Source organism: Chelonia mydas, chromosome 2, assembly GCF_015237465.2.
Source record: "Chelonia mydas isolate rCheMyd1 chromosome 2, rCheMyd1.pri.v2, whole genome shotgun sequence".
Lineage (NCBI taxonomy): Eukaryota > Metazoa > Chordata > Testudines > Cheloniidae > Chelonia > Chelonia mydas.
In genome coordinates this window covers 230673929-230818107 of record NC_057850.1, presented here as the reverse complement: position 1 = coordinate 230818107, position 144179 = coordinate 230673929, and the positions used below count along the sequence as shown (strand labels likewise).

The following is a 144179-nucleotide window of genomic DNA, read 5'->3' as shown; positions in this document are numbered from 1 at the left end:
CTGATTTGAGGTTTTAAAGTCTTGCTGGCCTTTTTCTTTTTCTTATATTAGATATGTTAGATACAATATACAGAAAAACATGCCGTACCGTGTATGAACATTTTGTGGAAACCCCACAAAGTCATTTATTTTGCCATTCAGGATAGAACTGATCCTGTGTTGGTATTATTTCAATTTTGCAGATCTAACAGAAATCTGGATTGTCTTCATAATAAAGTGTCATCCAAAATGAAGATCTGATTAATAACTCCAAGACCTGCAAATAAAATGTGTAGTCTACAAATGGACAAATCCTGCAGTCCTTACTTAGGTAAAACTCTCACTGACTTTATGTAATAAATATTTTACCCACAATTAGCAGATACAGTAGATAGATTTATAGGAATTCCTCTAAAATGGAAAACACAGGCAGACTAATGGAATCTAAAAGAAAGAAAGGAAAGTAACTTTGGGCATGGCATGCTTCCCATAAACCCCTGACTGGATAGCTAAAGGAACCTATGGCCCAAAGCCCGGTTGATTACCTTAATTTTAACCAAGAGGCAGCGATACTAAATACTCTACAAAAATGTTTCCTAACATTGCCATTGAAAAAAAAAAGTCTTTAACCCTGCCTCCTCAGACACAGGTCTAGTCCTGGACAAATTGCGTTATATATGGAGTAACATATAAACATAAAAGACATACCCTCCAGTGAAAAACTTGCACAACTTTCCAGAATGAGTAGAATTAATCATAAGGAATAATTACAGTTCTAAACAAGAATATTTATGACATTACATAAACCCCATTAAAACAAACTGAATGGCAATAATTTTTAGAAAGGGGAAAGGAGGAAGTGAGGCGGGGGAAAGAAAGCCAATCAAAGTTTATAGTCGAAAAGATAAAAGTCCCTGTGTGTCCGTCATCTTGGAAATCATTACTTCAACCAGCATTTGGGTCTTGTTTACCTCCCTTCCCCAAAACAGGGAGAAAAAGAATATTGCTTATAGAGCTGGTGAACATTTTTTTTTTGTTTGAAAGATTTTTTTTTTATTAAAAAGTGAGTTCCTTGTGGTGTTCAGAGCAAGACACCCATCAAATACATTCAGGTTGTCCTACCTCCTTTGTGTCCAGTCTGTACCCTCAGAGTTTCTCGTGCACCTCTAGTAATGAGAGACCTCAGCCCACCCTGGCCCTGCCAGTAATGATATGGCCATGCCAGTTTTACCAGCCTACAGCACTAAGAGGCAGCATTTTCTAAAGAGGCCTCACAAAAGTACCTTGTACCAAAATAAATCAGTCTGTTTGGATGATGAGCCACAGGGTTCTAACTTGCTATTTTGGGGTCAAAAAATACATTGTTGCACTTGTGGGATGTCCCATTGCATCTTCTCTGCCCAGCGATCTGAGCAGGAGAATGATGGGATCATATCTCGTGGCAGATCCTGATATTACTTTGATCATCACTGAACTTTAGTTATTTAAGCTGACCCTCTAGACTTAAAGCATTTCCTAACAGATAATCAAAGTGGGATTCGCTGCCCACTTGTAGCCAAGAATCAGAAGCCAGCAAAGAGGGAGAAAATCCCCTTTAAACATCCCCTCTTTACAGAAGAGGCTGCTGAATGATGTAGGCCAGTTGTTTTTTGAGCAAACCACTGGCCAGAAGGTAGATTCATAAGTCAAAAAGAGAGACGAAGCCTTTACAAGGGTAAGGTAGGACCTAATGGTAGGAAGAAGTCTTTTGCTTAGTTTTGTGATGTAGAAGGCAGTGAAATACAGTGTGGAGTAATGCGAGCTACTAAGCAATGAGGATGGATATGGGGGACATCAAGTACTTTCATTCAGGGACAAGAAAATGAGATCCAACTTCTTAGAAATGGAATACTAATGCTTAATAAGTGAACTTTGCAGTATGTGACTCTGTAACAATACTGTGCTCCTTCGTGGCTGTGGGCAGGATGATAGCTATGAAGTCCAAAGCCAGATTTTCAGTTACATGCACACCAATTCTATGTGTAGCTAACTGATGTGCGCAAACAGTAGATAACGTGCCAGAAAATCAGACACAATTACTGGGATCCATCACAGTATTCAATAAAAAAGTCGTACTTTCATGCTACAGAAGCCAGAAGAAAACCCAAAACAATTTTCCACTCTGCCACACAGACTCAGTCAGCCAGAAGCTTGTAAAAGTACACGGGACATCATAAACAGTTTGGATATAGTTGAAAGCGTGTGCTACAAGCATCCATGAAATGCTACACAATCTGCATCAGAATTCCTCTTCTGCAACACTGAAATGCTTCACTTTACAGATTAGTTAAATCGTCAATAAACTTCTGTTTAGAAAACCTTTTACCCTCTAGCCAGGCACATTCCACGCTTCTTTATGCACCCTGGAAACTAGAGAAAGTTGGGCCTCATGACCAAATATGGGCAGTCACATGGGAAACTGTTTGTTGCATCTTCCTTTTTCATTTTCACCATACACCTAGTGGCAGGCGGCTGTGCACCGTGCTGGATACTTTTCTGCTGCACTGATTTACTCATCTAGGTGTCAGGGAGAGCTTTGCTTTACTAACTTCAGTAGTCAGGCAGTATTTCCTGAACCAGAATGATGGTTTAAGCGAGGTCCTTCCACTGACCTCCCCGTGACACCGTGCTCATGAATAACCAGGTCTGTTGCTACCCCTCATGCTTAATTTTCTCTGAGGAAATCTTCTGTTAAGGGGCAACAGTTTTCCATTTCAGTGTGAAGCACTACCCAGCTGCTTGTTATTTCACTTGGCTGAGTCTGACAAGCTAATGGTATGTTTGATTTGCACTACAAGTTCCTGCTATAGACATCATTACTTTTATTACAGACGTGGTTCTTGTTAGAGCCTCGGCTGTCCATACAAGAAGAAAAATGCACATTTATTTCAGTCAACTTAATGTTTAACTCATTATTTGCAAGTACAGCTCTGGCATGGAGTACAGACTCGGCTTCATTTCTTTTTATTGTATTTCGCTGTCATTTGGGTGGCACACAGGGAAATCATTTTTGCACCTCTGGGTAGCTGCTTAGGTACTCATTTCTTTAACCTGCCTAAATCCATTGAGAATGATCACATTCCTGATAGCTGGGACTCTCATTACAAGATGCAGTATAATACAGCACAGCTAAACTTCACTAGATGGTTGATAAATAACATCTTCTTGATGTAGAAGAAGTAATGGCACCATATTTAACTGAACAGAGTTCAGGATGGACTTTTCCTGATGGTTTGCTTGCTCAGCAGGGTGAAAGGTATTGGATGACAGACTTGAGAACATATATTTCTGCTGTCTTCTTGCATTGTCAAAAATAGCATCATATTTAAAACCAATATACAGAAAAAAAGGAAACGATTTTTAAAAGACCAAAAGATAATGTAGTCCTCTTAGTTGTTGAAATAGAAGATGGCAGTTTAAATGGCCTGCTGGGTAACCTGGGGCAAGTCACTTCACGGCTCTGTGCCACAGTTTCCCTATCTGTAAAATGGGGATATGTTACTGACCTCCTTTGTGAAGTGCTTTGAGATCTATGAGTGAAAAGCACTACATCAGAGCTAGGAATTATTACTATTATTATTTGTATTTAAAAGTTTGAGTGAGCCACAACATCTGAGTGTACTCTTGAGTTCTATTCCTGGCTCTATATTCGATTCATCTTATGAACTTGGGCAAATCATTTGCCCCCACATTTTCAAATGTGCTTACTGATTTGGGGTGCCCAGTTTGATATACCTGCAATGTCTCACTTTGGACACCCCCAAATAGAAGTGCCCAAAATCAGGGATCACTTATGTTGGCCTTAGCCTCCCTCTGTCTCAATTTTTTCATCTGTAAAATGGGGATAACACTTACCCACAGTATCACACAGGGGCTTTGGGACTTACTATGTAAAAAGTGCTTAGATAAAATGCAGCATAGAAAAGCAAAAAATAAATAGGTAAATGTTGCCTAGTTTTCCTTTCAGATGGCTGTTGAACTGCTGGGGTGCAAGACGTTAATTCTCAATGTTAGCAAAAGACTGTTGATTTCTCATGCAGAATTTTCTTTAATAAGCATTTTAAGGCCATTATTCTCTTGATCCTGAATACAGCCAGTGTAGGGAGTGTTTCTGCCAGACTGAGTGCTTTGAAGTTCTAAAACTCATAAACCTGGCCATTGCTGGTTGTGGGCTTGTTTTATTTCCATATCTCTCATCTCACTTTAGGACTAGACAGAAGATGACATTATTAATAGGCTGCTCACAAGCACCTAATAGTTTAGTGGAAGGCTTTATATTTCTTCTTTCAAGCAGAGATGAAAGATTGTTAAAAACTCTCTTTTTTTTTCCTCGGGGAATTACAGCTCACAAAAGTTCTTGTAACTCTTCACAGCAGCTAGTTTACTACTGGAGGAGGATATTTACTGGGTCGGTTTCTTCCTGCAGCAGGCCTCGGCTTTAATAAACGGTGTCTGTGAGCTACTTTATGCTCTTCATACTTTATTTTGATCTAGCTGTGTGTTTAAGGAGCTGAGGAGAGTGTGTTTTGATGAACTACTTGCACCAGAACTCTGCTTTAGGCCAAAATGTAGACGGGGGTTTTTTTTCTGGTACACTGAAATTTGAAAAAGGGGCAAGTTGCCAAGGGAGTCTGTTAGCTTCTGCTCATTTTGCATTCACATCTGTCTTCACTAAGTTGTTACTGGACCCCCTGGTATATTGTACAGAGCAAGCTCAGGAGAAATGTATAGAAGTCAGAGTTCCTAGCAAGGGGGTAGGGAGAGCCAAGAACCTTCAGAACTGGTAGCAGTTTGTTCAGTCTGATTAAGACAGCACCTTGTTCTGGAAATTTTTTTCACATATTTGTCAGCACTAATGCAAAGCTGCTAATAGACAAAGATGAAAAAAGAGAACCTGCCAAGAGGAACTTCCAAATGAATTCCACCGTGAAATCCACATCCCGTTCAAGACGTGCCATAAAACATAGCACAGCTTTTTCTTCTTCCAAACAAAAATTCAAAAACTAACTCAGTACATGATTTAAACTCAGACCACTCTTTTTTCTGTGAGGTCAATTAGCATGAAGCCCCTGTTGAGGTGTGCGATTCTTGCAGTGCAGAGCACAGTTTCAACACACACACAAATCGGCATTGGTGTGCATCTCCACGATGAGGTTTCATGGTGCTTAATCATAATCTTAGGGCCCACAAGTGAATCATTTTGCACACATATGTAGTCCCATTAATCTCAATGGGTGAAATTCATCTCACTACACACAGCTTGCACAAGGTCTATGCATTAAGTCCTACATAAACCCCATTTGGAGAGCTTGCCTGGGACTTAAGTGGTGCACAGATCTTGTGCTACCCTTCAGTAGATAGGTGAGTTTTACACATTGAGACTATGGACTTGTCTACGCTACCCGCCAGATCGGCAGGCAGCGATCGATCCAGCGGGGGTCGATTTATCATGTTTAGTATAGATAGGGCTCTCCCGTCGACTCCGGTACTCCACCAGAACAAGAAGCGCAAGCGGAGTCGACGGGAGAGCATCAGCTGTTGACTTACTGCAGTGAAGATACCACGGTAAGTAGATCTAAGTATGTCGACTTCAGCTACACTATTCACATAGCTGAAGTTGCGTATCTTAGATCAACCTCACGCGGTAGTGTAGACAAGCCTATGTGTTTGAATAAAGTTACTCGCACGTGTAAGTGATTGCAAAATGAAGAACCAGATCTCATTCTGTAGTATATACAGGACTCACAATATCAGTGCTCAGCAAATAACTCCCTTTTGGAGGTGCCATTTTTAAATATACATCTTCACACCCTAAACGCAGATCCAGCTTTCCACAAATGGACAAATTTCCAATTCCTTCTTTGTGTGCTACCTATGCTTGTATGCCCACTATAGAACCAGCAATGCCCAGGTTTATGGGTTTATTAACTGTAAAGAGACACAGGCTAAGTAAGTAAACAGATTAATATGTATTATACAGCATTTGTTCAAAGTTCAGAACTTGTACGCACACGTGAAAGTGGTATTTATCCAATGCTCCTACCATGGGAGCTGATTAAAAACAGGATCATACAAGGTAAGCAGGGCTGTAAAAGACAGCATTAAAGCTTTTTTTTTTTTTCTGAAGTATCCTGAATAATTGTTACCGGATTTAATGGCTCAGCAACCCATAACTTGCACATAATCTTGAAGGGTTCGGTGGTTTTATGTTGCAACTTGTATTTTATGCTGCAAGAAATGTAAGTGCTTACAAAATTGTTTCTATATTGTATCCAAGACTAAGTATGGCAAAGAGAAGTCCTACTGCGCTGTCTATATAGTAAACAAATGGACAGCAAAGAGGTAGTGGCAAGTTAATAATCACATTCTCATGAAGGAGTGTTCTCAAAACTAAGACTCTGATAGTCACTGAAAATATGACACCAGACATGAATTTTGTAGCTTGTAACCTATTTTCTGTCTAAACATAGGGGACAGCATGCTATTTTATAATAGCAATATAAAGCTCCAGGTGTTTGTTAATACCATCAGACCTGCCAGTGTTAAGTACTACTGTAAGGCCTGACAGTTTACCACAGTCAAAGTGATGTCAAACAAATTATATTGGCAAAGCTCTTTGGGGATCAAGAACAAGGACCCACCGTCACTGTGAGTCACATTTTAAAAAGAGCTGAGAGCCAGATTTCAGAGAACTCAGCATAGCTGGCCAGAAAATGAAAATCCCTTCCTAAAAAAATCCCTTCCATAGTTTTGACAAATTTTTCATCCTGAATCAGGATGAAAAGTTAAAAACATGAACATTGTCACAGAAAGGGTTTGGGGGGAACCCAAATGGAATTTTTCAGCTTGCTGACTGCCCAAGGGTCAGGTTCTTGTCAATGTCACTTTCTCTGCTCAATCTGAAAGTGACATTGACAAGAACATTGAAGGTTGGATGCCAAAGACTGAGCACTCAGGCTCTCTGCCTCTCCTGCCCCCGCCCCCATCCCACAGCTGTCTTTCCAGCTCTCTAACTGACCCACCGACCTGATGCATCTCTAGTAGCCAGGCTGAGGGGTGAGAGAGAGGTGGGGAGGTTGAGCTATAATTCTATAGGATGCTCCAAAAAGGCCAATACAAAAGTTATTACTTTCCATTAAATTCTCTACTCCTTTCCCATAAGGGTACAGTTTTAATTAAAATGAATATATTTGTTATTTTAAAGGCACATGTCTTCTGTTAATAATGGTTGGTACTTTTCAGGACTAATTTCACCTTTAAAGTTTTGCATTAGCTTCAAACAGTTTCTCTGAGCATGCTCAATGGAGCAGTAAATGTTCCTTTTCTTGAATCCTTTCCTTTTAAATAAAGAATCCATGACAGTAGCCACATTGCAAGGGCATGACTTGCACAAACATGTAATGCTAAGTTGCTTTGTTTGTTTGTTTTCTTGCAGGACCACCATGCTTTTTGATAACAGTGCTGTGCCTCACCTCTGACTGATAGCTCGCACGATATTCAAGTTCTACGTCTTGTCTGAGTAGCAATTGCTGATCACACTGAGCTGTGAAAGTGAAAATGTGGTGGAAGTTTGGCCAAGGCTAAACACCCTAACTCTAGAAAAATTGCTTATGAGAGTAGGCACTGAGATATCATGATGATGAGCATGCGACAAACAAATGTGCTCCTCCAGCGACACGGTGCGTGCTATTAACCCACAGAAGCATTGATCCAATACGCATTCAGAGAGAAGAGCAGAACCCAGTGAACACTTCCTTCAAGCAGCTGGGCTTTCCTTGGCGATCTCCCACCCACTTACTGACCACTAGTCCCAAACCCTTTTAGACAGAGATCTGACACAAACACAGCCCAAGATGGAATGGCTGAATTGCCATCTGGAAATACCAAGCAGCATTTTGCAGTAACTCCATAAATGCCCTGTGACACCACTGTGGCTGCTTGGCTGTCACTTACAATTAAAACTATTGCAGGGTTTCCCAAGGGAAATATTAATCATTTAGAAAAGGAAATACTAACAAACACTAAATACACTCTAGCCCATCTGTTTAAATAGCTATCATTTCCAGTGGGGTCACACAATCCAGCTTTTTTTAGAATTTAAAAAAAAGAAGAAAGAAAAAAAAAGGGCAAAGCAGCTACACTGATGTCAAACCTTCTCCTCAAACACAATTTTATGTTTTTCTTTGACTTACCCTATAAATATTTTTACTACAACATTCAACGTTTATGAGATCGCTAAGACTTGTAAAAAGGTGAGTAACTGGAAACCAAAGGCTAATACCTACCACAGGGATGCAGGGATTTTTCTTTCTTTCTTTATTTTAAAACAACCCAGTTTATTCTATTAACATTAGCCAATTGTATTTTACCTGTGATCTATTTACAAAACTGGGTATATATTTTTCTTTTTCATTTCACAAGAAATGGCGACCAGAAATTGCATCCAAGCTATTTGTTGGTGCTGTTTCGGAGCACTGTTCTCAAGTTAGAATACTGTGGCTTTTGCCCTGCAGCCAAGCTTCTACAGATTAAATACTATGGAGCCCAAGTGTGACTCAGGAGCTACAAATCACAGTATTATTGAATCACGGGAATTAGTGGAGCTGGGTAAATTATTTGTTGTGAATAGACCTGACAAGTTTAGTCCTTTTTCTTGTTTGTGACTCACTTGAAAACAGACTTTATCTTTACTAATTTATTCACCCTTCGTACTGTTTGTGCAATCGTTTATACATACAGACCTCAGCTTGGGAGTTGTTAAGGACATAAGAAGGGCCATATTGGGTCAGAGCAATGGTCTGTCTAGCCCAGAATCGTTCTTCCAACAGTGGCCAATGCCAAATGCTTCAGAGGGAATGAACAGAAAAGGCAATCAGCAAGTGATCCATCCCTTCCCAGCTTCTGGCAAACATAGGCTAGCGACACTCTGACCATGCAGTTGCATCCCTGACCATCTTGGCTAATAACCATTGATGGACCTATCCGCCATGTTCATTTCAACCTGATCCACACAACAAAGTGTGACAATGTCTAAACACAGTGATTAACAGGCATGTCACCAGAGATGAGGCTAAACATAATATGACCAAGTCACCACTAAATAGTGTTCAGCCTCATGTCCACTATCACAGATGTGAACCACTGCATGCCTTTGGTTAATATGCTGTTCACTATGCTTGATGAGAAATTGGTCACTTAAGACACATGGGAATTTTCTGCTCTCTGATCAGATAACAATCTTTTTAATGAGTGATGAGAAGCTATTTCCCCAAAGATTGTACAAACAAAAAGCTTTCTACACAAACATTCATGACTAACAAATAAAGAGATAACTTTGGTGCAATTGAACAGATATCCAGATTATTCACAAACATTGGTTTTAACATATGCAGCTGCTTCTGAAAAAGATCTATTAGGTCAAGTCCACCTGTGTAAGATTGTGGTTCTCTGAAGTATATTTTCTAGTACCTTTTCCAGACTAGCTGTAAATGCTTAAAGTCATGGGAATTCCATCACTCCCTTCTAATCTTACGAGACTGCTCCACAGTCCCAATAGCTGTCAGTGGCCCTGATCCAAAGGCCAGTGAAGTCAGCGGGAGTCTTTCCACTGATTTCAGTTAGCTTGGGATCAAGTCCACTGTCTGGGAGATTATCCCAATATTCAGCTCAGATTTTCTTGCTTAATTTCACCCCATTAGGCCTAGGTACCTCGGAACACTCTCAAGAACCCCTTTCCATCTTTGCTATTTACACCTTTGAAATATTGTAGAGAGAGCTCTGTCTCTTCGCCCAACATTCTACATTTAGCATCTTTTAATTAGCCTCCTAAATCAATACCTCTAGATCTTTAATCAGCTTTGTTGCTGGTCTCCAAACTCTCTGTAGTTTTAGATATTGAGGTGCCCAGAAATGAATGTAATGCATTATTTTTAAAATATGCTCTTTACCATCTCTCAGGGCACAAAATGCCTCTCGACATTAACTACCCAAGAGCAGAGGTTTGGGGGAGAGATCCGTTTAGACGCCTTGCCACCCAGTGGTATCCACAGCCATAATTAAGCACCCAGGCCCAAATCCACTGAATTCTCCAGAAGTTAGGAATCTAAATACCTGGGTGGCTCTGGGCCCCAGGATACCTAGACAATGTGTGGTGAGAGTTGGGTGCCTAAGAATGGAATCCACAAAAGCCAGCACACTGAGCAGGGAGCTGCCTAGACTAGCCAATAGCAAATGCCAAGGGAGCTGAGGGCATGTCTCTGCTTGGGATTCTCCACTGTGAACCTTTTCCTGGAGTTATGTGCCCACGTTGAGGCAGGGGGGTTGCAAGAAATGAAGGAGGAGGCAGCCAATTCCCTTATAACCTTTAGCCCCGTATTTAGGGCACATACCCAGATGATGGGAGACCCCAGTTCAATACCCTCCTCTCTCTGATGTGTAGAAAGGATTTGAACATGGGTCTCTCCCCCAACCCGAGCATCCAGCCCTAGCCACTGGACGACAGAATCACTCTCATGGTGTCTCTCTGACCCAATGCATATGTAATTATTTATACACTGTTTCAACAGGAGAGCATGAGAGAGACTTACCCCACAGTCCAGTGGTTAGGGCACTCACCTGAGAAGGGATGGGGAACAGAGCACAAATCACTGCTCTACATCAGCCAAAGAGGGGAACTGAACTACAGTCTCCCACCTCCCAGGTGAGTACCCTAGCCACTGGGCTAAAGATCATAAAGGAGGTTTCCTAATCGTCCCCCTGGCCATTTAGGGTATGTCTACACTGCAATTAAAACCCCACGGCTGGCCCATGCCAGCTGACTCGAGCTCCAGCTAATGGGCTGTTTAATTGTGGTGGAGACATTCAGGCTCAGGCTGGAGCCTGGGGTCTTCGTCCCTGCAAGGTGGGATGGTTCCAGAGCTCAGGCTGCAGCCTGAGCCCAAATGTCTACACTGCAATTAAACAGCCCCTTAGTCCGAGTCCCACGAGCCCGAGCCAGCTGGCACAGGCCAGCTGTGGGTATCTAACTGCAGTGTAGTCAGACCCTTGGGGTGGGTTTAGGTGTGTCGGAGAACCCCTCCCAGAGCAGGTCCCACAGGTGGGGGAGCGGCGAGAAGACTAGCTTGAAAATCCCACTGGGGCTTAGGTGTGAGCTAGGTGCCCAGGCACCTAGACTGAGGTGGCTGTGCACATGCTCACTGGCGCCTAGGGGACTTTAATGGTGGAAACTCAGTCAGTGTGGGATTGTAGGGAACACCTGGCTTAGGTGGCAGCTGAGCAGGAGGTTGGAGGATTTCAGTGGAGCCCGCACACTGGACCCAGGAGCTAAAGTGGCAGGCGGGTGCCTACATTCTTTTGTGGATCGGGGTCTTGGGGCTCTGGCAACACTATCTAGCTCACAGCACAAAATGTCCCTTCCTCGATCCCACATGCAGAAGCTGCTCGAACTCTAACAACCTGCTGCCTTTATCTTTTGTAGCTTTTCTTTTTTCTGTTTGTCTCATTAGATCTCCTTTGCCATGTAAAATATACAACCTACATTTTCAACTACCACACTGGACTGACGCTGCATGGCTCCCTTTAAAGTCAGTGGGAGATGTCCCAGCAGAACTCTGCACAATTCCACAAGTAGAGTATGCAAACATATGCTAAGATGACTGTAAGCATGAATATGTAACTGTAAATAGTTGCATTTATTCTCAGTGGAACTTACAACATAGCCTGTAAGTTACTTGGGAGAAATCCCTGACATCACACTTACATTCCCCTTCACTCGTAGCACAGACTATATGTCCCGTTTTGGCTGGGACAGTCCCCTTTTTCAGCTCTGTCCCAGCCGTCCCTATTTTTTCACCAAAACTGCACATTTGTTCCAGCTGCAAGGCAGAGTGAAGAGCAGTGGCTGCTTCCCACGGGGTCAGCTGAAGGCAGTGCTGCCCGGCAGCAGGAGAGCGGAGAAATTTGCTGCTGGCAGGCAGTGCTGCCTTCAGAGCTGACCCCCCCTAGGTGGTGAGGTTAGCCCCAGCCCTGCTGCAGGCAGCACAGAGCTCGACAAGTCAGCCCTAGCCCTAGCCCTAGCCCCATCCCCAGCTGCAGGCGGCACGGGGCTCCAGAACTCAGCCCCAGGTGTGGGCGGTGCAAGCCTTGGCAGGTCAGCCCCAGTCCTGGGCGGCGTGGAGCTCAGGGGGTCAGCCCCAGTCCTGGGTGGCTCTTGCGAACCCTGTGAAGGGGGTGGTGACTTAGGCGAGCCTCAGGCTGTCCCGTTTTTACTTTAAGAAACATGGTCACCCTAGCTAGAAGCCCATGAGCCTGTAAATAGAGGCACTCTCAGTTTACATAGGAATGAAGCGTTCCCTTTAAAAGGTGTTGAATCAAGCCAAAAGGTGAATGACATTTTTATGTGAACCTCCTGCTGTTTCACCCTCCCTTCATTCAAATGCCATTGGGGAAAACAGGGAAGCCCCATTTTCTGGTTGAAATGCAAATCAGTATTCAAGGGATAGGAAAGGAAACAAGAAACTGACATCCACTATAAAACACTTACGTTAGAAAGAGTTACGTTGTGGAACTGGAAAAATCCATCTTGTTTTTCTGCATATTGACTCTAACAGTGGTACATTGATTTGGGGGAATGTTTCCTATGCACATCCCAGGAGAATATGGCTATGTCAAGAGAGGGTTCTCTGGCACTAGAGGAGAAAGGAGAAGTGCTGTTCCTCGCTTCGTTGCTCTAAGCAAGAAGCAGCCCTAACTGCCATTATACTGAGAGAGAAACTTTGTTCAGCTGATGATATAAATAACATTTCCCATTTGGTAACACATGTATTGGCCCTTCCTAGCAGCGCCTTTATCATAGTAACATTTATTTATGAATTATTTATTTTGTGATTTTCTCTTTTCTGCCCTATCCTCAAAAGTCGGCTCCTACATAAGAACATAAGAACAGCCATACTGGGTCAGACCAAAGGTCCATCTAGCCCAGTATCCTGTCTTCCAACAGTGGCCAATGCCAGGTGCTTCAGAGGAAATGAACAGAACAGGCAATCATCAAGTGATCCATCCCCTGTTGCCCATTCCCAGCTTCTGGCAAACAGAGGTTAGGGACACCATCCCTGCCCATCCTGGCTATTAGCCATTGATGGACCTATCCTCCATGAACTTATCTAGTTCTTTTTTGAACCCTGTTATAGTCTGGGCCTTCACAACATCCTTTGGCAAGGAGTTCCACAGTTGACTGTGCGTTGTGTGAAAAAATACTTTCCTGCTGCCTATTAATTTCATTTGGTGACCCCTAGTTCTTGTGTTATGCAAAGGAGTAAACAACACTTCCTTATTTACTTTCTCCACACCAGTCATGATTTTATAGACCTCTATCATATCCCCCCTTAATTGTCTCTTTTCCAAGCTGAAAAGTCACAGTCTTATTAATCTCTCCTCATATGGCAGCTGTTCCATACCCCTCATAATTTTTGTTGCCCTTTTCTGAACCTTTTCCAATTCCAATATATCTTTTTTGAGATATATTGGATATATTGAATAGGACTGGTCCCAGTACAGGCCCCCGGGGGACACCACTATTTACCTCTCTCCATTCTGAAAACTGACCATTTATTCCTACCCTTTGTTTCCTATCTTTTAATCAGTTACCAATCCATGAGAGGACCTTCCCTCTTATCCCATGACAGCTTACATAAGTCACTTTGTAATGGTTGTATTGACTACTAGAGGGGACTGTCAGTATCTGGGGCCATAGGGAGATATTAACTGAGTGATAATTTTTAAGCAGGAGATAGGTAACATTACAGACTAAGGAAATACAATCTAGATGGAGCTACTATAAAGTGGGTGCATAACTGGTTGGAAAACTTGTTCCCAGAGAGTAGTTACCAGTGGTTCACAGTCAAACTGGAAGAGCATACTGAGTGGGGTCCTGCAGGGATCAGTTCTGGGTCCGGTTCTGTTCAATATCTTCATCAATGATTTAGATAATGTCATAGCAAGTACACTTATAAAGTTTGCTGATGATACCAAGATGGGAGGGGTTGCAAGTACTTTGGAGGATAGGATTAAAATTCAAAATCATCTGGACAAACCAGAGAAATGGTCTGAAGTAAATAGGATGAAATTCAATAAAGATAAATGCAAAAAATGCAAACAGTTCTGGACAAGGACTGTGCCTGCATCTTGTGGGTGCAGAAAGGGAAGCCGGGCTTTACAGACTGAACTAATAAATTTCATTGTTTTTTATTAGTCAACGTTATGTATAAGATTAACCAAATCTCAGAACCAGCCAAAAGTAACTCAGAGATGAGTGGTGGTTGCTGATACAGGCAAGTGTAGACTGGCTGATGGGATGTACAGCATTGCTCATTGCTCCCCCTAGTTTTAACAGAGGGACAGCAACCAGTGAGCAGGGAAGAGGGAAAGAGAAGGAAGAACTAAAATAACCTTAATTATGGAAGGACCTGATAAGGTCGTGTGGCAAGTGGGGAATGTGAGCATTATTGGCCTGGCATTGCTAGACCTGCTGCTTGTTTGGGAGCATGTTACAACTGGCAAGATCATAATGAGAACATCATGATCTAAAGGTGTGATCTCTCCATCTCTGAGGGCATCAGTGTTGCCAACTCTCAGGATTTTATCATGAGTTTTGCAATATTTGGTGTTTTTCTTAAAGGTCCAGCTCATGAATTCAAGTGATTACATGAGAATCTCTGCTTTCATTTTAAAAACCTAAGTTTTCTAGCCTTCATGGTTGCAGAGAAAAGATTGAAGATGCAACCCAAGTGCACCCTAAAGGCTCAAAAAGGAGAAGGCAAATAAAAAAGAAGCCAACATTTATTCTTTTATAAAATCTCATGATGTTTGAAAACTTGGGGTTGGCTAATGCTGCAGAAATAAACAGGAAAAGCTGGAATCTCTGCTTTCCATGGAAAGAAATGCATGCATAGGATCCATGGGATATTAGACCTTAAGCATGTCACTAGTCCCTCCAATTAACAGTGCTTTTTGGCATTGGCCCAGAATTAAATATAGCAAATCCTGGACCTCAGACCAGTGGTCATTTTCTGTCCTTGTTCCAACTTCTCTCTCTGCTCACAGAACACAGCTTTCCTCAGAACGGTCCCTGTGGGTAGAGTCAGAGAGTGTGCCCGCACTGCCAAGGAAGAGGACCAGTTTCAGCTCCTCGTTCTAATCTCTCGCCCTGCAGCTGAAAGTGTTGCAGAAGCAGTGGACTCAGCCACAGGAAGATTCAGTACCTTACATCACACAACAGTGACCCCTGTACCCAGCCGAGGAATGGTACCGATTCGTTCCAAAGGCAACATCATCTAGTTCCACTCCTTGACTGCAGGAATGGTCGCTGCTTTGCAGAGACATGAGAGGATGGCTAGAAAATTTGGTGGGTTTTTAGGAGCTCCTGAGCAATGTGGTGGAATATCCACTCTGCCCCTCCTTGAAAATAAAGTTAATTTAACATTACTGACCCAGGGTGGAGGCTCGGTTAATACAATGTGGGATGATGACTTGTACGATGTTTCCAGAAAAGAGTAGTGCAGGATCACTCTTCATCAATTTAGTTCTTTTCCTGTCTTGTAGAAGGAAGACAATCCCCAGTTGATGAAGTTATTTTTAACCATGTTCTGAACAATACACAGCTCAAGGAGCAACTTCCAGCTGGGACAATGTTCGCACAGCTCCAACTGCCTCACCCAGGGAAAGGCTCAGTTTTGGCTCACTTGGCAAGAGATGATGCCTGGGGAACACAGGGTCCCATTTTGAGTCTGGAGTGTGGCAAGACCATGAGGACACGAATGTTTAGCCCAGTGTTAGGAGGCAGGCAACTCCATTAAGTGACTTAGTGTCTGGACCCTACTTAAGAGACACAACCAGGTCAGCATCTCTCACTGACGCCTTACAAAACGGAGTGGGCTAGTTTGGTGCTTCTTGGCTGGTTCCACGTCCTACAGTGCTGGATGTTTCCCTGTGCTCTCCCCAGAGTTCTTCTGATTCTCTTAATCTATTAGAGCTTATATGATGGCTAGTCAAATTAATAAAATTCACTGGACTTTCATCAGAATACATCCTTCCTTTGTCAGTTATTGTAGCTCATTGGGAAGAATCTAATGCCAGAACGAGCCCTATGGCAGGCTGCAGTGACAGATGTCATCTCCACTTCTCCAGCAATCATAAATAACCACCTTGGGCAAGAAAGGCCATCTTGAAGTTTAGCAGGGGTAGGGTGTGCGAAATGCACCAGCTGTCTTGTGTTTTCAGCCAGGCCATGTTAAGTCTCTTCTCAACAGAGTACTTGCCAAGTGTGGGGAAAATTCACCCCGGCACAAAGTCACCACTTACTTTTATATGCCCTGCATTCACTCTGCATGGAGAGGATGGCTTGATCCAATAAGCAGTGGATTCCTCATCCCATCCATGCCCCCTCCTATTTACCCCCTGGGTACAGTATCCAGGGATCCCCAGTTGAGCTGAATTCTTTGCCCTTTCTTCCTAATCCTACCAGCTTGCATGGCAAAACCAAGCCTACAGAGGTAGGGAACAGCGTTTATCCCTTAAAGAATATAGTTAACAAGTGGTATAAAGAGACAGCCCCAAACCAAAGGCCTGCATCTGAACATTCCAAAGCTTTGGGGAAGTTTGCTCCTGCATTTTGCAGGAAACCCCTATTTCTATAATGGGCTGAACCAGAAGCCTGGATTCAAACACGCTAGAGCTTTGGGAGAGTTTGGATTTAGATCCAGTCTGTGCACATCATCAACTCAACTTGGAATGATGGTGCTGTAACCGTGGCTGCTTAGTTAAGGTTGTGGCCAGCTCTATATTCTAAGCCTGAGGTTAAACACTGTCTAACCTTGCCACCAAGCATAAAAATCAAAAATCTACTTTCAGTTTGAAGTGCTTTATGCATAACCTGAGCCAAGGAGAATTTTTTTTTTTTGGAAGTTCAAAAAAAATCATTGGCAAATCATCCAAGTGAATGTGAAGTTAAAGGGCAGTTGAAACCAGACACATTTCTGACTTTCCTAAAAATACTGTTTCTAGAGAGGAGTGGATTTCAGCAGGTTCATGACAACCTCACCTGGAATACTGTGTGCAGATCTGGTCTCCTATGCTTAAGAAGGATGAATTCAAACTGGAACAGGTACAGAGAAGGGCTACTAGGATGATCCGAGGAATGGAAAACCTGTCTTATGAAAGGAGACTCAAGGAGCTTGGCTTGTTTAGCCTAACTAAAAGAAGGTTGAGGGGAGATATGATTGCTCTCTATAAATATATCAGAGGGATAAATACCGGAGAGGAAGAGGAAGTATTTAAGCTCAGTACCAATGTGGACACAAGAACAAATGGATATAAACTGGTCATTGGGAAGTTTAGACTTGAAATTAGACAAAGGTTTCTAACCATCAGAGGAGTGAAGTTTTGGAATAGCCTTCCAAGGGAAGCAGTGGGGGCAAAAGACCTATCTGGCTTTAAGATTAAACTTGATAAGTTTATGGAGGAGATGGTATGATGGGATAACATGATTTTGGTAATTAATTGATCTTTAAATATTCATGGTAAATAGGCCCAATGGCCTGTGATGGGATGTTAGATGGGGTGGGATCTGAGTTACTACAGAAAATTCTTTCCTGGGTATCTGGCTGGTGAATCTTGCCCATTTGCTCAGGGTTTAGCTGATCGCCATATTTGGGGTTGGGAAGGAATTTTCCTCCAGGGCAGATTGGAAAAGGCCCTGGAGGTTTTTTGCCTTCCTCTGTAGCACGGGGCACGGGTCACTTGCTGGAGGATTCTCTGCTCCTTGAAGTCTTTAAACCACGATTTGAGGACTTCAATAGCTCAGACATAGGTGAGAGGTTTTTCACAGGAGTAGGTGGGTGAGATTCTGTGGCCTGCGTTGTGCAGGAGGTTGGACTAGATGATCATAATGGTCCCTTCTGACCTTAGTATCTATGAATCTATGAATCTATGAAATTCAGTGATCCTGTGAAGAGAACATCAAGTCTCAGAGGGAATATTTTAGGTTTTGATTTGCAAACAAGTTAGCTGTCCAATGAGACCCCTACTTTGCTAATATGGTCATCACATTCGGGCATGCAAATTGCTAACTGTGGTAATTTGCACACAGATTTACTGGATATGTGCATATAGCCACAGTAATCATGTCTAAAAATTAGGGGTGAACCTCTAAGCAAAGGGCCTGCAAAATGCCTATCCACCACTTATGTCCCACGTCACTCCTCAGAATAGAGCTTATGTGGGATTTGAAAGGGACAGTGGAGCCTATTCCAACACTTCCTATGTAGTAAGGTTCTGCTTTATGTAAAACCTCTGCAGCAGGGTGAGACTCATAGCACCAAATCCTGTCCTCATTTACACCCATTAAAACCTATGGATTTAATTCTGTGCAACTGAGATCATAATTTGACCTATTACCTAAAACTACAGTAGGGTTTGGGTTCCATACAAGGCACAGAATACTCCATGCTATAGCAGTGGGTCCCCTGAACACCCTGGTTCAGAGTGCCATGATGTGATCATATTAGAACTGGATGAAATTTTTTCGCCAAAACTCTTTTCAGTGAAAAATGCAGATTTGGTGACACCAAAATATTACCCTAATTTCACTTTTGCCAAATTGTTTATTTGGGGGTGGTGGGAATTAAAATCAAAACATTTCTCTTCAACATTTTTTAAATGAAACATTTCCATTCAAAACCACTTTTTGTTTCAAAATTTCCTTTAATTTTATGTTTTAAATATTCAAAACCATTAAAAAATGGTTAAAATCAATATGAAAAATTTAATTTGACAGGAAATAAAATTGTTTTTCCACTTTTTGAAATTTCCAACTAACCAAAAAATCCATAATTCTCCCAGTGGTAGCTTAGCCCACATCAATATAGTATAAGATGTGGTGGTTCATAAAAGAATACAGACTGCAAAGCAAAAATGAAAATTGAATTAGCCGCTGATTTTGGTCCTGAATCCCACTCATCTACCCATTATGCAGGCCAGAAAAGCTTAATTAATCCTTTGAATGTTATATTCTCCCCTCTGTTGAATCCTCTCTGTATTGCCCGTGGCACCGATGTTACCCCAGAATGCATCATTCTGCTACATTATAAAACATTCTAGATTACACAGGTTGCTATGTAACTCTTGGGGTGCGTGACGTCAAGTTCTGGGAGATCTTAGGCAAAGCAGGAAATTTCAAGAGAATTTCACAGAGGGAAAGCTTGTTTCTGTGCTGTCTCCCTCACCTACACAGCCTGAGTAAAGAGGCGTTCAGTATACACACCTATACATAAATTTTTGGTTTTGCTTTCCAGTGCACAGTTAAAGATAAGCTCTCAACTAGAGGCAAGATGATAAAAGATTAGTGCAAGAGCTTGAAGTACATGTTCATTGAACTTCTCTCAGACTGGCAAAAGCTTATATTTAGGCAACAACTCCTGACAAGCTTTTAGTATTTCATACAACTAACTCAGGCATGATCTCTAATAGCAAATCATGTATTAGTATCCAGAACACATGTTTCCAATTCCAATAGATATAAAATAGAGATCTGATCTGGTTTCCAATGAACTCAATGGCAAAATTCTTATTCACGTCAATGGGAGGTGGATTGGGCCCTAAAGAAGTAAATAGCACCGCTAACGTAAAGCACAGAAATTATTAATCAGGAAATTTTAAATGTATTTAATAACTAATTATGGCATAACATGAAAGGTGACCTTTGGGGGGTTGTGCAGTTGTAAATAGGAGCAGAATTTAGTCGTGTACGTACATTGCATTTACTACTATTCCAGATTCAATATTTGTAACTATTTCAGTGTTAAACATAAGCATACTCCAGGATGTCTAATATTTTAGATTGCATCTTAAGAATTGCCGAGTGAAACTTGTTTTGCTGTATTGAAATAATTCAGTTCCACAAGTCACCTTTGAAAACCCTGATTCTAACTTAGATTTTCCTAACCAAACGGAATTGGTTTATTTAATTTTTTAAACGTGTAAAAATCTACTTTACAAACTTAGCCACTCTGCTCTCCTGCAGCCACCTTGTTTGAAGGGGCACAAAACAATCTAGTGATGTATTGAGTGTGGATCCCGCTCTGGAACGCAACTTCTGTCTTTCAGAGAATGTTGCCCCTCAAGGCAGTAGTGAAGGGGTTATGGCTTTAGCTGACATTCTCAAAAGAAAATACATATGTTTCAAAACAAGATTTACATGGTGGGTAAAATCCTGGTCCCACTGATACCCAGGGCCAAACTCCAATGGGGCCAGGATTTCACCTTCTGTCTTTAATGGGTCCCCATATTCTCAGGTGCTGCAGCACAGTGGGTTAATCAGGTAGGATTCGGTGAGTTCTGAAATAGCAGCACAGAACAGTGCGAGTTCCGGATGCAGTTTCTTCAGAGAGGGTGTGTGCGCTAGTGCCTACACCAAGGAATTGGCACACCGAACTGGATCTGCTCAGACCTTGCGGCAAGATCTGGTTTGTGCTGGTGTTCACAGACCAAATCTGGGGACTCGTTCTGTGAAGGGTGGCCATAAACTAGTCCCTTTGTGTTCTCTTGGAAGCAAAATTTCAACAGACCAAAAGAACTGGTCACTTAGAATATCAGGGTTGGAAGGGACCTCAGGAGGTCATCTAGTCCAACCCCCTACTCAAAGCAGGACCAATCCCCAATTTTTGCCCCAGATCACTAAACGGCCCCCTCAAGGATTGAACTCACAACCCTGGGTTTAGCAGGCCAATTCTCAAACCACTGAGCTATCCCTCCCAGGACTTTTTCCTGTCTCAACCCCTACGTGCCCTAGGTGCCTCAGATACCACATTACAAATACCTAGAGGGCTCCCAAGTGCTAGAATGAGCCTCTATTTATTGTTGAACCTCTACTGATTGTTGGTATTGTCAAGGGCAGGGTAGTGTCCTGTTTCTCTGTCTTCTATCTTGACAGTTCCAGACAGGGCCACTGTGCTTCCCAAATAACCTAGGGTCTCCTGAAGGCCCTGATTCCCCCCCTGCAACCACTTTAGCCAGAGGGAGGGACAGGTGCTACTTCCGCGGCTGCCACTAAGACTCTGTACCATGCAGCGTGCCATAAAGCTTAGCACAGTAGCAGGGAACCTTTAGTGGTTCCCTAGCAACTGCAGATTAAGCAGCAAAGCCCTATAATGTGTAACACATATTATAGCTATGAGGGAACTCCTAGGCTATGGCTGCACTATGAGCAAGAGGTGTGATTGCCCTGCTGGTGTATACATATTCATGCTACACATGCCATGGCTACACTGCTATTTACACTCACACTAGCTTGATGAGAGCTAGCATGGCTATATGTACATGAGGAAGGAAATCACATCCCTAGCTCGCAGTGTAGACATAGCCTTATTAGGAGATTCCATAAGCCTCTAGAGGGGAAACCTGCTTTTACTATTACTTTTTTCCTGTTTGGTTTGTCTCACTGAAATCAGATGGTTTCTCTGCAATGATCTGAATGGGAAGCTATGAGGTTCTGTAATACTGTTCTTCCTCCTCGGTGGATATGTAACAGATAAACTGGATGGGTAAGTTTCTGTTGGGAACTGTAAACCCTTAGCCGCTTTCTGATCAATGAAAGTGTCAAGTTAAAAAGTGGAACAATATAGTAAGGAATAATATTTCCACCAAATCTTCTCGCACTGAAATCAGGCCAGTTTACTTCAGCAGATTTTGGATTCAAAAGTTTCTACAAAATATTTTAAAAGTAATAATTGATACAACAACTAGCATAGCCTCTCCCTGTTAGTCCCATTGGGGTTAGATGTAACAGGTCATGGCAGGCTAGACTGGCAGCTTTTATTTAAAATAAATATTGTTTAAAACTCCTATGTAAAACTCCAGAGAAGTGCACAGACCTGCTCTGACATTTGGGAAAGAGGTGAAGTCAGGACCCAACTTTAATAAGTGAAAGTGAAAGTACTTTGTTTAAAAAGCTGAACGTGCACTGATTTGGGGACCTAATTTGCAGTCAGTGATGACCATTATGTTGAGGGGGAGGGAATAACCATTCATACACATTCTTACTTGTATGGAGATTTGGTACCATGTGAAGATCTTGTGTCACACAATTTACATATTCATTACATGAAAAGCTATTTTCAGATATTTGGAACCTCGCTCTCACTGCAAACAAGATCATTGGATATCTTGGACGAATTCATCTCTGTTGTTACTGCACTGTAGACCATGAAGTTATACTCTTATATCAGGTATTCTTTAAAAAGTCTGTATTACATCCTACCAGCCAAATTCGCCTAGCATAATCCCAGTGGAGACAACAATATACTTTATTTTAGCAGATCTTTTGCTTTTTTAGTAGGTGTATTTGCTTAAGTGAGTCCATCTCATCTGTGGAATCTTCTCTTCAGTTCCTTTGGGTTTAACAGGTCATAGGAAATTGGACACTGACAAAAACAAATATCTCCTGGATAGCCATACAGAGGGATATAAAACCACATCCTAATGACAGATATACACTGAACACCAAATGTACCAAAGGGGATCTCAAAAAGGCATTCAAGTAATAGTTGGAATGAATGTCTGCCTACGTCAGAGTCCATTTCTAAGCCTGAAAATAATCAAGAAGGCCCATCTCCAATCATCTACCTTCTCAAATAACCTTTTGATAGCTGCTACTTGTTTTCAAAGGGTAACTGAATAGGAGTTATTGATATAATACTTCAAGATTTCATACAATTCTGTCATTAAAATGAGATCTGGCCCTGGGAAAAATGCCTCCTGCCAAGAACAGGACCGTGAGGAGACAATGGCCATATCTGTGCAGTATATGTCAGCACGCTGCCTTGCCATTTGTCAAAGAAAAGAACATAACCAATTAGGCCCAAACAAAAAGGTGAAACAAACGAGTCAATTTTCTGAAGCTGTTCATATTTAAGAGAGGGGAGGGAAAAGTATGAATTTTATTTTATTTGTCTATAACCAAAGTTTTGAAGTTTTCAAGTCCAGAATCTTTTATTAGCTTGGCAACTCTGCTAAAGGGGAAAAAAGAGAGACATGAATCCGCGACAGGAATTTAAACAAAAAACATTCTCTGCCATTAGCATTTCTTTGATGGTCCTTTGGTTTATTGTTGTGTGTTAACTTCTGTATAATCACATAATTGCTACAACATTCTTATAAATAATGCATTTGAAAGAGAAAATAAACAGTGTGTCATGTTCTATTCTCCAGTGGATTCTGTGTGGCCTTCTTTGTAGCCCCTTTCTAGCCAGGTCCCTCTTGGTTTTAATTTCATACAAGCCACTTGTGCAGGTGGACATTTCAATGAGCCCGTGGTCTGCCAGCTGTTATTGTGCACTACATCAAAATAATTCCCAAGTACAATCCCTTCTGTTTTCTCTCCCTTTCAAACACTTAAGAAGTTAAAAAACAAAAGCCCTCAATATTTGACACAGTTTCAGTTCCAAGATCTAAAGCCAGCATTGAGTATAGGTAGGATAAAGAAAACTGCATTTGGATATAAAATCCTGGGATTTTACCCACGTGCCTTTGCCTGGATCTCAACAGTGTTTTATAAACTGTCATTTTTCAGACTTATCTTACTGGATTCTCCTCTTCTGCCAGGGCCTCTGGGTCTGTGCTGGTCTCTTCCGAGTGCAAGTTACCAGGAAACATACTGTATTCAGAGTGTAGCTATAATAAACAGTCATAAAAAAAGAATAAAAATATAGATCCAAAGGTGTCAGAATCTCTTATTTAGTAAGATAGGGTTATGGGTCTGCTAGTATTTTGACTTCTTCCTCAGGCACGTTGATTTACGTTATATTGCTAGAAGTCTCTCACACACAAAGGCCTAATATTTACTGCCTGTGCCACATGCAGCTCACACACTGGTGCTCCAATGAATGCGAAAAGAAAACACAAATCTGAGCTGTCAAGGCTTAGCACTGGACAGTCTGGACACGTGGTTGCTGATCCAGCTGACAGCCTGCGGTCCAACCCAATCCTGTAACTCAGAGGCCCATTTGGACTCTGGGTCCAAGGTGTGGCCATATACTACCACTCCTGAAGTTGTAAAACCCCCTTCCCTGGATAACAGGGAGGTGTCATCAGTGAAGCATTGCATGCACTGAGTTCTTCACTCAAGTGTCTTCCTCAGTCAGGAAGGGGATGATCTCAGCTGACAGTTCCGAAATGGAGCTGTTGCTTGGGAGAGGCAAATATTAACTCTGTGTGTCCTTTCCTTGTAATATACCAACTTATCACCCTCCCCCATCAGCTGTCCCACCTTCCTTTTCTACCCACCTACTGGCAGGGTTCTTTATACACTGGGGATATATCCTGGCCTTCCACTCATTCCTCACATAGTCATTTCATGGGGCTTATTGAGCCCCCAGGCAGCAGTAGCTGCAATGGTCCCTATGTGGCCAAGTGAGACCACTCTCTATGGAGTGGCGCTGGGGGCTGCTCAGGATATGAGGATCTATATTACATGAGGTCCCTGCTCCCTCAAGCAGTTCTGCAGGTCCCAACCATGAAATGACCATCAAGGAACTCCCTTCCCCTGGCACTCTGAGCCTGACTGACCTAACGTTTTAGGGTCTCACGGCATGTTACACAGACACCATATCCAGAGAAGATATATTCTTTATGCAACAAAAGGAGTTTAAACCCTGCTTTGAGTGCAAAACAGAACCCAACTTGAACACAGAGGTACTACTGTGGCTCCATAATCTCATTGATATATAAAACCATAGAGTAAGTCAATTCATAGGCTTGTCTACTCTAGACTTTTTTTCCCACCACTGAGGCTACTGGTTCTGCTCCAACAGTGGTAACAAAGCACCAGCAGCTTCCCATGTTTTCACCTAGACCTGCCCTGAACAGAACAGTGTGCTTAAAATGCCAGCAAATCCTTGGAATTCTCGCTACACTTGTGCTTCCACTATTGTCACCACCGGTAGAACTGAACCAGTGGTAGCAAGGGTGGGAAACTTGTAGCAAAAAAGCCTGGAGTAGACACAACCTGTGAATGTATAGCTGTAAACAGATCATCTCATATTTCTGAAATCCTCTTCATTGATTTTATCTATTGTGAGAAAACCTTTGTCTCTCGAGCCATCATATCAACAGCCTTTCTGTTTCCATGAAAACAGACCTGTGTTTTCTGTTGTCTTTGGGTGATAAGATCAGGCTTTGAACTTAGATCCGCTGATGTATAGCAATGTCTGGTAATTCCCTGTTCTAAAAGGAATAAGGGGCACAATAAGAAACGCAGCATTAGTTTTGCCTACATTTGCTTCCTCTGTGCCTCATTAGGCACTTAGCCAGTAACTCGTCAGGTGCAAAGGAGCAAGGACCTAAATATGGGCCTCAATGGACGCATATTCCATCTGTAAGGGGTAAGTGTGAACTGCAAGCCAAATTCATTTAGTTCCCTTTACATAATTGTCAGCTTCACTCAAAGCAGTTTCTTCTCCTTGATTGCAAGGGAAGACAGTCAATTGTTGTTCTATTCACTTCATCACATAAACACATTTGACAGGCATGACAGCAACTGCTTGCTAATTATGAGGCAAAATTTGCAGTGCAAGGTTTGTTGTGTCAACGGTCCCTGGAACAATCCTGTGATTGTTTTATGAGAAGATTGGGCAGTCAGGGTTGAGCACTTTCACTTCAATTATCCCCATTTGCTGTCATGGCTTGGAGCTGTTCTAGTGGAATGAAGAGAACAAAATAATGAGCTCTGCTCCCACCCCTGGGAGCAGTATCTGAACCCTGAAGAACTTGGCTGGTTGTATCTTTGCTAGCCACTATTAAAAATATTATTAGAGTGGTGCCCAGTAGCAGTATTGAAGCTAACGGTCTGTTAGCACTTCCATGTTATTTCCAGGGTCTTATAACTCAGCTGCAAAGATTCGTGCCAGGGTGAAATTTGACATAAAATCTCAGTCTGGGAAGAGTTCTATTTATTTTACAAAGGATCAACTAATCTAAAAAATAACAATGTGGAGATTACTAGTTGGTTCATCTGTTTGTTCAAGAATTGCATTTTTTCTAATTATTCTTTCAGGCTATTAAGACAAAATAATTTCTCACACTTGGGAGGGGAAAAAAACCAAGGACAGAATTATTTCATTTAGAAAATGGGATAATTTGAATGTGCATTTGGTACACCAAAAGGATGTTCTTGTTGCTAAAGCACAAGACTGGGACTCAGGAGATTAATAGGTTTTTAAGGCCAGAAGAGATCATTATGATCCTCTAGTCTGACCTGTATATCACAAGCCATAGAATTTTATCAACTGATTCCTGCCCCAAGCCCATAGTTTCTGCTTTAGCTAGAGCATATCTCATAGAGACATGCAGTCTGGATTTAGTTTCTCCAAGTGATGTAAATTCCACTATTTCCCCAGGTAAATTGATCCAATGATTAATAACCCTTAATTTAAAAAGTGCACCTTATATCAGATCTCTATTTGTCTGTCTTCAGCTTCCAACTCTTGTTTTGCCTTTGTCTGATCAATTAGACCCCCCTACTATCAGATATTTTCTTACCAATTCCAGAGATCTTGGTTCTATTCCCAGCTCTGCCAGAGGCTTCCTGAGTGACATTGGACAAGCCACTTTAATCTCTATGCCTCAATTCCCTCCTCTCTAAAATGGGGATTATAATGATTAATAACCCTTAATTTAAAAAGTGCACCTTATATCAGATCTTTATTCGTCTGTCTTCAGCTTCCAACTCTTGTTTTGCCTTTGTCTGATCAACTAGACCCCCCTACTATCAGATATTTTCTTACCAATTCCAGAGATCTTGGTTCTATTCCCAGCTCTGCCAGAGGCTTCCTGAGTGACATTGGACAAGCCACTTTAATCTCTATGCCTCAATTCCCTCCTCTCTAAAATGGGGATTATAATGATTAATAACCCTTAATTTAAAAAGTGCACCTTATATCAGATCTCTATTCGTCTGTCTTCAGCTTCCAACTCTTGTTTTGCCTTTGTCTGATCAATTAGACCCCCCTACTATCAGATATTTTCTTACCAATTCCAGAGATCTTGGTTCTATTCCCAGCTCTGCCAGAGGCTTCCTGAGTGACATTGGACAAGCCACTTTAATCTCTATGCCTCAATTCCCTCCTCTCTAAAATGGGGATTATAATATTTCCTCACTTCACAGTGATTTTGGGAGACTAAACCCACTATGGGCCCAATCCTGTAAACAGCTGCGTGCTAAATTCCCATTAGAGTTACCACCTCAGAGGACTGGGCCATGTGTGGGCTTTGACAATCCTCAAATGGAAGTTCAAAGCATTATTGTTTTCTGCTCACATCTCATGAAGATTTTCAGTATGTGGACTGAGTGCACTCATTTTGCTGCTGTCCTGGCATAGCAACTCAGAGTATATTGAAACAGCTAAACCCTCCCCAAGTGCACTTTGACACACTAGAATCACTGTAGTCTGTTCTCCCTCTATACAGAATCTATTCATATGTACAGATTTAAAAGGTAGACAACTACACTGCAGGAAGCGGGGTATGTCAATAGTCCACATAAATTACCTGAAGTCCCCTCACCGCACTTGGATATTCTAAAATAGATATTAGTGACAAGTACCCATGTCCATGATAGTCTATAAAGACTTTATTGTCAGTGATTCATGTACTGAGGTATATTCTAAGTGCTCATTGACAGATTGTGTCTTTTCTCCTTCCACAGAGATTGCGGGAGCTTTGACTGAAAAAACTCTTAGGTTTATAGATGGGAGGAGAACTAGGGAAAATGTGAGGTTTTGCCAAAGCTCTAGAATATCTAAGCGAGTTCTGTTTATTTTGCATAAACATTTCAGAAGGCTTTTCCCCCCCAAAAATAAAAAAATATTTCTTTCCCCCCTGATCCTTGCTCTATGCCAGGGGTCGGCAACCTTTCAGAAGTGGTGGGCAGAGTCATCATTTATTCACTTTAATTTAAGGTTTCGCATGCCAGTACTACATTTTAACATTTTTAAGACGGTCTCTCTCTAGAAGTCTATATATTATATAACTAAACTATTGTCGTATGTAAACAAGGTTTTCAAAAAGTTTAAGAAGCTTCATTTAAAATTAAATAAAAATGCTGATCTTACACCGCCGGCCCGCTCAGCCCACTGCCGGCCTGGTGTTCTGTTCACCTAGGCCGGCAGCGGGCTGAGCGGGGCCTGCGGCCAGGACCCCGGCTGGCAAGGAGCTGGCAGCCAGAACCCCAGACCGGCAACGGGCTGAGCGGGGCCTGCGGCTGGACCCCAGACCAGCAGTGGGCTGAGAGGCTCAGCCTGCTGCCGTTCTAGGGTTCCGTCCACCGGCTCCTGCCAGCCAGGGTCCCGGCTGCCAGCCCCACTCAGCCCACTGCCGGTCTGGGGTCCCAGCCAGTGGTGAGCTGGAGCCGGTTCCCACCGGTTCACTAGAACCGACTGTTAAATTTAGAAGCCCTTTTAGAACCGGTTGTTCCGCAGGGGCTTCTAAATTTAACCTGCCAAAAGTGGCACCTTAGGCGCCGACTCCATGGGTGCTCTAGCCCTGGAGCACCCAAGGGGAAAATTTGGTGGGTGCAGAGCACCCACTGGCAGCTCCCCTCCCCACCCCACCCCTGGCACGGCCCCGGCCCCAGCCCCAGCTCACCTCCACTCTGCCTCCGCCTCCTCCCCTGAACACACCGCTCCGCTCTGCTTCTCTGCCCCCCCGACCCCAGGCTTCCCACGAATCAGCTGTTCGTGCAGGAAGCCGGGGCAGGCTGAGAAGCAGGCCGCGGCTTCCTGCTCAGGCCCAAGGAGGCAGAGGTGAGCTGGGGCGGAGGGGGGGCGAGGAGGGCCGCCCGTGCGACAGCAGGTAATCCGGGGGTGGGGAGTGCGCAGGGGAACCACTCCTCACCCCAGCTCACCTCCGCCACACTCGACCTGAGCGGGACGCTGCCGCCTGCTTCTCTGCCCTCCCCGGCTTTCTGCCGAAGAGCTGATTTGCGGGAAGCCGGGGGGGCAGAGAAGCAGAGCGGGGCGGTGCATTCAGGGGAGGAGGCGGAGCGGAGGTGAGGTGAGCTGGGGCCGGGCGCGGGGCGGGGAGCTGCCGGTGGGTGCTCTGCACCTACCAAATTTTCCCTGTGGGTGCTCCAGCCCCGGAGCACCCAGGGAGTCGGTGCCTAAGGCAGCACTTTTGATGTGATCAATGGGGGGAGCGGCCGCTCCCCCTGCTCCCCCCCAGCTACACTCCCCCGCCCCTAGGAGCCAGAGGGACCTGCCGGATGCTTCCTGGGAGCTGCCCCAGGTAAGCACCTCCAGGACTCCCCACCTCGCCCCCTGGCAGGTGCCTCTGGCTCTTAGGGGTGGGATGGGCACCCACTACGGTGGCCCACGAGACCCTCCTGCCCGGTTCTGGGGGAAGTCAGGGGACAGGGGAGGGGAATGGATGGGGGGGGGTGTCAAGGAACACGGGGGGGTTGGATGGGGCAGGAGTCCCGGGGGGTGGGGGTGGGCAACGACCCCCTCGTGGGGTGAGGAGGAAACCCATTGTTAAGATTTTGGCAGCTCATCACTGGTCCCAGCCCTGTCCGCATAGAGTAGGTAACTACTTTCTCCCTGGTTCTAGCCCATTCTCTTCCTCTCTCTGTACTGAGATGAGGGTGGGAGTGTGCTGAGAACAGGTCTGGGGGTGAAGGAGCAGCCTGGGGGTTGGGGTGCAGGGTCTGGCCAGGAGCTAGAATGAGGGAGGGGGCTCAGGGTTGGGGCAGGAGGTTTGGGTGTGGAGCACTTACCTGGGCAGCTCCCATTTGGTGCAAGGGCTGCAGGTGGGAATGTGGGGGGGAGAGGTGTGCAGGAGCTCCCATTTGGTGCTCAGGGTGGGGGTGGAGATGTGGAGGGTGCAGGAGTCAGGACAGGGGGTTGGAGGGGGCTGGGTATGTGTGGGGGGTGCTGGAGTCAGGGCTGGGGTTGTGGGGGGGGTGCAGGGGTCTGGGCACGGGGATGGGGTGTGTGGGAGTGCAGGGGTGAGGGCAGAGGGCTGGGTGTGTGTGAGGAGGGTTCAGAGGTCAGGGCAGAGGGCTGGGGGTGTGAGAGAGGTGCAGGGGTCAGGGCAGAGGGCTGGAGGGTGTGGGGGGGTTCAGAGTCGGGGCAGAGGGCTGGGGGTGTGTGAGGGGGTGCAGGGGTCAGGGCAAAAGGCTGGGGGTGTGGACTGGGGTCGTGGGGATACTCCCAGCTCCCTGCCCTCAGCGACTCACGGCAGAGGGCTGGAGGGGATATGCTGACCCCACCCCTTTCCCCAAGGTCCCCGGAGCAGAGAGCGCACTGCAGCTCCGCTTTTCCCTCTCCCGCTCCGTAGCAAGGGCCGTCAGCTGATCGGCCGCAGGGAGGGAGAGGAGGACGGGCAGGAACTGCATGCTGGGGGAAAAGGCGGGGTGGAGGGGGAAGCTTGCCTGCCCTGCAAGGAGAGAGCGGTGGGCAGGGGCGGAGAAGAGTGGGCCAGGCCGGGCAGGATTTTTAATGGTACGCTGCTGTCCGCGGCAGACAGCAGCGTGCCATTAAAAATTGACTCGCGTGCCGTCTTTGGCACGCGTGCCATAGGTTGCCGACCCCTGCTCTACGCCCCTTAAAGTTCACTGAGGGTTCGATTTCCTCAACCCAAGAACTTCTAAGGGTTAGAAATGATAGGTTCTCCTATCTACCTGCCAAAGGGGTGCAGGATCAGACAAGGACAGGGGAAGGGAGAGGGGATGGAAATAGAGCAAACAGCGACTCTGAAAACAGTAGGTGTGCAATGTCAGTATTAACCTCAGGGGATGCTAATTCCATGCATCTTACTGTGCAAAGAAAGGGAGAGGCATAGGAGGGCATAGGCATTCAGAGAGGGCATAGGAGTCCCCAGGTGAATGCCTACACATTGGGGCCTAGATTTTCTTGCACCAGTCCTGTTCCTATTTATAATTATAGAAAATAATACACTTCCTTTATTTGTTCATATTTATTTTTAATTTTTAATTTAATATTTCATTGTGGTCTTTAGTTGTTTTACACAGCCCACTAAACGAATGTGAAGAATTATCTGAAAATCATTTATACCACCTAACACCTGAATACTAACAGTTTATTTCCCATGATGTGCAAACGCAGTTACAGTCCACATATGAATCCAATTAACAACACAGGCATTTGCATAGTAGATACAACTTCCCAAGGGATTTAAATACCTACATAGGGAGAGGATTTGGCAGTCAAGGGCTCTTTAGTCTAGCAGACAAAGGCATGATGAAAATCAATAGCCGGAAGCTGAAGCTAGATAAATTCAGGCTAGAAATAAGGCATTAATTTTTTAAACAGCGAGAATAACAAATCAGTTCTAAAAGACATGTAGCAGTTCAACCAGGAGTTATGGCCTTGATACAGGAATTGCCGGACAAAATTCTGTGGTCTGTATCTATGCAGGTTAGGCAACCATAGTGGTCTCTTCTGGTTGTAAAATCTATGAGCCGTTTGACAGAAAAAAGAGCATTTGCAAAATTCACATTGAGACTCAGTCTCTGAATTATCTCAAAGTTCCGGGGTGTTTGTGCCAGAGGATTTGATTTAGGCCCATCTGCAACAGGAACCCTTCACTGCTTTTCAGGTGTAGCTCTTAAATTATTTTACCATTGAGGTAAGGTCACTTAACCTTACAAGGCTAGTTTAGGCCACAGGGCATGTCTAAACTAGGATCAAAGGTGTATTTGTCCAACATCAGTTAAATTACCTTGTGTCCTATTCTAGACACACCCTTAGGCACAGACCCAAGGTAAGCAGTCGTACAGAATCACATCATCCCAAGGGGAGCATTGGGAGACATTCTCCAGGCATTCCCAGTGGTGCACCTACTATACCTTTTTGTAAGTTGCTCCAGTAATGAGTTACTCACTGTGCAGCTGAGCAGCTCCATTGGGTGGGATCATAAGCTAACAGTAAAAAGAAAAGGAGTACTTGTGGCACCTTAGAGACTAACCAATTTATCTGAGCATACGCTTTCGTGAGCTACAGCTCACTTCATCGGATGCAAGTGATGCATCCGATGAAGTGAGCTGTAGCTCACGAAAGCTTATGCTCAGATAAATTGGTTAGTCTCCAAGGTGCCACAAGTACTCCTTTTCTTTTTGCGAATACAGACTAACACGGCTGTTACTCTGAAAGCTAACAGTAGAGACAGGTTTGAATGCACAAGCCAATAGTCACAGAGATTGCAGTAGTCAAACATTGTCACCAGCCAATCCGATGCCAGACAGTAGGTGTCAGGAACTAGGGGCTGTAGTTGAGCCTGTGACTTAGCTAGCAGATTAATGAACCCAGATGGGCTACAGCAGAACCGCCCGATTGGCTGACCTGCCTGATTGGTTGAAGGGAGCCATGAGGCGTGCTCTTAAGCCCAGCAGCATCAGCAGGTCACCATCTGATCAAAGCTCACGCCTGCAGCTATGATTGCTCCTGTGCCTGCTTTGTTCCCAGCCTTGCTCCTGACCTGTTCCAGTCCTCTCCAGCCCTGTTCCCCTGCTTGGGTCCTCACTCCAGCTCTGACCACTAGGCCTGACTGTCCACCACTCCAACCACTAGGACTGACCACTCATGCCGCAGTCTTGACAATTTCAGCAGCCTAAACAAATATGAGAAGGGACAGGTTCTACTACTGAGATGGACCCCACTAAAGATAACATCTCCTTATCAGGGCTAGTGGTTGCTTTGCAGAACCTATAGACCCAGATCAATGCCCTGCAGGCACAAGCCACTCCATCAATGAGAACCAAAGATTCCACGGCTGGACAAGTTCAATGATGACCATGGAAAGTTCCGTGGATTTTTAAACCAGCTCCATCTCCTGTTCTCATTGCACCCACAGACATATCCTACTGACCAGTCCACAGTGGGATTTATCAGTCTGCTGACTAGGGAGGCGTTGGCCTCTCCACTTCTAGAGAAATCTAGTCTCCTGCTGAGCCAGTTCAAGGATTTTGTCCAAGCCATGGCAGCGATTTTCAATGACCCAAGTCATATGCACACAACAGAAGCTGCGCTTGAGGGACTGAGGCAGAGATGCTGGCTAGTCAGTAATTATACCATTGAATTTTGGTGCCTGATGGCAGATGCTGCATGGAATGAGGCCACGCAGCACTGTCACTTCCAGCTTGGTTCAAACAATGAGTTCAAATATGAGCTGACCTTGGTGGAAACCCTCACCAGTCTGTATTCCCTGATCAACCTATGTATCAAGATTGACAAATGCCTATTGGAATATCATCAAGAAAGGAGGGTGGCTTCACAATCCACACCTGTCTCAATGGCACTGGCCTGCCAATCTCCCACTCCCAGGCTAGAATCTGAACCCATGTAGCTTGGCACAGTACAGCCCCGCTTCTCTGAGGTGGAGAACAACCAATGCCAGGTGTCAAGGTAACTATGTCTGTACTGTGAGGAACCTGGACATTTTGCCGTGAGCTGCCCTTCAAAGGCCCATCTGTATCTTGGTCAGAAAACACAAGGCACCAGTCCCAATAGAGGGGTCTGTGTTGGGCTGGCATTCCATCCCTTGCTCTTGCCTGCAACTCAGGCACTTGTCGATTGATTCTCTGGCCACATGTATTAGTACTCTGGCAACATCTAACCAATGCCTGATTGACCTTCAACTTCTGTTTCACCTACAGCACCTCACCATATCAGGGGTCAGCCTGGAAGCACTAGTAGACTCCAGAACCTTCAGTAATTTTATGGATTTGGAGATCACATGAGCGCATAAGATTCCAATGCAGAGCAAGGTTTTCCCATGGAGCCCATTGACAGATCCCTCCTTTCATCAGGGCCAGTCATGTAAGTGACTGTGCCTTTGGAAACCACCACCCTTCAGGGACATTGTGAAAACCTTTAGTTTGGTTTGGTCCACACCCAACATTTCTCAGTTAGTCTCAGCATCACCTGACTTACCACACATGATCCACACATAAGTTGGGGAGCACGCACGGTGCACTTCAGTTCACCATATTATCAGCAGTCTTGTCTCCCTGAACCCAGCGCCAGATCAGAAGTTCTCTGGAATTTGACCCCAGTTATGCCCTCTGCCCCAGGCTTGTTAGCTCCCACAGCCTCCCTAGCAGTGTCAGCTATGCCAAAGAACTTCCAAGACTTTTCTCATGGTTTTGAAAAGATGGCTGACATCTTGTCACCTCATCATTGCTATGACTGTCCCATTGAGCTCAGCCTAAAACTGAGGTTCCCCTTGGCTGTATTCCCTCTCATCACCTGAGTTGCAGATGCTCTGAAAGAACCTGGAAAAGTGGTTCACTCATCCCTCCATGTTCCTCTGTCTTCTTTGTGACTAAGAAAGACAGCTCCCTCCAGCCTTGTGTGGATTACCTGGTATTGAACAAGGTAACTAACAGGAATCAGTACCCCCTACGGCTCATCAATTTGCTCTTTAACAGACTTCACTCCACCAAAAGTCTTCACTGAGTTACACCTCTGTGGGACCTAAAATGTAGTCCAGACATGGGAAAGATACGAGTAAAAGACTGCATTCCACTCCCAATATGAGCACTTTGAGTACCTATTGATGCCTTTTGGGCTGTGCAACACTCCAACGACATTCCAACAATTAATTAATGATATCTTTATGGACATATTGGATCAGTTTATTGTTGCTTAACTTGACAAAATCCTCAACTTTTCCAAGAACCAGACCCTTCATGACCAACATAGTGCTGAGTCTTGGAGATGCTCCACCAGAACCACCTCTACATGAAACTCAAGAAGAGAAAATTTGAACAGAACAAGATTGAGTTCCTTGGATATACTGTTTCTCTCAAAGGGCTGACTATGCATCTGTGCAAGGTAACTGCCATCTCCAACTGGGTGGCTCTGACAGACACACAAGGGGTACAGCAATTCTGGGGTTCGCCAACTTTTACTGGCATTTTGTCCAGGAGTTTTCACATATGGTATCCACAATGACAGTGTTCCTTCGGAAGGGAATCTGATTCATCTGGTCCTTGGAGGCCCAGTGCACCCTCAACCAACTGAAAAAGGCTTTTACCTCAGTCACCATCCTATTCATCCAGACCCACCAGGCCCTTTAGAGTAGAAACCATGCATCTTACTATGCCATTGGAGCAGTGTTATTTCAGCATACAGGTCTCAGCATAACCAACTTCACCTGTTAGCAATTAAGGCAGCTTTTGAAGAATGGCATCACCACCTGGAAGGGGCTCGGTTCCTACTTCACGACCACAAAAACCTAGACTATCTCTGCACAGCCAGACACCTCAATCAGCACCAGATCTGTAGCTCCCTCTTTTTTGCCCGATTCAACTTTGTGGTGGCCTTCAGCCTGGGGCCAAGAAATGGAAAAGTAAATGTGCTGTCCCTTAAGAATGAATGGCTGAACCTGGCACTGAACCTTTTTTCACAATTCCCAAATCATCCAAATTTGTTAGTGTAACAGTAGATAGTTGTCTGATGCTTTCCATTCGGTCCCTGTTGCCTCAAGATCCATTTGCCACCAGATCTGTCAGACATTGGGTAATGCAGATACCCAGGTAAGCTTAGCATTCCAGCTGCAGGATAGGATCCTCTATCACAAGGAGTGCATTACATCCCAGAAGGGCAGCCTAGACTTAAGATTCTAAAACTGTGTCATGACACACCACTTGTGGGTCAGTGAATCTAAAATGCTGGGCTTGGTTTCATGGAATTTCTGGCAGCCAAACCTATGCTCTGATGTCAAGAAATATGTAAATTCTTGTGACCTTTGTTCTTGATCCAAGACCCATGTTCAAAGCTGCTCAGTCTCCTCCAGCCCTTGCCCATCACTCCCCAACCCCAGTCCATCACGTCTCTAGACTTCATTGTGAAGCTGCCCTGTTCTCATGGGTGCACAGTGCTGCTGCTCACAGTCGACCTCCTGAGCAAGATGGAGCATTTTGTTCCTAGCAGGATAATCTCTACTGCCCAGCAAACTAGGCTGTCTTTTTTTTTGAAAATCTCTTCCAGTTGCACGGATTGCCAACTGCTATCGTGTCCAACTGAGGTCCATGGTTAATTTGCCACTTTTGGCATAAGTTTTTCAAGCTCCTGGATGTGGAGCTCCTTACCTCATTGGCGTATCACTGAGAGACCAACAGGCAGATGGAATGGGTCAATCAGATCCTTGAACAGTATCTCTGTTGTTTCCTGACTTACCATCACGACAACTGGGTCCCAAGGCTACCATATGCAGAGTTTGCCTACAATAATTAAACCCATGCCTCCACCCAACAAAGCCCATTCTACACCAATTATGGCTTCCATCCATGTTTTCACCCAGCCCCGGGGTTCCCCAGTACCTGCAGCAACAGATCTGGTTACCCAACTGCACCAAGTACAACACGAACTCAAAGAACATTTGAGGCCTGCTAAAGAAGCTTATAAGTGCCAGGCCAACCAGGATCACCAGGCTGTACCCAACCTTTTAGTAGGGGACAAGTCTGGTTATCAACACGGAACCTCAAATCAATCCACCCATCAGCCAAGTAGGATCACCAATACTTAGGCCCATTCACAATCTTGGAAAAAACTAACCCAGTGACATTTAAGTGCAGCTACCTGAGTCACTGAAGATTCATCCAGTATTCCATGCTTCTCTCTTTAAATTATACACAGAGAACCCACCCCCTATAACCATCCAAGGGCAAAAAGAATACCTTGTCCTGCAAATTCTCTAATCCAGCTGAGTTTGGGGTAAACTCCAGTACCTGATGAAATGGGAAGGCAATAGTCCAGAAGCCCAAGCCTAGGAATCAGTGGAGAATATCCATGAGTTGGACCTGCAAAGGAAATTCCACCAAACTCATCCCAAGAAGCCAGGTCTGGGGGGCACTAGAAGGCACCCTTGAAGAGGGGGTATTGTCGGGAATGCTGGCCTGCAGCTGAGCCTGGGACTAACTAGTTCAGTCTCCCAGCAGAGCTCAGGTGTGCTATAGCAGAACAGCCTGATTGGCCGACCTACCTGATTGGTTGAAGGGAAGAAGTAGGCATGCTCTCAAGCCCAACAGTACAAGCAGGTCACCAGATGCTCAGTGCTTATGCCTGCAACTGCAGTTGCTCCTGTGTCTGCCTTGTTCCCAGCTTTGCTCCTGTCCACTCCATCCTTGCTCCCCAGTTTGGTTCCTGACTTTGGCTCTGACCCTCAGCCCTGTTCCTGGCCTCTGACTCCAGCTCCAACCACTAGGCCTGACAGCCCACCGTTCCAACCACTTTGCATGACGGCCCATGCCTTGGTCCTAACAGTAGTGATTTATAGGCATCATGTCAAATATTGGTTTTAAGGAAAGGAGAGATTTAAAAGAAAATAAAGTGGTGGCTTTTCCAGTTTTGCCAGGAAGTTCTCCTCAATGATAAGGTAAGCCTGGAGAAAGCATAAAAGAGCTTGTGGGGAACAGAAGGCAAGTTAAACCTGTATCAGTGCAGAGTGAAGGTGGAAGCTGATGTCATGATAAGAAATGGGATTTGAAAGTTAGGGTGGAGCGAAATGATCGATGTTCTTAAAGATGAGGATAAGAATTTTGTGTAGGGTGCAATGGAGAAAAGGAAGGCAGTGGAGAGACACAAAGAGGATGGAAGTGGGCAAAACAACAGGCCAGAAAGAAAGCTCATGAGTAGCATTTTGAATGTGCATGAGGGAGCCACAGTTGGAGTCAGCAAAGCCAGAGAGGGGGAGATTACAGTAATCAAGATAGCAGATAAAGGCCTGGGTAAGAGTTAAGCAAATAACGTGTTGCAAGGAATTTATTCAATACATTTAATCTCCTTTTCTGTTTGTTAATTGTCTGAACAGCTTATAGTTTTCACATAGTTAATTCCTTATTCAAAGTTCATTGTGGAATTAATTCCATGAGTAATTCTTGGCCCAATAATCATTCACAAGCAGGTCATTGCAAGCAATTGATATTTGAAATTCAAGATGAGATGATTCATTTTGCTTTTACAGGTAGGTCACCCACAGTAACTGTGTCACACACAAAAAAGTGATCTTTATTGCCTGACACAAGTCACGTGACACAGACCTTGGTTACAAAAGGCTGTGCTTTATCACATGGTAGGGGTTGTACCCACTGACTCTAGTGGCCACTGTTACAGTATCGTGTCACTTCCCTGATTACATGAGTGTAACCCTTAGCATCAAGCAGCAGGTTGTGTGCATACTTGCATTTACGAATTCAAAATTAGATTTCAATGGGTATTCTTCCTTACAGGTCACTTATGTGAACATTCCTGCCAGTAAATTTGTTTGCTAGATTATCTATGGAACATGAACACAAAAAAGGGCCATGAACAGAGCAAAATGACTTCAATTTTTTAGTTGAGTGAAGGCTCAGGGAACAAGTGTGCTGGCAGAAACACTTAGGGAATTACTGAAGGATTTTTAAAGTATTTGCTCAGCTCTACTCAAGAGGTGCGGACAGTTCAGAACTGATTCAGATAAGGATCTACATTTTAGGTGCTAGTGCAAACTGTATTGAAAAGTTAACTATCCTTTCATTAAGTGAAACTCTGCCTATTACAGTACATACGCAACTCATAGTCAATGGACCCAATCTCATAGAAATGGGGGTATTAACATTAATCAAAGATAACACAACTTTAATGTATGGTAAAGTACAAAGAAAATCAAGCACCATACTCTGTTAGTGCGCGCTGTTTGCAGCTCCTGTCACCAATGCCATGCTTTATTTTGAAGTGCCACCTCACACATGCCTCAACTATGAAATGCATCCTGCTTTCTGCACATGGAAACAAATCAAAAGAGCAGAGTTTCAAAGCCAGGGCATCAAGATGAACAATAAACTGACTGAACGAAGAACAATCTCCAGCGTAAACAATAGGTTTTGTTTTAGAGGCAACTTTTATGATTGCTATTCTTTGAAGAAGTGCCTCATTTCAAGTCTCAAGAGCACCCTGAAATCCGGAAAGCAGCCCAAAAGCTGTTCCATTTCAGTGAACTACACGTCTTAACATGACAACTTTATTGCATTTCCTATCCTGGTGGGGATCACTGGAGACTGGAAAATGCATGCTGTCTATGAGGGATCATTAGGAAAGCATTTGGAAGTTGCACAATATCCTCAGAGTTGTATCATTAATAGTTTCCTTTGTGGTCATTCTGAGGAAAAACAGGTTTTCTTAAGCAAATATAAAACTGTTTGAACAAATATCCCCTCCAGCAGTGGACAGGCAGACCCTTGGGAATTCTGAAAGCTCCTTTCTCCCTCCTCCCTCCCAAGAGGAGCTTTTCTAGATTTTTATAGGCAGCAGCATGACGTCTGGTGGTGGCAGAGCCCAGGGGTGGTTGCATGAAAACAAATAGAAACTAACTGGCACCACTTAAACAGATTTCCAGTCTTCCCAGTTACTGTCCTGTTATTAAGTCTGCTACCTCTGGGCTTATTCCCTATCTGCTAGCTAGTGTCCAGTCCTATCTACTCACACCTCTATGCTCCTCCAAGGGTGGTGAGCGAACAACTTTCCATTGCTTTGTGGTGGTTGGTTGGTTGTTTTAGTCATCTCCTGTTATGCTCTGCATGCAAGGAGCCTGTCTACACTCTGGTTGAAGCCCAGCTAGAAATAACCGTAGGTTTGGCAAGATTTCCATAAGCAGTGTGGGAAAGGATTTTGTTTTCTCGAGATCCTTCTGTGCCAAACCATGCTATTCGCACTCCCTTGGTAACCTGCAATATGATTTCCGAGAAGGGAGCGATCCGTATCCACATGGATCAGGGGAACCGTCCTAGACCCATGCTATAAGCACAAAATAATAATAAAGAAATCCTCCATTGCTTCTCTTTCCCCTTGTGTTTCCATGTTGTCCACATAGACTGTAAGCTCTGAGAGACAGAGACCTGTCTTATTTTCTGTCGGAAAAGCTTAGTGCACTTTGGGGCATTGTATAAATAAAATACATAAATAAAAATATATACTAATATTATTATTGGTAATAATGAGAATTGGTTTGCTCATATGGTTTCAGACACAGTGTGGACAAAGCTTAACCAGCATGACTGCACAGTTTAGCAGTTATTAAAATAAAGTACTATTAATAGATTTTTAAGGCCAGAAAGGACCATTATAATGTCTAATCTGACCTCCTGCATAGCATAGGCCAGGGAATTTCATCCTGTATTCAACAGTGATGTTCCAGTGCATGTCAGAAGCAGTAAATATATATTTTAAACAAAAGGTGCACCAAAAGGAGCTCTGTAATCTGAAAGCTCCTATCCAAAGCTCATTAAAACCAACTGGAATCTGTCCATTGACTTCCATGGGCTTTGGAGCAGGCCACTGGGGAGACACATTTCTCACTATTTACTAGAGATCATCTTAATTTGAAAGAGTTTTTAAAATTAAATCTCCATTGACTCTTTTGGGTGGTCCCTGCGCTGTCGAACTGGGACCTCATCGAAGCCACAGGGCCAGCTCAGAAACTCTGTGCCAGGTGCCTCCCTGCAATTAGAAGACTAACTTTACACTTACACCTGAAACCAAAACAGGCCTTTGCCTTTGACAGTTTATTCATGGTCAGAAACGCTTCCCGCCACAATGCTACCTGGGTTTAGGGAGCTGAGTGAAGCTTTCTCCTACCACAATAGGTGAAAAATCTACCAGTGTAAAAGCTCCATAAATCCTTTGACACCATCACCCCCTGCCATAGTGTGAAAGGCTCAAAAATATCCCGCTAACACTTACTAGTACAATCAACACAGGCAGCAAAACACACTTTGCTAGAGAATCCCAATACACTATAAAACCCACAATCAGTTGGTCTGAATCTATCCCTGTGAGGAATCGCAGTCTTTCTTCAGGATGGAGGTACAGGCTTTACAGTCCACATTTATCTATGGGCAGTGGAAAAAATACCACTGACTAACAAATTACCTAAAGCATGAGGTAACAAAACCCCGACTTAAATATGTGCAGGTGGCAGACTGAAAGGTGCCAGCCTGTAAGCTTGTCATGACTTTTATTTCTGGCAAACTTCAAATATAGTTCTAATAATAACTATTGGCATGTAGTATTAGTCAAAAAGGGGAGGGAGGGATACTGATTAGTTAAAAATTAGATCAACCTGGCTACAGCATTCAGGGCTGTGAAAAATTTCGCTCCCTGAGCACCGTAGTTAGGTTGACCTGACTCCCGGGGTAGACAAGGCTAATTCAGGAGAAGAATTCTCCACTTCTCGGGAGGATGGATTAACTACCTCAACGGGAAAACCCTTACGTCAGTACAGGAAGCATCTACACTACTGCGCTACAGCTGTGCTACCGTAGCGGCTGTAGTGTAGACGTGCGCTTCTTTCCAACGGCCGGTGAGGCCAAAGGAGGCAGGGAACATTCTAAGGAGTGTGCATCCAGGTGCAAAGAAAAGGCTGCAATAATGGGGCACTGGAAATACATGGCAACATTGCTAAAAGGGATGGACAAAGTCCTGGCTGCTACATCCAGTAGTTCAGCCAGATTAAAAAGACTATATTGATAACATGATTTCTGGAAGAAAGGGACCTTGCTGAACATTTTCCATGTAGAACTGCAGGGCTCCAGCTATGTGATAAGACCCAGTATATTCCTCCCAGCACCCAGAGGCATTATGGGCCTGGCTTTGAGCCATTGCAATGCTCACTGATTTCAGTGTTCAGCACCTTTGAAACTCAGATCGTATGCTCCACTCAGGCACTGAACCTTTCTCTCCCCTCCACTGGTGATTTGAGCTGCACCTTGGCCATAAATGGATTGCAGCAAGGCTTTCCAAGCTTTCACCATGAATGAGAAAGTGGTTAAACTGTATTCGTACGACACACCAGGAACCACAAATCATACAACAATTTCAGAAGAGCTTTTCCAGAAATGTTAGCAAGCAGCCACAGAATCCTTTGGGTTGGAGGAAACCCCGCTCTGCCCCTACACTCCATAATGTAGTGTGCACAAAGCAATGGCGTAGGAGTGATCTCACTATTCCTAAACCCTGGAGTTGAAAGCCAAGGAGAGCCAGTGTTCGGGGGCGGGGACAGCTCTGCCTCCTCTTCTAAAATCACAGGGATAACTCACCCTCCTTTCTCTGTCCTGGGACAGCAGCATCCCCCGACAGCTCCTCCTACTTAGCATTTGAAGTGAGAGCTCCACCACTTTTAGGATCTCCTTTAACCACCACCGAAACTGCCCTCATTAGATAGCTGTCTCGGTTGGCGTTGCCTATCCAATGCTTAATTTGTAATGAAAGAGGTGCCGGGTTTCAAGCAACTAGGTGCTGGGGCTTAAGCAATTTTTTTACTTTCATAACTGACACAGCAAGCCCAGAGGTGCTGGGGCTATGAACTGCCAAGCCTAGAAGTGCTGGTGCTCAGCCCTGGCAAGCCATGGTACAAATTAAACACTGTGCCTATCCCCATTAATGTCTGTACATACACACCCTCCTTAGCAGCTCAGTCCATTGTTTGCCTATTTCCCTAGTTATAGAATTCCTCTTAATATTTCACATACATTTCCCCAGCGACGACACTCCTGTCAGATTTTTAACGTTAATTACACAGACAGCACGCTGCAGTCCAGTAATTTCTATATGCTCTTTATGCTCATGTCCCAGAGACCTCTTTGGGGTTAATTTCTTTTATTACCTGAAAAAATATATATATAGTATATGACATAGCACAAATAAAGTGGCTGTGAATATGCCAGTACACGCCATTTACAGTACAGCTTACCAGTAAACTCACTATCACCAGATTCCTGTTTGGACATTTGTGCAAAGTTTATCTGAACTTGCCCGCATTTCTCTCATCTAGGAATGTGGCTAGAACTATATGAGGAAGTATTTCTTGAAATGTCTGATCTCTTCTGCTTCTGAGCTGGAAATCCCATGCAGGGCACCTTTCCCACAGTATGTCGCTATTTGCCTTCCAGGCCTAGCAATACAAAAGGTTGTACAGAAATGGGAGGGTATCGAAGGGTGCGGGAACTGACTCATTTCTTAAAGGTTCGTTTACATTGTTTAACTGAAAATCAAACCCAAATCCAGATTTTAAGCAAAATTTCAGGTTAAACTTTATTTCCTGCCAACGTTGCATTGTCCTCACTTGGGGCCAGGCGCAGTCGAGTCTGTGGTGGTCAGCCTAACATCCCCTGCAAGTGAAAGATAAAATATCATAATAATTATTGCAATGATTTGCTACACTGGAAGGAAGTGGTTTCAGCTGAAATGCATGGATGCTGCATAGTACTGCTCTGTCTGGGTCTTTACGTGCCCTCTTTCCCACATCATCCTTTATTTAAGCTACTTACAAATATGAATGCAATTTATTCTCACAACACACTGGTGGGGTAGGGAACTGTGATCCTCATGTGGCTGGTGGGTGGCACCGAGCTAGTCAAAAAGGGAAAATGAAACCCAGGCAAAATTTTATATGAAATGTCCATATTTCATCAAAATTTCAAATTATTTCACCAGCCATGGGGGAGCTGAGGCACAGAGGGGGAAAATTTCAAAAGCAACTAAGTGACAAACCCAAATCCCATCTTCAAAAGTGACTTATATGTCTTGGGCGCCATTGAAAATTTTACGCCCAGAGATTGAGTAATTTGCACGAAGTCACAGAGGATATTTGTGGCAAGAATCAAAGCCAGGTCTTCTCAGTCCCAGTCTCCTTTCTTCACCAGAAGAGTCTACTTCCACAGGATGCATGTCTGCATAGTTTGCATGCAGCTTTGCCATTCAAAATATTCTGTATCTAATGAGATTGTTTTAAACCAGTGGTTGGTTAAAGCAGCAAAACAAGATACACAGTATTAATTCTAATTGTCATAAGATTGGATGCATATAACTCTCTATATGAACCAGAGGAAGCACTGTTTGAACTTTATGGTCCTTATATTCAGTAGTTTAACCTTCAAGTCACTCATTTACATCACTATGAATACAGACTAGATCTCCCCACCTATCTACAGCAAAACGAAGCTATATCTAATCCCAAATATTCCAGATGTAGACAGATATGAACTGCAACAAGAACAGTTCAGCATGGTGCAATATCAGTGGTACAAAAACAATAACATAAGAAGTGTTTTCCATTTTTACTGCTCAGGTTAAACAGGACACAGGGCTAATGTGGTGCCTTCTCATTTCAGCATTCCCAGGTGTGAGTTTATGAACTTGGAATGGAGACAAAATCAGTTCTACCTGGGTTTTGTTCAATTTAGCTTTAAGGGTGAGCGTGTCAAAGGAACCTAGGGGAGTTAGGTACACAAATGCCACTGAATTTCATTGGATTTGGGCACCGCACTTCTTTAAGCTACTTCAAAAATCCCAGTTTAAGCAGCTAATTTTTTCTAGTTGCTGTTATACCCATCCCATCTTTGAACATCTCTTACCTGGGATCTTTACATGGGAAATGTTTGGGACTTGAATGTTATAAACACACATTGATTAATGACCTACAATTATTTTTGTAACATCCATTTATCTACACTTGTATGCACTCCATGGATATGTCTACATTACAGCTGCTGTACCTCTGTATTGCTGTAGTGTAGATGCTTCCTACATTGACAGAGAGGCTTTTCTGTTGATGTAGTTAATCCACCTCTCCAAGAGGCAGTAGCTAGGCAGATGGAAGGATTTTTCTGTCCAGCTAGCCACATCTACATTGGGAGTTAGGTTGACCTAACCATGGCTCTCAGAGCTCAACATTTTTCACAATCCTGAGGGTCGTAGTTAGATTGATCTAATTTTTAAGGTTAGACCAGGTCTATATATTAGTTAACAAACTTATCAGCACGAATTTAAGATATCGGGGGGGAGGGGGAACGCAATGTGCTAATGGAACAACAGATATTTTTTCAGCCTGCTTTCTGAGCGAAGTCTCTGAAATCTAAAATGTTAATGAACTCATTTGATTGTATCCATGCCAACAAAGAGATATAAACAGCTTTAATCATTGTTTCATATCGCTTTTGACCCCCTGCTTGCCTTCATTATTCTCCTTTTAGCCACATCAAGGCATAACACTCCAACTAAATCATTCAGCCAGTTTGTGAAGACCTGTCCATGTAACAAGATTATTTTTTTTAATCACCCCATGTTTTCTTTGCACTGCTGTTTAATAAACAGCAGGCAAGCCGGGTGTTAGTTTGAATGAAGCATCTAGGTAAGGAATTAGTGCACAATAGCTCTTACTTGGTACCATTGTTTCCAGCTGAATTTCTAAACCTGTTGCCTTAAACTAACTGATCCCCACAGTGATAATGAATAGGTTGCTAAGCGTTTGGTGATCTGCTATATTGTCAGTAACATTACTGAAGAGCGAACAAAACACTAAAGTAAAGGGAAAAGGACGTGTTAACAGTTTGATTTGCACAGTAAGTGCCAGCTTGCTTAAGCTAATAATATCAGACAACAATTCTCTATAATCTAAAATGTCCCACTGTTCTCCTACAGAGTTCCAAGTACTTCATGATCAGTCAACCGTGCTGTAATGACACATGCTCTTGTAGAGTTTAAATGTTTGAAATATTAAAGCTTTTCTCTAACGCATGCTCACAGTGGACTAGTCTGCTACCCATCCACTAATGAATTTGGCTGTCTCTTGATCAATATAACAAGGGCATAAGCCAACAATACTTAAAAAAATCAAAAATAAGAGTGTATGGAGTGTACCAAATGTGACACAAAACTACTTGTGCAAAAGGTCATTGAGGACTGAGGTAGGATTGCATGAAGAAAATATTGTATCCTCATCAAAAGTAGGTCATTTCTTTCCTCTCTTAATAGACTCAGGAAATTCCTTATACACACTAATCATTTCTGCTCTTGAATGAAAATTGCCAAAAGTTTATAAGAAACATATTCATTCCTCTTGTTACTGGTGTGGAAAAGACAACATCACTCACAGGACCCGGGGGAAATACCACTAGATCCAAATGAGTCTAATCTCTCTTTGATACCAACTTTTATCTCCCATTAGGAGTTAGAAGAGCACATCAAGTGAAGAATAAATGCCAGTGACCTCTGACTTTTATTACAATGGGTTCATATTTCCCCTCAGAAATTTACCTCATTAATCTTTTGAGCTGTTTTGTGGATCCTTTAATTTATTTTCTAGCAGAGTCATAGTTTAGGACTCAGTTGTGGCTTTTCCACCCCCATGGAGGAGGTCGTATGGAGCAGATCCAGCCCAGTGAGAGCTACAAGAGGCAATTATTCCGAATGTGCCATAGTGTCTCTCCGAGCTCAGGTGAGCATTGCTACTGAGCAAGCCTTTCAAAGAACAACTTAGTCCCTAAAGCCTAGAACCAGCTCTGCTGGCCGTCTGGTGTGCGTACTAGCCTCTCTGTCTGCCCCTTTTAAGATCCATGGGATGAAAAGTGTTGTATACGGTTAACATTACCAAGGAGATGTATTTCACACTCCTCGGGTATGTCTACATTACAAGCCTTACAGCAGCGCAGTTACCTCTACACGGTTGTAGCACTGTGAGTAAACAACTGCTACAGCGACAGAAGGGGCGTTTCTATTGCTGTAGTAAATCTACCCCCTCAAGATGTGGTAACTAGGTTGACAGAAGAATTCTGCGGTCGTCTTAATGGCGTCTACACCACGGTTTAGGTCAGCTTAACTCCATCTCGTAAGGATGAGAATGTTTCATCTAAATTTGACCTAAATTTTAGATGTAGATCAGGCTTTTACTCAGGCAAAACCTCATTGAGGTCATTAGTAATAACAGCCATTACTACCAATAATTACTTGTACTGTGGTAGCACTTAGGAATCCCGGCCACAGACCAGGGCCACAGTGTGCTAGGTGTTCAGCAAACACAAAACAAAAAAAATTTATAATTCATCATCATCATGAGGCAGTTGGAGAGTGAATGGAACGTTTAGAGCCTTTTGCTATTTAGACTTTAAGCATTTTATTAAATCCTTTATTGGTTTGCTGTTAGAAAATTTCCCATTGAGGGTTCATTGAAAAAATGTTTTCCCTGCATATATAATTCGCAGTTGCAGCTGAACCAGAAATGTAGGCGCTAAAGCTCCATTGTTAAGATTTAATCTGTTGCTGGAAAAATGCTTAATCGGGAGGTTATTACATTTCTGATCAAGTATTTTAGCTAAAGAGTAAAATGCAACATGGGACTTTGTTGACTGGCTTTGCTGACTGGAAATGAAAGCCACAAGAATACTGAATACCTAACCAGAGTACAATGTGATTAGCAGAATCTAACATGCGTGCACAGACATTACTATCCTGCATTCCCCTTGGATGCTCTTAATGAAAAGTTCATCTTTTATGTATTTTGCATCTGAGCAGCAGAGAACATACACAGTCATCTCACAGGGCACAGTAATGCAGAATCTATGGGGATTTTTCATATTAAGGATCTGATGCTGAGAGGTGCTGAGCATCCACCATGGACTTCAGTAGAAGTTGTGGATGCTTAACATTACTCAGGATCAGATATGAATGGGAGATTTTCCTAACAAACAATTTTTGATCTGGACTACACTTTTTGAGGGGGAGGAGGGAAAATAGAGGAGGTATCGTTCCGTTTCCATTTTTGAGGAGGAAGCAGACCACTGATCAATCTTCCTTTTCTCCCCTTCACGTGGCAGTGGGAAAGGAACTGGATCTCAGCCGTTCAGAATAGTTAAGGTCTCCAAGAACTGAAGAGGCTGCTATCTCCTAGTATCTTCCATTTAAAAAGAAGAAATGGAGCCTTCCCGGAGAAAGTCTCCCTCTGAAATGATACAGTCATAACTAAGGATTTCAGTCCACAGGTCTCACAGAAACTCAGTTTCATCACGTACCAGCCAGCACAATACACCCAAGTTGTATAAATAGGAAACCAAAGGCAGTGGGCATTTTTGGGACTTCTATTGGCTAATGGAACAGCCAGAGCCCTACCTTTTCAGCCTTTAAAAATAGCCTATTGCACAGTTTGGTGTAGCATGACCTGTAATGGCCTGGCAACCATATTTAGAGCATGACTTAAAGTCTGTGGTGGCCAAAATGGGACTCTAACATGGTTTGATCATTCAGTATGTATGAGGCTAAACTATGTTAGAACAGTATTCAAGAAAACATGCTCTAGACTAAAGCCAACACTTTCAATTAGGTACCTAGGGGACCTAATTTTTAGAGGTTCCGAGCATTTGCAGCTCTCACTGACTTCTTTGAAAGTTGCAAGTGCTCAGCAACTCTGAAAATCAGGCCATTTTATTTAGGTCCCTCTGTATGGACCTTTTGCTTAAATTAGGGCATCCAAGTTTGGAAATTTTACCCCACATTCCTTCAAATTCAAGCTAGAGCACAGTTGTTTTAATATATTTTGGCCCTATTGCACTGGACAGCAAACCAAATTAGAACTCCTTTTGTCCCCAACTTATTTAAGCTGTTCTTAATTGTGATTTTTAAACTGTTGTAAAGTCAGTATAGATTGGGCCAAACTGCTTATGACTGTTATTTCCTGGAACGGCTGTTGAGGCAGTGCACAGCCACCCCACCCTCAGTTCAAGGCATAAGCAAAGTTCATATGTATTGCAATATGGGTTTGAACTTGCATCCAGATCCAAGCTTTCTTACATTTTGTGTGGTTTGGATCTAGAGTTTTGGTTCAGGCCTATCTCTACTGTAATGTTCATTCAAGAAAGCCTCATATTTCTTCAACAGAAATATTCATAACCATATGAGACATTTCCTAGCCCAGTATGTTCATAACTTCATAGTTATAAACACCACAACAGTATTTCTGAGAACATTATTACAGGCATACAAGTCCCGATTAGAAGACACCATTCCAGAACAAAGTGCTTAATGCTATTGATGTTTAAAAGCTGTGCCACTTTGAAATAATGTTGAGCTTTGATTTTACAACAGGGAAACTACCAGCTTTTGTCTAATCTCCATGCTGCCATCCCTCAGGGAGTGACCATATTTCAAACATGGCTGGCTTAATGAAATTCTTTTTATTTCCCTGTTTTGGTGTCAGATTTATTTTTATCCATCACACAAAAAACATTTCAGATTCATGGCAAGCTTCAGTTCTACCCCAGGCAAAGCAAGTGGAGTAGAACTGAGCCAAGGCAATCTGTAATACGACTGGAGTATTAGCTAGATTAAACATTAATAATGACTTCTTTCTGCTTTTGATCAGTGAAGTAGCAATGAAGTGGCAGAAGGAAAGTCTAAGATGTTGACATATGTTTTTATTATCTTGTGGTCAACTCATTTTTGAAGTCTTGGGAACTAACTCCACAAATACTTCCCAGGTCAAAGGCAGCAAGAGGGAGAGAGAGAGAGAGAATTATGTTATTTAATTTCAGCAGTTAGGAGGTTGTGTAGTTTATAAATAAAGATATAGTCAAAAGTTAAGCTTTCAAATTTTATCAAGAAACCAGTCAAATAAAAATTGCAATAATCATTCTTTTAAAAAAAAATTAAGCCCAATTTAAGTTTTGCTAATTTAGGGTTACAGACATTTAAAGGAGTTCAAATATCATTACCCCAACCAACTTTTCAGCACCAAAATTGAACAGAACCTTTCAGCTATATTTTATTTGAACCTCACTTTTCTTTTCCATTTTTAAGCATCTCTTCAGATTCTGGTTTTGCCAGGACTGGAAGCAAAGTCTCCTTAATAAAAAGTTGTGATAAAAAGTTCCTCTCCTTTCAATTCAAGAGACCACATGAAAGTATCAAAGAAATCTCACAAGAAAGCCATATCCTCACAAGATTACCAGCTCAGTTTTGCAGGACTTGAGGTATAGATAAACTTCAGAAAAGCATCTGAACTTTGTAGTGCTTATCTGGAACAAACCTGATATCTAAACCTTTTGAGATTTCTCAGTCATTAGTAATGGCTGCAATAGACATGTTTCTGGCCGCAAACTTATTTTTGACAGGTTTTTTTGTTTGTTTGTTTGGGGGGGGGGGTGTTTTTTGCTAAACAGAAATTTTTTCAGTTTTAGTCAAAATTTTCCAATTAGCTGATAAAAATGTGAAAAAATTCCAGGTTCATGTGTTTGTTTGTTTGTTGTTTTGGTTCCCCTGAGAAATCTTTCATTTTGTTTTTTTAAAAAATGAAAAATTCCATGACGGTTTTTTGGGGGGGAAATTTCATGGAAACATATAGCAGTTTTAGAACAGTTCTAGTTAGAACTATGAAATGCAGAGGTTTAAATAAATGATAAATGGGAGGGGGGAAGAGGGGAAATGTATCCATTTTTTTCCAAATCTCAAAGCAGACGAGACATAGAAGCAATACTAAATCCTTTCCTCTTTTGCACTGAAAAACAGAGTGATGTCTGAGAATGATCTGCTCTTAGGTGGTGTCTAGTAATGTGTCTGTAGACTGCAGGAACCACTGAACTACTCAAGTAGCACTAAACTACTACTGAACTGCTCTATTCGTACTTATATGGTAATTCAGTATTTCCTGTCAACCATAAACGTATTCCTAGAGACCAGTTAATAGCAGCTCTTTATACTGAGAAGCATGTCAGTTTCTGGGGGGAGGGAGGGGGGCTTCTTTCTTCAAAGTACAAAAAAATAAACTGAAAGAAAGAAAGAACAAACATTTATAAAGAGTGTCATACTGCTTCAACATCTCCCCTGGTCAATAACATCCTTGGAACAAATCCTTGCAGAACAAAATCCCAGACATGTCCTATGACACAGATTGTTGACCGTGGATAATGAATGATCAGCATGTGAACAACTCAGTGTCGGTCTGGATAGACTTGACCCATGCACGGAGTTTCCACAAACTTTAATTTTTCCCCTTCCTATTTTTCACATTTATATAGTGTATAAAGACTACTTTATAACTATGTTTTATTTTCTATACCCTCAGGGCAGCACTTTATCCTGGTAGAGTTATGGGACAGCAAAATGTGAATAATTCATAAAAATATAAAGACCCTATTTAAAAAGAAACACAAGGCGGCTTTAATATCCTGGGACCCACAGGCTCAGGATTTTACAAAACAGTAATGAAAATTACAATACAATTGTGATACAGAGGCTTCCTGTTAGCATCAGTGACTTCCAGCTCATGCTTTTTAGACTACTGTGCAACCAGCCTTGAGTGCTGATAACACAACCGTTAGAGAGCACGCTCGCACTTGCACCACCACCAGTGGATGTAGAGCCTCTCTGGTGCCAGGGATTACTGAGCAAAGTAGCTATCAGCATCATAACTCAAGGCTCCAAAACCACAGCCAAGACTTGGTATTGTCACTTATCTCAAATAGTTCCTGAGGAGTGAAAGATGTGGACAGGGGCACTGCATCAGGCAATATCCAAGTGTTTGCCTAAGCTCGCCACTTTCATATTTGGGCTCATTCCTCAGCTTCCACTTGGTCATATTGTCACTGGTCTTTGCCACCCCAGCTCTCACGCAATTTACAGTACTCCAGCATTTTGGTTCGAGGCTAGTGCCTGGAGAGAATTGTTCTGAAGGAACCAAGTCTTCAAGATCATCAGCATTTCTGACCATTTAGTTACTCTGTAGCCTTCCCCAGTGGTATTTGGGGCTAAGAGATTTTCATAGGTAAGGCTCTTTCTGGACTTCAGCTGTTTGGGTGGTACAATGTGTTCATGCAGTGGATGGCTTGGACCAGGCACCTGTTGTTGTCTTTCCCTGTTACTGAAGGCTCCCAGCCTCAATGACGGTGATGTAATGCCAGCGAGGCAGTATTGAGACAGTGTGGTATCCGTTTCACAGTCCCTCTGAGGATCCTACAGGACTGAGTTCAGTATCAAAAGTGTGTGCGTGGCTCGAGCATGACCATACCGGGGCACAGTACTCCGCAGATGAGTACCTCAGGGTAAGCCAGGTTCCTCGCAGTGTCTTGGAGCCAGAATCGCTAGTATGGAAACCAGTGAGGGGAGTTCATTCTTCATTATTATTCTTTAATTTATATTCCAATAGTGCATGCAGGCTCCTGTCCATTCTGCTAGGTGCTCATCCCTGCCCTGAATATTTCACAATCTAAATCAGTGGTGCTGGAACTAGGGGTGCTGTCACACCCTTTGGCTGGAAGTAGGACTAACACACGCCAAATAAATGGTTCTACAAAGATTGTTCCAGCACCCCTGGTCTAAATAGATTAAAAGTGGGGAAAGAAAGGAGCTATATCTCCATTTTAACAGATGGGGAACTGAAGCACAAAGATGAGGTGGCTTGCCCAGGATTGCACAGAATATACCCGGTAGAGCCAGGAACTGAAGACAGATCTCCCAAATCCTAGTCTAAAGCCTGAACCTTGACACCACCCTTTCTCTTGATTCTTCACATGCTCTAAAACTATAATATTCTAACTCTCTCTCCATCACCTCTCATGTAGCAGCAATTTCTGGAGGGGGCTTGTGGTGCGGAGGTTATCTCCCAGCTCTGCTTCCCCCTTTCCTCATTGGCAGGAGCTGATTCAGCATTTGAGAAGCGGCCTTTCCCTATGAATGGGAGTTGGTTCACATGGTAGGACTTAACCTCTCTGTGCACAGGAGCTTGGTTGAGGGAGGGGAAGAGAACTGTTCGGGGATGCGGGGAGGTTGGTCACCTGCCACTGAAACCACAGAAGCGCCCACTCTTCCAAAGTCACTTAGGGACTGACATGTTTTCTAACCTCAGTGTTAATGGTGCTCAGGGTTGGTGGCAGAGCAGTCAAAGGAATATGGGAAGTAGGGCTGTGATGCCACTGGAAGCTAGCATCAAATTCTGGGTCACTTTCTACCGAAAGGCGTCAGGATCAGGTGGATTTGGGTTTGCATCTTCACTTTGTCTTCATTGGGTTTGAGGCCATGTCCTCCACTTTCTCCAAAGAGCTTCAAACCTCTCCCACTTGAAGGAGAAAGCAACCTGAACTCAGGGTTAAGCTTGTGGAATTTTATTACCTTTCTGTGGCTTGCTCCACAGAAGAGGAAAATATAGCCCATACCAATTACGTTCCACAGGAACATGGGATTCATCCTTCTTGTCCATTCTGCCACCAATGGCACACAACCCTTTATCTAATGCCTTTTTATGATCCATTTTAGTGCTGGTAACTTTAACACCATCAATTTAAAAGCAGCCTAGATCTAAGTAGCAAAAGGACTTTAATCACTTTCCTTAAAATAAAGTGGAGAGTGCTGACAATTTATGCTGTCAATGAAATTAGAAGGATAAGCCACTCCTCCTCCAAGCAAAATGATGAACACAAACAGCTTTGTGAAAAGAGAATATATGAGTCTACATTATTAAAAGAGAGCTACTGTGTGACCTTTATCTGAGCACAGTCCATTTACAGCAAGGGGAGACAGGAAGCTCTTCTTATACATCTGTCATTCCACAGGTGCCAGCTCCAGTATTGTCATCACTCTGTTGTCTGCTGAATTACTGATAATTTCATGTAATTGCTGTAACCAAGTTCCCTATTTGCTTTTGATGTAAAGTGTTTTTGGCACACAGCCCTGTTATAAAATAGAAGAGGGAGGCAGAAGAGAGGCTCATGTGCAGGTACTGGATACCCCAAAGTCCTATATATGCAGTTCACAATCCATTCATGCTCTCACACTTTCACAAACAACAATACCAATTATATTCTGCATTTTATTTACAGTAAAAAAGATCTTTGCTACTGTAGGAAAATGGCAAAATTTATATTGACAAGCTGGCCATTCAATGTACCCATAGAAGGCATTGGTATAATAAAACAAACCGAATGCAGGCACTCATTACCTGGAATTGCATGGCTCATTATCACTATGAAAAATTAATTTCATTTGCTTTTATCACATATCATCATGAGATTTGGGGACAGTGAGGACAGTTCCTTTAAGCAGTGCATACAGCATGCAGAAAAAGGCAATGGAATAAGGCCAGCACATTGTTAGTTGCATCCTAAGTAAACAAGGTTGATTTCAGTCGGTACCAAGTGTCTATGACAAGATAAGAGGCCAGACTTTTAAGAAGAATTAAAAACTTTTGAGTGCGCAAGAAAGCAAGGGACCAGGCATAGCAGTGAAGATTCTATGCAAGGTTCCACCCGCAGCTGATTCACCTCATAATAATCACTGTTATTTTGGCAGCTGGCTTCTGTGGAATGGAGACAGGCAATCATGTGGAGATGATTTTGTCATGAGAACTAGGATAAAACCTTATTTTTCACTCGTGCCCAACACTAGGATTTTAATTCCAGTGCCTATCCCAGTTACTCATGCAGTAATACATTATAGTTATTCTTTCATCAAGGAAAAAGGAATAGCAAATATTCCATAGGTGGCATTTTCAAAAGCACTCAGCACAGGCCTAACATTGCTCCCATCCTGACTTCAATGGGAATAGATTTAGGATAGCACTGAATGCTTTTGAAAAATCCCACCCCAACCATACAATGTAGCTAAGTAAATGTTGCTGGACAAACCTTAACAATTAATATTTCCTCACACTTTCCACACACAGAGGATTAATTGTGGCTTACAGTTGCCAGCCAAGCACTATAAACCCTGATTCAGGAAAGTATCTCTGTTCAGGATAGCATTTACACAAATGCTTAACTATAGGCATGTGCTTAAGTGATGTTCTGAATAGGAATTAACTTAAGCATATGCTTAAGTGATTTCCTCTACGGAGGCCATAATTTTGTATTAATGCTAGTTTTTGAATTTACATTTTCTCTTTTATTTAATCTGTGCAGTTTGGCCTGTAAATTCCTTGCGCCATACTTTGGTTATTCAGCTCACACACTTTACAAACTTAAGATTTAAGTTCCTTTTGCCATGGTTCTTCATCTTGCACTGGCAAAGCAGTGAGCTTCTTTGAACCAACAACTACACATGTACATTTATTTAGCTGACCCCTCAGGAATCCACCTTTAGGAATCTATTTTTATTTAAAACTTGGCCTAGGAGCTGAAACTGGGGAATCCAAAAACTAATACACCCAAAATTAGAGGCCAGTAATGAAACTCTGGGCTTTGACATCTCTCCCTCATTTCCCCTATCTGTAACATGCAGATCGTAATAATTATTTACCACACATGGGTGCAGTGAACATGAATTAGTTAATGATTCCAATGCCTCCCAGTTGTAACTTCATTGCTTTCAGTAATGAAACTGGTCCAAAGTCACTGAAGTACTTTGAAGTTGGAAAGTGCAATATCAATGTATAGCATTAAAGTACGACAGCTTGGGTCAGCCTTCCATGAACCCAAGGAAAAATAATTTACTTTTGAGACAGCACATGATTAGATTAGTGCTGTTCATAAAATTCTGATGGAATCATAGCATAAACAAACGTGTGAAACTGCCCAGCAGTGACCAAAGCACAACTCAGATTAATTATAGTCTCATATTTGTAGCAAACATCTATAGTTTTTTTCCACAGAAATAATAAAACTTTCAACACAACATGCTCATTTTATTCCTATTCACTTTTATGTTGGATATAAATTAATTTCATGGGGAAAAAAAGCTCAGGAACAACAAAGCAATTTGCTCATAAGAGCAAGGGTCTATGGCTATGTCTACCCTTGCATCCATTACTGAGTACTGGATCATGTTCATGCTCCCCATATTCACACCCCAGGGTCCAGGCATAACGCGGTGTACATGCCTAAACCTGAATCCACATTGTCGCTCTAGGTACATGATATTAGTGCGACTGTTTCAGGGGTGGTACCCAGGTTTCTGTGCATCACAGGGAGACATGCTATGAATCACTTTGTTGTGTGTTCTTCGTAGCATTCCCTGCGTTTACACTTTGCCAATGGCACTTCCTGATCATGTTGCCCCTCACTTCTATTCCCTGCATAACTGGATCAAAGTAAGAGATCAATTGCATGATCAGTTCTTGCTCCTTTTTGTGGGAGAAATATTTATGCAGTGGATGAGTCGCTCGGTGAGAGAATGGATGGAATTTGGGCAGAATTTGCTGTCATGTCTGAGATGACTGACCTTGACAGATGTGTAGAATGCCGGCATTGGCACAGTATGCTTTTTGGTTGACTGTCAATTCTGGAGAACCAGCACAGTGTGGCACAACCACATTGTCTTGGAAACCTGGGATAGTATCACGTTCCAGGGTGCAATCCACATCAGTGAGGGGTTGTGTCACCACCTGTCCTGTAACGTTGAGTGACTCACAGTGCTTTGTTATAGCTCCCAACATGGGCCACTTACAAATAGCCAAACAGCATGCAAATCACACCCTGAGCATATGTGTATGGCTGTAGCCCTGGTCCAGAAGTTCAGGCCTCAGCAGCCCACAGCAACACACCAGTCACACTCTGGCTTCCACTAGCCTTGGTTACTACTTACAGGTTGATCTCCAACAAACTTCCAGTCCCAAATTTTCCCAAAATGTGTGTTCTGCACTGTCCAGCCCTCTCCTGGACTTTTCAGATATTCAAGGTCCATTGCCCCTGTGAGCGGTCAATATCCAACAGTTTGCTACTTTAACTGGAGTTACCAAACAGTGGTAAACACAACACTGGGTTGGTTTAGATTAAAAATAAAACAAATGTGTTTAACTACAAAGAGACAGGTATTAAATGACTACAAGTAAAAGGCATTAAAGTCAGAAATGGTTACAAGAAAAATAAAGATTAAATGCTTCCTAGTAGCTAAAACTTAACAAGCTAGATTTGATTCAAGGTAAAATCCTTACCACAAGTTCCCAGCAACAGGACTGACCAAATTCAAATGGCTAGTTCCTTTGTCTTCTTAGGTAAAAGAGAGACACCGAGAGAGAGATACTACCTGGGGTGTTTTAACCCCTTACTTTTATAGTTCAGCCACGCTTTGGAATGCATTTTCTTAAGGGTTACCCCTGAATAAAGTTCATTGCAGTTGTGAGGATGGAGACATGGAGTCTCGTGATACAAGATGTTCCATGTTTGCTAAAATGCAGATTGATCTGTTCCTGCCCCCCCTTAATTCCCAAAGAATGGCCACTTGACAGGCGATTGCCAATCAACTTTGATGGCCCCTGCCTAGAGGCATCAGTGTGTCCTTTGTCTTTGAGAAACCAGTTTACCCACTCCCCAGACTTGTCCGGTAAACACACTGTAGTCAATTTCATCATATGTTCATAAGTCTTAATTCACATTTTGTACATATATTACACAAGAATATAGATCATCAGTGTGCTATTAGTTTTTAAATTATACCTCAAGGCATATTTTGCACAAAGATTATTATAATAATGTGTAGGGTGTGAATACAGGGGTGCTTTCAGTCACACATGGAGAGCAGCGGCTTCAGAACTGCCGCATGAGGAAATAGACCTGCATGGAGTTGTGTGAGGAGCTGGCACCAACTCTTCAGGACAAGAACACCCAATTAAGGAAAGCCACACCAGTTCAGACATGGGTTGCTATTGCCTTGTGGAACCTGGCTATCCCAGACAGCTATAGGTCCATTCCAAACAGTTTGGGGGTGAAAGTCCTCCGTTGGGGTCATGGTTGCGAAGCGATTAACTTTGTGGTTTACCCACAAGTGGTTGGCATAAGAAAGTTCAAGAACGTATAGCTGATTTTCAAAGGATGACATTTCCAAACTGTGCAAGAGCCACTGATGGCACCTGCATACTTATCCACAAGGGGCAACTGAGTAAGTGACCTGAAGAGGTTACTATTCCATCATTCTGCAAGACTTAGTGGACCACAGAGGCAGATTCATGAATACTAACATGGGGAACACTGGAAAGATTCACGATGCCCAGGTGCTAAGGAGACTGAGATTGTACTGGAAGGTGGGAGAAGGAGCTTTATTTCCCAGAAACAATGTAGCTCTGTACAATGTACCTGTGCCAACTGTTATTTTAGGGAACTCCATTTATCTGCTCCTGCCTTGGCTCATGAACCTGTATCCTGACATCAACTATGTTGCTGAAGACGGGCAAAATGGTCATGGAATGTGCATTCGGTTTATCAAAGGCTCCTTAATGCTGCCTATGCACACCTCTGGATGCCAGTGTGGCAAACGCCATTCATATGATCATTGCCTGTTGCACCCTGCACATTTGTGAGGGTAGAGGTGAGAGTTTTGAGTGGGCTCAGGACAAGACTAGTTCGCAAACTCTGTACAGGCAGATGGATCCCATGCACGTGTATGCTGGTCCTGGGTCCCAGCAGGCAAGGGAAATTAGAGATGCCATATACCAGGGATTTTCAAACTGGGGGTCATGACCCCTCAGGGGGTTGTGAGGTTATTACGTGGGGGTTGCAAGCTGTCAGCCTCTAGCTCCAAATCCTGCTTTGCCTCCAGCATTTATAATAGTATTTAATATAAAAAATTGTGTTTTGAATTTATAAGGCGGGGGGTCGCATTCAGATGCTTGCTGTGTGAAAGGGATCATCAGTACAAAAGTTTGAGAATCACTGCCACATACGCACACACTCTGGTACAGCACGGAGGCAAAGAATGACCTCTGCCTTGCATTTTTGCCAAGGGACATATTCACATCCCTTCTGTGAGACTGTTTGGCGTGTACATGAGGTAACATGCCCACATACTTAAGAGACTTCATAGCTTTTTAAGGGTTTTGTTCCTCTTTGATGTGCTGTAGCTGAAGTGCATTACCCCTTCGTGCATGTCACATTGTACATATTAAAGCCTATTCCAGGGCACCTACACTGTTTTAAGCGTTTGGGGTTGGGTTTCTACTATGGAAGGTGGGGGCCATGTTATGCATTCAGTGTTTTTGTCCTTCTCACTAATCACACCTGAATGTAAGCCAGTTCATCAGTTGTGACTCGGTTTTGAAAAGTAATGGGGTGGGTCTAATGATAGCAACAGTTTCAGGCATTGTCACACATGAGTTGGTTTTTATTTTGCATCTCCTTACTCCCCTTTACAACTGTATGGGGAGCCCAATTTGTAAAAACTGTTTCCGGTTTCGCTTTGGGTGGGTGAAGAACCCATTTGTACTTTTCTGAATACTGGGTTGCAAAGTATTGTACTGAACAGCACAATTCACTGCTGGACTGAACCCATAACGTCAACCTTTTGAGACATGTTTAAGGTGTGGGATTTTCCCAGTTATGGAGAGAAATGACATCACCTTGTGCCTGAATAACTATTTAATGCCTCAACAGCCTGGCACAGTTAACTCATCTTTAGAAACCCATTACCACACGCAGTTAAATGTTTTTAAAATGTTTATGAGGGTTTCCTGTGTGGGTGGGTGTGTTGCAGCCACTGTGTTCAGTAACTTAAAATGGTCACTAGTGCCAAGTACATTTCACAGTTGTTAGAAACCACTAATTCCCCGGTCTGCTTGAAAATGCTAAAGGTTTTGGGGATGGATGGGGGCAGGTTGTACAGGGTACTGACAGATGCTGTGTGATTGCTGGTATGTTCCCTTTTTTGTTGTTGGCTTTGGTTTTTCATTTTCAACACATTCAACAAAGGCATTAAGACAGACATTGATCAACCCTATGCAAGGCACCTGCTATGTTGAAAAGCATCTATAACATACACTTCACTTTCCCCAGCCCTGCTCTGTATCCCTGGGACTTCAGATATTTTTTAATTTTGTGGGAGACTCAGAAATATTTCCATAGTCATAGCACCAGAATTTTATACATCATTTGTTTACACAAGGTAGGAAGCTTGAGGTCCATTCCCAAATCAAAAAACACCCTCAGTTCATCATACTCAGGAAGGAGGTGCCAGACACAACTGAACAAAACGTAACATTTAATAAAGATTTTAAGGAAGTATTCTCAAAACAGAACATATTTTTTTAAAATTAACGGCTCACAACCAAGAATAGCACCCACAGTTTAATCTTTGCACCTGTCTCCCATCAGAAGGGGTGAATGATAAGAGATAATGACTCACAGTGAAAATAAGGGACATCTCTTCTGAGGGGCTTTAGGGGCAAGTACATGGTGGCATTCGGGAATTCCTGCAGGCCCAGCATTGTTCTCCTGGGTGGTCATTGGAACAGGACCTACAGGCTCAGCAGCACCCTGGGTGGCAACCAGAGAAGGCACCAGCAATGGCAGCTGATGGGCTGGTTCTGGGGCCTCAGCAGCAGACAGATGCTGCAGTCTGTCAGCCACCAGTCCTCGAAGCCTCTCCATTAGGGAACGTTCCTGTTCCCTAGGGCGTGGCTCACCTCCATCTCCAGAGGTCTCTTCTCCTGCTGAAGACACTGCTCCTCCCTTGCTTTAAGGAACTCAAATTGCTCCTGGCTTCTCCTGTCCATCCCTATCCCCTTCTCCGTCTACCCCTGCACTCTCTGGGGTGCTGCTCCTGCCCTCTTGGGGGCATGGTTTCCCTCTCAGGAGCACAAGGCCCTGCAAATTCAAAAACAAAAAGAAAATTATATTTTTGGCCTTTGGAGCAAGCTGAGAAATTCCCCCCCCCACCCCCATAACTTTGCTGCTGAAGGCCACGATTTTGATACTTCTGAGCATTCCAGGAAAGTAACTGTCTCAACATCCTTGCTTCACATAAATATGCTGCCACCCCATGAGGCACGAGCAGAGTCACTTATTGGGGATAAACATTTAGTAGTGTTTGTAACCATTGGAAATGTTCATTCTTTCTGAAGAGGTAGCAGAGAAGTGGGGAAATTCCTTTCCAGAGCTATATTACATGTGTACAATTTCTTCCTTTAAGGCTGGCCAACATCTGGAGAAAACAGCAATTTTCAAAGTACCAGAATGGAAAAGAGAAGTGGCTTTCCTGTCCTCCCAAGGAGATCCAGCAATCTACACCAGAGAGATGTTTTTGCTAATAGTCACACCTCCGCTGAATGGAGGGTTTTGGTCAGGTATGCAGGTGGACCAAGCAGATTTCCACTGCTGGTGAACCTCAAGAACCAGCAGGAGTTTTTGCTTCAACAGAAGTCTGCTGAAATTATGCTTGCAGGATTGGGAGGAAATCTGAACGGAAATTGACAACATTCTCAGCTAGGATGCGGAGATTTCATGCAACAGGAGATGTGAACCACGAACCACACACACATACCCCAGCTGTAGCTGAAAATCCTGGCCCTGTGCCTGCCTAATGATGGTGAAATGGGCAGGGAAAGAAAGAGACACACTGCAACTTCATTAAGTTTCCTGAAGATCAAACTCAGCACCACAACCCCTCACCTCAGACAACTGGAAAGGGACATAGCACTGTTCTTCTACGACCATGGGCATGGAACATCCCTTTCTCCCCTCCCCCCCCCCATCCCACTTTATGCAGCATGGCTCTCTGTAGGGAGAAGGCAGAGACCAGGAACAGAGACTTGGAGTCTGCAAACTTCCAAGGAAGAAAAGAGTGTTTCCACTAACTTTTCCTTGCACAACCAACCATACATTCTCTACAGCTGTGTTCCTTCCCCCTAGGGAGACCTCAATACACACACACACACACACCCCTCAGCCCTCGCTGCCTGACAGGTGGCTGAGAACTGCAGGCACAGGGGCATACTGATTATTACTTTTTAAAAGTATTTGAAAAATTAGCTTTAGAAGTCAAGGCACAGGCACTAATTGTGGTTCTTCAAAATCAATAAAATCACTGATTTATAACTCTGCCTTGCTTGAGGCCAATTTTGGGGTGGAGCAGGGCAGGAGCTGAATGGAGGGAAAAAGCTTGAGAAGTTTGGTAAGCAGATGGAGCATGATAATGGCATGGCTACAGCACTGCAGTTCACACACAGACACAGAGCAATGCATGACATGTTTTCCAGAGAGGAACAATAAGTGCACATTACTTCAAATGCCCTTGAAATTAAAATTGGGAATTTAGTACCAGTGCAAGAGAGATATTGGTGGGAAGCTAGGGGGAGCCACTCTAACTTACCAGCCGGGGGTTCTGGTTCCTGCACCATATCAAAGTCTTCCTCAGGTTCATCATCAAAGTCTTCTTCAAGTTGTACTTCTGGGTAGACACACAATCACCTCTTCCTTGTTTCAAGCAATTAGAATACCCAGGACAGACCTGACATTAGAATAATGGTCTTGTGTCATTTTAGTGTAGATGTGGGATGCATAAATGTCCCACATTGGCGATCAAGTGGTATTATGGCGTCATGCCATTAACAGATACACTATTATATATGTTGTCCCTGGCAAAACTCAGAACTTTAGAAGGGAAAACCTCCCTGCCCAAGTTTCTTGTAGTGGGGAGGGACACCAAAGGAGTTTCACCCTATCCTGTTGACCTATTCCCTTCCCTCAAGACCAAGTGATGACAATTAAAGTCCCACTCACCACCATGTCATCAAATTGGATAGTACTTTATTCTCCCAGATAGTTCACCCACCACTAAGATGAAGAAGCGCTAACCCTTTTCCGTGTTTACCTTGTGACTGAAGATCCACTGAAATTTGCACCAAACCTAGTGAAGACAAAGACGGTGCTTAGAGGCTACCCTGAAATGACACCATGTTCTGTGTTCATTCATACAAATCAGCAGTATAGTATTGTCTCTAACAGATTTAGTAAATTTATGGCTATTACCATTTTATATTCAAGCTCTAAACAACATGTCTATGAGTAAATTAAAAACAAACAAACAAGGCCACCGATTCAGCAAGGTACTTTAACACATGCCTAACTAAGCATATAAGTAGTTCTATTAATTTTAGTGGGACTTCTTACATGCTTAGGATGAGCTGCTCAGCCCTGCTCCAGCCCCTGTAAACCATGTAAAAAGGCCGTCACAGCATAAGGTGGATCAAAAACCCTAGTTCCACCGTGAGCAGATTCTTGTGGTGCAAGCACTGCAGAAGACAGCTGCAGGCTGGCCTTCCGAGGACTCCTTCACAAGCTCCTTAACAGAATCATAGAATCATAGAATATCAGGGTTGGAAGGGACCTCAGGAGGTCATCTAGTCCAACCCCCTGCTCAAAGCAGGACCAATCCCCAATCAAATCATCCCAGCCAAGGCTTTGTCAAGCCTGACCTTAAAAACTTCCAAGGAAGGAGATTCTACCACCTCCCTAGGTAACGCATTCCAGTGTTTCACCACCCTCTTAGTGAAAAAGTTTTTCCTAATATCCAACCTAAACCTCCCCCACTGCAACTTGAGACCATTACTCCTTGTCCTGTCCTCTTCTACCACTGAGAATAGTCTAGAACCATCCTCTCTGGAACCACCTCTCAGGTAGTTGAAAGCAGCTATCAAATCCCCCCTCATTCTTCTCTTCCGCAGACTAAACAATCCCAGTTCCCTCAGCCTCTCCTCATAAGTCATGTGTTCCAGACCCCTAATCATTTTTGTTGCCCTTCGCTGGACTCTCTCCAATTTATCCACGTCCTTCTTGTAGTGTGGGGCCCAAAACTGGACACAGTACTCCAGATGAGGCCTCACCAATGTCGAATAGAGGGGAACGATCACGTCCCTCGATCTGCTCGCTATGCCCCTACTTATACAGCCCAAAATGCCATTGGCCTTCTTGGCAACAAGGGCACACTGCTGACTCATATCCAGCTTCTCGTCCACTGTCACCCCTAGGTCCTTTTCCGCAGAACTGCTGCCTAGCCATTTGGTCCCTAGTCTGTAGCTGTGCATTGGGTTCTTCCGTCCTAAGTGCAGGACCCTGCACTTATCCTTATTGAACCGCATCAGGTTTCTTTTGGCCCAATCCTCCAATTTGTCTAGGTCCCTCTGTATCCTATCCCTGCCCTCCAGCGTATCTACCACTTCTCCCAGTTTAGTATCATCTGCAAATTTGCTGAGAGTGCAATCCACACCATCCTCCAGATCATTTATGAAGATATTGAACAAAACCGGCCCCAGGACCGACCCCTGGGGCACTCCACTTGACACCGGCTGCCAACTAGACATGGAGCCATTGATCACTACCCATTGAGCCCGACAATCTAGCCAACTTTCTACCCACCTTATAGTGCATTCATCCAGCCCATACTTCTTTAACTTGCTGACAAGAATACTGTGGGAGACCGTGTCAAAAGCTTTGCTGAAGTCAAGAAACAATTCATCCACTGCTTTCCCTTCATCCACAGAATCAGTAATCTCATCATAGAAGGCTATTAGATTAGTCAGGCATGACCTTCCCTTGGTGAATCCATGCTGACTGTTCCTGATCACTTTCCTCTCGTGTAAGTGCTTCAGGATTGATTCCTTGAGGACCTGCTCCATGATTTTTCCGGGGACTGAGGTGAGGCTGACTGGCCTGTAGTTCCCAGGATCCTCCTTCTTCCCTTTTTTAAAGATTGGCACTACATTAGCCTTTTTCCAGTCATCCGGGACTTCCCCCGTTCGCCACGAGTTTTCAAAGATAATGGCCAAGGGCTCTGCAATCACAGCCGCCAATTCCTTTAGCACTCTCGGATGCAACTCGTCCGGCCCCATAGACTTGTGCACGTCCAGCTTTTCTAAATAGTCCCTAACCACCTCTTTCTCCACAGAGGGCTGGCCATCTACTCCCCATGTTGCGATGCCCAGCGCAGCAGTCTGGGAGCTGTCCTTGTTAGTGAAGACAGAGGCAAAAAAAGCATTGAGCACATTAGCTTTTTCCACATCCTCTGTCACTAGGTTGCCTCCCTCATTCAGTAAGGGGCCCACACTTTCCTTGGCTTTCTTCTTGTTGCCAACATACCTGAAGAAACCCTTCTTGTTACTCTTGACATCTCTTGCTAGCTGCAGCTCCAGGTGCGATTTGGCCCTCCTGATTTCATTTCTACATGCCCGAGCAATATTTTTATACTCTTCCCTGGTCATATGTCCAACCTTCCACTTCTTGTAAGCTTCTTTTTTATGTTTAAGATCCACTAGGATTTCACCGTTAAGCCAAGCTGGTCGCCTGCCATATTTACTATTCTTTCGACTCATCGGGATGGTTTGTCCCTGTAACCTCAACAGGGATTCCTTGAAATACAGCCAGCTCTCCTGGACTCCTTTCCCCTTCATGTTAGTCCCCCAGGGGATCCTACCCATCCGCTCCCTGAGGGAGTCGAAGTCTGCTTTCCTGAAGTCCAGGGTCCGTATCCTGCTGCTTACCTTTCTTCCCTGCGTCAGGATCCTGAACTCAACCAACTCATGGTCACTGCCTCCCAGATTCCCGTCCACTTTTGCTTCCCCCACTAATTCTTCCCTGTTTGTGAGCAGCAGGTCAAGAAAAGCTCCCCCCCTAGTTGGCTCTTCTAGCACTTGCACCAGGAAATTGTCCCCTACGCTTTCCAAAAACTTCCTGGATTGTCTATGCACCGCTGTATTGCTCTCCCAGCAAATATCAGGAAAATTAAAGTCACCCATGAGAACCAGGGCGTGCGATCTAGTAGCTTCTATGAGTTGCCGGAAGAAAGCCTCATCCACCTCATCTCCCTGGTCCGGTGGTCTATAGCAGACTCCCACCACTACATCACTCTTATTGCTCACACTTCTAAACTTAATCCATAGACACTCAGGTTTTTCTGCAGTTTCATACCGGAGCTCTGAGCAGTCATACTGCTCCCTTACATACAGTGCTACTCCCCCACCTTTTCTGTCCTGCCTGTCCTTCCTGAACAGTTTATAACCATCCATGACAGTACTCCAGTCATGTGAGTTATCCCACCAAGTCTCTGTTATTCCAATGACATCATAATTCCTTGACATCACCAGGACCTCCAGTTCTCCCTGCTTGTTTCCAAGGCTTTGTGCATTTGTATACAAGCACTTGAGATAACCTGCTGATCGCCCCTCCTTCTCAGTATGAGGCAGGAGCCCGCCCCTCACAGACATTCCTGCCTGTGTTTCCTCCTGGTATCCCGCTTTCCCACTTACCTCAGGGCTTTGGTCTCCTTCCCCCGGTGAACCTAGTTTAAAGCCCTCCTCACTAGGTTAGCCAGCCTGCTCGCAAAGATGCTCTTCCCTCTCTTCGTAAGATGGAGCCCATCTCTGCCCAGCACTCCTCCTTCATGGAACACCATCCCATGGTCAAAGAATCCAAAGCCTTCTCTCCGACACCACCTGCGTAGCCATTCGTTGACTTCCACGATCCGACGGTCCCTGCCCCGTCCTTTTCCTTCCACGGGGAGGATGGACGAGAACACCACTTGCGCCTCAAACTCCTTTATCCTTCTTCCCAGAGCCACGTAGTCCGCAGTGATCCGCTCAAGGTCATTCTTGGCAGTATCATTGGTGCCCACGTGGAGAAGCAGGAAGGGGTAGCGATCCGAGGGCTTGATGAGTCTCGGCATAGGGGACATGCTGGGAGTGGGTGTTTTGGGGGCAGGGCAGCCTAAGGTTTTTAATAGATTTATGGGAAGAGATCAATAATATAAGACATTTCCGAATTTTTCTTGATGATTTGTCCTATTTCTTTGTAGCATTACTATTTGTTTATGTCTTAGGTATGTGAAATACAGAAGACAGGCCTCTTTTGTTTCCTTTGCTTTTTTATTGACAGCATCCACTGTATCTCGGGTGTTTTTAAGAACACAGTAAGACAACATATGTTACATGATACAACAATCTCTTTGGGGGGAAGGGGATTAGTTAACTGAGGTCAAGCAATATTTTTGAGGTAACAATTATGATATTATAAATAAACAAACAAAAAAAAAGACATGACTGGTCCCACATCAACTTTTAGTAACTCTTTACACATCTGCTGCTTTTCACTTTTATTATTCAGCAGTCCTTGATTTAAAGGATTGTTTTGTTCTTTTAACAAAAAAAAACAAAAAAGGGGGGGGGGGGGCAGGGAGGTTTGAGGTTGTGGCTGCTAATGTATTATTCTAGACAGAATATATAGGCCCAAAGAGTCACAGGTGTTAACATGGTCCTGTCACTATCCAACATTAAACAGTGTTAAACAAGGTTTGTGATATAGTATACAGAGAGCTCTCAGCCTGCTTAGCACCGTGACAAACATTAAACATCATTTTAACCTTTTATTAGAGATACAAAAAAGAAGGGGGAACAGTTAAAGCACTCTAAATGTAAAGTATGAAGTAAGGCTTTCATTTTAACAACATCTCTTGTTCCCTTTCCCTTTAGGCAGAAAGAGTCTTTAGAAAGGGAAAAAAACCCACCCCTTGTCTGGCAGTCTTTTAGAAGGTATCAATGATGGTAACAGCTGTTCTTTTGGGGGAAAAGAGATGAAGTTAATTGAGATGGGCTGGAGCTGTTGTTAAAGTCTGATCCTGTTTCCTAAAAGACAAAACAACACACACAAGAGAGGAGAGAAAAGAACAGCAAAGACAGAAAATGCAGCTTCTGTCTCTGGTGTTGACTTTCACTTGCACTCTCGCTGCTGGAAAAACACAGGCACAGCACGTGATCTTATCAGCCACTCCGAGATCTGGCAAACTTATACCAGTGTTAGCCTGTTTAGGGTATTGCATTTAGCTGCCTCTTCTGGTCACAGAATTACAGCGGCGTTGTAAAATGTGCAGTCTTGGCTGGCTAAGACAGATTCTTATTAGGCAGAAAGGAAAAGGAGCAAGATAAGAAATAACGTGGGGAAGGAAAAGGACACATCTGTGGAGGAGAGGGGAGAAAATCTCATCACTTTACATGTGACGTTTGGGATTTACCCAGAGCCAACGGAGGTGGCAGAGTCTTCTGGGCCCTCTCTCTGGCCCAGCTTGGCTAGGACTTCTCTCAGGATTAGGACAATGAAGACACACTGGTGTCACACTGAACCCCAGGCTCCCAGGAAGCGGTGGGGGTGTCAACCCTGATATGAAGCTCACTCTATTCCCTTCTTTCAGGCAGCAATTGTGCTCGCTTCCATCTGTCTGTATTTTTCCCCCAAGTCTCTCTGGGTTTTTTTAGGGACCCCCAAAAGGGAGTGATCAGTGGAATAGCCCATTCCCTCATTATTTTGTTCTTTCATTAAGACTAATTTCCAAAACACCAATATTGGTCCATTGATTTCCAGTCCCAACTTCTCTTGTTTACCAGGCACAGTCTTGACACAGGCCTTGAGATTTAGCAGTAGGCCTTCTATTTTAGACTAATTGAGTCTGTCTCCCTTTTGCACCTTTTCCCATCAACATTTGTTATGCAAGGCTATTGTGATGTTTTATGAACTTTCACTCACTTTTCACCCTTGAGCTCACAATTAAGGTAAATTTGTAGGCCCAATTATCACAACTATCAAGTCACTAAAAATCGGAGATAGAAAATAGTAAGTTCAGAAAAAATCTTGGAAAAGCCAGCTCACACAACAGAGACTTTGCAATTATTTAACCAAATAAATGTCATTTATCCAGAATTTACCAAGTTCTCAGCCAATCCATCCCCAAAATTGTTTGTGTTTATTAAAAGGAGAATGCACAAGAGTAGGAAAGGAAGACAAGGAATCTTTTCTATATAATAAATCTAATCCCACAGTATATTTATACCAGGTGATCTGTATGCCATGAGGGCATTGTTTTATAGGTAGTGGAGGTGTTTCCTGAGTTAAGGACTACAGGATTTAGCCCTGTAGGTGATGCTATATATAAAAACATGCACATCATATAAAATATTCATATTTGTAAAGATATAAACCAGTTAATACATGTATAACAGATTATCAAGTGTCCTCTTTCCAGTATATTAATTACTACTGGCTACTTTTAGCCAATAGGAGGACAGGATTTTCATAGCCCATGTTATAATGGGGGATAATCTTCTACATTTGGTTCTGGATCATTTACAGAGAATGAAAAGATGGGAGAGGGATTTGAATAAAAACTGATCTGGATGTGTGGGTCTTTAAACGGGAAAGGGGATATACATCCTCAATTTGTGCAGTTCATAAAGAAAATTTTTATAAATTACCATACAGATGGCTCCAGTTAAGATCCACCATATTTTTGCTACTAGGGAGGCACTCTGCTGGAGGGGTTGTGAGGAAAGGGGAACATACTTGCACATATGGTAGTTGCGTCCAGGAATTAGATGGTTTTGGAAGGGAATTATTAAAGAACTTCATTTTATGACAAAATTTAGCTTCCTAGAGGTCCCTGACCTACTTTCTGAATGCTCCAAAACAGGATCTACATTTTTAACAGGATGACAAATTAATTTCTTTTGTATTTTATCTTTTTTAAGATCTTTCTTTTTAGCAGCAACTTTGTATTGCACATTACTGAAAAAATGTGACTTCTCTTCCTATGGAATCTTGGTATAGTAAAATGTGGACCATCCTTATAATGGAAAAACTTTCACACCAAGTATGTACACAAGAGAAGAGCCAAAAATAGGTATTTAGAAATGTGATCACTCTTTCTAGCATACTCAGAGGAGGAGGACTCCCCAGCCATCAAGCCAGGGTCTTTAGCCAGGTTCTTTGAATGTTAATCTGATCCTGAATAAGTAATAAGTAAAGTATGATGTAGTATTGTAACACTTTATTGCCACATTACCTTAATAAAAAAAGTTTCAAAGAATAAGTTAATTAAATAGTTCCAAAGGGCAGCCACAAAGGAAACAGCCAAAAATCCTGTGCAGCATCACAGACCTGTCGCGATAAAAACCTGAGACGAACTGGGGAAAATAACTCCCTCAATTTCAGTACACTAAGCGACAATGACCAATCCGTACAGCAAAGTGTGTGAGTCACAGTATACATCAGTCTTACACCAAGAAAATGGAAGTAGAATAATGCGTTTATATTTAAAAAACAGGAATTTTTGCAGCTGTAATTAAGTTAGACTTATCTTCAATTTAATTTTCCTGTTCAACCTCCAGCAGCATTTTAACTGTAAACTGTCCTGAATAAATACACTGTCACAGGAAAATATGGTACTACTTTATGAATTAAGGGGTTATTTTTAAGAATGGGTATAAATGCTTCCATGTGTTGACATGTTCCTGCTAGTAGTTTACTATGTCCCACTGCTAACTCCAGTAGCTGAAGGGACTAGAAACAATTGGAAAAGAGAGCTCCATCTTTAACAAAGTATAGCACCAATTGAGTATCATACTGTTCTTTGTTTGCCTAGCCTGAGCAGGTGTTCTTTAGCAATTAACTTCAAGCATTTATAGCTGTGAAATGCAGGAATGACAGCATCAGACCAAAGCTGTCATCTTTCCAAAGAGCTCTAAAAGTTCAGACCACAAAATATTGGAACGGATCGGGTGCTGCTCATTGAAAATTTTCCAGTGATATTTGATAAAGCCAAGAAGCAGCTGGTGGAAAGAGGGAGGGAGGAAAAAGAAGAGGAGAAAATAGGAAGGTTAAAGGAGAATTTTGGGGGTGCAAGGCAGCGCTTCTTGCACCATAGAGATAGGTGAACTATCTCATCACAATGCAGCAATGGAATAAGGCAACCAATTATATTTAATGTATCCACGCTGCCATCATGCTGATCAGAGACAAGAGTTCCAAGTTGGGTTATATATATTGTACCCTGGAACTTTGCACCAAGCTCCCATTGACTAAAATGAGAGCTCCCTGCCTGGTGCAAATGTACAGCATTTCTCCATATCACTGAGGCTGCAGCTTCAAGAACAAGGAATCCAGAGACAGCACGAAGTCCAGGACTGTGCTTAACCCTTGCATGGGAGTATTACCACTCATCCCAAAAGTATTCTGAGCTTCAAACCTATGGGAGCTGCACAGCTGCACCCAAGAGACGATCTGATCCGAAGGAGATTACATCTTTTGTACCTGTAATTACACTCCCTAATCCCAATTCTCCGTAAAATCATGGTTGCCTTAAAAATCTTGAGGGTTTTTTAAAAAACAACATGAGACTTAATAAATTTTAGAGTGCTTTTCATTTGCCTTCTGGGTTTTGAGCTGTTAGGGTTCATGTAATCAAGTTTTTCTGTGAAGTCCTGAGGGCTATAAAGCTTACTTTTTAAAAAAAATGAAAGCTGAAATTTTGACACAATCACATGACTCCAGGAGCTGGGGCTTTAAGAAAAAACAGTAAATATCACAAGACTCATAAAAACAGAAAGTTGGAAACTGTAATCAGCAAGTACAAGGCTCCATTTTTTAGAGCTGTTAAGTTTCAGACAGAGGCCAAGATAAGTTGCTGTGGTTTACACTGATGCAGCAGGTCTACACCAGGGGTTTTCACCAGGGCAGCTTTATGGCTGCAGCTACACCGATGGCAACCCTTCCCACCACCACCCAGTATAGACAGGTCTCGCAGGATAGCTTTCAGAGTGAAAACCTGCACATAATCCCACTGATTTCTCACTACCCTTATAGCTCCTTTTCAAATACCTTGCAAAGCCTAGGAGCAAGCCTTGTGGCCTTTCTGAAACAGAAGAAGAACCCCATCTCTGTAATGGGAAGGGAAGTCTTACAGAGGAGATGCAGAGTCCCAGCTGCAGATTGTACCATGGATCTAGACCTACATTAGAGAAGAAACCTGCCAGGAGATTTCCCCCCGCCCCTTGCCTTTTAACACAGAAAGGGAACTAACAGTATATACTATAGAATTGAATTTGACCAGTGGAAACAAAAAGCAGCAACAGCAGTACGGCAAGAAATTTTAGAATTAACCTAACTGAGTCTTTGAATCTACCCCATTTCCTGTGACACATAGAGAGAAAGAAACTAACACCTAAGAAGCAGCATGACAGTTTTTAAGGCCATGAGGCCTCACACTTATACTACCAAATCCTCACCAGTGGCTGCTTTGTCCCCCTCCTCAATTATGATGCTCTGCTGCACTAAAACATCCCTATCAAAAATATGGAGGACCACCACTTCTCCTCTACCCTGTTCTCCCTCATTTCTTTTCCTTCCTCCCTGCTTCCCTCCCCAACTCATGTTTTTCATCATTATTCCCCTCTTCCTTTCTTAGTGTCCCCTTTTTATTTTGTTCCCTTGTTTCTGAATTTCTCTATGGTCTGGAAAAACTGAAGGCACACAGCCAGTTTTGCCTCCAGTATATATTGGTGGAGCCAAAAGCATGAAATGTAAATTTGCTTTAAAAGAAAAGAAGATTTCATTTAGTATCATGACTGTCTGGCATTTGAAAATACTCTCTTGAGACATATCCTGGAGATTCTGCAGAAGGGTTATATTTTATTCATTTGAAACTGCTATATGGTATATTTAATAATACCTTTTAAATACTTTGCAAAAGTAACACACATTAGCTCCTTTTCTGTAACTTGGAACTGGCACACAAAAATAACCTTTGCTCCAAAACAACTGACAGTAAAGTTTAGAGCCAAAGCTAGCATATTTTCTAAGCTCCATGTTAATTTCCTTTTGCTCATGTCAGCTTCTGTTTCAATATAAAATGAGTTTCTAGGACTTGAGGGTTTTTTTTTAAAACTCATATATCCAAAATCTTATATAATTTTGCATCTGAAACAAGGGGACTACAAGAAAAAGAAAAGGAACGTGTTTTAGGACTAGTAGGCTGCAATACATTTAGAGGTTAGTGAGCTGTTTCCTTGAGTAACAGCATAACAGGTAATATTCATACAATGGAATCATGTTTGTCTCAAAAAGGCACAAATTCCAGAATACACCATAACCAAGTTGTCAGGGTGATGCAGCTGGGCACTAGTTTTAGGCTAGTTACAAACGGTAGTCACATATAAGCTGGTGGAGTAGGGTGACCAGACAGCAAATGTGAAAAATCAGGATGGGGGTGGGTGGTAATAGGAGCCTATATAAGAAAAAGACCCCAAAATTGGGACTGTCCCTATAAAATCAGGACATCTGGTCACCCTGTCATGGAGCAACAACGTCTCCACCCCTGCCCGACCAAGTCTCTTCCCCTACTCAAGGTTTGACTCCTGAAGATTAGAGCGGTCCTGTACAACAACAAAATAGTTTCACATACCAGAAAAGCTTCATTGCTTGACGTACAACACACATGTGATCACTGGAGCGTTACCTCTTCAAAGGGCAGGATTCATCCTGCAAGGGCAGGTTCAGCTGGGGGAAGTGGGGGCAGGTCAGGGCAGTCCTGAGGGCTGCCTTGTCTTGCACTCAGCTGCCCATAGGCCTTGAGGCAGCCAGAATGCAGGACTGCTCTGGCCACATACCCTCAGACTCCCCCTGCGGCAGGACTGGTGCAAGGGCTTCAGAAAGTATTTTGTGACATGAGCATTCTGGGAGGCACAGTGTGGGGCTGGGAAGATGTATTAGCCAAAATGAGTCACAGGACAACCATGAACCAGGCCAACATACATTGCCCATTCTGACGACCACAGAGCTGCTTTTGTCTAGTTCCCGATACTCCCTCTGAGAGCCTGACTGGGCCTTCAGGCCTGCCTCATTATTCCACCCTGTACGCCTCCGTAGGCAAGGATAAAATAAGCAGGGCCATTTCACACAACAGTATATTGGAGATGGAACAATCTGGGCCTAAGTGACTTGCCTAAGACGACCTAGGACATCTGTAGTAGAGCAGGAGCTGAAGCCAGGCCTTCCACCATCTAGGCTAACAGTTCTATCCCTTGGCCTATTCTTCCTCTCAAAATCTCACCCTTTCCCTGACAAACTACTGAGCCATTATATATTGTTTGGAATTAGAAGTGTTTCCCCCTCTACTGATTCCTTTTGTTCCCAAATGTTCTGTTTGCTTCACACTTCCAGCATCTTTATTTGTGATCCTCCAAGCTGATTTTCTATCTATGGCAATCATCTAAGTGTGGATTTAAAAGACTAAGCTATAAATCCCATCATGGAAATATAAACAAAATTATATTGTCGGCTTAGATAGACCACTTGGAGAGACCATTTCTTGCATTTAATAGTTAAAGTTAATAATCTGACAAGTTTAGTTCTTTTTCCTCTTCAAGAACAAACGAATTCACAAGTCATAACTCAAGCAGAGCCTGATCTAGGGCTCACAGAAGTTAATGAAAAGATTCCCATTGACTTCAGTGGGTGTTGGATCAAGCCCTAACTGCCATCCTATGAGTAATATGCTAACTGTTCACTTAACTATTTACCATTCACGGTATGTAATTGCTCATCTAAGACACATGACATTGTCAGTGAAGTCCTGCCAACAGTTTAACAGGGCGCTTTTACCAAGGAGTGTGTGTTCTTGCAGAATGGGAGAGATAAGGAAAAACGAGGGAATTCATTAAGTTGTTTTCTCATGTAAACAAAAAATGCTTTTTATAAACATAACCAAGGAAGCAGGCTGCACCATTAGAAAAACAAGCAGATTAAAATGCACTTGGCTGGAAATGTTTATCCTTCGCCCCTTTCCCTCCGCCCCCCCCCCGAACAATGATGTACTGATAGCATCACACTGTATTCAATGTGTGCAATCTGAACAGTATGGGAGGGGGGTTGAAGATTTCTTTAGGGATATCTGGAAATATTCTCATCTAGGACTTTTCCAGAAAACAGCTGGCATTTGCTGCTTTCTTCTTTATTCCAAAGGGGAAAACATTGCTCTTTAAAGTATTTTGCTGAGCTGCAGGGTTAAAAGAACTCCAGAGAGCATGTGCCTCCATCACTGACAGGGAAATCATTCCTTTAAATCCAGTGGCTCCTTGGGAGCTGTTTGCTTTGTTTCCAAGCCAAATTAAATTAGAGAAAATTCCACATTTGGGGGGAAAAGGAGGAAACATTTCTCTGGCAAGTTTTTAGAAAGTGTCCGAAACTGCTCAGACATGGTGTTGCTCACTGATCTTCAGATCAATTATCTGATTCACGGCAGTCTGTGAAAATATAAGAACATTATTGTTAGTAGCAAATATATTAGTCAGATAGGGTGACCAGACATCCCAATATTATTGGGACCATCCTAATATTAGGGGCTTTGTCTTATAGACACAAATATACCCCTCCCCCCTCAAAAAAAAGTGTTCCGATTTTTCACACTTGCTATCTGGTCACCCTATGGCCAGAGTCCCTGGTCAAGCTCAGTATCCCTTTGTGCTACGGTATCTTTAAAATAACTATATTTCCTTAATCATATATATTTAGATTATGGAAATATCGATATTTAAAGTAAGTATACCTTTGTTACTATCTCATGTTTACAGATTTACATCACTATATTTTATTATAGTATTCTTGTGAGCAGGGCCGGCTCCAGGCACCAGCGTTCCAAGCAGGTGCTTAGGGCGTCAGTTCGAAAGGGGCGGCAGTTCCTCCGGCCGCGGCGGCAATTCGGCGGCAGCTTCTTCCGATTGCCGTCCACGGCGGCAGTTTTTTCCACTGGTTGGGGCGGCCAAAACTGTAAAGCCGGCCCTGCTTGTGAATATATTTCTCTTGTATAAGCTTCCTTGTTTATACAAAAATATTCTAGCAGCACAATTGGGCTCTGATCCTGATAGAGGGCCCTGGACCCTACAATAATGCACACATCCACAACCATATTTACGCACGACTCTCTCTATCCATACATATATGCGCGCACACACACACACACACACACTTTAGAAAGGTACCATCTCAGTTAATCTGAGCAGTTGCTTTTCCTTTGAAGCACTGGTTTTAAAGGGATGTGGTATCAGTAATCTTGACAAACATTTCAGTTTACCCACTGACATCCAGCGACTGTGCATACAAGTTTGCTTTTACTAACCTCAGAAATACAAGCAGAACAGAATTACAGTAGGTATACAAACAATGAGGTCACAAGGTTAATGTCTGACTAATACTAATGACTTTTTTTCAACCACTCACAAAACACGGTATCAGAAAGAATTCACTAACAACAAAGTAAAGATAAACAATGAAATGATCACAACCAACTCCTTTATACACCAGTCTCTGAAGCTGTATAAAAATTTAAATTACAAAATAAAAATATCCTAGTTTTATAATAGATGTAACTTTATTCCTTTCCTCTCCAATATATTTGCAATAAGCTGTTCCCAGGTGCCAATAAATATGTCAGAGAAACTTATTGGTTCATATATATTTGGAAGGAATAGAAACTGTTGCTTCAATAATCACTGTACGGAGAAAAAAATAATCTCCCGAAGAATCTATAAAACTGGGTTATTGAACTAATCAGAAAAAAAACCTCACACTCCCCACCCCAATTTGTATTACTTCTCTTGAGTTTAAAACAAAAACAAAACTTTCCTATAAGATCATGAATGCAGTTTCATTTGGACAAAAGTTAAGTTGCTTGCTTACAGTAATATTTCCAAACTGTAACAAAGCTAGTTTGGACCCTTTGGTTAACTTTCCAAGTGATATGAAATATAACAACTTTATTACTGCTAATAAAAATCTCCTGTCCAAAAAAAAAACCAACGTACTGAAAGGAGCCCTAGAGCTCAGTAAGCAAGTCCAAAATGTAGTGCGTGTGGTTTACAAAAGATACAAGTGCTGGCAGTAAATAGCTTCACATTTCTTCTCACAGATAAATGCAAACCCTTATCAGAAAGTTGTTATATGCCCAGAATTTTTTTTTTTTTTTCAGTTTCAGAACAGTTTACTTTGGCAGCTCATTCAGTTTTGCATCTGTAATTAAATGATGATGTTGAGACAATGTGGCTCTGGAGAGATCATAGGAAACCCAATCTTATCTATTTGCCTTTTATTTACATAGCTCTTCATATTTTGGCCTCCCTCATGCATTTTTCATTAAAGCAGGAAGGCAAGTTTAACCCACACCCTTATCCTTCAGTCCACTCAGGAAGTAGTACACAAATCCCAAATTCAGCACTTTCTATTGCTTCAACTCACCACCAGCTTTTTAATTATTCACCCCTACTGTGAAGAATGATAGCTACTTCTCCTAGCAGCACTACAGGCTGGGAATAGCAGTCAAACCTGGCAATAAGCAGGCAGACTTGGTTTCCACCCTCCCAGCTCTGCAGAATTGGATTTTAATAAGCGTCCAAATGGTCCTTGAAAGTAGTCTCTAATTCAGAGTTACATCAATGACTGTGTAATATGAATGTGTAGCTTCAAACATCATAATACTATGCACTTCTATAGCACCTCCCAGCTGAGGTACCCACAGTGTTTGTACACAATATGTAAGTCTCACACTCCTGTGAGATGCTGTTAACCCCCTTTTGCAGACCATGGAGACTGAGTGACTTGCCGAAGGTCCCATAATGAGCCAAGAAGCCACGCTAGGAATAACACTGCTGCAGTGTGCTGAGGAGTGGAGGGGCACTTATTTCCCATCTTCCACCAAAGATTATCTGAGCTAGAGGGGAGGGGAGTGCTGGCTAGGTAGTAGCTGGCCCTGAGTCTTGCTCTCCCTAGGAAGACACCACCAGGTTGGGATGGTGGCAGTTGTAAGTGCCTATATACTGTGATGCTGGGCACAGTACAAACACTTAGCTAGAGAGATAACTTTTAGGCGATAGTCAGTCTCAGGGCCTGTTGGGGGAGAGAATTATGAGAAGAGACAGGACCCGGCTGGCTCCACAGCCTTGAACATTCCAGATTTAGAACCCAGTACTCTTGGCTGCTCATATGAGCCAAACGCCAAACCTTTTTGAGTTTTCCCATCACTAGGTGTAACATTTGGTTTTGCTATTTTGAAGACTTTTGCATGGCAAGGGTGGTCTGTAATTCATAGATTCCGAAGCCAGAAGGAACCAATTTTGATCATCTAGTCTGCCTTGTGTAACACAGGCCATAGAATTTCTCCAAAACTATTCCTACAGCAGATCTTTTAGAAAAACATCCAGTCTTGATTTAAAAATTGCTATTCATGGAGAAACCCCCATGACCCTTGATAAATTGTTCGCATAGCTAATTACTCTCAATGTTAAAAAGTGGCAGAAAATCTTCAAAACTGTAAGTGTGAGTATTGAAGAGGAATTGACAATGAGCAGCTACAAAAGCAATGGGAAACAGATTCTACTATGCCCTAAATTGCTGCCGCAGAATCAACAAGATCCTTTGTAATATCATAAGTGGGCGGGGGGATGGGGAGAGGAAATGTCTGCCAATAAGACATTGATTTTTTTCTAAGTAAGCAAAGACATGTTTTTAAAAGAACCAAGGTTTGGTTTCCTACCCTTCTCAAGCCAACCTACAAGTGCATGTGAATGTTTGTTATATTCACAGTATAGCCGCCCTTTAAACTGTGTTTCTTGGCCAAAGTGATGTTTTCTCCTAGATTTCTCCTCCTGTGTTCCCGCTGCCTTAAAGTTATCATGGGGATTTGGAAATGTTTGTATTTTGTGGCCCAGAAGCATCTCAGGCACCACAAAATCCAAATCTAATGAGGGGAAACTTCTTCATAAAGAGAGAGAGAGAGAGAGAGAGTGTGTATGTGAGAGAGAGAGAGACTCAGTTAGCATTAACCATTGAATAAATAGGCCATCAGTCATAAAATACATTTAGTTTACACAACACAGAGATTAATCAAAACCCAAAAAGCCATAAAATGATAGAAACAGGCTTCAAACGATGGAGGTGAACTACTTCAATTTACACTGATCATCTAGTGTAGTCTGCCTGCAGATCACCACTGGCGACAAGCCCAACTGGGGGCTAAGGGGAATTACAGCAGCACAGTCTCCTCACAACCATCTGCTACACCAGGAGATGGCACTGGCTAGAACACAAGGATGGCCTATGTGCTGAAATGTGCATCTCCCAATCAGCTCCTCCAGCAAGGCTCCCATGCTTCTCTTCCCTGGCAGAACCCAGGAGAAAGGCATGGGTAAAAATCCCTGGGAATAAATCTTCCTGGAGTGCAGCTGCTCCGCAGAGCCAGCAGGCTGCACTAACCAAAATTTATCTCACGCCTAATATGAAAAATAATTGCAGAAAAGAAGCAAATTTCTGTGGTTTGTTCTTATCCAGTAAGTAGCTCCATACCCCATATGAGCAATGTAGCTTACCTTTGCTCTTGGATAGGCCACTGTACATCTGAAACTTAGCTAGCAAGCATGTGTAAGCTGGGGAATAGTCCCGCTATTGTGGCTTCTACACTACCCCGGTGAAGTGGGCTAGCGAAAGGATCTGAGTCCTCCCTCCCACTTCCTTTACCCAGTGGCCTCCCTGTCCTTGAGGACTCCCCTTCCACTCTCCTGTCCGGCAGAGCCCTCGTAACCCCAACAAGGCTGGGCCCAGGATTCCTGGGGGCTCGACCCCCAATCCTGCTATGGTCACCTAGGACAGGGGCTAGGGTGTCCCCACTCTGGGGTAATCTCTCTGCCCTGGGCACTTCTCTGACCCACTGATCGTTACATACAATTTGAAGCAAATGCAAGTTATTTAATCAACAATTAATTTTAAAAAGAATAAGGGAAAATGGGAAAGATTAAGGGAAACACATCAGCCCACGCTGTGGCAGGGAACATCACAAACAGTGTCTCTGGAATGTCAGGGCAGTTCACAGTCTGTTCCTTGTAAGTCCCAGGCCTTCTTCTCCGGCCCTGGCTGTGCTGCAGGGACGCTGTGGGTTGGACACTCGCTCTGGTGGTGGCCACACGCCCTCAGGCTCTAGGTGGCAGGGCCCTTCTTCCCAGTGTTGCCCCTGCCCTGTCAGGGTTACCAATCCCCCTCCGAGTCTGGCCTGCAGAGCCTCCTGGCTGAGGCGTCTCCCTGTGCTGCCCAAGGTCCCCCCTCTCTCCCCCCAGGGCTCACCGCACCCAGCTCCGGACTGCTCCAGCCCCAGCTCCACCACTCTGTCTCAGCACTGCTGCTGCTGCTGCTGCTCTGCCTCCAGCTCCCTGGGCTGCTTCTCTGGCCCCTCTGCCTCTGGTTGCTACAGCTCTGCTCCCAGGACAGGTCTGCTCTGCAGGCTGCTTCTGTGACTCTGCTCCCAGCACTGACCTGCTTCGTGGGCTGCTTTTGTGGCCCCTCTGGCTCTGGTTGCTACAGCTCTGCTCCCAGGACAGGTCTGCTCTGCAGGCTGCTTCTGTGACTCTGCTCCCAGCACTGACCTGCTTCGTGGGCTGCTTTTCTGGCCCCTCTGGCTCTGGTTGCTACAGCTCTGCTCCCAGGGCAAGTTTGCTCTCTCTGGGCTGTGCCTCTGGCTTTGGGGCTGCAGCTCTGCTCCCAGGACAGGGTCTGCTCCCTCTGGATCTGACACAGCTCTGCTCCCCAGCTCAGCTCAGGCCCCTGCTTTCTCCTTAGCTCGGCCCCACTCTGTCTGACCCAGGCAAATCCAGCTCACAAGGAGGACAGGACCTCCCTGGCCTCCTGACTCCCTGATTAGCCTGCCCACCCCATCATTCAGGCTGACCTGAAGCATTGGCCTCTCCCCATTGTTCCTAGGGACTGTCAGTCTCAGAGTCCTGATTCCCCATCGACCCTTCCCCCTTTTAGTACTGGGAGCTAGCAACTAAAACACCCCCACTGAATGTTAGTAAGGGGGCAACAGTCCACATGCACAGGAGTAGGTTTTCTAAAAAAACCAAAGGGCATGTCTGCATTTTGCCATTGTTATCTAAGATGTGTCCGGTTTATTAATTTTGCTACAATACTGAAGCCAATTGACTGAAATAAATTCAAACCAAAAAAGAATTAAATTATTTTTAAATGTATATTAAACTAATAAGACTGAGAAACAGACACTGTCATATTGTCTCTGATTTAGAGCTGAGCCAATCCCCCGAAGAGCTGAGTGAAGCCGGGGCTAGAGGTAATAGAAGGGGAGCACCATCTCCCCCTTCGGTTGGCATTTCCAACTTTCCTTTGCTTTTAATTTTAAAAAAGTAGTTAAAATTGCCTCCAGTCAAAACAATTTTTTGTTTCCAGCAAGAAAACCAAAAAAAATTAATTTTGCATCAATCCAAAATGAATCTTTTTTGCTTTACTCAGTGAACCAAAAAACCCAAACAAGCAAATATACACACAGCATTTACCACAAGTATGCAAGAAAGTTTCAAAGTGAATTTGGTTCAGCCATGTTCATGGCCCTTTTACATCCTCTTCACTCATCCCACATGCTTGTGGAAATCAGCCGTTTAGCTCACACACTCAAGTATTCCCAACAGGAGTGGTATATGTCGCATGGGTTGGGATGCTCCTTGATGCAGCAAGAAGACTGCATTCCCACCATTCCTTGCCAGAGGCAATTAAATGAGACAGAGAAGGGTCTGACCACATCCTTCACAGCCCTACCCACGCAGAGCTCTCGTTTGATTGTGATGACAAGACAAAACTTCGCATCCAGGCAGTAAGTCTCACAATAGTCTAATTTTTTAAAGAACAAGGCCTTGGGCCAAGCATATGTGGCCCAGAAAGACAAACAGTTAATATTTTCTAAAACTCTCTAGTTGCTACTGCACCTCTCTCTAAATTGATACCTCTCCCTGACAATTTGAAAGACTGGTCTATTCTCTCAGCCCTCCTCCTGCCCCGTACAACTCCAGCAGTAGGGCTAAATTTGGCTCAGCTGGTCCGTCCCTTGGGTGAGGGAATCCATGAACTCACTCCACTCAACTGATACGCCACCAGCTGACAGACACAGAAGTGCACAAGCCAAGCTAAACTAACTTTCCATTGTTTGCCTGTACTTACATTGTATACTGTATACCTTAGAATAACATGAATTGCCTTTAAAATTCAAGACACGGTTCTGTTGCGTAGCAACGAACTAAAGCGCCTGATGTTGGTGGATATGTCCCGTTAAAGCATATTTGTAAATATTCATAAGACATAGATTGTGTCTAGCCCTACCCAGATGGGCAAGATAGAACGTAACAGCTCCTACCTCTTCCTAGGCTCTGACCTCCTCCTAACCCCCAGGATAGGCTGTGGTGGGGAGGCAAAGCCTAGGGGCCCTCTGGTAATCCCCAACTGCTGGAATGGTTGCTTAGACAGTCCTGAGGTCACAATAAATTTCACCAGGTGACCGGATGCATCTGCATGGTGATCCACCTCTGTACCCCTGGTTGAGCTGTGATGTGTAAAGCGCTGGTGTGACCGACAACCTGGCCCACTCTGTATCTCTAGGTGTCTGTACCTACCTCACTACATTCCAGGCCATTTTCAAGTGACAGTGTCCAATGATTCTCAGGTGTGCTGAGAGCTTGCAAAAAACAAAACTACCACTGATAAGTGTGTTTTTATGAGTATTCAAGGCAATGTGAGCTGCTGAAGAAGGTATAAGTTATTTGTTGCAAAGATTTAAACATTGCTGGTCGTGCAGCACTTTGAAAATGTGCTGACTGTGTTTTAATGAGCCTCTGAAGTTTTATAGTTAAAGATCATTAACATGTTGTACAACTGTGTGATAAAACTTTAAGTTTCCAACACTGCCTAAGTTGATAGGAATGGATATTACAAGACATCAGAAACAAGAAGACCTCTCACTTACACAGTACCTTCCAAAAGAGGATCTCAAGGCTTTTTGCACACACTAATTAAGTCTCAAAGTTTCTCTGTGACACAGGCATTATCCCCATTTTACAGATGGTGAAATGGAAGCACAAAGAGGATAAAGGCCCAGAGCCTCAAAGTTATTTAGGTGCCTAACACCCATTGAAATCTACTGAAGTCTAAGTGACTTGCCCAAAGTCTGTGGTGGAGCAGGGTACAGAGTTCTGATCTGACTCCTCAGACCTACATATTAACCACTCTGCTATCTTTCCTCTCTCTCCAGCATTCCTCACCCCTTTCTCCAAGCTGTTTACTGACTGTAGCGGGGTCGTATTGGAAAAACCCAGGAAGTGGGCGGGCACAAGCCCACCCACTGCTAAAGGCCCCTCCCCCAGCCTAGCGGGAGGGACCACTGGACCCAGAGACCAACTGATTGCGGGGGACAACTAATGAAAAAGAGGGATCAGAGTGAAGGTCAAAGGTTCAAAATGAGGATACTGGATGGGGACACCGAGCAGAGAACCCTGGACAGCGCACACTGCTCCTCAAAGCTGTCGAGGGAGCCAGCGGACGCTGCCCAGTGGAACTCTGCCCAGATGCGTGAAACTAGGGAGGAACAGAAATAGGTCCCGCAGTCGCAGAGCACCCCCTCGTCCAACATCCTCCTCCTGGTATTGTAGATGGAGACGTTGGCCAGAGCCAGGAGGAGGTTCACGAGGAGGTCTCGCGACTTCGCGGGGCCACGGACAGGGTGTGCAAAAAAGAACAAGTGTGGGGAAAAGTGCAGCCAGAACCTCAACAAGAGGTTCTGGAGGAGCCGGAATAGGGGCTGCAACCTGGCGCATTCAAGATAGGCATATGCCAGGTTCTCCCTCACGCCGCAAAAGGGGCAGGCCTCAGGTGTAGGGGTGAACCGCGCCAGGTGCACGCCCATGCTCACGGCTCCATGAATGAGCCACCAATTAACGTCCCCAGCGGGCCGTGGGACCAGGGTGGAATAAAGGCTGGCCCACCGGGGCTCCTCACCCTCTTTAGGTAGAAGATAGTCCATTTGGTGTCGGGGCGGGACACGAGGGGGAGGAAATGCAATGTATGGAGCACGAGCGTGTACAGATGGTTTCTGGGCACGGTTCGAAACCGGACCAGCTGCAGGGAATGCAGCCGGCTCGAAGCGTGGGAGCGGGGAGGCTGGGGGGGCTCGCGGAACAGGGGCCCAAGAAAAATGTCCGGAGGGCCAGGGGTGAGGGGTGGGGGGGGAACGCCCTCTCGAAGGGCTCGCCGCAGGAAAGCGAGAGAATCGGGTGACAAGGAGGCCTTCACCTCCTGTGCCTAGGGGTCGGAAGGGTGGAAACTGTAGCGGGCTTGTCACCCACTCTAGCCTTAAAGGGCTTAAAACAACCCAGGAGAGGGCTGTGGCTGGGAGCAAGCAGTTCCCAGGCTGACTGGGGGAAGTAGGCTCAGCTGTGGCCATGCCCCAATCAGGGCTCAGCTGGCCCTTATAAGAGGGCAGTGGGCCAGGAATAGACAGTTTCCTCTAGCTGTGGAGGGAGATGGGCCTGGCTGCTGGGGAGTGTACCAGAGTACCTGAGGTGGAACAGGGCTGGGAGACAGCCAAGGGAGCTGGGGAGCTCCGGCCTGGAAAACCCCCAGGCTGCAGGCCTAGTGTAAGGGGGCAGCCCAAAGCTAGGCCGAGGGAGCAGGTCCAAACCCCCTTGCCTGGGATGATTGGCTTATACGCTGCAGTCCACCCCAGTGTGTGGGGGCTCAATGGTGATGGGCAGTAGCCAAAAACTGAGGCAAGGTGGGGATAGGGGGTGAGGGTTCCCCAGGGAGGGGAGACCCAGAGACTGTGGGGGTACTGCCAGGGGCAGCATCCTGGGTAAAAGGGGCACCGGGGTCCAGGAGGGACACAGGGGCCAGCGGCAAGCAGGACACCGGCCTGCAGAGGGCGCTCCAGAGTCTGGAAGAGCTAATTCCTTGGGAGACCAGGTGGAGGCGCTGCAGGGCTGAGTCTCGCACCATGACACTGACAAACGACAGATTTTTCTCCTTTTTAATTAACTCAGATTTTAGTAGCTCCGGAGCGTTCAAAGAATGTCTCATATTTTTATAATTGTTTTTACAAGATGCTTAAGCATACTACATAATTTACTTCATAAACATCACAGTATCACGATACAAACTTAGTTAAGCTTCAGTGATAAGTAACTACATTGTCAAGTAAATGCATTATTAAGAAAATGGCAACCAACTTGGTTCTTGGCTCCTGTACCTTAGAATTAGATTACTATAAATATATATGATCATACGCACTGCCAATACTGTACTTCAATGTTTGTTCATAAAATGTAATTTGAAATGCATGTAGGATGGTACAGGCTTTTGTAAAAGGAAGTTATTATCTGTGATAAAAGCAGTTGTTGACATTAGAAATACAGAGTTGAAGATCCAGACGGGAAATTTAATAAAAAGAAAACAAATGTAGAAGGGAAAAGGGAGGTTAACAATATTGCAAAGCAAAGCCAGATGTAGCAGTAAATATCTGCCCACAGGCAAAACCTGGGCGACTACCTTTCAGACTGGCGATGCAGCTGGTTTGCTTATTACATTGGACATGGAAGATTGTCAGACAAAGGGGGAGCATACATTTCAGCTGAAGAACTGCAAGGTTCATTACATGTTTTGTTCTGATTGTATCATGTCAACTCAAAAGAGGGAAGGGCCATTCAAAGATGTAGCAGGCACGTTTTTCAGCTTGTGTGGCAGGATTCGTGTAATCCCTCCCCACAATTTACATGGCTTCCCCTCCTCTCCCTTTTCAAAGGGCCTTTGAACCCAAGGTTTGTAAAGGCAGACTCCTACCACTCAGTAGTTTGTTGAAATGGTTTTAATTATATATCCTCCAATCCAGAATAAAATATACCTCTCCAGCACAAGAATAGCATTTAAGTGTATTTTATTTGGCTAAAATAAACACAGTTAGACGTAAAATGTTCTAAATAATAACAAAATATATACTAGAATGTTTTAATACTGGCAATAATATTGAATGGGCATAGAAAATGAATTACCCTCTCGTTCCTAGAGGGGACCTGCAGCAGGGACTCTGCAGCACCAGAGCAGCCAGCTGGCTGCAATCTGAGCCTTCCCCCAGCAGCGGTATCCGCTGTGCAGTTTGCCCAGCATTGGAGGCATGCAGGGGCCCTGCTTGGGGAGAAGGGCCGGAGCTGCTGAGAAGCAAGAGGCCCCTGGAGCTGAAGCTGCCTGATGCCCAGGTAAAGCCATTCACTTCCAGACCAGACGAGTGCCCTACCCACTAGATTATTGGCTATTACAGGGTGCGCGTTCACTCTCTCTGGTTTTGTTGCAAATAATTTTGAAAGGTCTTGTTTTCATTTTTCATTGGAACAAAAACAAATGTCAAACCCTCCAAATTTTTCACAAAACAGAATTCTTGTTTTCTGGCCAGACTTAGTTCTAATCGAACACTTTTGGCTTCCTTAGGCATTTATTTTATTATAGGATCAGGATATACTAAAGTTAAGCCTATTAAGGTCTAAAATATGCACAAAATTATGCACAAAAGGAGAAGTCTACAGCGGTACTTCAGACATCCACTTTTTAGGAAGATGGCATATGAACCAGTAAACTGTGGGAATTGCTGCTCTAGAGCACAGTCCAGAGAGGGGCTGGCAGCTACCAGAAGTCCGGCTACTAAAATACCTGTGAAAATTACTGTACCACACCCAGGAGGAACAGGGTGTTGCACTGCAGGCACCACAGTGGCTAGGTGGGAAAGGCAGAGCATGGGCTGAGGTTGAAACGGCAGAGCACTCATTTTTCCAGTCCAGATTCTGTCGGCAAAATATAACCAAATGCTAGTAGGCTCCATGCACTAGGTGACTTAGGCTATGTCTGTACTTCACACTGTATTAACAGCTTCTTCACTAAGCAAGGTTACATCTAATGCACAAAGGGCCTGATCCAGAGTTCACAGATTTTCAGTGGGAACCTTCCCTTTGATTCCAGAGGGTTTTGATAAGGCCCTAAATTCACTTTGTATGCTACGGTTTTTTTAATACTCTGTGGGACAAATTCTGCTTTCAGATGAGATTTTTAAAGGGAGTTGCACATGTGTATCAGAGGTCAGAATTTGCCTTGCCTCTTTAACTCAGCCTTAAGCTTCGGTGCAGTTCTGCTCAGTGGCTAGAATATTATCCCTGCATTATGTTAGTGGCAAACCTGCACCTTTTCAAAGAACTTGTGCCTACATTTTTTTCCATTTGAAAAATCACTAGTTTTGAGTTGCACCTCTAGGGACTGTCTCTTGCGCTGTGTTTGTACAAATCCTAGCAGAATGGTGAACTTAGTGTGGGCCTCTTGGTGTGCCATTATACAATATTTAATTATAATACTACTTGCATTGAAAATAGCGCACCTTTGAGAGTTAATGCATTATGGGTGCTTTCATGAAGACCTTAGCTTTGTCCTTTCTTGTTTTGTTGTTCTCCAAATAGAATGATCATTCTAACAGAAAATACATTGCCGCTCTTTGTCGGTAGACAGACAAAACAAGGAGAAACATTTTTGTATTTCAAGTCCTGTTCGTTACAATAGAGCTTTTCACCAATATCCATGGCTGAGGCCTTGACTACTCTAGAAAGTGTTTATTGATATAGCTATGCCAGCAAACCCTCCTAATAGAGATGCAGTTTATACCAGCACAAGAGTCTCTTGCTTAGATAGCTTATACCAGTTCTTTCAACAAAATAAGTTATACCAACGAAAGGGCTTTTTTGCAGGTATAACTGCAGCTACCATGGGATGTTTGCCACTATCACTATGTCACCTGGAGTGTGTTTTTTCACACTTCTAACTGACATAGCTATGTCAATAAACATTTTAAGTGTAGACCAGCCCTGACTAGGTCAATGGTGTTATACCACTGAACACTTCTTAGTCCTGACCAGACTCCCATTCAGTGAATAAAAAGCTTTATATATTCAAAGTAATTTACTAATTATATAATTACTCCTCTCACCATCTTTCTGAGATAGGTAAGAAAGAAACTGAGCACAATACAATTCCTATTGAAGTCAACTGAAGTCTCCCACTGGGAGTTGCATTGAACCCTAAGTGACTTTCCAGTGCCACAGAAGTTGGTTTTTAGATTCCAGGAGTTCATTATTCCCATAACTGAATTCAGACGACACCCCACTTAATAAAGTTAGTATCCCACCTATGCACACCCCAGGCTATAGCGTCGCTCACCATCGGATCATCCTTTTTTCCCTTTTCCCTATTGCTCTGTGAGCATAGAGCATCAGACAGCATGTACGCAATCAGGAACTGCTTTGGAATCCTTCAGGACAAAAACCATTATATACATTCAATACAACCTCACCACATACCATGGGGGACATTAAAAGATTCAGATAACTATGATTTCAGATAATCAAGGAAATTTTCAATGAAATTAAAGTTGGGGAATATAACCCTGTTTTGCATAATAGGAAGTTTTGGATAATCTAGGTTGTATTGTAGGATTTTTCAGCATTAAAAAAACACCAAGAGGATGTTACCAGCAACAGACAAGTTGCTACACAGCACAATCTGATTTGCATTACTCTCCCCTAACTTTGTACATATTTGCATATAGTATTGCACAGTTATATCAGTACGTAGCAACAACGTGCTGAGCGACAAGGTTTTATGGTACTTTATTGTGGTTCTTGGAGTGTTTTTGTTAGTTAGCTGCCATTGCAGAGTTGGCGAACTTTTCATTCCAGCTTTTAGAGTAAACATTTTCTGCTTTATTTTTTAGTTTTCCAGTGACAAGTGTGTTAAAAGTGCAAAGTGCAGGGGGAGGGAAGTGGTATTTGGAATCCAAAGCTTCCATCTGCACTATATTATAACACTTCTTAGGTAAGCCTGCTTTATTCCAGCAAACTACTTACCATGTTCCTTTAATTATTGGAAAAGCAATAATAATGTGTGTTTGTCAATCAAAAGCCTGAAGCAGAAACAGCCTCAGCAGAAAGCTAAACTTCAACCTTTAAGAACAAAGATGTATAGAATGAATCCGGACCGTAGATGCAATATTGCCTAGAGGACAGAGCATAGGACTGGGACTTAGACCTAGGTTCCATTTCCAGCTTGACCAATGGCCTGTTGGGTGATCTTGGGCAAGTCCCTTCCCTCCCTGTACCTCAGTTTCCCCATCTGCAAAATGGGGATAATGACTTCTTTTGTAAAGTGCTTTGAGATCTGCTGATGAAAAGTGCTAGGTATCATTACTCACAGGTAACCAGTTCATCTCTGAAAGCTATGTAGCTTTTTAAAAAAAATTGTAAGGCAAAGTTACAATAAAGTATTGACACACTACATCATACATTACTTGTTCAGGATCAGGGTAATATTCAAAGAATCTAGCTAAAAATTCTGGCTTGCCAGGTGGGAAGCTCCCTTCTGCCAAGTACGCTAGAAAGGGTAACCACATTTGTAAATACCTAACCTCTTTTTGGTGCTTCTCTTGTGTACATACTTGGTGTGAAAGCTTCTCCATTACAAGAGCTGTCCATAGTTTACTATACTGCAACTCCATAGGACGAGGGGGTCACTCATTCCAATAATATGCAATACAGAGTCTAGATGCTCACAATAACAAAGAAATTAATTTGTCATTCTGTTTAAAATGTAGGTCCTTATTATAAGTAGGTAACTGAAACATCTTTGAAACCTATTTAATTGCTAAGGTTTTGTTGTTGTTTGTTTCTTTAATTAACCAATTTTTTTTTAAAAAGCCCACATAAAAAATGCATAGAAAGAAATATGTCCCTGTCTACATGACAATATCCTGCCTCTGGTCGTTCATCTGTGAGCTGAGTTGAAGTGTACAGTGTTTAGGATAATTTCTCAGCAGATAAGTGTGGAGATTCATATCCAAATGGCAATGGTAAAACTAACTAGTTGAATAAAATGTAATTTTCATGTATATTTTGAGAGGAACCTATGTGTTAGGAAGCACAGCAAGAAAGTAGGCTACACTGAACAGAGGCATTGGACCAACTTCAGGAGGGGAAGTCTTGTATAGCAATTATGTTGGTTAGTTTAGTATTTATTTGTCAGATAAGGTACTAATAGGAATAGAGGTTGGGGGGAAGAGAGAGCTAATATGAACTAAAAGGGGATATGCAGCATGTTCACTTTTGGTATTATGTACAAATGCTAAATAAAGAGGATCAGAAAAGGGAAAGAGCAGAAGTGAAATGAAAATGCACGTGGAAGTGGCATTAACGCCAGTGAATCAGCATTCCTAGTGCAGGTATTTCCAGGGAATGGCTGGGAGAGATGTAGGTTACACAATCTAGCACTAAGCAGTTGCAATAAATGGTTTCCATCCTGCTTATTACCCAGATTTTTGAAGTGTGCACAAGGAAGGTCAGGTGACTTGTCCAAGGTCACCCAGTGAGTTCTAATCTCTTTCTAGCTCCCAGTCCTTTCAGCTGACAGTGATACTGTGCTTCAGAAGCAATATTCAAAATGTCTGAGCACCCTGAATGATGAGAGAGGCTGGAAAGTAAAGTGTGAAGAAGTTTGGGGTTCTGTTCCTTATTATAGGGGGTTGAGAAGTCTGACTTGCCTCTAAATCTTAAGGTTTTATTTATTTGTTTTGTTTAGAGACTAGATTTATCCACACCAAGCAAAAATCAGAGAGAAAAAGACGTTATATCTATAGAAAGTAATGAGGAGCAGCGGAACGGAGCAACGAGGCCTCCAGAAGACTATATGCCTCAATGGCTTTGGGGTATTTAGGTGGGCCTTGGCCTTTTCTTTATTATTGTTTGTATGTAGCTAGCACTGTGCAATGGCTTTCTAAATTTAGTCTGAGGTCCCAGAGTCTTTCTAGCTGCTAGAAACACTTTTGAATTCATGAGGATTTACCAGACAGAGAAAAATTAGTTGTTTTACAGTTGTACATTGCAGTGCCAACTGCGATTGGGAACCGTATAGACCTAGTGAGAGAGCGGGCCAGCTCTAACAAGCTTGCAGTCTAAATAGGCGGGACAGACAAAAGTGGGAAGAGAAACAGAAGCACAGAGAGGTGAAGTAACTTGCCTATGGTCACAATAGGTCAGTGGCCGTGCTGAAGAGAAGTCATGTCTCATGCATCCCCATTCAGTGCCCTATTCAAAAGACTACACTACGTAAAATGTACACAGTGAACAGTTGAGGCTATAATAAAAGAGGAGGGTTCCTCAGATAATGGCAGTCCACCAGGCTTACAAATATGCCTCCTTTGGCTGTGAAAACTAGCTCTTCCTCTCTGGATTTGTCAAACCCAGATCTATGCTCTTCATCACCAGCAATCTTACATCAGGACCTATTTTTTAACTTGTGGAGCTTCAGCTCAATCAGAATTCTGAGGTTTTCTCTTGTCTCTCAATCCAAAATATATTTAGCAAGGGAAATAAGAAATGGAGAAAACATGAAATAGTGACTCAGGTTCTAATCATTCCCCTTTATCTGCATATGAAGGGGACTCTGTGCATGAGTCTCCCCTCCTGCATAGAAAGTGTGGGATGGGGAAGGTCAGCTGGCCCTGTAGTAGTGTTCCCATTCTTTCCCTGAAAACCTTGTGCTGGGTTCTCCCTGTGTGGAGTTGCACTGGGGTCAGTGGAGAAGTGGGCTGGGTGGGGGGCACACAGACACGCGCACACACTTTCTTTCCACTGGGCCAGCAGACATTCCCCTAGAAATATAGGGTTATCCCTTTAAAGGAGAGTCCTGGAAGCATCGGGCTCCCATTGGTCAGGAGGTGGAAGAGGGTATGGCTGCTAGCTGGTGAGAGTACACAGGGCTTCTGACAGATGGATCTGGTCTCCTGTGAATCCCTTGGGATTCATGCACTTTGAGTTGTGGCCTGTTTCACAGGGTGGTAAACACCACTAAGAGAGCCTTGTAGGTGACTGGCTGCGTCTCAGGAGGGTTGATCAGCTTCTCAGAGATATTTGGAGTCTTCATCATGGTAGTGACAAAGCTCACATTTCAGGGCTGAATTTTTTTGGCCCAAAGGAAGTTACCAGCCACATCTAAGCCAAACAAACTAGGGGATTTATATCGTGGATACAGCCAGGGACACCAAATAAAGAAAAACAGATTTGTTTTGATTTGTGAAGGAACATGTAAAAAGTTTTGAATTATCCAGCACAAATTGCCTTACCTAATTCCATCAAAGCGCTGCCTAGTTTTGCTTTGGACTCCAAACACATATTATGAGAGCTGCTACTTCAGGAAGTGCCATTTCTACTTTGAGTGGAGGTATCAGTCATGTCAATGGTATCAGTGGGAGTAGGCTCAAGACCCCGTAGCTTGTGCATTTGGTGTATGTTTTAGGTAAATCTGCCCCAGTCTAAAGTATCCAAGTTGGCTGCTGTAAATATTTACTTATAAAAGAAAGTCCTTGTTTGCTTCTGGTGCATTTTCTTAACATTCAGAAGGTTCACGAAGCAGGGGAAACAACCTACTAAAACAACTTAAGTTGCAGAAAATAAACTTGTTCCATTTTGTATACAAGTGTTTACTGTACAAACTTTCAATGACTCAGACGTGAAATATGGTTCAGGTTTATTATGTTTTTGTTTCATTTTTTAACTCTGCTTTAGAGATCATAGGCCACATTTCAGGCTGACTTACATCCTGTCAAAGGGATTCATGGGGTGCACAATAAGATCTTGATCCTGTGAATGTTTAATTCATGCATGAGTGGGCCTGCATTAGATGGGCCCACTTGTGTGTGTTATCATTTTCAGGATCATGCCTTAAGGCACAGCATGGAATTTGGGTCCACAGGTTTATTTGGGATTGGAATTGTCACCATGACTTTGACACAAAATTGTATGATTTAAAGAATCACTGTCTAACTCATGCAGCATTTTTCAGTGTACAATAATGTAATTTAAGAAATCCCTAGGAAACTGTCACTCTCCCGTCATTTCCTTTCCTGTCATTGCCAATCACCAGTAAACAGAAGCTGTCCCCTTTCTTGTTAGCCGGCTTCTCCAACACAACTTTTTTCTATTAAGTCACATTTCAATTTGTGCCAACAAAATCGCTTCTATGGGTATGTCTACACTACGGAATAAGGTCGAATTTATAGAAGTCGGTTTTTTAGAAATCGGTTTTATATATTCGAGTGTGTGTCCCCCCACAGAAGTGCATTAAGTGCATTAACTCGGCGGAGTGCTTCCACAGTACCGAGGCTAGAGTCGACTTCCGGAGCGTTGCACTGTGGGTAGCTATCCCACAGTTCCCGCAGTCTCCGCTGCCCATTGGAATTCTGGGTTGAGATCCCAATGCCTGATGGGGCTGAAACATTGTCGCGGGTGGTTCTGGGTACATATCGTCAGTCCCCCCTTCCCTCCCTCCCTCCGTGAAAGCAAGGGCAGACAATCGTTTCGCGCCTTTTTTCCTGAGTTACCTGTGCGGACGCCATACCACCGCAAGCATGGAGCCCGCTCAGGTAACCGTCACCGTATGTCTCCTGGGTGCTGGCAGACGCGGTATGGCATTGCTACACAGTAGCAGCAACCCATTGCCTTCTGGCAGCAGACGGTACAGTACGACTGGTAGCCGTTCTCGTCATGTCCGAGGTGCTCCTGGCCACGTCGGCTGGGAGCGCCTGGGCAGACATGGGCTCAGGGACTAAATTTTTGGTGACTTGACCAGGTCATTCTCTTAAGTCCGGCAGTCAGTCCTATTGAACCATCTTATGGTGAGCAGGTAGGCAATATGTCCTTCTGCACTGTCTGCTGCCAGCCAAAGATGTAAAAGATAGATGGAGTGGATCAAAACAAGAAATAAACCGGATTTGTTTTGTACTCATTTGCCTCTTCCCCTGTCTATGGGACTCATTCCTCTAGGTCACACTGCAGTCACTCACAGAGAAGGTGCAGCGAGCTAAATCTAGCCATGTATCAATCAGAGGCCAGGCTAACCTCCTTGTTCCAATAAGAACAATAACTTAGGTGCACCATTTCTTATTGGAACCCTCCGTGAAGTCAACCCTGTAACCCCTCCCTGCGTCAGAGCAACGGCAAACAATCGTGCATCTGAGTTGAGAGTGCTGTCCAGAGCAGTCACAATGGAGCACTCTGATTGGGCTAAAACATTGTCGCGGTGGTTCTGGGTACATATTGTCCGGCCCCCGTTCCCTCCCTCCCTCCGTGAAGGCAAGGGCAGACAATCGTTTCGCGCCTTTTTTCCTGAGTTACCTGTGCGGACGCCATACCACTGCAAGCATGGAGCCCGCTCAGGTAACCGTCACCGTATGTCTCCTGGGTGCTGGAAGACGCGGTACGGCATTGCTACACAGTAGCAGCAACCCATTGCCTTCTGGCAGCAGAAGGTGCAGTATGACTGTTACCCGTCCTCGTCGTGTCCGAGGTGCTCCTGGCCACGTCGGCTGGGAGCGCCTGGGCAGACATGGGCGCAGGGACTAAATTTTTGGTGACTTGACCAGGTCATTCTCTTTAGTCCTGCAGTCAGTCCTATTGAACCATCTTATGGTGATCAGGCAGGCAATACGGATTGCTAGCAGTCGTATTGTACCGTCTTCTGCCGGGCAGGCAAGAGATGACGATGGCTAGCAATCGTACTGTACCATCTTCTGCCGGGCAGGCAAGAGATGAGGATGGCTAGCAGTCGTACTGTACCATCTTCTGCCGAGCAGCCATGAGATGTGGATGGCATGCAGTCCTTCTGCACCGTCTGCTGCCAGCCAAAGATGTAAAAGATAGATGGAGTGGATCGAAACAAGAAATAGACCAGATTTGTTTTGTACTCATTTGCCTCTTCCCCTGTCTAGGGGACTCATTCCTCTAGGTCACACTGCAGTCACTCACAGAGAAGGTGCAGCGAGCTAAATCTAGCCATGTATCAATCAGAGGCCACGCTAACCTCCTTGTTCCAATAAGAACAGTAACTTAGGTGCACCATTTCTTATTGGAACCCTCCATGAACTCCTGCCTGAACTACTCCTTGATTTAAAGCCACCCCCTTTGTGGATTTTAGCTCCCTGAAGCCAACCCTGTAAGCCGTGTCGTCAGTCGCCCCTCCCTCCGTCAGAGCAACGGCAGACAATCATTCCGCGCCTTTTTTCTGTGCGGACGCCATACCAAGGCAAGCATGGAGTCTGCTCAGCTCACTTTGGCAATTAGGAGCACATTAAACACCACACGCATTATCCAGCAGTATATGCAGCACCAGAACCTGGCAAAGCGCTACCGGGCGAGGAGGCGACGTCAGCGCGGTCACGTGAGTGATCAGGACATGGACACAGATTTCTCTGAAAGCATGGGCCCTGACAATGCATGCATCATGGTGCTAATGGGGCAGGTTCATGCTGTGGAACGCCGATTCTGGGCTCGGGAAACAAGCACAGACTGGTGGGACCGCATAGTGTTGCAGGTCTGGGACGATTCCCAGTGGCTGCGAAACTTTCGCATGCGTAAGGGCACTTTCATGGAACTCTGTGACTTGCTTTCCCCTGCCCTGAAGCGCATGAATACCAAGATGAGAGCAGCCCTCACAGTTGAGAAGCGAGTGGCGATAGCCCTGTGGAAGCTTGCAACGCCAGACAGCTACCGGTCAGTTGGGAATCAATTTGGAGTGGGCAAATCTACTGTTGGGGCTGCTGTGATGCAAGTAGCCCACGCAATCAAAGATCTGCTGATATCAAGGGTAGTGACCCTGGGAAATGTGCAGGTCATAGTGGATGGCTTTGCTGCAATGGGATTCCCTAACTGTGGTGGGGCCATAGACGGAACCCATATCCCTATCTTGGCACCGGAGCACCAAGCCGGCGAGTACATAAACCGCAAGGGGTACTTTTCAATAGTGCTGCAAGCTCTGGTGGATCACAAGGGACGTTTCACCAACATCAACGTGGGATGGCCGGGAAAGGTACATGACGCTCGCATCTTCAGGAACTCTGGTCTGTTTCAAAAGCTGCAAGAAGGGACTTTATTCCCAGACCAGAAAATAACTGTTGGGGATGTTGAAATGCCTATATGTATCCTTGGGGACCCAGCCTACCCCTTAATGCCATGGCTCATGAAGCCATACACAGGCAGCCTGGACAGTAGTCAGGAGCTGTTCAACTACAGGCTGAGCAAGTGCAGAATGGTGGTAGAATGATTTGGACGTTTAAAGGCGCGCTGGCGCAGTTTACTGACTCGCTTAGACCTCAGCGAAACCAATATTCCCACTGTTATTACTGCTTGCTGTGTGCTCCACAATATCTGTGAGAGTAAGGGGGAGACGTTTATGGCGGGGTGGGAGGTTGAGGCAAATCGCCTGGCTGCTGGTTACGCGCAGCCAGACACCAGGGTGGTTAGAAGAGCACAGGAGGGCGCGGTACGCATCAGAGAGGCTTTGAAAACCAGTTTCGTGACTGGCCAGGCTACGGTGTGAAAGTTCTGTTTGTTTCTCCTTGATGAAACCCCCCGCCCCTTGGTTCACTCTACTTCCCTGTAAGCTAACCACCCTCCCCTCCTCCCTTCGATCACCGCTTGCAGAGGCAATAAAGTCATTGTTGCTTCACATTCATGCATTCTTCATTCATTCATCACACAAACAGGGGGATGACTACCAAGGTAGCCCAGGAGGGGTGGTGGAGGAGGGAAGGAAAATGCCACACAGCACTTTAAAAGTTTACAACTTTAAAATTTATTGAATGACAGCCTTCTTTTTTTGGGGCAATCCTCTGTGGTGGAGTGGCTGGTTGGCCGGAGGCCCCCCCACCGCGTTCTTGGGCGTCTGGGTGTGGAGGCTATGGAACTTGGGGAGGAGGGCGGTTGGTTACACAGGGGCTGTAGTGGCAGTCTGTTCTCCAGCTGCCTTTGCTGCAGCTCAACCATACACTGGAGCATACTGGTTTGGTCCTCCAGCAGCCTCAGCATTGAATCCTGCCTCCTCTCATCACGCTGCCGCCACATTCGAGCTTCAGCCCTCTCTTCAGCCCACCACTTACTCTCTTCAGCCCGCCACCTCTCCTCCCGGTCATTTTGTGCTTTCCTGCAGTCTGACATTATTTGCCTCCACGCATTCGTCTGTGCTCTGTCAGTGTGGGAGGACAGCATCAGCTCGGAGAACATTTCATCTCGAGTGCGTTTTTTTTTTCTTTCTAATCTTCACTAGCCTCTGGGAAGGAGAAGATCCTGTGATCGTTGAAACACATGCAGCTGGTGGAGAAAAAAAAAGGGACAGCGGTATTTAAAAAGACACATTTTATAAAACACTGGCTACACTCTTTCAGGGTAAACCTTGCTGTTAACATTACATACATAGCACATGTGCTTTCGTTACAAGGTCGCATTTTGCCTCCCCCCACCGCGTGGCTACCCCCTCCACCCTCCCCCCTCCCTGTGGCTAACAGCGGGGAACATTTCTGTTCAGCCGCAGGCAAACAGCCCAGCAGGAATGGGCTCCTCTGAGTGTCCCCTGAAGAAAAGCACCCTATTTCAACCAGGTGACCATGGATTATATCTCACTCTCCTGAGGATAACACAGAGAGATAAAGAACGGATGTTGCTTGAACGCCAGCAAACATACACTGCAATGCTTTGTTGTACAATGATTCCCGAGTACATGTTACTGGCCTGGAGTGGTAAAGTGTCCTACCATGAAGGACGCAATAAGTCTGCCCTCCCCAGAAACCTTTTGCAAAGGCTTTGGGAGTATATCCAGGAGAGCCGCGAATGCCAGGGCAAAGTAATCCTTTCACATGCTTGCTTTTAAACCATGTATAGTATTTTAAAAGGTACACTCACCGGAGGTCCCTTCTCCGCCTGCTGGGTCCAGGAGGCAGCCTTGGGTGGGTTCGGGGGGTACTGGCTCCAGGTCCAGGGTGAGAAACAGTTCCTGGCTGTCGGGAAAACCGGTTTCTCCGCTTGCTTGCTGTGAGCTATCTACAACCTCCTCCTCATCATCATCTTCTTCGTCCCCAAAACCTGCTTCCGTATTGCCTCCATCTCCATTGAAGGAGTCAAACAACACGGCTGGGGTAGTGGTGGCTGAACCCCCTAAAATGGCATGCAGCTCATCATAGAAGCGGCATGTTTGGGGCTCTGACCCGGAGCGGCCGTTCGCCTCTCTGGTTTTCTGGTAGGCTTGCCTCAGCTCCTTCAGTTTCACGCGGCACTGCTTCGGGTCCCTGTTATGGCCTCTGTCCTTCATGCCCTGGGAGATTTTGACAAAGGTTTTGGCATTTCGAAAACTGGAACGGAGTTCTGATAGCACGGATTCCTCTCCCCATACAGCGATCAGATCCCGTACCTCCCGTTCGGTCCATGCTGGAGCTCTTTTGCGATTCTGAGACTCCATCATGGTCACCTCTGCTGATGAGCTCTGCATGGTCACCTGCAGCTTGCCACGCTGGCCAAACAGGAAATGAGATTCAAAAGTTCGCGGTTCTTTTCCTGTCTACCTGGCCAGTGCATCTGAGTTGAGAGTGCTGTCCAGAGCGGTCAAAATGGAGCACTCTGGGATAGCTCCCGGAGGCCAATACCGTCGAATTGTGTCCACAGTACCCCAAATTCGACCCGGCAAGGCCGATTTAAGCGCTAATCCACTTGTCAGGGGTGGAGTAAGGAAATCGATTTTAAGAGCCCTTTAAGTCGAAATAAATGGCTTCATCGTGTGGACAGGTACGGGTTTACATCGATTTAACGCTGCTAAATTCGACCTAAAGTCCTAGTGTAGACCAGGGCTATGATAATGGCTTGTGTTGTCAAGACACTAGATCTTGGCATTAGTGACTGAATCAAGCAGAAGATGCCTATGTACTTACAGGTATCTGCAAACTATGTAATAAAAAATTAGCTTCGTGCTAGTTTTGCTTCTTTACAGTGCATAAAGAGATGGAATTTGTTTTATAAAGTTTGTTCAGTTTGTTTGTTTCTTGCCTAGAAATATAAGGTATGAATTCTGGTCTTCCTTACTTTTACTGGAGCACCTATGAGAAATCTCAAGGAAGTTTAATATGAGCTCTAACTCCTTAAATTAAGATGTGAGGGTGTTAAACGTTTAACAAAGACTTCCCTTATTCTCAAGCATTGATTCGTCATTGAGGGTAAATAGCATGTTATTAAAAAACACCAAAACCAAAGAGTTTTCAATGGTCTGAAAGAAACCCCCCCTTTCCTTCTCAGTTGCTCAGCTTTCTTAGGGCTTGTCTACACCTGAAACACTACAGCGGCCCTGCTGAAGTGCTGCAGCTGTGCCACGGTAACATTTCAGCATAGACAGTACCTATGCCAGAAGGAGCGGTTCTCCCATCAGCATAGGTTATCTGCCTCCCTGAGAGACAGTACATAGCTGGGCAGAAGAATTGTTCCATCAACCTAGCACTGTCTACAGTGGGGACTAGGTCGGCTTAACTACATCACACAGGGGTGTGGATTCTTCATACCCCTAAGCAGGGTTTAAATTCTCAGAGATTATTTCCCAGAGACCCCCACATACAAACACCCATCTGGGGCTCCAATCTTCAGCTGCGGTGCAGGGGGTCTCAGGGCTTTAGCCTTGCAGAGGAGGGACGTGGGGGCTTGGTGCTTCAGCCCCGTGGCGCACGCTGGGGTTACCATGGTTTTGAAAATATTTACTAGAGCTCCACTCCAGTGCGCTCCTGCTGAATTTAAGCCTTGTCCCTAAGTGATGTAGCTGAGTCAAACTAACTTTCTAGTGAGACCAGGCCTCAGACTATGTCTCCACTGGACAGCCTATGCCAGCATAACTATGCTGACATAGTGCCCTAGCTTAGACACAGCAGACACTGACAGGGGTGGTTCTGATGCTGTAGGAACACCACCTCCTCAAACAATCTTAATTATGCTGACAGAAGCACTCTTTTAATAACATAGTTGTATCTATACTGGGGTTTTTATCAGTATAGCTATGTCATTCAGGGGTGTGAAAGTCACCCCCAACTGACACAGGTATGCCAGTATAAATTTTAAATATAGGTCACGTCTTAGATTTGGTGGGGTCATTGTTTCACTAGTTCCTTAGTCACCATAGAGTCTTCCAACCTAGACAGGATCTGAATTTCTAATGTAAAAATAAACAAATAAAAGAAAACTTAGAAAACAAAAACAAAGAAAGGAAGAGAAGGGAAAGAAAAGAGAGAGAGAGAAAGCACAAGTTCAACATTTTTCCCCCTTTGCAGGTCACCTTTCAATAAGAAAGCTTGTATTACACACAAGTATGTTGGTGACTTATACTGTTGGGAAAAGAAATACATGAGAACTACAAACCAGTTTCATAGGATCTTGGTAAAATGTTGTTTAATGTTTGCCTGTGTAGCAGTGGCTCTTGAAAGCAGATAGTATCTGATTTACTGTATGAATGATACGAGGGTCTGTCTTTTAAAAAATTGCAGGTGTACCCACTGTGCATATAAACCCTATTTTAACGCACAGGAAAAGGTATTCATGAACACAAAATTGGCAGTTATGCTTATACTGGTGCACAGCAGTTTCAAGCCAATTTTGCAGATGCAGCTTTGGCATGATCTTGGCAAACATTATTGGATTATTGCATTACTCTTTCCTATATAGGTGTGTTAACATAATGTGTTAACAGAGTAAATATATAGGAAAGAGTAACACCTGTTGTGAATGACTCTGCACTAGCATATGTAAAAGTCACAATCCAAAAATATGTCCTGGGATAAATTTAAAAGCCATTTTCATAAATGAGAAAACATAAGATCTAATAGGTACTGTACTGTTGCAAACAGGACCTCTATGTCACCACTGTATAGACTCAAAGATTAAAGTCAGAAGGGACAATTATATCACCTAAAATGACCTCATGTATATCACAGGCCATTACATTTCACTGAGTTACCCCTGAAGTAAGCCCAATATATAATATAAATCAATTTCATACTATACTACTGTATACGTTTATATTATATAACTTCACTTTAAGGGCTACTGGCCCTTTTGTTTTGTTAACCTACACAGAGACATGTATTAGATTCATAGTTAATCATCTCATACTTCTAACACCAGAAAAAAATTGACTAATTTGCTGATGTACTAGGTAGTCTGATAATAACAAATACCGTTTGTTCTGTTTACATATTAACTTTATAACCATGGGTGCAGGGGAATTTTCCAGCATATAACAAAGCTAATTTTGCATATAACTTAAATTTTGCAATCAGAAAGGAATATTTTAAAGAAACCTGCAAAATCCCAATACCGTATGGTAAGACTTTACAGTATTTGGTATTACAACTTAGTATTATTTTAAAATCCAGGCAAATATTGAGATGCACTATCTACTACAAATCAAAGTCTGACAAAAGGAAAGTACCAAAAATACTACAAGGGACATATCATCTGGGGAAAATTTTCATCTGCCCAAATTAGTCCATGCTGAGTCTACATTTGTGATGGCTGCCATCTTGGCTGGCATACGGGGGACTGAACTGGGAACCTCCTGATCTAACAACATGAACATCTATAGGCTCTCTAACTAGGGACTGTAATAACACAGACCCTCTATTGATCAGCACAGAGGAAGACCTCTAACACACTCACCAGTGGGTTACATATCTGCAAACCTCAAATTGCACACGCTCGGGCTTGTGTGAGCAACTTGGACGTTTGAAAAATCTATCCCATAGATCTAATATGTACATTCTAATCCCACAACAATTCAGAGCATAAAAGATCAAATACATTTAATTAATGCTTTATTTTAATGGAATTCCAGCAGGAAGGAATGTTTTTTCCACAGGAACATGGCATGAAAATGTTTCAGGGGAGATGTCATTATCAAGAATACCAAATCAGTTATTTAAGTACATGTCTTTTTCTAACTAATGTTGAAAATCAACATAAAGTGGGATGGGGATTAATGCTGCCATTTTCATACATGGGTCTACGTTATACACAAATTTTGGATTTGGTGGAGGGAGTGCGTGGGTTTTTTAAATATTTCAGCACCTTTCCAAAAGCAGGTCGATCATCCAAAAATACAGCTAAGCTTTCCACTTTACAGTCATGCACGATGAATAGTCTAATGCAATGATTCTTAACTGTGAAATTGGGATCCCAGGTGAGACAACAACTTCAAATGGGATGGCTGTATCTAGTGGTCCCCCACAGGACTCAGTCCTGGGTCCAGTACTATTCAATATTTTCTTTATTTGGAAAATGGAGAGGAGAATATACTTTAAAATTGTGCAAATGACACCAAATTGGGAGGGTTGCAAGTAACTCTGGAGCACACGATTAAAATTCAAAATGACCTTGACAAATTAGAGAATTGGCCTGAAATCAACATGATGAAATTCAATAAAACATAAGTGCAAAGTATTACACTCAGGAAGGAAAAAATCAAATGCACAACTACAAAGTGGGGAATAACTGGCTACATGGTAGTACTGCTGAAAAGGAACTGTGGGGTATAATGGATCACAAACTGAAGATGAGTTAACAATGTGGTCCAGTTGTGAGAAAAAGTTAATATCATTGTGGGATATATTAACAGGAGTGCTGTATGTAAGACGCAGGAGGTAATTGTCCCTTTCTACTTGGCACTGATGAGGCCTCAGCTGGAATTCTGTGGCCAGTTCTTGGCACCACGTTTTAGAAAAGATGAGTTTAAATTAGACAGTCCTGAGGAGACCAACAAAAACCATAAAAGGTTTAGAAAACATGACCTATGAGGAAAAGTTTTTTAAAAATTGGCATGTTTAGTCTTGAGAAAAGATGTGGGGGGTTGGGATTTGATAACACTCTTCAAATATGTTAATGGCTGTTATAAAGTGCAGTGTGATCAATTGTTCCCCATAACAACTGGCGGTAGGAGAGAAGTAATTGGCTTAATCTGCAGCAAGGGAGATTTAGGTTAGATATAAGGGAAAACTTTTTAACTATAAGCAGAGGTGATGCATAACTGTTGATAGTGGGGGGCACAATTTAAAGGTTCTGGTGGTATGCAATGGGGTTCAGAGAAGGGCATAACAACCCTGCCAGAAATCGGGGGGGGGGGTGTCACGTGACCCCATGTGCCAGTCCCTGCATTACCTCAGGGTAGGTAAGCTCTGCCATAGGCTCCCAAGGGAGGTTGTGGAATCCAGTGGTGGTTTTTAAGAACAGATTGGACAAACATCTAACAGGGATGGTCTAGGTCCTGTCACAACGCAGGGGGCTGGGCTTGATGACTCTGAGGTCCCTCAAGCCCTATATTTCTATGATTCTTCCAGAGGAGACTCAAAAAAGCCCAAGGAAGAAGGGTGTGGAAGGAATAAGACTTGTTTTCATTGTTACTAGAACTAAACCAGAACCTGGTAGTGTTCATTGATTAGTCCAAACTGAACTGTAAGAATCCAGTCCTATGATGAATACTGCACAAGCTAATATCTATAGCAAAATGGAAGTCAATAGGGCTCTGTACAGATACAGGGGTCTGCTCCCATGTAGCTCAATGCATCACCAAATCTTGAATATTATACACACAAACTCACCAAGAATGCATAATTCCCTATTCGCTGAGCCCCATGTGAAAATGCCTCAGCCAAAAAAAAAAAAAATTAATAGGCTGCCTTGTGCATTACTTTAAAATATACTTCCACCATTTTAAAAATAATTTTTCAAGGAAGAGCCTCTGCCTGCTCTCTTCTTCTCACCCCAAGCTTGCATCTCATTTTTAAAAACATTCTTCGATTGGAAGGCCAACATACTGTCTCTTCTTGGGGCTATGACAAAGTAAGAGATCTGAACAAAGTCTAACAGACAAAGGTTGAGAGGAGCTAAAAAAAATCTTTGAGCTGAGTCATGGTAGACTGGGTCAGTTATAAACATGTATAACCCGGAAGAAAGAAAAATGTCATTGGTTTACTAATTTAGCTGGATTAAATGGACTCATGCCTGATGATGATGGTTAATAACTATGGCTAAAATTTTTAAAAGCAATTTGTGATTTTGGGTGCCTCCATTTTTAATTTTCCAGCATGAGACATTTTAGAGAGTCCTACTTTCAGAAAACAGGTGCTCCATCCTTCTGAAAAATCAGATCCTTTTTTGGTCTTTCAAGATGCGCACCAAATTCGTGCTACCCAAAATCACTGATCAGTTTTGGAAATCTTGGCTTAGCAGTCTTTTGGGGAATGAAGGATAAAGCAGCAGAAAGAGATCAGATCAGATACACCCTTTGACCATTCACAGAATAGTCCACAAATGAACTTCTATCCGTGTCAGCTGGAGGTACCGGTAATTGAAGATTTTCACAAAATGCCTACAGCAAGCATTTGGCTGACTTTCCACAGAAAGTTCACCTCTTACACAAACATTTTGGACATCTCATTTACAGAAGTACAAATTCCACAAAGAGCACAGAAATAAATGTTACATCTTAAAGAACCAAGATTAAAAAAAACGGAACTCGTTAGCCAGAGTGGTGATTTCTCATCTGCTCACAAGTTGCTAAGAATATTTTAATCAAAAAGAAAAGAACCATCTCCCTGAGATTGCTGTCTCCTTGATAATCTTGAATGGGAGTTAAAAACTGTCTCTCAAATGCTCCCATGCTTTCAATCCAAGCAATAGTTTTGGCAGCTGTAAGCCCAGAGTGGGTCCATTTAAGATGATCAGAGGAAACAGGCTGACAGTGAGCTGATTAGAAAGCTCTTAGAGCCCCCGCCGCTGAAGAGGGAAAGGAGTATAACTTGCTTCATGTGCTGTCAGAGTGAGACCCCGGAGCGCTGTTAGTTTGACTTGATATCCTTGGTGAGATCGTCTGTATATATATATATTAAAAAAGGCCATTTAAAAAGCACAAACAAAAACCACACGGCAGCCAGCCCCTTGCCAGCCTTCCTGTTCCTGTCAGCTTTTGCTTTGAAGGAATGTTTGAAGATAACAAGGGAGGAAATAATGAAACAACATGGCAAAGGCTAGCTGAATTTGAAGGGACAACTGCAAGCTGTTTCCTGACCTCAGCCTTATCTAAGGACGCCCAGAAAATAACCGTTGCTCAGTGTTCTATAAATAACTCATTATGATCAGGGTGAAGAATTTAATTTTATTTTCTCAGTCAAGTGCTGGGAAATGGGACAAACTCTCCACATGGATGAAGGCTAGTTTTATTTCTAGTTGCATGCATGGGATGATGGAGAGGAGTTCGGTACAGAGACCTTTGAAATATTTTCACAGAGAAGCAGCATTTAAGCACATTTTAAAGTACTGAAGTATGAAAATACAGGTTTGAGGTGGGAAGGGAGCGTTAGAAGGCAAGAGTCCGAAAGCCTGGTAGAGAATTTTGAATGTACAAAGCAACAGGCATTAAAACAAATTCAGCTGCAAAATAAAAATAAATAGAGAGGGAAGTTACCTTGCTGTAGCCTGAGCAGCTCTTACCAGCAGAAAAGCTTTGGGCCCAGGATTTTCTTTCCAAAATGGCAGAAGACAGCTGACCTTCACTCACAGGGAAAGTGAGAGGACAGAGGGGGAAGGCTCAGATCTGGTGAGAAACAAAAAGATACTTCATAGATTTTAAGGCCAGAAGGCACCATTATAGTCATCTGGCTTGACTTCCTGCATAACACAGGCCAAAGATTTCTGCATCAACTTCTGTTTGAGCTAGAGCATCTCTTTTCTGGGCTGCTGCCCAGCGGTCCCTTTACATACAGTAGTTTAGATTCAGACCCTGAAGCTGACAAGAAACTTCATACATCACCATAGTTTGAACAAATATTGCTCTACAGGCTACAACCAAGAGTGACTGTAGAGCTGCTAAGGACATGAGTACAAGTCAGCCACTATAGAGGTTTTCCTTTCATTCAAAGGTCTGCTGAATGGCTGATTTCAGAATTACAATTCCCCACTATTTTTGTTGGTTCTGTGTTTTTATTAAACTTTTTTAACAACTTTCCATAAGTATGACCATAGATGGCAGTGAAACTTGGGCAAGAGTCCACTCTTAATAGGCATCTGCCTGCCTTAAAAGACCACCCCATGGTATCCTCAAATGTTCTGGGTACAATTCTGTTCCCCTTCATTTAGAAAACCACTCTGTGCAACAGTGGATTTTTTCTGGTCTCTTGAGTGGTCACTTAAGGCAGTTTCCATTCCAATTCATTGTTGCTATTTTTATAAAGCAAAATAATAAATAATAAAAATAATAATTAATAATACTACCAGTTCAGAAGCCTTTCACAAGCACAAAAAATCCAGTTAGGCACAACCCAGCTCAGCCTTACAATGGTATCTATAAAACCTGCCACCTTAGATAAGAGTTGTCTGTAGAGTGAAATAAGTGGGAGTAATACTCATAAAATCTTTGGTTGAGTTTTCTGGGGTCTGAGAGGCATCTGGGAGAATTATGGGTGGGATAGTGTATATGGTAGCCAGGCTAAGAAGCAGTCCTAATTTATAGCCCCATTCTTAACTATTAAACTTAGCCCGAAGCAGATACTGAAACAGTATTACATAAACAAGTAGAGAGCATTCCAGTTCCAGTTTAGCCATCTCAAAGCATGTGGCTAGGACAAATAAATGATTGTACATTAGCTGCTGTTCTTGAGGATTCATGATTTGGATATTGTATTTCTTTTTCTATAGTATTTTTTTAAACAGGGGCAGTATGAGCAAGAATACCACTTACGAAGGTTGCCTTGGGGACATTCACTTTTTTGAAAGTCATTCTGTCTTCAGTTGTATGTACAATTTTAAATAGGATACTGCAGCTGTGCCATGAAGAGGCCACATTAGATAAGGCTTAACCATTTATATATCCAGGATAAACAAGACAAATGGAGAAGAAAGGAAGGCCTTGTGATTGAGCTACTGGGACTTGGGAGATAAGGGTACAGCTCTTCTACACACTTCCTGTGTGACCTTGCGAAAGTCACTTTTACAAAATGGAGATAATAATACTTCTGTACATCACAGCAGTGACTGAAGTTCTCTGATTCTACAATGAGGTGGGACATTTAATAGAAGAAGAGAGAGAGAGGGCCGAACAGGCCCTTCTCCCCAATTCAAAGCATCACAACTATGACTTATTTCAAAGGCTTACTTTTTTCTTGTTTGGCTGGTTTTACAAATATCACAGCTTTGTGGGTGAACTGTCCTTTGCTTGCTTTCTCATATATGTGAAATATTGTGTATCATGTAGTCAGCCCAGTAGTCAGAGGTGACACTCTAACTGTTTTATTTTCCAGTCTGTCTGAAAATCATGTCCATAGTTATAGTCACTTTCTCCAACATGTGATGAACAATGTATTGTCAAGGAACTGTGTAGATTTAGGGTATGTCTGCACAGCACAAGCTGTGCATGGGCGAGCCTTTGTGTGACTCCAGCTAGTGCAAGAAACAATAGTAGTAAAGACAATGTAATGCAGGCTTCAGCATGAATGGCATGAGGATGTACTCGTAGAAGTTACTCTGAAGATGTTGTTTTCCATTAGTTGCCACATATGATTAGTAAACAGGTTTTAATGCTACCATAACAGAGTTCTGTTGAAAGATCTTCCAGGTTTTAAACACAGATCCTGGAAGAAGTCAGGAAGAAGGAGAATGCTTCATCAATATAGATGGACACATTTTTGTGGAGGGAGCTGACCAGTTTCTCATAAACCATCTGGAATTTTCTCAGTATTTCCAATGAATTCATATGCCCTGTATTGACTTCCCATAAAATGCTGTGGGGTGTCTGATCTCAGGGTAAATTTCCTTATAAAAAGAGGATCCAATAACAGAAGTCAGGCGGAATGCTTCAGAATACAACACGTAGCTAGTTAGAGATTGGCCAAGCTTTGAGGTTCTGTGCCAGAGATTGTAGACTTGGTTTGATCAGTCATGTGGTTAAAACATAGAGCAGAGCTTCTCCATTTGGGTAGGTCAAATCAGATATGTAACACCGATTGTTTTATGTGACCGGTGAAAAAGTTCTGTAAAAATGACTAAGACAAAAAGGATGCATCCGATGAAGTGAGCTGTAGCTCACAAAAGCTTATGCTCAAATAAATTGGTTAGTCTCTAAGGTGCCACCAGTACTCCTTTTCTTTTTGCGAATACAGACTAACACAGCTGCTACTCTGAAATAAGACAAAAAGGAAGGATGCCATCTTAAGAGTAAAGCACCAGACTCCTTTGTTATATGCAACCAAAGTTCTTAAACCAGAAACCCATTTAATATTGGTTTCTTGAGCCAGTTTAACTAGGGGAGTGCCACAGGGTTCTCTAATCACCACCAGGCACCTCCTTAGGGCTGCATCTGGGGAATAGCTCCACCCAAACTGACACCCCCTCCTGTCTCTTGTTTATGCGTGGCCTCTTTCACACTCCAGGAGTTGCAGTGCTTCCTCTTTGTGGCTTGGTCCTCTGGCCAGGTCATTGTACAGTCTTCCCCTTCTGGGGTAACAGAGTCTCACTGAACCAGCTGTCTGGGTGCCATTCCAGGTATTTTTAACTCATGTCTATTGCCGTAATTCCTCCAAATGGAGGAATGATGGGCCCAGTTATACAAACTCTTACTTATTCAGTCCTATAAACTTAAATGAGAAATAGGCAGTACTTGCTTAAAGGTTTTCCCAGGTGGGGCCCAAAGATATTAAACCTTAAATCAGCCTGAAAAGCCATGTAATCAAAGGGCCTGATTCTCTTCCCTCTTACAGACTGATGTCAATGGATCTCTTACAGATTCACACCAGTGTACGTGAGAAGAGTTTCAGGCCACAGTTGTGTAACTGTGCTACATGCTTCCCTGAATTATCCCAACAGGCAGAGAAAGAGAACCAACTATGTATCAGGCCTTGCTATTGTCTGAAATGTTGCTGTTTATTCATGAAATGTAAATAAAAACACTATAAAAATCTCCCCTGATGTCTGAATAAATTATTCAGCAATAATATTGAAGCAAGACACTGAACATTTTCAATCTACAGCTGAAAAAGGGTTGGATTTTTTTCCTAAAAGGCCCACAAGGCTACCCAGCTCTTAGAAACAAGAGGATAATACTGCAAAGTGAAACTTATAGGAAGTAGGTGGAATATTGTTTGCTAAATGTTACTGGTTTGTGGAAATCAGAAGGCAAAATCTATTACAGGAAGCACTAAACTGGTGATGAGCAAAGCTCAAAAGGTTTGGTTTGAATACTTTACTCAATGTTATCTGAACAAGCCTCCCAGGTCCTGAGCCAGCAGTCTCTCAAACGCAGACACTTATGAGATTCACAGGACTTCCTGCTTCTGGCTGGGTTGGAAACACTGAAAGGGAACTTCTCTCATCATTTCTGGTACATCTACCTCCGCTCCTAGTAGAAACTAGGAAGCGCAATGGTCATCAACAACCCATAGGACCCACACTGTGGAGGAACTACACATCGTGTAATCGTCTGAAAGTCCCAATTATTTTTATATTAGTATATATTTTATTAATAATAATAATAATAATTTATTTGTATGATGGCAGCACCTAAGAGCCCTAGTCATGCACCAGAGTCCCAATGTGCTAGGTGCTGTACAAACAGAACAAAAAGACAGTCCCTGCCAAGAGAGCTTACAATTAATATAAAAGATGAGGGAATGGCTACCACCAATCTCTGAAGACTCGTCAGGTAGCAGAAGCTTGTAGGTGGCTATTAATGGCCTTCCCTGCAAAGAAGGAAACAATAAGTTGGGTTGGTCCTGGTGGTTAGTGGAAGGGGTGGGTGATGGAGCCCCTGTTCTGCATGGCAAGAGATGCCCATGGAGGTTTGGCTTAGCAGTGTCAAACCTAGGCATGAATCTGAAGGGGCTGGTTTGCAAACCCAACCATAACAAGTGCCAGTGAGAAATGGACATGCAGAATTCACATAGGATTCTAAATACAGAACCAGGTCTCATCATCATTGATAAGAGACTTAGGGTATGTTTACACTCAAAATGCTAGAGTGGCACAGCTGCACCGGTGCTGCTGTGCCACTGTAGCACTTCAGTATAGACACAACCTACATCAAGGGCAGGGGTTCTCCCGTTGGCATAGGTAATCAACTTCCCTGATAGGAGGTAGGTAGGTTGATGGAAGAATATTTCCATCAACGTAGCACTGTCTACACTGAGGGTTAGGTTGGTTTAGCTACATCTTTCAGGGATGGATGTTTTTCACACTCCTGAGAGACGTAGCTATACCGATTAAGTTTCTACTGTAGACCAGCCCTTAATTAGAAAAGTAGGAAATGTGTGTTCAATGGCACCCGCAACTTTCTTGTTTGCCTGATGTTACGACACCACCAGACAAAAAGTGGCTTGTGTTTTATGAGCCACTCTTATTTAAAACATCCAGAAACCTGAGAAACGGGCTGCTTCCAGGATGGTAAAAAAGGAGAGGCAGAGTGGGAGACAGGAGACACTGTCTCGGACATGGAGTCTAAAGATTTTTTTTTAAAGAGGCATTGAATATACATTTAGTAACAAGCAAAAGAAAATCATTCATTCACCAACTTTTTATGGTGAAAATTACTTCAAGATTTATTCCATGTCAGTGTGCAGAGCGTACTCCTGATATAAACTTTCACAGCAACACACACACACACACACAGAGGATCGAGAGGACATGCAGCTGGATGCATTCCAACAGTGGCACTAAATAACTTATGAAAATGATTAGCTATGTTTTAGCTGGAACTAAAACTAAATCTGGAGGTGAAAAGACAATCAACAAAGCCACAATGTTGAGACTCCTGAAATAGAAAACATCTGTCTCTAGAGGAAGCATTGGCTGGCCTTATACTTTGAGGTAGTGTGAAGAAGCAAATACTCCAGCTCAAATTCTCAGTAGAAGTTCAGAATTAATGAGCATAGGGAGAGATACTCATCTAAATAGGCAGGTTAGCAGTGATGCATGCAGGAGGACTTCCCCATATCTTGTTTGAAACAATAATCGCCCCTTCTTCAGTGCTGGTCTTAAGTCCTCATCAAGTCAATATAGGATGCACTTTGTCCCACATGTCAACAATTATCATGCAAAGCATCATACACTGTGGCACAAATGTATGATTTTTATATTGTGCAGCACAAGCATAATATTGTGGGGTGCTCTGCTATACAAGTAAATGTTGGCTTGTATTTTTCGTACTGTTGTTCTTTATTTCTGTGTAGCATAGCTAATAACCATAAGTGCAAGAGAGTGGGAGAAAGGATGACCCAAGATGTGAGAAGAATCATGCTTGCACTGTTGGAATGATGTAAACAAAGTCCTAGTATGCAGTATGGGAAAGTGTTTTTGGTATTTGGTTGCGGTGACTCTTAAGGGCTTGGGAGGAATCAATATGGTTCCAGCTAGACTGGCAAAGAAATCTGGTCAGCAATGAATGACTCTTTAGTACTGTATATTGTGACCAGCTGGAGAAACTGTTCAGCTGAAATTCACAAGGTTTGGATGGCTCTCAGTTAAGATTTAAACATTTCCAAGTCTAGTTAAAGTTCAAAAAATATAAAATACAGAAAAATCATAAAACACAGACAAAGCGACCAGGGGAATATGCTATAGAACACACAAACACAAAGCCTGAGCAGAAGGAATGAAGAAATTTGTGAGTGTTACTTTTGACTGTATATTTTATTGTCGAGACAGAATACCACTCAGGCACGCTACAAAAATCAAAGCTGAATGATACTACTAGCAAAGTCCTCTAAATTTTAAGAGAGTTTTTCAAGATACACAAACACAAGAATGACAAGCCTTGTACACACTGCAATCCTGGCCTAACTTAAGACTAAAAAGACAATTACCATATAAAGATACATGTCACAAAAGAACTTCAAGATAACGAAGTGAAGTAGAGTATTGTAGGATCCCATGACTTCATTCATTTCTGAATTCAAGAACCAAATTCTGTCCATATAGTCACATAACTCAATGGGAGCTGTACATAATTATCTGAGGGCAGAAACTGTCCCATAATGCACAAGAAAATTGTGCTTTTTAAAGCCAGTAATTGTTTCCTATGGTTTCATAGAGCTGTGCCGATTAAGAAGAGCTTCTTATGTTATAATAGAGGGTCACGGAAACCATAGTAAAGGAGAAAAATGCAGGAAGATTACATGTTGTGAGAAGACTCAGAGGCAGTAAAGACAAACATTAAAAGAAAAACTGAATACAGATCTAGAATTTCTAAATTACCGTTGGCCCAAATGTCTGGCTTACCACTGAAATAGTGTAATTATAAAGCTGGCATAAAACAGGCCATGGATCTAGTTACTAATTTCTTAGTAGCAATAGCAGCAAAACAGTTTCTGCCAGTAGCGGGTCTCTTGACAAAAACCTTGTGTCTTACACATGATGTGACCTATAGGGAAAACTGTTTTTAATCAGGCAAATCTATAAATGGCATGCAGTTGTGGTTTCTCGTCTCAGATGTCAAAAGGAACTGAGAAGAAAGTGGGGGATGAAATCTTCAGTGTAATTTTTGTTTTAAAAACTTAACTTTGTCTTTAAAAACCCCTTGTATTTCGAATGCAATTTTTGAGTTACCTTTGTTAACTAGTTTAATTACAACCGTAGTATCTCAGAAATATGCATGGAAAGCTTCCCAGTAGACTTATGTTAGCCCCAATTATGTTTTGAGTCCAAATGAAGTTTTTTTTTCATGGTGGTAAGCCAGTCACTAAGGACTTCATACTCCAAAATACTTAACACTCCAATTCACACCAGCAAAGTACATAAACACACATTTACCTTTAAGCACATGAATATGATCCCACTGAAGTCACAGGACTATTCTCCAAGTTAAGCGTGTGCTTAAGTGCTTTGCTGGATCTGCCCACAGTGCTCACAACCATGGAGCATCAAGCCCTAAATAATCCTAAACTGAAGGTGTTTGTTCATGACTATCGCAGTGAATGCGCTAGCATCACTGAATTATCATCTAGGAATCTGGTAGCATGTGCCTATTGAGTAGAGCTGGTCAAAAAGTTTCGGTGCAAACCGTTTTGGGATGTAAAACTGGATTTTTGACAAAACTAACTTTTTTGCCAGCTGTTCTGGCTTTCAACAGGGAAATTTGCATTTTTGATGAAAAACTGAAAACCCCAACATTGAAAAATTTTTGCTAAAACCCAAACATTTTTGGCCAAAAATTTTTAATTTTTGGATGAAAAGTTGACATTTTCCACAGAATAAAACCCAATTCTCCAAGCAGCCCTGCTTCTGAGCAATGTTCGCTCCCTGAGGCAGCACATGATATTCTGATTTGAATGACCAAAACGTATTCCTACTGATATGAAACAACTGGCCTTAACTTTATAGCACTTTCAAATCTTCAACCTCTGCTTAAGATTTTAAATGCAGAAAACATGTGCTTTGTTTCTTCATAAATATTCCATCTGTCTATCCTAGGTATATCTAATGCACCTATCACCATGATATCTAAGGGCTGCTACAGTATTTAAATGTATGTTACATGTGGTTCATAGCCTGTCTGAACGTCATCAAAAGTTGGGTGCAGAAGCAGGTCCCAGGGTAGCCAGTTTAGAGCCTTCAGGATGACTGTTGCAGTATAAAAAATATTGTGAAATCTCACTTTTAAGTTCTTTTCAATATACAGCAACTATGTATAGTAATGAAGTCCATTGTAAATAGGCATTTTAAAGCACACACCTCGCAGTACTGAGAGTATTTATGGGCTCCCAGATTTCCTGCTAATGGTTTCCTGAGTAAAATTGCTACTTGTCATTGCAAGGGGGGGAAATGGTTGAGAGGGGACACACAAAGCTGGTAGCTAATTATTTTAAAAAACAAACAGAAACCTGCAAACTGAAGGAATACGTGGGTCTGTAAAAAAATTTATTAGCCACAAAGAGGTCAGAGTGACTTGTGCTTATAAAAACAGTTAAAAATACCATTCTGCTAGTCAGTGGAAAATGATGACCATTCCCTCCACTCAAGAGTGATCAAAGTGGAGAACGTTCTCTCCATAAATGTAGGTGTAACAGTTGCACAGATTATCTTGCAGAGTGGTGTGATTTTCACAAGCAAGTGCAGCATGAAAACATAGCTAGGTTGGGACCAAGTATGGTGTGTATGGAACCTCACAGTAACCCTTCAACTAGACACAAAAAGGTTATACCTAATAGTTGATTGCTGGGTTGTTATTTTGATTCTCTTTTGTATCATTGATCCCTTCTGAATGGCTACAATCCCTTAGGGACACATTCTGCCATATTTGTTTGTGTTGAGTGGAAATTTACCGTTCAACTAGTCCCACTGGGTAAATTACTACTCAGCATGAGTTTGGGTGCCAGTGGATTCATTAGGACTACTTTGCAGAGTAAGGCATAATCTGGCACTGAATGGGTTTCTCCTGCATGACAATTTCCTCCCTCTTTTCTCCTTATGAGCTATTTTCTCAAGGCTGCAGTTTGTATAGGGAAGATATGTTTTCACCTCAGTTCCCTTCCTATTTTCCAGCCAAGTGTTTAATTCATGTGGTCAGAAAGACCAGAGCTGGTCAAAATATTTCAAACTAACAACTTTTTCAACAAAAAATTACCTTTTTTCTAAAAAAAAAAAAATGTTCATGCAGAACTGTTGAATTTTTTTCTGTTAAAAATTGTGTACCTTTTTAAACAATATTTTATCAAAATTATTAAAAACATTTTCAATAAAAAAGTCCCAAAATGGATCCACTTTAGCAACTTCAATTTTATTTTTAAACATAAACAGATTTTCTAAAGCGTGGCATAATAGTGCTTATCGATTTATTTGCTGTTATCTTTGAAATACACCAGTAAAAATAATCAGGCTCTAGAAATATTCTCTGTCAGGGCTGGAGAGAGGAGGGAGTTAAGTCCACCAAAAATAATGTTTGTTTCCACAGGCCTCAGCCTTTTATAACTTACACTCAATCTTCCTACTCCAATTATTATGTACATAAATTATAAGGTGAGCTAAAATATTTAGCTTTTTTTTTTTTTAAGAACAAGATGCTGGAGTTAGCTTACACTGAAAAATAAATTGTATCAATTATAGCTTTCTACTGGGTCTTGTTATTTTGACTTTTTTGACTCACTTTGCAGTCAGATATATAAATTAGCAGCAGTCTATACAATGCACAACTGTATTTGTTCATGAGGAATGCCTTGGTTCTTTTGACTTTTTCCTTTCCACTTCCTAATGGTTTACAAGTAGAAGTATAACTTGAAAAATTACCTAACTTATACTGTGTTTAATGAGTATATTAAACATACTTTAGCTACAAATCTTATCAGTTGATTACTTAACCTTTGTGGATAGGTTAAATATTTTCTATGGTGTTCAAATAAATATGATATTTGGTTTCAGGAGAAAAAATAATGAATAGGAAGTTGTTTTAAAACTGAAATCACTGCTTTTCTTTTCACTTACTTTATCTGCATTTTTTTTAAAATGATCAAAGAAAAAATTTGCATAGCACATCTAAAATGTTAAAAGACAAATTAAGTACGAAAATATTCATTCTGCTGTAAATTTTTCTGGGGTGGAGGTTGCATACCTTCTGAAATCGAATTTGAGAATTTACCATCTGATGCAACCACAGAAAGTAACCTACAGTAGGCAATGATGAAGACAAAGTTCCATCCTCCCTTATAACAAATTTAAAAAATGGAAAACAAGATTCATTATTTATCTAGATTTAAATAATAAGACACCTATACAAATACTCTAGTCACTCATTGCAACATAATATACCCAGCGGCAGGGAGGGTCTTTCTAGGCGGTGCCTCTGTGGCAGTCCCCACTGTAGAAAAGAGGCAGGGCCTGGATGAAATGTAGTTGTGAATGAATATAGATGAAGTGACCATGTCCAGCCCCACCCTCCAATCTGGCTAGCACAAATGCTGCCCTCTGCAGTGGTTGCTGGCTGGCAGGCAGAGTGGACCCACACATTCTTGTTCAGGGAATGATGCAGCAAAGCAAGCCTCACAGTGTACGATCTCCAGTCTGCCCTGTGGAATCCTGCCCTGGCCAGCAGGATCTCTGTGGCATCTCGCACACAGAGTCGTATCTCTGCACCCCATCATCCCAATGGCCAGGGCAGATCTGGCCTTTTACTGTGTACTTCGGTTTTCCCTCTAATAAAGAGTTTCTTATTTGACAGAAGGGCTCCCTGCCCCTGCCTCTAGACACACAATGCAAACTTCCAGCATTGCCAACTCTTGTGATTTTTATTAAGACTATTGATTTTTGGGGTGGTTTTTGACTAGGGTTGCCAAGTTTCTATTCACACAAAACCGAACACCCTTGCCCTGCCCCCCCCCCCCGCTCACTCCATCTCCTCCCCCACCCCGTCACTCACTCTCCACCATCCTCACTCGCTCGTTCATTTTCACCAGGCTGGCTCAGAGGGTTGAGGTGTGAGATGGTGAGGGCTCTGGCTGGGGGTGTGGGCTCTGGTGTGGGGCCGGGGATGAGGGATTTGGGGTGCAGGAGGGAGCTCTGGGCTGGGGGGTTTGGAGGGTGGGAGGGGGATCAGGGCTGGGGCAGGGGGTTGAGGCAGAGGAGAGGGTCAGGAATACAGGCTTTGGGCAGCGCTTACCTCAGGCAGCTCCCAGAAGCAGCGGCATGTCCCCCCGATCCCAGGCACCACCCCTGCAGCTCCCATTGGCCTTGGTTCCTGGCCAATGGGAGCTGTGGAGCCGGCGCTTGGGGCGGGGGCAGTGCACGGAGCCCCTTGGCTGCCCCTAAAGCTAGGAGCTGGAGGGGGGATATGACGCTGCTTCGGGGAGCCACACAGAGCCATGGCAGGCAGGGAGCCTGCCTTAGCCCTGCTGTGCCACCAACCAGACTTTTAATGGCCTGGTCAGCAGAGCTGACCGGAGCTGCCAGGGTCCCTTTTTGACTGGGCTTTCCAGTCACAAACCAGATACCTGGCAACCCTATTTTTGACCCTTCTCATAGAAACATGATGAAAGGCTACCATCTAACAAATTTTCCCTTATTCAAAATGGTCAACATCTCCCATTACTGTCAATAGGCTGCCATTTCCCTACAGTCTATTGGCATGTGGAAGTGAGGATGCCCTTAATAAAGTTGGCTGCCATCCCCCACTGTTTTCAATTTGATTTAAGCCAGCCTATAGGCAAAATGGCTGCCACTGTATGGTTCAGGGGGCTGGACAGGACATAGGGAGTGTGAGGAGCAGAAGAGACAATGTGAAGGTGGATGGGGAGAGTGATGGGAACAGGAGGCATATTTAGAGTGACAGAGGATTGGGGTGCTGGGGAGGTGGGGGGGACAAGGAGGAGTGGGGGTCCAGAGCAGCAGGAGGGGAGTGCTGCCCAGTCTCGGTCAGAGAGAGTGGGTAGGGTGAGGTAGAGCAAGGTTCAAGGAAATGTTGCGTCTTGCAAAAGTTTAAACCAATTCCATATTGTGTTTGCTGTGACACCGCTGCTTCTATGGATGATTGCTGTATGTTTAAAAGTTCTTTAGTATGTATAGTCATAACTCATCACCCTAAAAAGGAATATAAATTCTATGTGCGAGTGTGAAGCATGATGCATTAATTAGGTCAGTGGTTCTCAAACTATTTACCATCCAGCCCTTCTTTTAAAAGAAAATAAACTAGGAGGGGAGAGAGTCAAGCCGGTAACAGGAAATGGATGGCAGTTATCCTCACCTTATCATAGCAGTGAGGAAAGTGAAGTCTCCATCTCAGCAGTCAGGCAACGGGACATATTTTTGTATGCATCAAAGGCTGACTTTTCAACCTACAATTATCTCATACATACTTGCAGAGGAGTATAAGGGAGTTAAACAGTAAAAAAACTAAAAGCCACATGATCTTATGGTTTTAAAATCTCATTATTTCGTGATTTTAGGGGTGGGAGGAAGAGGACTGACTTATGATTTTTGGTTGATATCTTGAGATTAACAATACTGAACTCCCTTTGACCACAGACAGAGGGTGAGAGTCCTCCCTTTGCTGAGGGTCAGCATAGAGTCTTCAGTGATTTTTGAGTGGTGACTAGGACCTAAGCATGGGAGATGGGGGACTATTTCACCCAGAAAGTGCTACTCATTTTGGCATGCTATACCTATTCATTTTGATATGAGATTATTCCTGAGAATACTTAAAGGGTCAGATCTTTACCCCTGCTCCACCCACTCCTTTATGCCAGGTAAAAAGGCTGGAGTGGTACAAAGAGACTAAAAGCCCCAATTTCAGCTGGGGAGGATTGTCCCAGTGCAAACACCACAGAAGACAGCCAGGACCCCCAAATGTAGGGTGCATACAGAGGCAGGGCTGGAGGGGCATGTCAGGGACAGGGCCACAAAAGGCCTTGCTACAAAGATCTTGGGCAGCACTGGACCCAAAGGAGGCCAGGGAGGCTGCTGTAACTGAGACTACATCTCATTATAAGTGCTACAGTGGCATAGCTGCAGCCAAACTGCTGTAGCATTTCTATTGTAGGTGTGACGGGCTGGATCACAGAAACCCCCTTGGGACTGCCACCTGATGTGTCAAGACTACTTCGGCCCCTGCTTTCCCTGCCAGCTTAGGACTCCAGCACCCTGTCTTGCTGAGCCGGACATGCCAGTCTACTCCAACTCAGACCCAGGGTCTGAACCAAGTCCCACAAACTGCAAGCTTACCTGAGAGCAGCTTACAGAAGTGTGCCTGTCTTTAACACTCAGATGCCCAACTCCCAATGGGGTCCAAACCCTAAATAAATCCGTTTTACCCTGCATAAAGCTTATACAGGGTAAACACATAAATTGTTCACCCTCTATAACACTGATAGAGAGGTATGCACAGCTGTTTGCCCCTTCTCCCCCAGGTATTAATACATACTCTGGTTTAATTAATAAGTGAAAAGTGATTTTATAAAGTACAGAAAGTAGGATTTAAGTGGTTCCAAGTAGTAACCACAGAACAAAGTGAATTACCAAGCAAAATAAAATAAAATACGCAAATCTAAGCCTAATACAGTAATAAAACTGAATACAGATAAAAACATCACCAGTTCCAGTAATCTTTCTTTTACAGACTAGTCTCCTTCTAGTCTGGGTCCAGCAATCACTCACACTCCCTGTAGTTACTGTTCTTTGTTCCAGTTTCTTTCAGGTATCTTTGGGGGTGGAGAGGCTCTCTCTTTAGCCAGCTGAAGACAAAATGGAGGGGCCTCTCAGGGGTTTAAATAGACTTTCTCTTGTGGGTGGAGACCCCCTCCTCTCTCCTTTGCAAAATCCAGCTACAAAGGGAGTTTTGGAGTCACCTGGGCAAGTGACATGTGCATGCATGACTGAGTTCCTTACCAGCCAAGCCACATTCCTGGGAAAGCCCAGATGTGGATTGGTGTCTCCATGTTCATTGTTGGCTTAAGGGCTTCTTGATTGGGCACTTACTGAGAATAATCTTTTCTCAGGAAGCTGACCAACTGCTTCACTAAAACCTACTCAGAATCAAACAAGTATGCAGCCAATATTCATAACTTCAAATACAAAAATGATACATGCACACAAATAGGATGAATAGATTCAGTAGATTATAACCTTTACAGAGATATGTTACATGGCATATGTAGCATAAAACACATTCTAGTTATGTCAGGTATACATTCATAAGTATATTTCCATAAAGCCTTATGGGGGGCACCCTCACAGTAGGCACTTCTGACATCAGCAGAAAGGGGTTTTCTAACACTATAGTTAATCCAGCTCTCCAAGAGGTGGTAGCTAGGTTGACAGAAAAATTCTTCCATTGGCCTACCTGCATCCACATTGGGTGTTAGTTCAACCTAACCACAGCACTCAGAGCTTGAAATTTTTTACAGGCTTGAACACCACAACTAGGTCAATCTAATTTTTGAGTGTAGACCAGGCCTGAGACCAGACCAGAGGACTATTATATAGAGAGCTCTCCAGTCCTTAGCTCCCTCTGGGCTGTGAATTCTGTACCGTGTCTCAGAGGCACCACACAGAATCTCACTCAAAAGTGTCCAAGACATTAAGGGACAAATTTTCATCTCAACTCCCATTTAGGCACCAAAATAAGTGATCGGGTTTTCAAAAGAGCCAGGTGCATGTTGGATGCCAGATTCATTTGAAAATCTGTGATAAAAAGGTCACAACAGTAGCTACTGTGAGGCTGACCACTTCTGAAATCCAGCTTTTATTTAGTATTTAAATGGGAGCTAACCTCCCAAACAACAGAGTAAAAGAGGCAGTTAGAGACAAAGACTTTTAAAAATTGGAAGTCAAATCCTACTGAGGAAAAGAGAAAGAGAGAAACTCTGGCAAGTCAAGTATAGAAGTATAATTAGGCAGGCCAAAAAAAAAGAATTTAAAGAGCAACTGGCAAAAGACACAAAAATTAAACAGCAAAAATTTTAAGTACATCAGAAAACCAGCCAAACAATCAGGGAGGCCACTGGACAATCAAGGTGCTAAGGGAGCATTCAAGGATTACAAGGCTAAATGTATTTTCTGCATCAATCCTCACTACAGAGGAAGTGAGGGAGATTTCCACACCTGAGACATTGTTTTTAGGTCACAGATCCAAGGAACTGTCCCAAACTGACATGTCAGTAGAGAAGGTTTTTGAACAAATTGATAAATTAAACAGTAATATGTCACCAGGACCAGTTAGTATTTACCCATGTGTTCTGAAGGAACTCAAATATGAAATTACAGAACTACTAACTGTGGTATGTAACCTATCGCTTAAATCAGCCTCTGACTAGATGACTGTCAGATAGCTAATGTAATGCCGATTTTTTTAAAAGGCTCCAGAGGCAATCCTGACAATTACTGTCTGGTAAGCCTGATTTCGATATCAGGCAAATTGCTTGAAACAAACATGTGGACAAAGGTGATCCAGTGATGATATCCAGTGATATAGTGATCTAGACAGAGGCTGGACTTTCAGAAGTCCCTCACTTGGTCCCTCACCAAAGAGTCTTAAGCAAAGTAAGCAGTCATGGGATAAGGAAGGCCCTCTCATGGATCAGTAACTGGTTAAAGGATAAGGGGGGGAAGGGTAGGAATAAATGGCCAGTTTTCAGAATGCAGAGAGATAAATAGTGGGGCTCTCCAAGGATCTCTACTGGGACCAGTGCTGTTCAACATATTCATAAATGATCCCAAAAAAGGGATAACAATGAGGTGGCAACGTTTGCAGATGATACGATATTACTCAAGATAGTTAAGTCCAAAGCTGACTTCAAAGAGTTACAAAGGGCTCTCTCAAAACTGGGTGACCGGGCAAGAAAATGGCAGATGAAATTCAATATTGATAAATGCAAAGTAATGCACACTGGAAAACAGAATTTCAGCTATACATATAAAATGATGGGATCTAAATTAGCTGTTACTACTCAAGAAAGATCTTGGAGTCATTGTGAATAGTTTTCTGAAAACATCTGCTCAATGTGCATCGGCAATCAAAAAAACTAACAGAAAGTTAGGAACCATTAGAAAAGGGATAGATAATAAGGCAGAAAATATCATAATGCCACTCTATAAATCCATGGTATACCCACACCTTGAAATTCTGTTCAGTTCTGGTCACCCCATCTCAAAAAAGGACTAGGACAAAGTACAGAGAAAGGCAACAAATATGATTAGAGGTATGGGACAGCTTCCATACGAGGAGGGATTAAAAAGACTAGGACTGTTCAAGCTTAGAAAAGAGACGACTAAGGGGGGAAATATGTAGAAATCTATAAAAGTCATGAATGATGTGGAGAAAGTGAATATGGAAGTGAAATGTTCTTTACCCCTTCGCATAACACAAAACCCAGGGGTCACCCAATGAAATTAATAGGCAGCAGGTTTAAAACAAACAAAAGGAAGTACTTCCTCATAACGCACGATCAACCTACAGAACTTGTTGACAGGAGAAGTTGTGAAGGCTAAAAGTATAACTGGGTTCAAAAAAGAATTACATAAGTTCATGGAGGCTAGGTCCATCTGTGGCTATTAGCCAAGATGGTCAGGGATGCAACTCTATGCTCTGGGTGTTCCTAAACCTCTGACTGTCAGAAGCTGGGACTGGATGACAGGGGATGGATTATTCAATAAATTGCCCTGTTCTGTTAATTCCCTTTGAAGCATGCGGCTCTGGCCACTGTAGGAAGACAGGATACTAGGCTAGATGGAGCATTTGTCTGAGTAGTATGGCCATTCTTATGAGCTATTTTGAAAAGCTGGTGCTTATTTGAGACATTTAAGAGTATTTGACACATGCCAGCACAGCACAGAGGATTCTTAAAAGCAATTAAGGTCTGTACATACAATTGTATGGAAGCTATTCCATATATTATCTCATAACAACTGCAAACAACCACTAAAGTACTTTTCTTTCAGAATTAAATTTAAATGAATGTTTAAGTATTAATATCTCGATTCAATTTTAAAAAGTCACATGGGCAGACAGAGATCTTTTCTGCAAGACAAAATAGGCACAGCGCATGAATGATCAATGAGCAGGGGCTAGTAGATACAGCTGTTTGGAAAGCAGCCTTTGCATTCTGTGGGAAATTTCAGCTTTTTGATATATGTTCTTGTTCTGAACTGGAGCATAAAGTTGAAATGTCAAAATTTCTCAGAATAGAAATTTTGAAAAAAAATTATTTGGAACCATTAAAATGTTGTGATAATGTAAAAACCTTTCATTGTGATTATATAGAAACAATATTATATATAATCATAATATTAAGTTTATTATAACATACAAGTCAAAGTGAAATAAAATGATAATGTTGAAACAAAACATTTTACGCTATCAAAATGAAATATGTTTATATCAAAAAGACAAGAAAGCTGAAATGACTCGTTTTGACACTTTTCTGTGGAAAATGTCTACAAAATCTTGCAAAACATTTAAATTTTGACAAAACTGCAGTTTCCAACAGAAAACTGTTCTGTGAAAAATGTTTTGAACAGCCCTACTGGCGGTTTGGCTTCCACCAGAGAGGTTGGGCCCCTTCACCCGACTCTAAGAGAAGTTCATGGAGCACTGCCTTCCCCAGGACAGTCGATGTGTCAGTCCAGCATGCTCCCAACTGGAGTTCGGAAGGAACTGTATCAGAGTCTGGTTCACAGAGATGCTAAGCACTTGCAGCTCTCCTTGACTCCAATGTTATGGGTGCTGAGCACTTTTTGAAAATCAGTGCCTATGTATTCAACTGTGGATTCATGCATTTTTACAAATGGCCAAGTGCGAAAAGACTCCATTTACATGGAGCAACCACATGGACAGTGACAGCTTCATCCAGAAACTAAACATAGATCTATGTTGCAAGTAGAAGTTGTTCGTGGGGTAATTATTACCTTCTTGCCTGCTCTGTGCTTACATGTGACTGGGTGATGCCAGAAGATGGAGATGAAAAAAATCTCCTCTCTTCCCCCAGCATTTTTTTTTTCAAATTTATTTTTACTTAGCACTCATAGCTCTCACTCCTGGAATCACCAGTCACATACATCAATGTCACGTTCTGGGTTGCAATCCAGAAAAGTAAGGAGTTGTGTCACCACCCATCCCTCAACCTTGGGTACTTCAGAATGCTTTGCTCTTGTAGCTCCCAGCCTGGGCCGCTCACAGCCTACCAGCATGCAGGTCAGACCCTAAATGTCCGTGTATAGCTGCAGTCCTGGTCCAACAGCTCTCACCCCAGCAGTCTGCAGCAACACACCAGTCACACTCTGCCTTCCATCAGCCTTGGTTACTACTTGCAGAGTGACCCCAACATACTCTCAGTCCCGAATTTTCCCCAAAAGTGTGTTCTGCATTGTCCAACCCTCTCCTGGACAGTTCAAATAGTCAAGGTTAATTGCCCCTGTAAAGGGTCAATATTCAACAGTTTGCTACTTTAACTGAAGTTACCAAACAGTTCACTTTAAACACAGCACTGGGTTGGTTTTGATTAAAAAATATAACAAAACAAAAGAAGATAGAACTTTAGGTAAACTCAAGTATAAGAAATAAAGTTAGAAATGGTTATAAGCAAATAAAAGTGAAAACACATGTCTAGAAGTCTAAAACTTTATCTACCAAGTTTCGGTTCAAGGCTTTTTTTAAGATGGCCTTTCTCACCCAGAGTCTTCCAGCAACATGGTAATTGACATTTTCCTTGGTCAGGATCTCTTCCAGAAGCCTGAGGGCACTGGTGCCTTTGTCTTCTTAGGTGAAAGAGAGATATTGGAGTTCTCTGCCCCTTTCTATTATAGTCCAGTGAACCTTTGAAGTGGATTCTTCTGAGGGTTACCTTTCGAAGTAAAGTTTATATAAGCAGTAAAGAAGGCAATATGGAATCTGGTGGTGAAGGAGGCTTCATGCTCTTTCTTCCCTCACTTGTGTTTGCTGAAATGTAAATTTGCTTTGTCTCCTGACATTTCCTCCTACTGTCCTGATGACCCTGTTTGCTACTTATATGTAAAGTGAGGTAAATAGTAAATAGGCAATAGAGCGTCAGGTGTGAATACAGGAGTGCTTTTGGTCACAATCAGACCCGCATTTATGTTCCTTTAGTTATAGAACAACATTAATCCCTTCAGTCACACAGCAGATATCCATCATTCCAAAATCTGTCTCCAGCAAGATTTCTCATGACTCCAGCTACAACACTAACTTTAAATTATTCATTTGGCATGAAAATCAGACATGGATGAAATGACGAAAGCAGAGAGACACAGAGCCCCATGAATGAGAGCATGTGATAGGCTGGGCCTTTTTCTGAGAGTCACATTGGGGCAGCTTCAGAGTCTATTTGCCTTCCAGAGTCCTTTCCCCACTTGGGAACCTTACTCCATCCTCTCTGGTTCTCAGGTGTGTGGTGGGGAGTGGGGCGATCTTCCGCTTAAGGAAACGTTCAGTCTCTGAGTCTCTTATAAAAGTGTAGCTTGTTTATGGAGGGTCCAGCACAGGTGGACCCCAAGTCAGGATTTATCTTCTTTAACCCCTGTCCCAAGTGATAATTTTGTCCCAGGTCTATTAAGTCCTTGTGGGTGGTGGAGGCTCGTCAACTTAGCTGTTTTTCTCTCAGCAACTCTGTAGCAAGTCAGCTTTCCTCCTTTCCTTCTGAGGCCAGCAGCTTTCCTCCTGGTTGCCACTCCTTCCTGTGTCAAGCTCTCCTTTTTAAGCTTGGCCCTCCAGCTGGTTATTTAGTACTGGTTTAACCCAGAGGAGTTCATTAGTCTTCTCCTGATTGTGATGGGGGCATGCCCCATCCCAGGGTATAATCACAACACGGTTTGTCACATACCACAGTAGGGCAACAATCATCTAATGTTTTAGGCCCAGATAAATGGCATTGACAATTAAATAAAATATTTAACCATAAAATGTAGGGAAGGTTGGGGACATTTTCATGCAATGACATGATGTTAATACCTAATTTCATGTTTGTGAGTCAGTGCTCTTAGTCAGGTCCCCGGGACCAGATCAAAAAACATCATGTAATTGACATCCTTGCCCTTCCAGCAGAAAGCTCACCAACTATATGAACATGGACAATGAACAGCCATCTCACTGAAACAGGTCAGAATTGAGGCACCTGGATGAACCTCTGATGCTACCACTGCCCATGCTAGTGTATCTACTCTGTAGATATGCAGACAGCATCATTTTCTAGTCGTGTCAGTAAACCCTAGCATAAGACAACAAACTCACAAAGAACATTAAACAAGTCGTGTGACATTCCAAAACAAAAAAACATGTAAGGTGGGTGCTGAGCACCAGGCAGTATAGGGACATGAACGACACTGGAGAAATTTCACACATTTTGGCATCAATAACAGTCTGAACATGGAGGGCATTTGGTGCAGTCACAAATATGTGCAAGAATTCAGGAGTAAAGGAAAACAAGTTCATACAAATTGGGTAGTTGGATCATGTTAAATTCCATCATCACTGGGCCACATTACTGCAAGAGACTGTAAATTAAGAGTAATTCCAGTGAATCAGTGGAATTAATCTGGAATTATATCAACGCAACTAAGAGGAGATTATGACCTGTATCTTATAAAGGTGAAGATACTGATCAATAACTAAAAGTAATTGTGACCAAAAGTGAAAATCAAGCTATGAAGAAACAAGACTCAAAACCCAAAAGCAGTGTATAATCAACAATATATAAGCATAATGAGGAAGAGACAGCACAAGAAAGTAGCATGGTAATACACAAACAGAGAAAGTGAATGGAAGAATCTTGGATTTTACACTGGGAAGGAAGGGATGGGAAAATGAAAAAGGCATTGACATCCTGAAAGAAAAAGAAGGATGAAGATGTCAAGGAGTCTCTTAAACAGAAATGTGAGCATAAGAAATGAAGAGATGCACAAGAATAGATTACGGGAAATTGTATAAATAAATAGCTGAATGGCACAAACAAAAGGAATTGACAGCAGTGTGAGCAGAGCCTTACTCTAGAGAGAGTTCTTTCATCATTAAAGATAAGAATAGGAAGCAAAACAACGTGACAGAAGTGAAAAAAAAATCAGCGAGTTGGGAGTGCTGTCTGAAACCGTGGTGTGTATTCATCCCATGTCTCACATACACCATTTCATTTATAAGACAGACAGCAATGAGGTGACTCAAAAAGTAGCTAAGATAGCTTGTTAATAGTGGACGTAGCTATTAGCAGTGGATGTCATCTCAGGTCAGATGCTGAAAACAAGAGACTACAGTCTAGTGACATGGTCTTATTAATTTTGCTTAACTCTTGCACATTAACTTCATCTACACAGACAGACTTATGTTCTTACACTACTCTTGGCAGACATGTAGAAACATCAAGGAACAGGTTTGTATCCTTTTTAAGCAAGGTATCTTTTTATTTTAGGTTATATTAATATAATGATGTCCATTTAGAACAACAACATTTTTTAAAAACCTGCACACCGAGAGCAGAAAGAGGCTGATGTTCTAGCAGTGCATCTGAGAGAGAGCACGTTACACCAGTGGTTTGTAGTTTACACTCACTCACTGGGTGTAGGGCAAGCTGTGGATGTTAACCTGTAAGCCTGGGGTCCTGGCTACCTTAGAGACTACCTCCTCAGGGGATTTTTCACCTCACTGTAGGCAAGTCGAAGGGAATATCCCATACATGGTTGTGACAAATGTTATGGCTCTCCTGCAAGCTGATGTCGCTATCTGCCTGAATTTGGAGATAATACATGCTGTCTGGTGATATGTTTTACTATTGCTCTGCTCTTTGATCAGAGCTCTCTAGCTGACCTCCACTCATTAACTTACACACACACACACACACACACACACACCATGGTCACATTATGGAGGTTCTAGTGACTCCCCTAGTCTGCACTTCTGTATCCAGAGTGATCAAAACAAAAATTTGCTCATGAACTGTTAAAAAGCCACTTCTGTATCTAGTATGACTAAAATGGACATAGTCAAAAGAAAATATACAATTTTCATTTTTCTTTACAAAGGAGATTCATAAAGGGAATTTCTCCAGTAAACTCTGGCAGTTAATTTGAAATGGGGCCTAGGACAGATAAACTTCAGAAGGCATATCTCACATTTTCCATAAATCTCTCACTGGTAATTGTAAAAACAGACCAAGATAAATTGGGCAGACACCTAATAAGTCCCATAATACTTCTGAGCATCTCATAGTTATTCTCCTATAGAGAGATAGCTGCATATCCTCCTAATCAGCTTCAGCTTTGCATGTTCTTACATTTACCCAGGTCATAGCTATTAGTTCTTCTCATATCATTATTTGAAGTAGCTGCAATTCTTTTTTAGACTAAGATATGTACAGATCATCCCCTGCTCTCCTGTCAAATTTCCCCAGCGCTTCCAAACAACTACACATACAATTAAGAACTCCAGCTTTCTGACATGCGAGGATCCCTCCCCATTCCAGGGAGGAAAGGTCACATTTTTTCTGTTGTGTAACCAAAAGTTATAGATTTGTTCATTCCTGAGGAACTGACATACAAATAGATTAAGCTGCCAGAACTAGCTTCCCCCTAATCATTCCACTGCCATATCTCACTGGTCCTGGCTCTCAGAGGTTACTTTATTATTTGTTTCTACTTGCATTCTGTGACAGGGCCTGTCTCTGTGGTACTCCTCGTGGTGCAGTGTGGCACTGCTTATCCTGTCTCAGGGTCTCCATTGGCCAATCCCCACCTCTGTCCAGTCCACTGGTGCTTCAGCCCTCCAGCTAAGACATGTATCAGTCCCACCCTTTCCACAGTATTCAAGTCCAAAAGTACAAGAAAACTAAGAACTCAAAACAGAGTCCTCCGATATGTCTTCAGTGAGACCCCACCCTTCTGCTAAGGGCCTGTCTTCAAATAGCCACTTCTTTGGTTGGTCTCCCTGCACCCGAGCATCCTACGCACCAGGAGACTAGGCCAGCCAGCAAGCTGTCTTCGAGTCTTGGCTATAACCAGGTATCTCTCACTGAGAGAGAAGCAAAGCTCTCCTCTCCTTCCCAGTCAGTCCTGAACTGTGCTAGGCCTTCTCCTTTTAACACCCCTCTCCACACTTGACATCTGCTGCAGCTATAGCAGAGTGGGGCTAACTGGGGTCAAACGCCCTCATTAACCTTCTCCTTGCCAGTGTAGGGCCTATATGCCCAATCACACACGCACAATACACAGCACTATACAGATGCCCCCCACAAAAAAAGGCTCAGTCCCTCCCCCAAGAACTTACAGTCATGTGGTAACCTATCCAGCCAAATCACACACAATGAATAATTGCCTAGTTGTTCAAAGATAAGCGATTAATTTCCCATGACACCTAGGCCCTTGACTGAGACACCTGATGCTTCACCTTCTAAGCCTGGAGTGCACAAGGAGGAAAGAAAGTTGCATCTAATTTTCTCCAGGACAATATTTTGATTAGAAGAATTTCCTGGGTGAGAGAAATCATTTTATCATACACTCAGCAAGAATCATAGAATACCATGGTTGGAAGGGACCTCAGGAGGTCATCTAGTCCAACCCCCTGCTCAAAGCAGGACCAATCCCCAATTTTTGCCCCAGATCCCAAATGGCCTCCTCAAGGACTGAACTCACAACCCTGGGTTTAAGTGGCCAATGCTCAAACCACTGAGCTATCCCTCCCTACAAATTTTTTGTATTTAAAATCAAAGGTCCTGCTTCTCCTTTCAGCTAGAACAAATTTACAATAGTGAGACAGGGGAATCACACACCAAATTTTAAATTAAAAGGAGCATTCTTATCAGCCTCCTACATTGCAGTCACCAGAGCATAGAAAAGTGATATTTAGGCCACTGCCTTTATTGTGAGTACATTTCAGAAGCTGCCAGCCTTTCTCCATCCTCCTATAAAATCTACCAGGAGAAAAGTGCTATTTGATACTCATAGAAGAAATTTTCCCCCGTCATTGGGCAGCAACGGGTGTAGTCAGATATTTCCTATGTATGCTGCAGTTACCATTTTTAATTTCCTAGAGGCAATGTACCCTTTTCCCTCATGCCCAAGTTGCCTGCATGGCCAGGTGATGGGTTGTTGCCATGCCACCTACCAGCCACTGATCTTTTTTGAGACCAAATATGTACTATGATTGATTATCTTTAATATGAAGATTAAACTAGCGATGCCATTTATCCACATGCCAGGCATGGACCATACAGCTTATCCATGCTCCCTTTTGTTGACATTAGCCTGACTTAGGCTGACCATATTCTCAAGAACTGCTCAGCTTCGCCTTAGCCAAGACTGGCACACAAGAAAATCACACTTTAATCACTATAAGCCTTGGGATCTCAGCTCTCTGAAACGGTAACTTTTTAATGTTTTCCCTAGGTTTCCTATTCTAACATTACAGAAACAACTGTATGAAAACAGGCAAGATCCGGAATCTTCCGCAACCACTGGAACCTTTAGCAACCACAGTATCTATCTATCTAGGGGATTATATGACCTCATCAACGCAGCATGTGCCTGACCAAGAGTCTCGAGGTTGTAGAGTCTTTCCACTGACTTCACTAGGCTTTGGATCTGAGTAGTGTACAATATTAGTGACTGTATCCTCAATACTCCAGAGGAGTAAAAAGCATTATTAAGTTTATACAGTATGCACCTTTATACCAGTATAGTTGCAGCCACACTAGGGACTTGTACTGCTTTAATTATATCTGGTTCTAAACTATATAGTTATAGTGGTACATAAACTGTGTGTAGACAAGCTCTTAAGCTGTAATGTTTTTGAGGCAGAGACTGTGTCTTCCTATTCCCAGGAACAGTGCCTGTGTCTGTGGGTGCTACCATAATACAGACAAGTAAAAATGGTCCTTTCCACTCTCTCACCCTTTTGGGAGGCTGGGAAGCTCTTGAGTGGGAGGCAAATACAGAAAGCAGAATTGGCACTAGGACCGCTCTTCCTCTGTCTCCCTTCCTTCGGCCTCCATTAGCCTCTCACAAAAGTCTCTGCTGGCACCTCTTTCTGCCCTGGCTCCCAGAATGGCTCTCTTCCACTGTAGCCAGTAAAATGACTCTTGGCTCCAAAGACACGGTGGGTGAGGTAATAGCTTTGATTGGACCAACTGCTGTTGGTAAGAGAGACAATCTTTTGAGCTACATAGAGCTCTTCTTCAGATCTGGGAAACTTACTCAGTGTCACAGCTAAATATAAGTTTAACTACTTATGCTAAACAAACAATATGTTCCACCTGGTGACACTAGCTGTGGCACTTTGAGTTGGTCCAATCATGGATATTACCTCACCCGCCTTGTCTCTCTAATATCCTGGGACTGACACAGCTACAACAGTCTGGCCTCCAGACTATGGGTGGGAGGTAATGGAGCCTGGGGGAGGCTAAGCTCCACTAATGCTCCCCGCCACAGCCCCAGGGCTGGACTGCAGCAGGGTTCAGAGCTCCTCTGGCCAGCTGGGTCTCGGGGCTCCTTTGAGCTGCTCCAGGGGCCAGTGAGCCAGCCCGGGGTTTGGGGCCGCTCTGGCGGGCCAGCCAGCAAGAGCAGTCGGGGGAAGAAGGGGAGAGTGGGAGTGGGGAGAAGGGGCGGGACCTCAGGCAGAAGAGGCAGAGCATGGGAGCTAGCCTCCCTGACCTGGGGGTGCATGCGCCACCCATGGTCCAGCCCCAAGGGCTTTGTCCTTTTTTTGTCAGAGTGGTTCACCATTTCCATTCAGATGGGTCTCTTCTCCAGCTCCTGCACCTCTTTTTCAGGGTGGGGAGAAAGGAGGCTACAGGCCAAATTTGAAAATGCACAGATGCAGCTTCACAGCCAAGAAATACAAGATTCTCCCACCCTATGGATAACAACATAGATAGCAATGGAATCCATGCATTGTCATAAAAGTGTGGGACGATGCTGTCACAGGTTCCCCCGGGGTGCCACCTGGAACTGGGGTACCACTGAGCCCTCTCACCCACCAGCCTGGGCTCCCTCTCACACTGTGCTGCTGTGACAAGCTGCACAGCCCTCCAGTCTGCACTTTCACCAGCATACATACAGGTAAGGACATACCCAGCTGCAGTTACATGCAGGCTCTCTGACCAGCTCCCGCATAGTGAGGCTACAGCTAAGGCAACTCTCAGCTACCCAAGCTCACACCCACCTCTGGAGTATAAATCCAAAATCATACCATCTTGCGCTGCACAGGGAAGTGTACAGTGTAAGCCAGCGGTTCTCAAACTGTGGGTCAGGACCTCAAAGTGGGTCATGATCCCTTTTTATTGGGGTTGCCAGGGCTGGCTTAGACTTGCTGGGACCCGGGGCCAAATCCCAAGCCCAAGGGCTTCAGCCTGGTTGGTGGCATGGCTTCAGCCCTTGGCAGCATGGCTCAGGTTACAGCCCTGGCTTTGGCTTGGGGCTTGGTTCCCAGATCAATCTGTGGAAAATACTGACATCCCAAGATGGAGTCAAGCGACATGTGGTATCATCACATGTCCTTGTAGAGTCATAGTAGCCATTACTTGGATGCTGTCTATAGTGTTCACAGGAAGGATCGCCAGGTGGGAGATAAGCTTCTGCTAAGGCCTATTGTTTTTTCCTAATGGCCCATTGCCCTGAATGGGCCCTTCCCCACCCACTAGCTAGACTGAAAGCATCTTATCTGGGCATTACTACATGTGAAATATGGATACATAGTCAATATTCATAACTTCAGATACAATAATGATACATACATACAAATAGGCTAATAATATTCAGCAAATCATAACTTTTCCAATGACACCTCACATGACTTATTTTGCATACAATACAATTATGTCACAATCCTAGCATCATAATATCACTGTGAAGAATATGGGTTGCAGTGTCACAGATGCACTTCTTTGACCAAGTCTTTCCACAGTAGCCCCACCAAAACCACACTTAAAACATAAACTGCATGCAGAGCAGAGAGAGGAGGAGAGATATACAGGCATCGTCTTGTGTAAGGTGTCCAAATATCACAGTGATGGGTATGGGATAAGAACCAAAATAGATTAGATTGGGTAAAACAGATGGACCCTTTCTGGGTACTGCTGTAATAGAAGGCCCAAGTATTCTCTTCCACACTGAAACACACTTGAAGCATTATTAGTTCCCACTAAGATTTCTGATCAGGAATCTGCAGGGTCAAATGATGCAGTGAAGGATGGCTAGTCCCCAATCCCAGCCCTTTATGCCCGCACCAAAACCTGCACACCTTCTTCCTCAGGACACCGCAGGACACAGAGGCTTCCACAAGATTCTCATGAAGGGGAACAATACTGCAGATCTGCAGCTCCCCGTCTTCCATGCCTTACAAGAGGAAGGCACTGGATTTCTGTCCCCTCCATTCACAGGAGTGAAGGGGACAATCCAGCCTCTAAATGCTAGAATTATAGGCAGCATCAATCCAATCCAAGAAGTTATTTATAACTCAAAAGAAAATGACAAGGGGCATACATTGAAATGAAAGAAAGATTCAGAGCAGATGTCCAAAAGCTCTTTTTATGCAGAGCAATATAAATGTGCAGAACAGCCTACAAGGCAGGACTGTGTTGTGTCTAGGGTGACCGGATGTCCCGATTTTATAGGGACAGTCCCAATTTTTGGGTCTTTTTCTTATATAGGCTCCGATTACCCCCCACTCCCTGTCCCGATTTTTCACATTTGCTGTCTGGTCACCCTAGTTGTGTCAAACCATCGGGATCACATAACGACCGGTGTGACAGCATCATGCAGGCAACGGAGTAAGGAACAAAAGAGAGGAATGAATCTTGCTTGCTAGATTAGAAAGGAGGCTATTTGGGATTGGACCTAAGTCTTATTTCTACGATCTGTACAGCACTCAGCACATTTTCAACAAAACTACAACAGTAACAATCACTAGCACTATCAGTCCTGCATTGTAAATTTCTCTGTGAAGAGGCTGTCACTTCTGCCAGTTACACTGGTGAATCCACTACATTCAGTCGCTCCATCTGCTACATATGCTACATCCACTGGCTCTAACGTGTGCTCACACACATCACCCTTTGTTCTGGACCCCATTCCTCCATTGGCTGAAAATGCCACCTCTACCAATTACACCAAACATTTGTTTCGTTACAAAATGACACTATTGCACATACTTGCTGTATGAGGTGGAGCAGTTCTCCTAGTTCAATACGTGCTCCTTACACTTCCAGTGTCTACAAGGAATCCAAAACTCTCCTTACTGTTGCTGTTACTGTGAGACCAGTTCCACAATAAATGCAAGTTTCCAGTGCTGGAAGAGATGCACTTTGCACTTTGCCAGCAAGAGTTTTTAAACACTGCATGCATATAATTGTATTTAATGGAATTAAAGAGGCAGATCCTCAGCTGTTTTAAATTGGAGTAGCTCCACTGACATCAACAGAGCGCACGCTGATTTGCACCAGCTGAAGCTCTGGCCCAGAGGGTTTATCAACGGGCGTCTGAACACCATCCCATAAACCCAATACAAAACATGAAAACTAAGAGACCAGTTCCTACTAATACAAAGAATAAGGAAGGGAAGGGGGTGGCAAACAGTAAAACAAGAAAGCGAGGAGATAGCTAAAACAAAGTCGAGGATAAGTCTGCTGAAATAAATGGGACTTGCAGCACTTTCTATAGACAGCCAACAAGAGACAGTGATGAAACTTCTCTGAGACCAAGGTTCATAACTAAGGATACTTGTCCAGTAAAATCCTGTTGTCAGCCTAGCCCCACCAATGCCAGTCAGTGAGAACAGGCCTGCCCTGACTGACCAGAATTGTCTCAGGCAAGATAAAGGGTGAGAGGTGATTGCTCAAGAACAACTGGGCACAGAAAGACTTTATGTACAGCTCAGGTATCCAGCACAAGGATCACTGAGTCTTTTGCAAGGTGTAAACATTTGGTCGTGTTGGTTGTATGGTTTTAGGGCCTATTCCAAAGCTCAGTATAGTCAACGGAGGTCTTTCAGATAAAATTAGACATAATTTACAAATGTCCATACAATAGAATTGGAATCTTTTCAGGAGATTTGGAGAAGTTCCATTAATCTTGTGTTTCTTTAATTTTCATACCACTCTGCACTTCCCCTGTTATTCAGCTAGATATAGAGAAAGCAAAATTTTTCTAAAAAGCTGTTTGCAATTTAGACAAGGGATTACTAGGAATCTCACAAGGAAACTTGATCTTTCCCAACCAATTTCCAGACCAAAGAGGCTCAGATACCTTTATTCAAATTTGTTGGAAGATTCATCTAGTTTTGCAAATGTTCCCTTCCTCCTTCTAGTTGCGGGTTCTGTTCAAAACTAGGTAAACATGGCTGTTTCAGCTGAATTTGGCAGTTATTTCAAAGCCAAAGTGAAACTCACCAGACGTGAGCAAACCCAAACTGAAAGAAATAAAGGGCTAATCCTCCTGGCAAAGCAAAACTACAGAGCTGCATCCAAACCCTTTGAGGTTCACCCATCACTAGTGATAATGCAATCCAGTTTGAAGAAACATTCACAGGTTTGGGGGAGAAGGGATTTTAAAAAAAATATTACAATAAAGCAACTCTCCTCCATATACAGCTATGAATTTTTCAGATTCATATTGAATATTCATTACCCATAGGAAATGGTGTTTCCTGACTGGATAAAACCAATGGTAAGTACCAGATGTCTCAGAGAGGCCACAAGAAATCCCATAAAGGATAATTATGGTGCAAGCTATCCGTAGAGAAAGTTTCTTCCAAACCCCAGGTAGTTAATGGTTCACTTTTTCTCTAAGGCATGCAGGTTTATATCCCTTGTACATTTTTATTCTGTCTAATGTAACTGGATAGGGTCATTATTCATAGAAAACTCTAATCCTGTTTTGAATTCTTGGCCTCAATAATATCTTGTGACAGTGGGTTCCATGGGTTAAATATGAGTTTTGTAACAAAGTATTTCCTTTGTATCAGTTCTAAGTTTGTTGCTTTTCAAGTCCATTGAGTATCCCTTGCTCTAGTATTAAGAGAAAGGTTGAACAGGTGCTCTCCTGTCTTCTCTTTCTTCTCACGTGTAAATAGCAAGGTGAACAATGGGTAGCCTCTCAATTCTTCCTTGATCCCACACTCATGTTTAGAACCATCCACTACATTAATCATAATTCTTAGAATTACCATTTACTATTCCCAAATTAGTGTTTCATAAATGAATATTTTACCTGAAGCAATTGTATACATATGAAAAATGAAACTGTTCTTTAGCTGATTGCATGTTACAGCAGTTGTAAACATCGGTTACAAACACTTAACTGAAATACATGCTTTTGCTCACACGAAGAAGTCCCAATCCTCCAAAAAGACCCACTCAGGCAGACACTCGCACTTACATGGAGCCATCCTAAAGCCAATTGGACTCCATGTGGGTAAAAGGGTCTGCCCACATGGGTCTCTTTGCAGGATCAGGGACAAGGTCCAAGTAAGCATCTTGCTTTTCGTGGCAGGGGATAGTTGGGTAGGAAAATGTGGCCAAAATTGGCAACATCAGACAATTATCAAGCATGAGAAGGCTGGAGAGGATACATCTGTCTCAAGGCTTCTGCTTACTTTTAAAGTAGAGGGTTTCCTTTGATCTCCAGCTGGTGTTGTCCATAGTTCCTAGTAATTAATTAATAGATCTTTCCTGCTTATATCCCCATCAGTGGATTATCCCACTGATGCAGCTAAGGTATGTTTCTCAAACTCTCCTGCCATTCCTACTCTGTGCAGATCCTTCTTTTCTTGGAATAACAATTATTAAACTACTTCAGTGCCTTTTGTGGTTAATGATTGCCCTTATTTACCCTGATCCACCTTCTTGCTGAAGTTTGAACCTTAAACAGGGAATTCAGCATCTACACTTTCGTTCTCTAGTACAAATAGGGCTGTGAATGCCTTGTTACTGAATTACTGAAAATAGCAATTTAAGTTGCTTTCACATTTGTTGATCATTTATCAAGGTTTTTTTTAAAAAATCTGATATCTAATAGAAAGTTATCATTTTGACCTGGATTTCATATAATTGATTTGGGCATCTTTCCTCCTTTATTTATTTTATTTATTTTTACCAGTTAGCAGTTTGCAGAGTGGAGGATTCCCATGGAAATTTTATATCAGCACTGACATCTATCTTATTATTGCTGAAGCAGGGGAATAATATTCATATTGCTATAAATTGTGCAATATTTTTGAATAAGTTATTCAGCTACTATTTATTGCATTATTTTCACAGCTTAAAGTGTTCCACAAGTAGCTTATGAATTTGTTCCCAAATTATTTCATGATTTTTTCTAATAAAATATTTCATTTTTTTCACTGCAGCTCCAACCCACATAGAAAGAGTCTTATCCTGCCATAAGTGTCAGCTGTATAACATTACTGACTCCACTGGGACTGCACAGGTGTAACAGAGGGCACCGTATTATCCAATATATCACAATAATATTGTTAAGTATTAAGGAAAAATAGCTATTTTTCAAAACTATGGCTTAGGCCTTGTCCACACACAGGGCTATTTTATTTATACTGGTATAGTTAAAGTGGTATGACCCCGCACTTCCCCAAGTGATGTGGACTAAGCTAAACCAGTATAAGCCACCTTTGTACCAATATAGCTATGTGTACACTAGGGATTGTGTGTTATTTCATTAAAATGAAAAAAACAGAGTTATATTAGTGCAAATTTACAGTTCAAAGTACAGTTAACAATTTGAACAGAACAGAAGGTGATACATTTGCTATTCTTCAACCTTTGAAGAAAATCCCATGTAATCAGACATTTTAAAAGCTGCTAATGGGGAAGATACACTTGGATACATTTTTGGGGATCTGGAGATGACTGGGAGTCTTGCTGTCAGCAGTATTTAAGGACAGCGTGAATATGCTTTTCTCTTCGTTTGTTCATTTTGTTAATTGCACCCTTGTCGAGTGCTAACATGGGGCTTCACTCTGTAGAAATTTTATGGCAAGAGAAATAGATGCTCATGCACACCATACCCTCTTTAGAAGAATTTCAGCCAGGTGGCTGCATGTTGTTATTATTACTAAAGGAGGGCACAACTCCAGTAACCTTTTCTAGAACATAACCCTCCCCTCCTACTAGCTATAGAAAACTTGTAGCACTGACTTCCCTGGGACTCTAGGTGGGCAAAAGGGTCTGGCCACATGGATCAGATTGTTAGCACATCAAACAAATAGGTGACTACTTCACTTTTTCATTTATGCTGAAATAACTCATTTCTGCTAATGTAGAATCATAGAAATGTAGGACTGAAAGGGACCTCAATAGCACCACGGCAGGACTAAGTTTTAATATAGACCATCCCTGGCAGGTGTTTGTCTAAACTCTTCTTAAAAACCTCCAATGATGGAGATTCCACAACCCCTTTAAGTAATTTGTTCCATTCTTAGCTACCCTTACAGTTAGGAAGTTTTTCCTAATGTCTAACCTAAATCTCCCTAAATCTCTGCAATTTAAATGTATTACTTCTTGTTCTGTCCTCAGTTGTTAAAGAGAACAATTTTTCTCCCTCCTCCTTGTAACAACCGTTTATGTACTTGAAAACTGTTATGTCCCCTCTCGGTCTTCTCTTCTCCAGACTAAACAAACCCAATTTTTTCAATCTTCCCTCATAGGTCATGTTTTCTAGACCTTTAATCATTTTTGTTGCTCTCCTCTAGACTTTCTCCAACTTATCCACATCTTTCCTGAAGCGTGGTTGCCCAGAACTGGACATAGTACTCCTGTTGAGGCCTTATCAGTGCTGAAGAGAATGGAAGAATTACTTCTGGTGTCTTGCCTACAACACTCCTGCTAATACGTCCCAGAATGATGTTTGCTTTTTCTGCAACAGTATTACACTGATGACTCATTTTTAGTTTGTGATATACTGTAACCCCCAGATCCTTTTCTGCAATACTCCTTCCTAAGGAGTCATTTCCCATTTTTTATTTGTACAATTAATTTTTCCTTTCTAACTGTAGTACTTCGCATTTGTTCTTATTGAATTTCATCCTATTTACATTTTCTCCAGTTTATCAAGATCATTTTGAATTCTAATCCTGTCATCCAAAGTTCTTGCAACCTCTCCAAGCTTGGTATGGTCCAAAAATCTTATGGTGTATTCTTTATGTTATTATCCAAATAATAATAATAGAACCGGACCCAGGACAGATCTCTGCAGGACCCCCGTGGTATGCCTTCCAACTTGACTGTTAACCACTGTTAACTACTTTCTGTGTATGGTTTTCCAAACACTTGTGCCCTCATGTTATACAGTAGAACCTCAGACTTATGGACACCAGAGTTACAAACTGACAAGTCAACTACACACTTCATTTGGAACCAGAAGTATGCAATCATGCAGCACCAGAGACCAAAAAAATAAAAGTAATACTGTGTTAAATGTAAACTACTAAAAAAATAAAGGGAAAGCAGCATTTTTCTTCTTCACAGTAAAGTTTCAAAGCTGTATTAAGTCAATGTTCAGTTGTAAACTTTTGAAAGAACAACCATAACATTTTGTTTAGAATTACGAACATTTCAGAGTTATAAACAACCTCCATTCTCGAGGTGTTCATAACTCTAAGGTTCTACTGTAGTAAGTTTATCTAGGCTATATTCCCCTAGTTTGCTTTTGAGAAGGTCATGTGAGATAGTATCAAAAGCCTTACTGAAATCAAGATATATCACATCTACTGCTATCCCCTATCCACAAGACTTTCGTTACCCTGTCACATAAGGCTATTAGGATGGTTTGACATGATTTGTTCCTGACAAATCAATGTTAACTGTTACTTGTCACCTTTTTATCTTCTAGGTCCTTAAAATTCATTATTTATTTAATCCATTATTTCTCTGGGTACCTGTAGTGAGGCGGTGTGGCTCCCTGTCGCCCTGGAGAGGGACGAGGCCATCCGGGTGCTAGAGTGGGTGGAGCTAGGGAGCTCTGAGCCCGCCCCTCAGAGGGTCAGGCGGTGACCCGGAAGTATAAAAGCTCTCCCTCAGAACTCACTGGGGACCCAGCCGCCGGGGAGGCCAGACACCTCCAGCCTGGACCGCAACTGGGAAGCCCCCAAGGCCCAAGGTGCATGCCAGGACTCGCCCCACTTGCCCCAAGGCCGCTACCTGGAGGAGTTGCCGGTCCTGCCCTGTGGCCGCTACCTGGAGGAGTTGCTGGGCCTGCCACTTGCCTGCTACCCTGAGGAACCCATGGTGCTGGACGCCCCGGAGGACACTGCCTGGACCCTGGTACCCCAAGATGGGGAATCAGGAAGTAGCCCAGGGGCAGCCGACCGTAGTTTGGCTGAGGCACTGCCAGAGCCTATGACAGTGTGTTGCGGCCAGGAGCCCCACTGACACAGCAGCGGGTCTTCTGCCGCTGCTAAGGCCCGGGGCTGGGACGCAGTGGAATGGGAGGGCCTGCGTACCCCCTGCCACCCAACTCGTGGGTGGCAGTCTCCCCCTCTTCCAGGTCCATTAGAGCAGTAGTTTCCAAACTGGGGTGCACACACTGCAGGGGGTGCGCGAGATGATCCCTGGGGGTGCATGGCAACAGGATCACCGCCGGATGGCACTCCGCCATTTTTGTTCTTCGGCGGCAGCTCTGCACATCTATGGCTGGTGTTCCCCTCCGGCGGCACGCCTGCGGCAGGTCTTCCGGTCTTCTTCCATCAGCGGCACGCCTGCAGCAGGTCTTCCGGTCTTCTTCCGTCAGCGGCACCCCTGCAGCAGGTCTTCCGGTCTTCACCCTGTGGGTGCGCTAGCCAAAAAAGTTTGGAGACCACTGCTTTAGAGGCCTGGGCCTGCTAACATTGGAGTGTTTCCTCAGCCCCTGCCTGAGGGCCGGAGCTACCGACTTGATTGCCCCACCCTGACCCAGGGCCTGGGCCTATTTCTATATACTGTTTGCTACTGCTCAGCCCCTGCTGGAGGGCCTGTGCACCTGACTTATCGTTGCCCCGCCCTGACCTTGGTCCCATGCTTACGGTGCTTGTTTCCGTTGCCGCAAGGGCCGCCAAGGGAGACTCCCGCGGCCAGACTAATTTCCCCAAACATTATCTGTGTGTTGTGAGCCAGTGTGGCTCCCCACCGCCCTGGAGAGGGTCGAGCCCCGGCTAGCCGCTTTACAGTATCAAAGTTAAGATGATTGGTCTATAATTCCCTGCGTGGTCTTTATTCCCCTTTTTGTGAATAGGTTCTATATTTGCCCTTTTCCAGTCCTCTGGGATCTCTCCCATCCTCCACATACATACATACTTCCTCCATACATCTACAGATGTACCAGCGATATCTGGAAACACTGGACTGAATTCTAGTGTCCTTCCCCAAAATAAATTGAGCAAACGATATCTGGTATAGTCATCAAGCTGAGAAGACATTTAATGACACTGTGATGTGACTAAATTGACCCCGTGCCCCATCCTGCTTCCCGCTTGGCGCAGCTCCAGTCCCCCTGTACAGTGGCCCCAGCTGAGGCTGCAGCCGCACTGCCTGCCTTCCCAGCACTCTGGGGCTGGAAGCACTAGTCTGGGGCGGGAGGCAGCGGCCGCAGTGGGGGAGGCTCTGGACTCTGGCAGGGGGGTGGGGTCTTGGGCAGAAGGGGCGGGGCTGGGTCTAGCCTCCCCCAGCTAGCAGTTCACACACCGCCCCTGCCCGCCATGCAGACTTAAATTATACCTGGAAGCCCATGACCCCTATGAACCTTTCACACTCAGGGAATAGCTGGAACACAGGATGCCCTGGCCATGTCTCCCCAACCTGACACAGCCAATGGGGATCCTGCAGGGAGGCACCTGTCAGGTACACCTGCTGCACAGCAGGTATTCCCCCAGGGAGCTTTTCTGAGCCTTGACTGGCAAGAGGTGGCCTCAGCCCAGAGGTGAATTCCTGCCCCCATTCTGTAGCCAGTGGTTGTTTTGTTGTTGTTAAACATGTGATCTGGAGAAGGGGATTAGTGAGGGAAGGCTAGGTCGAAGCTTCATTCTGAAGACACAGACTCCTGACCATTCCACTCACTGGTATCATTTGAACATTGCGCTAGCAGAGAGACCCACTGAAATCATGTGGTGGGTGTTTGAAGCTCAGTGGGACAGTGTAGGCCGGAGCATCCTTTCACATGCAAAACTTGCCCTTCTCTTCAGAAAACAGTCAGCTCAAGGAATAGCAACGCAAAGCAAAGCTAACCAAAGCTGGCAACCACTCTCCAAATGCAAAGGGGTAGCAGCACAGAGCAAGGAATTAGCCCTTTGAGGAAAGCGTCTATCAACAAAACAAAAATCCTTCTGCTGCTTGTGAGGCACTCCTGCTATCAGTATAAGTATCACCTACTGTAAGTGAGAAATGCAAACAGGTATTTCTCCTAGTGGGCTGAATGCCATCAGTTCATTCATTTTCCTAGCGGTTTAAGATTACATCATTTGAGAACTTTGACACTATGTTATTACAAAGAAATGGAAGTTTGAAATGGGAATCCAGTTTGTGAGTGGGGGTGTTTATGTATTAAGAGGCTAGTTATGCCTATCTTCTTAGAAGCTTGCACTTAGGAAAACTGTATTCTGTGGTACAATAGGTTAAAGTACCACTGGACCAAACCCTGAATTCCTTATTCAGTTTCCTCTTGGTCCTCCTCCGACAAAACTCTTGTTATCTTCAATGAGAGTTTGCATGAGTAACTACTGGGTAAAAACTGACTAAAGACTTCAGGGTTTGGCTCCATAGTAATAATTTGTACCATTAATCTTTCACCTCTAGAGACTTGGGCTTCTAATATAAAAGTCACAATGAATCGGATATCAACTGGATTCCTAAAATAACAGTACCAACATCTGTCCACAAGGCTCTGGGCTATTCTGGGGCAGAGCTCTCTCAGTCTCTCCTGTTGAAGCTGTTCCACTTTGTATAAATAATTAAATATTGATTGGAACAAGAACTTGTGTTTCCCACATCCCAGGTGAGCGTCTTAAAAAGTAGGCTATATAGTCACTCTCACTCTTTCATTGGCCCAATAAATATGTAATGGTTAGTGCACTCTCTTGGGAGGTGGGAGACATAGGTTCAAATCCCTGCTCCAAATCAGATAGTGGGGAGATTTAAACCTGGGTATCCCACATCCTGGGTGAGTGTTCCAACCATGAAGCCAAAACATTAAAAGTGGGGTACTACCATCACCACACTTTTTTGCAAACACCAGAAGTGGGTTTGCAGCTGTGAATCCCAAGTAGAGCTAGGCCTCCCCCGACCCAAACTTAGATGCCTGAAACCCTGTCCTCAGCATTTCCTGTTGGCTAACTTAGGCAGCTCCCTGTTCAGATTGCTGGCTTCTGTGGATTACATTTTTAGGCACCTAATTCTCCCCATGGATTGTGTAGGGAGCCTGAGCGCCTAACTTGAAACTATGGATTCCATTGTGTGGTAGGATGCCTAAAGTTAGGCACTGGAAAAAATGATCCCTTTATCCCCTCTGTCGACCTAGCCTTTAGTACTATTTGGGCAGTAAATAAATAAGTAATAAAAATACAGTATAAAACATCAGACTCTGGAGCATCAAGAATGACAAAAGTATACTTACGTAATTTACCATTATGATCCAGTTTTTAAGACTTAGTAAACACCAAAATCCTCTGCAAAAAAATAACTTTTATGTAGCTGCTCTTTGAAACTTTTGGAAACGCTTTACTAGTGAGAGCAATTACAAACTGAAGGTCACATCACAAAATCCTGGCCCTTTAACTAAACTAATTGACTTAGTGTTTTGACAACACATTTACTTTTTCTCCCTTTTTATTACATTTTCTATTTTAGTACTGTAACATTGACCTAACATCTAAAAAAACAAGTTCCCTTTTTTCCCCCCTCACCGAATATTTGTTAGTCTTTCTCTACTAGGTTAATTACTGGCTGGAACAGCGGCATGGCCAAGAATGCTTACTGCTTTGGGCACCTACTAATTGGGTTGTTATTAGAGAGAGAAATGGAGAAAATTATTGCTTTTATAAGCCAAAGAGTGTAAAGGAAAAGAAAAGGATATAAATATAGAACAGTTATGCTAGGGAAATTATGGATCTTAAAGCTCTATTTTTCTAAAAGATCCCTTGGGACTTCTTGCATGTACTGAAAATAAAATAGACCAGAAATGTAATAGATTTTATTTTATTTTTTATACCATTTGGGAAAAAAAATGTCCTAAGCCAAAAATCAGAAAGATTTATGATTTCTGCCCCAATCTTGCAACTGCCCCCACGTGGCCAGACCCCATGGACAGCCATTTGCAGGAACAGGGCCTAAGTTTGTGTTGAAAATTAAACTTTATGTACAGACACACACACTTTACAGATGGTGTTTCAAATTTATTATTTCTATACACAGGCTCCTGTGGATGTTTTGATTTCGTTAAGGAACAGCTGTGGGAAAGCCTTCATGCAGTTTACGTTATTATTGCTATACCAACATGATGCTGTAGTCTTAGGCCCCAGATCCAATCTTGAAACTTCTTGTATCTAGGCAGGCTGCTGTATCTGCATCCAGGGGCAGTGAGTTTTGACGGCAAGTGGTGCCTGTGCTCCACCAATATGAGAGCACGGGGGCCTGGCTACACCAAAGTTCCGGACACAGTGTCTCCCCCAGCCCCGCATGCCTCCCCCAGAGCGTCCCCCCGGCCATGCCTGATGCCCCCGGGTGATTTAAAAGGGCCCAGGACCCCACTGCCACCACGGGCAGCGCAGTGGGGCTAAGGCAGCTTCCTGCCTGCCTGTTCCGTTTCCGGAAGCAGCCGGCATGTCCCTGCAGCCCCTGGGGGAGGGGGTGTCTCCGAGCGCTGCCACTGCCCCGAGCGCCGACTCTGCAAACTGCGCCCAATGGGAGCTGCGGTGGCAGTGCCTGCGGGCAGCGGCGCATGGAGACACTTCTGGCCCCCTGGCATAGGAACTGCTGCAAGAGGGGGGTCTGGGTCATTTTTGGGAGCCACCCGAGGTAAGCACTGCACCCCAATCCCCTGCCCAAGCCCAGAGCCCATATCCCGCACCCAAACTCCCTCCCGGAGCCTGTCCCCCTCACCCAAACTTCCTCCCAGAGCCCACCCCCTGCACCTCCTCCCAGACCCCAATCCCATGACCCAGCCCAGAGCCCACACACAAACTCCCTCCCAGAGCCCACATCCCGTACCCCACCTGCACCCCAACTCCATGACCCAGCCCAGAGTCCACACCCCGCACCCAAACTCCCTCCCAGAGCCTCAGGCAGGTGTGGGGGTGCAGGGCAGGACTTGGACCCACTCTGGGCACCACCAAAAATTATACAAACCTGCCGCCCCTGTCTGCATGGGGTCCCATTGACTACAACAGGCTCAGAGAGTGCAGCAGTCTACAATAATTTGTTGCAAGTGAGGATCAGGGGCTTTGCTTGTAAGTTCTTTGGAGCAGGGTCTATCTTTTTGTTATGTTTGTGTACAGCACCGAGCACAATAAGGGCCCCAGGCCACACGCCAGTACAAACAATAACAACATGAAATACTCCATGTGAAGAATGTTCGAGTCTGCTACATGTTTGTAGTAGCAATCTTCTCACTATGTGGTAGCTGTGCAA

The 144179-nt window shown here is 43.4% G+C and overlaps 2 long non-coding RNA genes across 2 annotated transcripts; one reads left to right on the top strand and one right to left on the bottom strand.

The window, feature by feature from the left end:
* Nucleotides 1-59799: 59799 nt before the first annotated feature.
* LOC119565524 lies at nucleotides 59800-132844 on the bottom strand. The gene is made up of 5 exons (XR_005224194.2): nucleotides 132726-132844; nucleotides 104585-104713; nucleotides 62388-62423; nucleotides 61887-62024; nucleotides 59800-60382 (listed from the first exon to the last, which is right to left on the bottom strand). It is a non-coding gene; the product is annotated as an uncharacterized LOC119565524 (long non-coding RNA).
* LOC119565523 lies at nucleotides 85340-89924 on the top strand. Its single transcript, XR_005224193.1, has 3 exons — nucleotides 85340-85449; nucleotides 87999-88099; nucleotides 89855-89924. It is a non-coding gene; the product is annotated as an uncharacterized LOC119565523 (long non-coding RNA).
* Nucleotides 132845-144179: the final 11335 nt, after the last annotated feature.